Here is a 142,185-nt window from a genome sequence, read left to right on the forward strand (position 1 = left end):
CAGAGATGGAAAAATTCTCAATAAAATACTTGTAAATTGAATCCAACAGCATATCAAATACTTATACATCATGACCAAGTGGGGTTTATTCCTGGTATACCAGGGTGGTTCAACATATGAAAATCAATTAACATAATACACCACATAACAAATCAAAGGGGAATGGAAGAGGAAATAAAGGGGGAAATTCCATTTACAATAGCAACAAAAAGACTCAAATACCTAGGAATCAATTTAATCAAAAAGTACAGGATCTATATGCAGAAAACTACAAAACAATGCTAATAAAGACCAAAACAAATGGAAATACAGTCTGTATTCATGGGTAGGAAGACTAAATATAATGAATATGTCAGTCCTACTCAAACCAATTTATAGATTCAGTGAAATAGCAATCAAAATTCCAGCAGCCTTCCAAATGTATTTGGAAGGGAAAATGCACTCAAATAGCAAAAAAAATTCTTTAAAAAAAAAAAAAAGAGCAGTGTAGGAAGAGTTTCTCTGTCTGAACTGGAAATATAGTACAAAGCTACAGTGGTCAAAACAGCATTGTATTGGCATAAAGTTAGATACATCGATCATCAGAATAGAACTTAAGAGTACAGAAATGACTCACGCATCTATGGCCAACTGGTTTTCAACAAACCCACCAAAGCCATGTTAATGGGACAAAATAGTCTCTTCAACAAATGGTGCTGAAAGACCTGGATATCCACAACCAAAAGAATGAACGAGGAACTCTTTCTAACTCCCTATGCAAGAATCAACTAAAAATGAAACAAAGACCTAAATATAAATGCCAGGACCATAAAACTACTAGAAGAAAATGTAGGGAAACTTCTTTAAATCTTGTGGTAGGTGGTGGTTTCTTGGACCTTATACCCAAAGCATGAGTAAAAAACGAAAATACAGATAAATGATGCCTCCACAAAATTAAACACATTTGCATCTTAAAGGCCTTTGTCAAAAGGGTGAAAAGGCAGCCAGCATAATGTGAGAAAATATTTGAAAATTGCATATCTGAAAAAAGTTTAATATCCATGATATAAAAAGAGATGCTGTAACTCAACAATAAAAAGACAACTGACCTGATTTAGAGAATGGGCAAAAAACTTGAAAAGACATTTTTTCCAAAGAAGAAATACAAGTCGCAAAAAAAAAAACTTGAAAAAATGTTCAAAATCACTGGAGATTAGGGAAATGCAAATCAAAGCTACAATGCGATATCATTTTACAACTATTGGAATGGCCCCTGCAAGTGTTGGGAAGGATGTGGAGAGATAGGAACATCAACAAGAGAAGGAAAGGAATGGAGGCCCATACCGGTCCCGGGTCAAACCCACAACCGCAGCTTTGGTACCATCAAAATGTAATCAAACAATGACACCGACTTTCTACCCTCAAAGTATATTTTTCTTTTATAAAAGTGTAAATTTCATGGAACACTTGTGTTTGTGTTGGTGTGTGTTGGGGTGTGTGTGTGTGTGTGAGAGAGAGAGAGACAGACAGAGAGAGACAGAGAGACAGAGAGAGAGATTGTTTTAGAGACAATTCTGTTTCTACTTCCCGCTCAAACAAAAGAGCTTTCATACAAATAAGTGCACTCACACTCTTGGACCTGATGGAGAAATTTAGGCTTTTTTAAACCTACATGTTGAGATAAATTTTTTAAAAAACCAAAACTACAGATATTATGTAGTGAAGAGAGGCTATTTTTCTCTACTCTCAGAACATTCTAGAACTTTGCTGTCCATTACAGTAGCAACTAGCACATGTTTAAGATGTAGTAGAAAAAAATAAAAGTATGTGCAATATCTTAATGTTTTTACACTGGATGTTGAAAGGATATATTTGATTTAAAACACTAAAATTAATGTTTTTTAATTAAAAATTAAATTTATTATATCACATCATATATTGACTCACATGTTTTTGCAATATGTGATGACTGCCATCATTAAAGTAGATTCAATTTGTCATGACTCCATGGCCACGTGGTATTCCGTACAGTTGTTTGGTTTTTACTTCAATAGAGATGTGTGTTCTTCTCTAAGAAGCAGCATTTCCTTTCTCATCTTTTTTTCCTGATTTGTCACGTTTTTTCAGAATTGGTCAGGACTGGCCAATCGGCTGCTGCTCAGCATGGAAATTTGAAAAGTATGTTATTTGCTTATTGATAATTTCCTAAAATTTCCTGGCCATTTTCCCTTCCTCTTGGAGCTCAATTGCCTGGGTCATTGAATCCTCTTTAGTGAGACCATTTCCATGGGCCTTTTTCTTTTCTTGGTTCCTATAAGGCTAAATACACAGTGATCATTTATTTTTTTTCCAAATACCTACAGGGTTTCCTGAAAGGGTACTGAGAGTGGGGTTTGAACCCACACAGGCACTTGCCCATTGGATCTTAAGTCCAATGCCTTAACCACTCAGCCATCCCGGTGACAGTAGCCACAGAACTCCACCATATTAATCCTATTAGAAGTAAAAGCGTCTATTTTTGTTTTTTTGTGGGGTTTTTTGCTAGCTTGTGGGAAACTGTCATAAATTTTATACTGGTGAAACCTGGTGCCGGGCTTAAAAGAGCTCACAGAGAAAGGAAACTTAAAATGCTGCTTGGAAAGAAACTAATGAAAAAGTTCATTTACAACAAGCATAATCTCATCATTAATTTGTCACACCCACTATGATAGGTGTTAGGGAAACACTGAACTATGCTTGATCTCATGGAAATGAGGAAGAGTCTGCAAAAAAGAAAAAGCCCAGACGCACTGTCTTTTCTTTTTCTTTTTTATTATTACAGCATTTTCATTATTTTGAAAATACTAAACTACAACAAAATGACAAACAAGAAAGCTGTTCACCTTGCAGTCTCTCTGTGTTCTTCCTGTACAAAACTGCTATTTCTGGGTATTCTTGCATAGTTATCTATTGATTTGGCAATTTTATTAAGATATATTCACGTACTATATGATCTATCCAAAGTGTATAATCAATGGATTTAGTATAATCACAATGTTGTGCATCATCACCCTAAAAAAAAAATGTTAGAACAATCTCATTACTCCAATAAGAAAAATTTCACACCCGTTAGCAGTCATCCTTCCCCAGCTCTACGTAACCACTAATCTCATTTCATCTTTATAAATTGATTTATGTTTTATATAAATGGAATCATACAATAGGTAGTACTTTGTGTCTGGTTTCTTTCACTTAGAATAATTTGTAGGGTTTTTTTTTTTATCTGATAGTAACATCTTGTACTATTAACAAATTTGTTCAGTTTTAAAGGAAAATGGTCCTATATATGCAACTTTACCCATATTCATGTTTCACATGTGGTTATATGCTATACTGTGCCATGTAACATTTTTTAGTTTTCCTTTTAGTAATATACATGACTTTAGATTTTCCCTTTCCACGACTCTTACCACATACGAGCACTGCTAGTTAAAAATATGATGTGCTTTTACCTTTTCTTTTATTTCCAAAGATTAACACACATCATTTTTGCCAATTCTGCAGAAGTTGTGCCTTGGTTATTATAAATTGGTTATTCACAAATGTCAAAAGATGGAAAGAGTACAAGTGTCCATCACACTTTTCTTGATTCACTTCTTCTCCAGTTATGTCCTCTTTTTTTGCGGGCAGAAGGAGTGAGCCCTAAGAGTGAGATCCCTGTTCGGTGGGGAAATAAGTGGAGAAAGCACTGATTACTGGTTAACTTTTATTGTTTTTTTTTCTTTGATGACTCTGATTTTTAAAAATTCTCTCTCCAAAGAATCTCTCTCCAAAGAATCTCTTGCAGCCAATTCCCTTTGTCAATATCAGTGAAAGAAACGAAGAAAAGAGATGAATTTTTCAGAAGAGTGGTATTTCAGTAATGCATTCAGCCTTTAGAGACAGTCAAGATTGCGTTGTGCTTAGCATCGTGTTGGTGAGAAGCCAGGTGAGTAGACACAGACAGTTTTGAAAAGGTGAAGGTATGAGCCAGCCAGGAGTCGAACCTAGAATCTTCTGATCCGTAGTCAGACGCGTTATCCATTGCGCCACTGGCCCTCCCTGGTAAGTAATTTCCCTTATCTCATAGTTACGAATATGTAAAGAGCACCGACAGAATATTCATGATGAGAGTAATGTGCAGAAGCTTGGAAGGATTCTGGTAAAGAAGACCATATCCTTTGGGACCAAAGTGCATTCCCTTACAATATTTATATGTATAAAGAAAATTTCTCCTTTGGAACATTATGTATGTGATAGAGTAACTATCGGCCCCCAATTTTTAGAACAATTTCTAAAAAAAACACTTCACACCCCTTAGCAGTCCTTCCCCAGCCTTACATAGCCATTAATCTAACTTCATCTTTATAAATGATTTACATTTACATTTATAAAATATGTTTAGTTCATAGCAGTGCAACCATACAGTATTTGCTCTCAGTTCTTCTGGGTGTGTGCCCAGTAGTGGTATTGCTGGATCACATGGCAGATCTACCTTCAACTTCTTTAGGAAGCGCCAAACAGTCCACCACGGAGCCTGAACCATTCTACATTCCCACCGACAGTGAATAAGTTTTCCTATCTCTCCTTATCCTCTCCAACACTTGTAAATATTTTCTCCCATTGATCCAACTGCCTTTTCACCCTTTTAAAAAGACCTGTGAGGTGCAACAGTGTTTAATTTTGATGAGGTCCCATTTTTTAATATTTTTTCATTTGTTGCTCGTGCTTTGGGTCAAGGAAACTAGCACCTACCACAAGGTCTTTAAGACGTAGCCGTACATTTTCTTCTGGTACAACTGAATAATTTTGCAGTAATGGCAAAGAAATTATTTCAATTCTAAGAGACAACAATGAAGAGGATAAAAGGTATGATATTTTCCCTTTCGGAGTAGTGAAAACATTCTAAAATTGACTGAAGTAATGAGAGTTTAACTCTGTGATAAAATTAGTGTTACTGTGTGTATGCTTTGGATGGATTGTACAAAGCATGGAACTGTATTACACAGGGAATCCAGTGATGGCAGGGCTGGTTAACAAAACTAATACGAGAACATTCTTTCATAAACTATAACAAATGTATAATACTAATTAAAATGTGTTAATAACTTGGTGGGATGGGGGGAAATTACCCCAAATGTAAGGTACGGGCTATGTTCATAGCAACATATTTCTTAAAGGCAAACCATCCCAGCAGTTTTTATTCATTAATATTCATAGACACACACAGCAGCTTCATTAGAGATTTCAACTTTCCTCTTCAGTTTGAACGTGGAGCATTAGGAGAGCATTTTGCATGTCCAGGTACAGGAAGCAGAGCTCGCCCCTGCAATGCTACCTTCATTTACCTGCAAGAAGTAAAGAGTAGGCAAATGATTATCATATAGATTTTCTCTCTTCCTTTTGAATGTACATGATGTAACAAGAGCGACAGACCTGAAATTACAATCACCAAACAAACCCAAGGTATTTGTTGTCCACTTTCAGTGGCAAATACAGGACAGAGGACATTGCTAATTGGGATGTCATCAGAGAGGAGGTGGAGGCTCATCTCCTTTATTTCTCTCTTTTAAATTTAGTTTCCTGAAACAACATCTAAAGGCGTAATATGTACTCAGCCCTTAGCACCAAAACCTCCCACCTCCCACCCCCCTCCCGGCTCACCCTGGTCTCAGGACGAGCTCGCCTCGGCACTAAAGTGGACAGAGGGAGCTCTGGGACACACAGGCTGCCCTCTGCGCGCTCGCTTTCCTTGGACTGGCGCCCTGGTTCCGACATTTTAGGCTCCTGCAGCCTCGTTAAAGGAAACCGTGGCTCCTGGAGAGTTTGCTGCCTGCTCTCTGTGTTGCTGGGTTGGTTGTCGCTGTGGACGGCGACGGTCGTGGTGACACTCCTGGTGTTGGCACGCCGGCTCCCGTGGAGTGCGGTCCCCAGCGGCCGCCGAGTGCCCGGGCCCGCTGCCGCTCCAGCTGCAGCTGCACCTGCGGTTGCTGTGACCGCGAAGCGGCAGGGCTGGAAGAGGGAAGCTGACTCCCTGCGGACCATCTCCCTCCTGAGAACCGAGGCAAAGCGCAGCTGCAGGACCCGCGGCTTCCCCGCTGCTGGGAGGACATGAACTCTAGGAGAAGCAAGCCCGCAGTAGCGCTGCTGGTGAAGTGCGCGTGTGACCCACCAGCGCGAGGCCCTCCTGTCCCCGCCGGGGTGGGACAGCCCGCGACCCCGTGCTCGAGTCGTCTCAGTCTCTCGGGGCTCTGGGTTCGGGCTAAGCTGAGGCGCACAGCCGTCCACGACCTGCTCGGGTGCCCGCAGGTGACGCTGCGCCCATTGCACAGATCCCTGCTGCTCAGGCTTCTGCGCGTTCAGGAGTGACGCGCTCTTGAAGAGCTGTCTCCGGAGAGCCCGTTTATCCACCGCAGGGACTAGTAAAAGCCTGTGGCTGCTCTACAGAAAAAGCTTCCCAGCACAGCACAAATCAAAACCTACCCTTGCTAATATGCACGGCGCTGGCGCTCAGTTGTGCGCCTTGTTGTCGTTGCACCACTTTCCTAACAAGGTGCACAGAGACCGTAATCTCAGCAAATTAAACACATATCTGCAGCATCGAAAATTTCCTTTTAAACATGCAACACAGCTTGTTGTCGCGATTTCCTTAGCCACACAGGCACACACACAGGCAGAACGGATGTCGTCTCTCCTGGGGTCTCTCCTCCGGGTTAAGGCTTCCAACTCGAGCCACCAAAGGAAGGGGCTCTCAGCGGGGGTTAAGCGGCAGAGTTTCAGCCACACAGGCACGCTCAGCCACATAGGCGCACACACAGGCAGAACGAAATGAGACTCTGGAGACAGCTTGATGGAGAAAGCTAGTCCATTTATTGTAAAGGGGGGAGGCTATCTTATACTCTTTTATGAAGGATCGTGTAAAAGGTTGATTGGATGATATTGAGTGAGGTGAGACGCAGGCCAGAGCTCTAGTGCTGGTTGCTGTGCCCTTATTGGGTCTGTGCTCACTCGGTTTCAGTTGCCTTTTCCTGGAAAGGGGCTGGTTTCCAGTATATGCTGAGTCATTGCCCCAGGTGCTCTTTTGTTCTTTCGTGCCATTTGGTTGCCCCAGGCGCCATTTTGTTCTCTCAGGGGCCTTAGGAGGGGGAATCATCACAATTCTTCCCTTCCATTTTTAGGCAACTCGAGGAGACGTATGTCACGGTGACCGTGCCTGTCTTAGGTTGTCCTCCTCTGAGGATCTTACCCGTCATTGGCTACCGGCCAAGCTCACTGACCATCAGACCTTAGTTGGGGGCTACCGCGCTCTGAGCGGTGGACGATTGCATCTTTGATTGACCGTATGTTCACTTTAGGCAGGGCCAGTTCTGGGCATGGGGTGTCTATAAGGGGTTGTCATATTGGGGATTTGCTTGTGGAAGTCGTTGATAAGGGGCTAGCTGTAATTGAAAAAATTTTAGTCTGGAGATGTCTCATAGCTTCTTTTGGAAAAATTTAGTAAGACAGTGCTATAAGGAGAAGAAATATGAATAATATGAGGAGACCAAGTATGGGGGCAATCCATGCCGTAAGCGGGGAGGTGAACCAGTCTAGGACTGAATTCTGGTTCTGTGTATGTTTGGTTAATCCTTCTCGCAACTTGCGTAACTTTTTAATATTCTGCTCAACAATTCCCGACTCATTGACATAGTAACAGCATTCTTCTCCGAGGAAAAGGCAGGTCACCCCTTTTTCAGCTGTAAGTAAACCTAAAGCTCTTCAATTTTGAAGGGTTACTTGGGCAAGAGAGATCAATTGCCGTTGCGGGGAGTTGACAGAGTTTGCGGTGGTCTCTACCGCTAATTGTAGTTGGTCTTTGAAGTTTGGGGAGGTCATTATGTTGTGACCTAAAGCGCCACTGGCAGTGGCAGCTGCAGCAACTGAGGCTGTAAGACTGGCTCCTACTGAAATGGGGGGAAGGGCGGCTCTTTTTACAAGACGAGAGGGAAGCAACCAGGCAAGCTCTGATTCCCCGTAGAGGGTGAGTTGTGGGGTAGTCGCAACTAGGATGCACGGTCCTGTGAGACTAGAATTAGGGCAGGTTGTTAAGGTGTGATTGCACCAAAAGTGATACCCTGAGGGTGCTTGGGTTCCCTGAGGAAGACTTATATTATTTGTGCATCGGATGGAGGGATCATTTTTGTTGGTAAGAAAACAGGAGATGTTTTCGGAATTTACATTCCACAGGGGGATGTCAGGTATCGGGCTTTCACAGGGAAGGGTGCTTGTGAGATTATTGGAAGGTAGGGGTATCGCGGCTAGCAATGGGCGATTGAGGGCAGCACGAAGGAAGCAGTGGGAGGGGTTGCGGAGAATGCCGGACTTATTGAGGAAGGAGAGGGTATGAATAAGGATTAGAATCCAAGTGAGGGAGGCATCATAGAGGGGTTTTGGGTGATATCGGTCGAGGATCTCTTCGAGAGTTTTTTCTGCTTGCTGAATTTTATCTCGAGTCTCCGGGAGGAGTCGAGAGGTATTATAGAGGACATATTGTCTATGAATTTCGAGGGAACCGGAAGGAAGGGAAACCCAGGGATTTGCATACAGTTTCCCTCTAGCTCCTATGACCCACCTCTGATGCCAAGGGTCGGGTATACGGATGAAGAGGGATTGCCCTTTATAGTGAAAGAAACTGTCTGTGTTTCTTTCCACTTCATTATAGTAGCAAGAAAAATAGGGACAGCCTCCATAGGTTATATTATAATTTCCAGTGAGGCAATAGGATTCTGTTTGCTGATATGGGAAACAGACATATGGATACTGGCGAGACCAGCCTGTAATAGACTTTGGTGATATTGGGATGGTGATAGCTGCGGAGCACCCCGCTACTGGGCAGTATTGGGTGCCGATAGTTTCACTTACTACGCGATGAGCAGTGGAAATAGTTTCTCGAACCTGAAATTTCCAGACGTAGGTATCTCCACTGATGCAATGGAAGTAGATGAGGAGAGCAAGGTTCTTCACGTTGTGGGTAACGAGGCTGTGCATTCAGTCACAGGAAAAGGTTGGACACAGCGGCTGGGGATCCAGACAGGGTTCTCTGAACCTTCAGGAAAGACACAGGCAAACCGTTGGCCCTGAGTTAGTAGAGGGTGTGGCCCTCTCCACTTGTTGATGAGCGGGTCTTTCCACTGAGGCCTCCCCAGTGTCGAATGGCTGGGGAGAAATGTTCATCGTCAAATGTGAGGTAATTTATAGTAATCAGAGCTCTATTCAGAACATCTCTGGGGGTATCTTTAGGATATTCTCTTTTTAGTTTTTTAATTTGATGTTTGAGGGAGATGAGTGTGCTCTATGATAGCTTGGCTTTGGGGATTGTATGGGATACCTGTTTTGTGCGTGATGTGCCATGAGGTGCAAAAATCTTGGAAAATTTTTGAAGCATAGCAAGGTCCATTATCAGTCTTTATGGTCCATGGTATGCCCAGTTGGTTAAAAGCTTGAAGACATGATTTGACTTTTCTCCTGTGAGAGCTGAGGCGAAGGTGTATTTGGAAAAGGTATCTACTATGACATGGAGGAATCTTGTTTTTCCAAAGGTAGGTACATGAGTGACATCCATCTGCCAGATGGCATTGGGGCGCAAGCCTCGAGGATTCACACCCTGTGGTTGGAGAGGTCCCAGGGGAAGGAGGGGACCACACTGTTTGCAGGCGCGGACGAGATGTTTACATTGTCGTGCGGTGAGAGAGGGGAGATGTTTCAGGGAGTGAGCGGACATATGAAATTTTGCATGTAATTGGTTGGCTTGTTCAAGGGGGGACGATGGGAGGTGGAAGGCGAGGATGGAATCTGCTAAGTCATTGCCAGTGGAGAGAGGGCCGGGTAAATGGGTGTGTGACCTGGTGTGTTGTATATGCCAGGGGTGTTTGCGATTCCCGAGAAGGAGTTGTGGCGTGCATTTAGTTTTCAAAACTGCATACAGGAGAGCACCAGTGGTGTTGGTGGCATAGGAGCTATCAGAGAATATGTTCAAGGGGATGTCTTGGAGGTGCAGGAAGGCTAAATAGGTGGCGAACAATCCTCCCAGTTGAACTGACCCCGAGTGCTGTTCTCCTGTTACGGAGTTGGGGCCCCCTGGGGTTTTGATGACGACTGAGCCACTGCGTTTGCTTGCGTTTGCTAGCATCCGTGAAAAACTGTGGTGGCGAATGGGATGGGGGTTTTCGTAGGAAAGGCGTGGGTGCCGAAAACAATGGGGAGAACCTGTAGCGCCGCGAGTAATCTGTGTTGGGGGAGATGGTTGTCAGTTTGGCCGGTGTATCCAGAGAGGAGGATTTGCATGTTAAGGTTAGTCCCTGTGAGAGAATTTGTTCAGTGGTCAGGGGGAGAATGATGGGATCAGGCTCCACTCCAAAGAGGTGAACAGAGCTCTTGCAGAGTTTCCTGCCCAGGATGCAGAGGGCATCCAAGTGGGAGGTGATTTTTCCTAACTGGCTAAAGGAAAGATGGACCCAGTAGAGGGGAGATTTTTGGAAAAGTACCCCGGTGGGGGTTCCAGAAGGGTTGAGTACGATAGCTGTGATTGGTTGGGAGGGGTCAAAGTGCGCCAGAGAAAGTCGTGCTAAGTGGTCATTAAGAGGGAGACGCAGGCAGAGCCTTCTTCTGTGAGATGTCTGAGACTAGTAGGCGAGGGGTCACCCTCGGGGAGGGAGAACAGTGGGAGAAGCTGATGAGAGGAGATGGAGAGATGCGGCCTAATCCAGTTAATTTCCCAACAGAGTTTTTGTAGGTTGTGTAAGGTAAGAGATGGGGGGATTTGCAATTTGGGGGGTGCAGGGGTAACGGAGTCAGAGATATTGTATCCCAGGAAAGAGTAGAGAGCATGACATTGGATTTTTTCTTGTGATATTGCGAGGTGTAATTGTGTAAGATTATCGAGGAGAGCGCAGACACAGTCACACAGGCAGTCGGGGCGTTCGTGAGCAAGGAGAATGTCGTCCATGTAGTGGGTGACTTGGGAAAGGGTACGAGCCGGTGGGTGGCTGCGGGGACGAAAAGCTGACAGATGGATGGGCTGTTTTTCATACCTTGTGGGAGGACTCTCCATTGAAAGCGTTGGGAGGGGAGGGAATTATTGGTGGAGGGAATTGAAAAGGCAAAGTAAGGGCATCATCCTCGTGAAGAGGGATAGAAAAGAAGCAGTCTTTGATATCTATAACTGCTATGTGACAACCATGGCGAATGGCTGCAGGAGGAGGGAGACCTGGTCGGGGAGAGCCGATAGGCAGCATACGTAGATTGACATTACGAAGGTCATGCAGGAGGCCCATTTGCCAGGCTTTTTTCGTATAAAAAAACAGGGGAGTTGTGGGGGCTCCTGGAGGGTTCAGTGTGCCCCAGTGTGAGCTGTTCTTGTACCAGGAGGGTTAATTGCTGTAATTTAAATTGCGGAAGTGGCCACTGATCCGTTCAGATGGGGTTATCGTTTTTCCATTGTAATTTAATGGCCGAGGGCTTGGTCATGGAAAAATAGGGCGAAACAGTGGCCGTTAGGGTTGGGGTGATCGGTATTGGCGAGGAGTGTTGCTAGAGGAGGAAGGGGAGTGGGGCTCCTTGTTACTAAAATAGCTCCCAACTGGGTAAGAACATCGTCCCCATAGGGAGTGATCCACAGTAGAAAGGACAAGCAGGGAAAAGGTTCCTTTAAATCCATCCGGATCTTCCCAGTGTAGGGGCTTGCTCGCACGCTGAGCAGGGTGTTTCCCCATCACTCCTAACAGGAATGGACCAGGTTGAAGTGGCCAAGTATCTTGGACATCTCTAGGGCAGAGGACAGACAGATCTGCACCAGTGTCAATTTGCCCAGTGATTGGGTAGCTTTCAACCTTGAGGACTAGAAACGCTTCGCTCTCTGAGAGGAACGGGCCATAGGAGGGAGGTGGAGGCTGGGATGGGTTTAGGGAAGGGCTCTCTTTTTTTTATTTTTATTTTTTATTGACTTTGTAATAATATTACATTAAAAATATATATGTGAGGTCCCAATCAACCCCATCCCCCCACCCCCCCTCTCCCCCCCCCAACAACACTCCTTCCCATCATCATGACACATCCATTGGATTTGTAAGTACATCTTTGGGCACCTCTGCACCTCATATACATTGGTTCACACCATGGCCCATACTCTCCTCCATTCCATCCAGTGGGCCCTGTGAGGATTTACAATGTCCGGTGATTGCCTCTGAAGCACCATCCAGGGCAGCTCCATGTCCCAAAGACGCCTCCACCTCTCATCTCTTCCTGCCTTTCGGGAAGGGCTCTCTTACTGGCGGGGCTGAGCGCTGCGCCCCGGGAAGTTTAAAGGAGGGAGAGAACGACCTTGAGAGTCAGTTAAAGAATGACAGTCGCGTTTCCAGTGAAAGCCTTTTCTGCAGCGAGGACAGGGAGTGGGGGGCAGAGGACGAGGGGTGGAAAGAGTGTGTGGGGGGGTGGAGGTAGTTGGAGGGGGTGAAGGAGAAGGGCATTGGCGAGCGTAATGCCCGGGTTGGCGGCTCTTGTAGCAGACTCGGCTGGGGGGAGCGGGAGGCACGTGCCTGCGTTCTGCCAGCGAGGCGGCCGATGCCGAGGCAGAACCGGACACAGCCGCAGCGGCAGCAGCAGCGGTAACTGCAGCTGTAACGGCGGAGGCGGACTGAGAGCCAATGTCCCGACAGGCGAGGACCCCATCATCGGGGATTTATTGCGCAGGGGGGCGATGACCTGGCGACATTCGGTGTTGGCGCCTTCCCAGAGAAGACCTTTTAGAAGAGCATCAGCTGCGGCCGCACGGGAGGCTTTCCGGTCGACTGCCTCTTTTACTCGACTATAAAAGTCTGAGAAAGCTTCGTTAGGGCCTTGGAGGAGCTTAGAAAGCGGGACAGGTCTTCCCTGAGGGTTGACTTTCTGGAAGGCAGTTTTCGCAATGAGGCGAACCTGCCGGAAGTAGATGGGCGGCCCCGCATTTGGGCTTCGGGCAGAGCGCGTTGGTTCTCACCCTTGAGCGCATCAGGTGGGAGTTCAGCGAGGTTATTGCGCAAATTAGAAACACTTACACGGTCAGCTTCGTCAAAGCAGATGGCTTTCCAAGTGACAGAGTCGCCTGGCGTTAATATTGCTCTGGCGGCATTTTTATAATCGAAAGGACAGTTAGTTGCCGTGGCTGTGTCCTCCAGTAACATCTGGGCGTCGTAAGGCCGTCCTCTTGGACTGCTTTACGCACGTCAGTAATGGTTTCATAGTCCCAGGGACACCAGGTTGCGGTTGAAGAGTCGCCAGGAAGGGAGGGAGGGAGTGTCACAGGAAACAGATGAGGGCGGTGAGTCCTGGGAAAGTAGGGCCGGCGAGGCCCGTGGTCGGGGGAGTCTAGGAGGAAAGGGGTAAAAGAGGGGGAGGTAGAGGGGTCACGAGGTAGGAAGGGATTCGTGGGTCCCCTACCAGGGGTAGGGGATGGAGGGAATGGGGAGGGGTTTTCAGAGACGGAGCGGGAGGTGAAGAGGAGGTGAGTGGCGGAGGAGAGGTAGTGGGGGGGAGCGTAGTGGTGGCGGCAGGAAGGGAGGCAGCAGTAGAGGTGCTCGCAGGGTGAGGTGAGGGAGGCTCCTGGCTGTCACTTAGGGAAGGGAGGTGGGCGGTTTGAGGGGGTCCAGTGGGGGGTATAGAGGATCGAACGACGGGTGAGGGGGTATAGGACAGCCAAGGAGGGGAGGTTCAGTGAGGGGGTCCGCAGGAGAGGGGCTTGAGAGGTCGGAAAGGGGGAAAAGGGGGTCCTCGGCGGTGGGAGCGCCAGAGAGGGAACCGTATCTAGCCAAGAGAGCGGGCTTGAGGCCGAGGGCGACACTTGGCCTCCAGCGCCTCAGCCCAGCGCACGCCTTTAATCAGTTTTGCCCGAGTAAAGGGTTCCCAGACGGCAGCGGTGGAGAGCCAGGGATTGAGGCGGACCACTATGTCCCAATACTGGTTCAAGTCTTTTTCTGAGATTTCTACTCGCGGCCAGCGAGGAGAGTGCAGGGCGCGAGCCTGAGGGGCGTTTTCCGAGGAAGAAAGGTTTCCCGTTGTGATTTACCTTACCCGAAGACCGAGAGACGCGCGGGTCCCTTAGCCACGCAGGCACGCGCAGGCTGAGCGGGTGTCGTCGCGGCTCTCCTGGGGCCTCTCCGCCGGGGTAAGGCTTGCGCCTCGAGCCACCGAAGGAAGGGGCTCTCAGCGGGGTAAGGCGGCGAGTGTCAGCCACACAGGCACGCTCAGCCACGCAGGCACACGCGCAGGCACACACAGGCACACGCAGGCACACGCACAGGCACACGCACAGGCACACACAGGCACACGCACAGGCACGCACAGGCACACGCACAGGCACACGCGCAGGCACACACAGGCACACGCGCAGGCACACACAGGCACACGCACAGGCACACACAGGCACACGCACAGGCACACGCACAGGCACACGCGCAGGCACACACAGGCACACACACAGGCACACGCACAGGCACACGCACAGGCACACACAGGCACACGCACAGGCACACGCACAGGCACACACAGGCACGCACAGGCACACACAGGCACACGCACAGGCGGAACGAAATGAGGCTCTGGAGACGGCTTGATGGGGGACAGCTAGTCCGTTTATTGTAAGGGGGAGGCTATTTTATACTCTTTTTTGAAGGACGGCGTGAAAGGTTGATTGGGTGATATCGAGTGGGGTGAGACGCACGTCAGAGCTCTAGCGCTGGCGGCCGCGCCCTTACAGGGTCTGTGCTCACTCCGTTTCAGGTGCCTTTTCCTGGAAAGGGGCTGGCTCATTGCCCCAGGCGCTCTGCGCGCTTTGGTTGGGACTTTCTCGCTCTTTTGTTCTTTGGCGCAGTTTGGTCGCCCCAGGCGCGTTTTGTTCTCTCAGGGGCCTTAGGAGGGGGTCCCCACAACTGCTGACCCCTTCACGTGGGGACATCCTAGTGCAGACGGTGGCGGCGCCGCCCTGCCGGGATCCAGCTGCAGCGTCCCCGCGGGGTCTCCACCCGCGCAGGCCGGACCACCCCACTCGACTCCCCGGCTCGGGGCTGGGGCGGGTGGCAGGGAGCGCTCCCGTGGCCGGGGGGGGGGGGGGGGGGGGGGGGCCGGGGGAGGGGAGGCGGCGGGAGAGGGCCTGAGCTCCTGCAGGATGCGGGTCCGAAGCCACGGCTCAGCAGGCGCCCTCCGTGACACGGTCACTATCGTGCCCACCCGCTACTGGCACACCACCTCCTCCTCCCCCTCCTCCCCCTTCCCCTCCCCCTCCCCCTCCTCCCCACCCCCTCAGACGAGGCTCATTCATATTTTGTAACAAAGGCCGTGGGGTTAGGGCGCGTCTGGAGTTGGAGGCGCTTCTCTGGCCCCGGGGAGAAACGCCAAGTGGGGGCCTGGGCGGACACCCGCGGGGCCGGAAGGACGCCGGAAGCCTCGGTCCCTGCCAGGGCGCCCCGCCCCGCCCCCGCCCATTCCCGGGCAGTTGGATTTGGGGGCAGGAAGGACAGGATGGGGGATAATTCAGGAGAGACGGGGAGGGCTGCAGCCTTCCCTCGGGGTGGGTGTTAGCGATGGCCAAGGCCAGCAGGATTTCCTGAGCTAAGTTCTCTATCCACGGAAGTGGCTGTCAGCAAACCCCTGGTGCGAAGACAGAGTTAGTTAAGGAATCTGAGGTTTGTCAGGGGGTGATGGGTCTAGTGCCGAGTTCCATCCCCCTCTCCTGGCAGGCTTTTGCCGCCAGCGCTTCTCTCAATACACCCACGCCATGAAGCTCCAAACAGGAAAAGGGCAGCGGGGTTTAAACTAAGACATCTGGATATAAACTTCAGTTTCATTTCCTTCACGACTCAGTACTCAATAATATCTCAGAATCACACTCCCCATGTACACAAAATTGAGTATTACATTCGGTGGAAAACAAACTCGTGGAGTTTTCCTTAAGTGGCCGGTAAGGAGCTGCTCACCACACACACACACACACACACACACACACACACAATTTCCAACCTTTAGGACGCTTCCACACCAGTGTGGGAGAAACTGTGGATGAAATAATTAAGCAAGTGCAATAATGTGTAAAGAGACTGAGTGCAAGTGAAGCAAAATAAGGTAGGAGTGTGAAACTGGAATACAGAATGAAGGTGAGGTGAAATATGACAGACCTGGTGGAATTTGAACTAAGACTTAGAGGAAGGAAAAGACTTTATTTAAGGTCACTGGTAGACGGAATTTGACTAAGCCCTAGGGAGGTGTGTGGTTTATGATTTCAAGGAAGAGCAAGCACGTGGATGGTAACTGCAGCAGGGTAGGGAATAGGTTACGCACTTAGATCAGGTAGGATCTTGTGTGCCTCTGGGATTTTTTTTTTTTTTTTAGGAGGTACAGAGTATTCAGTTCAGGACCTCATAGATGGGAAGCAGGCGCTCAACCACTGAGCTACATCTGCTCCCCAATGGGAGTTAAGTGTCTTCCTTTGTTTTGTTTGTTTTCAGGAGGTACCCGGGATGGAACCTGGAACCTTGTACAGGAGAAGCAGGCACTCATCCATCTCAACTACATCCGCTCCCCGGGGCCATTGTTTGGTTCTCAGCCAGGGAATGGCTCCAAATGTTTTAAGGTGAAAATGAATCCTTTTGACGGCTCTGTGGAGAATATTGTAGAGAGGCTTTAGTGGAAAGAGGAAGGTGATGATGATATTTTAAAAATATTTCATACCAGAAATGATGTGGCTTGGACCAGGGGGGTAGCAGTTGAAGTGGTGAGAAGTGACAAGAGTCTGGTTATAGTTTATAGAAATAGCCACACAGGTGGAATGGGAGATAGGCTGGACTCAAAGAAGTCTCCACTCTTTTGGCCTGATAAACTGGAAGCATGGCATTGGATTTAATTGAGGAGGGAAAGAAAATGGGGGAAAGTGTGGGTGAGTGTTTTGATCTGTGAACTTGGAGATGCCTGTTATTAAGATATGTAACTGGAGATATAAATTAGGCAATTGGCTAGGCAAATTTGGGGGCTGGAAAAATGGTTGAGAAAGGGGATATAACCAGTGAGGTTCACATATATATGACATCCCCCCTCCCCAACACCGCTATTCCTCACCCAAGACTGGACCTCAGTTTCGCTAGTGTACTGGTTATCACCTCGCCAGTTAGAGAAGGGAAATAGCAGGTTTTTTCTGTTGCTTGTAACTTGACAAGGAAGATAAAAGTTTGCTTTGCCCAAGGGGCTGCCTGGTGCTCTCCCTGGAGTTCTCAGCTTGTGAACGACAGGTTGTCCCTGCTACCCAGAGCGCCGGCCTTCACCTGCGCTGAACCTGGCCGCGTCAGTCCAGCTTGACCTCGAGGGTCGTCAGGCTCCTTCCAGACCTGGGAAGCTGAGCATGTTTCCAAGATTTCTAAGGATTTCTGAGAAAGAAACCCGCTTCTAAACCGACCAAAATGATGCCAAAACTTACTTCGTTTTCTTTCTTTCTCTTTCTTTCCTCCTTCCCTCCTTCCTTCCACTCTTTCCTGCTTCCCATGGATGTGGTCCTGGCCTCATCCCCAGTACATCCTTTTTTAAAAAGGTTAAAAAAAAAAGGTTTTATACATATAATGCTAATTTATTTTTTAGGATTCCATAATCTTAGGTAGAGTACACCTAACCAAAATAAAATTTAGAGGAATTATACTTTATACAAGAAATGTTCCTTATTTTTTCTACCTCTTCAAGAGGCTAAAGCCTCTTTTTTTTCTTTAATAAAATTTGGATATAGTGAAAACCTTAAACACATACTGACTGCCAGATTTTGGAATATATAATTGCTTTATTTGTTATAATTTAGAAAGTATCTTTCCATACCTTTAAAGGACTTTTTTTTTAACTTACTGAAATTTGGTAATGAGATTTAATTACCCTATTTTAAGGCTGTTAAATGTTTAAATTGGGGAACTACAGGACAAACTATGATTCTTAATTCCCTGGCGGAGTCAATAAGCACTTTAAGCTACACTTACACTCTTCCATGCTGTCACACACCTAGCCCTTTCCCCACTCTTCCTCTTTTTCCTTATCTGAGGACTCCAGAGAGTCCCCTGCCTCAGGGTCCCACCCAGGGGTGGGTGCTCCAGACTGCCGCAGCTGCTGCCCCCGCCCAAGTAGCACCACATGACTTCTGCGTCTCTTGACACAGCGCAAAGTGGAGAATATCCCTCTCTTAAAAAGTAGGACTTGGGCTAGTCGGAATCTTGCAGAAAGCAGGGAAGAAAGGCCTTATTTCTCAACTGGTAAGATTTTGACACTTTCTTGTGAAAACAAATCAATAGCCTAAAGGGTATAAATTGATATTTCCTTCCTTCCTTCCCTCCTTTCATTCTTTTTCCTTTTTCTCTTCTCTCTTTTCTACAATTTTATTAGCTGTTAAAAGACACCTAATCTGCTGCTCCCTGATTAGCCCCACTTTAGCATCTTCTTATCCTATATTAGCCCCAGTCCACATGACTCCAGAGTACATAAATTTTAAAGGAGATATAATTAAAGGTCTTTACCATTTCTTGACTTTTTGTTAAACACTTAAGTCCTAGGAAGTGAGGAAAATGATTTAAAAGTCTAGCTGTGAATGATTGAGGCACAAATTAGAAAATATTAACATCCACTATTTATTACCATGTTCTTTGAAATAGAAGTGAACATGTATTTTATCTGGCTTGAAGAAGTTTGAAAAAAACAGTATCTATCATTTGTAAATTCTCTTGCTCCGAAGAAGCAGTTATGTTTGAAAAATTATGTAAATAAATGTTTTCATAGCAAAAAAAAAAAAAGAGGAAACAGAAAGAAACAGGTGGCCATGAGCTGCAGGCAGAGTAATTCCCAGCATGCCTCAACAAAATGCTACAGCTTCAGAGAAGGAAGGGCAGCCAATACGTGGTTTTGGACTTCTAGCCTCCAAACTGAGCCAACAAGTTCCTGTTTAAGGCAAATACTTTTAAAATAACTTAATGTGTAGCCCACACTTTCTTTGATCCTGTGCTAGGCTCTGAGGCACCAAATATCCTGAAGCAGTTGTCTAGGGCTAGCTGTTTATTATACTAAAGTAGCACATAAAGTTTAATTATATTTTAAATTGTCAAAGGAAGTCGCAAAGATAAGTAACCATGGCATTTTCACAGGGAAACAGAGAAGGTGCAGCTCCCTCTCAGATAAGAGGTCGGGTGGACATTGCCATCCCATGGTCTGCAGGGTGGAGGAATAAAATATGGATTGGAGTGGACTTGCTGGTATTCTACTACAAAATTATTGTGACTCTAGCAATGGAAGAAATTGTATCATTGATGTGGAGACATTGGCCACGGGAGTTACTGAGTGCATGGAGAGGGAAGAAGAGGTGTGATATAGGGGCATTTTAGGGACTTGGAGCTGTCCTGAATGATATTGAAGGGACAGATGCAAGACATTATATATCCTGCCATAACCCACTGAATGGACTGGGAGAGAGTGTAAACTACAATGTGAAGTATAATCCATGCGGTGCAGCAGTGCTCCAGAATGGATTCACCAATAAATTCACCAATAAATGTGCCACAATGATGAAAGAGGTTGTTGATGTGGGAGGAGTAGGGTGTGTGTGGAGTGGGGTGTATGGGAACCTCTTATTTTTTAATGTAATATTTTGTGTGATCTATGTATCTTTTTTAAAAAGACAATAAAACTTGGGAAAAAAGATGTAGATAAGATGTCCCTATCTGTGAAAAGAAAACTATATAATTGTATAATTATGCTTATGTATTTAAGGTCTCTGGAAGGACAGACAAGATACTAAACAATGGTAACATTTATAGGGGAACAAGAATTGGGTAGAAAGATTGGGATTCCAGAGGAATTGTCTTTTGTGGCCTCTGGAATGGTGACTGGCGTCACGTTCTAGTTGGACCTCGGCATTACCGAGGCTCCTTCTGGTTCCCGAGATTCAAGGACCCCCGAAACCTGAGGCAGCAGGTGTGTACATAGGAAGCTCCCAAAATGCGACCAAGCCGGGCCTGGAAGGTCCCGGGCGGTTGAGACCTGGAAGACCCTGGGCCAGTCAATCATCAAGACTCTGACGAATATCCCACTGCTGAGGTAGACCTTGCTGACCCTTCTCTGTGAGCAAAGCCTTGTTGCGGCAGTGCTTGTGTGCGCTGCGTCCTGCGTGGCCACTGCAATTCCACGGCACCACGCAGCGGCCGGGAGCGTTTAGACTCCTGCTCTTGGCGGTGGCACAGTTCAGCCATCCTCCATGTGGTGTAGGGACTTTTTCCCCTCTGGTAGCTGGAAAAATTGACTTGAAAATTGATTCCTTTTTTTTTTTTAACACTAAGGTGTGTTTTTTTTTTTAAAAAGATTTATTTATTTATTTCTCTCCCCTCTCCCTCATTCCAGTTGTCTGTTCTCTGTGTATTTGCTGAATCTTGTTTCTTTGCTTCTGTTGTTGTCAGCGGCATGGGAATCTGTCTCTTTGTTGCAGTCATCTTGCTGCGTCAGCTCTCCATGTGGGCGGCGCCATTCCTGGGCAGGCTGCACTTTCTTTCACTCTGGGCGGCTCTTCATACAGGGCGCACTCCCTGCGCGTGGGGCTCCTCTACGCAGGGGGTGGCAGGGCACTCCTTGCGCGCATCAGCGCTGCGCATGGGCCAGCTCCACATGGGTCAAGGAGGCCCGGGGTTTGAACTGCGGACCTCCCATGTGGTAGACGGACGCCCAATCCACTGGGCCAAGTCCATTTACCTTGATTTCTTTTTAATTTCTAAATCATCTTTATTGTGTATGATATACTTGCAATAAAATGCACCTGTTAAGTTTACAAATGGGATGAGTTACGATCTATTTATATACTCATATAATTGCTATCACAAAGAGAACATTCCATGTTTCCCAAAATTTCCCTTGTGCCTGGAGGAAGTGGCTCCCAAAATTAGGTAAAGTGAGTAAAATAGACCACATTTCTGCAATGATAAATCCTAAACATTATAACGACTGTGGAATTGAAAAAATGAGACTCTTTCACTCTTGGTCCCTGGCTACGCATTATTTTTAGATGTTTGTTTTTGTTGTCATTAGGCCTTATTTGTACTGGTTTACTTCTGTGCCATCATGAACACCAGATGACATTTAAAAAGAAGGATTTCTTCCCTGCAATCTGAATTGGCACAGTAGATTTGAGTGGTGTCCATAGAAGATCCTAGAGCAACAACCAATCCATCTGTTATTTCTTGCATCACAAAGTAAAAAATAATGACTCTGACAATAAGTGCAAAAATTAGAAACTATGTGGTTCCATTGGGAATAGAACCCAGGATCCGCTGCATGTAAAGCAGATATCATAACCACTACACCATAGAACCAAACTCACTAAGTTGTGCTGTGACTGTCTTGATTCATGCTAAAGGGCCCACTGTTACTTCCACTGTTGTTGCTTCCCTACCATTAGAGCAGAGGTCACCATGGTGAAAAGATAAATGACAGCTTAGTAAGATTGTGAACGTAGTTTAGAATTTACAATCCGCTACAAGGGTCTTGGGGTTTGTGATGGGTTATGCTATGTAAGAAAAGCGTGTCCTTAAACTGAATCCACTCTAGTGGGTGTGAACCTTCGTAAACAGGACTTGTGGAAGAGGTTACTTCAGTTAAGAGGTGGTGCTGCTGTTACTGAAGACCTTATAGGGAGGGCCACAGAGGGACAGAGAGCCCCAGGGAGCAGCTGGAGGCTGACTGGCCACCCTGTGCATTGCCATGGGACAAAAGCTCCAAGGACCAAGGAGCTCTGGCAGCCAGGCCCAGAATGCTAGTCTTCTACAGTCCCTGGGAGAAAGCCTCACCTTGATGACACTTACCTTTGCATCACTGCTAACCTCAAAGCTCTGAGCCAATAATCCCCCACTGTTTAAGCCAACCCGTGTCATGGTATTTGCTTAAACAGCCAGGAAACTAAAAAGACAGGGTTTTGTATGCCTTTCTTGGCGAAGAAGCTAGCAGCTCGACTGAACCAATCTGTGCATGTTGCTGAGCTTGCGCTTGTGTGCTCCCGTCAGCAGAGGGGCATGCCTGGGCCAGCCTGCTAGTCCCATGATAAGGAGAGATGCACATGGAGCAGTGCCCACCTCCCCGCTGAGCTTGTAGCCACTGACTCCCAAATGTTTGAGTAAGTCCTGCTGAAATCAGCAGGTTTTTCTAGCTGAGCCCAGCCTAGCCTTCTACAAAAAAGGCGAAGCACAGCAGAAACCAGAGACTGAAGTGGCACAATTGACAGGGAACCTCTCTCCCTACCAGAGGTCTCCAGGACTGAATCCTAGAGGAGAGAAAATGAGAAGAGAAGGCAAAACAGATTGCAAAAAAAAGCAGAGTTGGAGGGGAGGAAGGGGGGAAGGGGAAAATTAAATAAATAAAAAAAATTTTTAAAGCATATGTGATAATTTGCAAGAACTTCCTTGATTTTTGCCATGAGTTTTAGACACAGCATAGAAAAAAATGGCCAATGAAAGAACAAATGGATAAATTAAGGTTTATCAAAATTAAAAATGCATGCTCTGCCAAAGATGCTGACAAAAGAATTTAAAGAAAAAACACAGATCATAAGTAATATATTTTCTTTCCTATCTTGGCTCAACCTTTTTCCATGTGGATCAACAAGCAGCTTGACCACTTCCCATATAGTCTTTTTTTTTTTTAATCTCCTGATATTTTATTCAGGATTTTATGTCTATGTTGATAAGTGATATTATTGTTCTATAATTTTTGTCTGGTTTTGGTATCAGTTATAGTGACCTCACAAAGAGTTGGAAAGGTTTTCCCATACAGTATTTGTGGTTCTTCTATCAGTTTTGATCATTTGTATCTTTCCCAGAATATGCACATTAACAAATTCGTTAGCTTAAAATTGATGTCAATATTTTCTTATTTTAATGTCTGTATTATCTGTATTGATGTTCCCTTCTTTACTTCCTGAAATTGGCAAATTATGTTTTCTCTCATTTTTTTGGTCCATCTTGCTAGAAAATTAACTATTTTATTAATTTCTTTTTTATTTCATTCTATTTACTTTGTCTTTGCTCTTCTTTTTCTGTCTTTGTATGATAGGGTGGTAGATGAATGACCTAAACTTTTCTTTTCTATTATAAACATTTAGCAATCTAAATCTGCAAACACTGCTTTAGTATATCACAATTTTTATATGCAATTTTTTATGATTTAGTTCAAAACATTATTAAATTGCTCCTGTAAGGAAGCGATTGTGGCTCAGGCAGTTGGACTCCCGTCTACGGTATGGGAGGCCCTGGGTCCCCATCCTGGGGCCTCCGTGTGAATGCAGGCTCGCTCCACGGCACACCACGGAGCGCCGCCCCGCCTCAAGCGCTGCGGAGAGCCAGCTCTGCAAGATGACCCAACAGAAAAGCGAGACAAGCAAAAACACAGAAGAGCAAAACAACAAGCAAGCCCTAAGGGGAGGGGGGAATAAAAACAATTTCCCTTGTAATTTTTCTTTGACCCATCGGTTTAGAGGTGTATTTCTTAATTTCCACATTTTGAGATTTTCAGATATCCTTTTGTTAATTTCAAATTAACTTTCCATGTTTTCATCGTGCCCCACAAATCCCAGTGTATCTATCACTGAGGGGTTCTGTCACGGAACCCAAAGTTTTTGGGAAGGGCAGTGGTCAGAGTTTTCTTTAAGGGTCTTCTTTCTGATTTGACTTGCCTCAGGCAGTACTTCACATACTTTTGTGTGCCTGAAATGCTGTTTTATAGCATAACTTTAATGCTCTTTAAAGATCTAGGCATCTCTGACTGACTTCGGTGCATGTATATAATAATTTAACTCAGTGTCCCCATTAGTCCACAGACAAGCACAATCAGAAAGGCTGATCATTTGTGTGTCAAATATAATTCTTAAAATGCGTATGTTTACTGAATTATGCCCTCTTTATTCATTTTACTTTTACATGGATTTGATATCTGGCATATTGTTTTGTAATTAATATGAGCGAGCATTTTTGTCTTTTGTGAGGTATTACTTTTTTTTTTAACAGAAAGTATAAAAAGACGTGGTGAGCTCCAAAAGTATATTCCAGTCCATCTTATGTTTCAAGTCATCTCTGTATGTTTTTAAGAAAGAATAAAATTGTGGAGGTGTGTGGAGGTGTGTATTTACTGCTCAGTGAAGCAGTGGATATCCCATCTGAAAACGAATCAAATGTTTCCAGAACCAACAATTCTTTGGTTTGCCCCTGTCCTGTAAAGAGACATCTTTTTTTCCTACGTAATTGTGAGTGATTCAGGGAATGACGTGGAGGGAAATCACCTGACGCCGCCTCCACCTCTTCTGGTGCTGCCTTTCAGGGCAGGCATTTCTGTCCTCTGGCTCTGAGCATCTGAAGGAATCTTCAGAAGCAGCCCAGGAACTTTGAGAAAGATGAGAGTAGGGAGGGAGTTTGGACAGAACCCAATTTTCCATGAGATCATGATTCCTATTATAGCATATAAAAAACCCCAGTAAACAATAGAATGTAAAATTGGTGCACAAGACCATCAAACTTCCCTTTATTCAATAATCTACTAATTACTTGTACAGAGGAAGAGCTGTCATTTGATTTTACCTCTCTAAAAGCAGTGAAACATTGACCTAACTATGAAAAAAAATCCCTAATGATGGGATGGGATTTTCTGATTAGTATAAATGGGTTTCTAGACTGACGAAGTTGCTCTTAGAAATATGTGGAAACTGAATTAGAGCATTCTTGCCGATCTGGCCAAGGCTTGACTTTGGTCCGGGGTGGTCGTCAGTCTTGGCACCTCCTTCTCCCGCTGCTTCCGGCGCTGGAATGTGCTGGTTTCAATGTTGCTCAGATTACCCACTATTTTCGGTTTTCCTTGTTTCTCCCTTCGTGGGTTTTTTTGTTTGTTTGTGGGGTTTTTATTTGTTGGTTTGTTTTTGTTGTTTTTTTGCCCCCGCCCTAATTTTTCTTTTCTTTTTTTCTTTCCTGTCCTTTTTTGTGCATAAAGCTCTGCATTTTGGGCTTATTTCCTCTTTGCTGGAGCAGGCCTGATGTCAGCCTCCCTGATCTTTTTGATCTTCCCCTACTAATCCCTTCAGCTAAATTGAGCATCTTTTCGGGCTTCTGTTCGGTGGTTGTTGGGGTGCCAGGACAGACGGTGTCTGGGAGCCCCGGGGCACTGGAAGCTTCGGCAAGGCGGGTTAGTCTGCTTCTGACCAAGTATTATAGGCTTTTTATATTTTTATCAGATTTATGTGCTAGAGCAAATTGTTTGGCACTCTCAACACAGATCAGAAAATGGTCTATTTCGCCATGGGTAAATAGCAACAGGTTATCTCAAAGGGAAGAACTGGTAACAGTGTTTGGATGCCTAGTTCCGCCAAGGGATTTAGACAATGCATCATCTCAGTTAAGACTCAGCAATCTCTGTTGCTTTAGCCATTGGTCAGGCATGATTCCCAGAATACAGATTTTAGACTGAGAAAGGCTTACCCTGTGGCTGTAAAATCTCTGAGAGGAGAAATGACACGGCTGCATATTTCAGTGTTCTACTGGCTAAAATGTTCTTCTCTTAGCAGCGTGTAGCACTGCTTTGCAAAGAGAAGGTAGGAAGAGAATCTGATTTTTAAAAATCCTGTGCATTCGTTCTTGAGAACTGAAGCTGAGACAAAAAGTGACTTGATATACTAAAGGTGAGAGATTCTATTGCCTTCATGTACTTGGCTTCGTGGCTTAGTTGGTCAAAGCGCCTGTCTAGTAAACAGGAGATCCTGGGTTCGAATCCCAGCGGGGCCTAACAGGGGGTAGTTTTTATTACAAATTGGACCTCATAACACTTCAGACTTTAAGGACCACATCATGTTGTCACTGATCCCAACCTGTCCTAAACGAGGCATCTTCCACGAGGGAGCGGAGCTGGTACCTGTAATTTTCAGAATCCCTCAAGGAAAGACCCTCCCTTGCAGACTCTGAGAGATCCTTAGCACCTCTCAGGACTCATCTGTAATTGTGCCCTATCTCAAAATTCTCTTTAACGTTCAGCCCGTCCCTACAATTCCGCTTTAAAATTGGTCGGAATCAAAGTGCGCCACCAAGGCAGAGATGCGCAACCCACGGGGATTGCTGGGTGCCTCGGCTTCTGAGGCCTTACTAGGTTTACGTGGATTCTCGGCCCTGCTCTCTTTTTCGGGAGCCCGCGTTTGACCCCTCACTGCCTCTCCTTCCTTCCGGCCTCTTTCTGTTCCGTAGTCTTCATTCTCGGCCCTTGAAATTTACTCACACAGCCATCAAAGAGCTCTTTAGTTTGAGATGGACAATCTCACTCCTCTTCTCCAAACATTCCCTCCCTCCCCTCCCATCGCGTTTCCCTGCAGCTGGAGCCCGAGTCCCGGCCGCTTTCCCCCTGCAGGTGCAGGCTGGCGCTGGCGGGCACCGCTGCAGGTGCCTGCGCCGCGCGCTCCGGGCCCACGACGACGGGTCTCCTGGCGCCGATCCTGCCCACGAGAGACGAGAAGCCCAGCGCGGAGCGGAGGCGCGTCCCCGGCACAGGCTGAGGAGAACTGGACGTGGACAGAGCTCCAGGAGCAGCTCCGCGGGAGGAGCGAGGGCCCTTCCCGAGGAAGCTGAGCTGTGCGGGGAGAACGGGGTGAGCGTCCCGGGGAGCGCGGAGCCGCGCGCAGCTCCAGCAGGAGACGCAGCCTCTGCCTCGGGGTTCCCCTCAGCGAGTCAGTGACGCTGTGAGCAGCCGAAATGACGCCTCACCTCAAACAGGGACACGGGGACGGGAGGGGGCACGAGGGTCTTGAGCAAGGGGAGGGGCGAAAGGAGCAAAGGGAGGAAGTGACCTGGCGTGAGAGTCTGTGGTGCTCCTGTAGGAGACGCGAGCCGAGGCTTCCAGTTGCATCTGCGGGGAAGAGGAGCTTTCCTTCTGCATCAGTTAAGGGAACTGTGGACATTCCAGCCGTCCAGCTGCAGTAGACAGGACATGAAGAAACTTACATCAGAAGCTTCCATCTAGCTTTTCACAGGTATGAAAGAAAAAAGTCCTTCAATGCAGAGTTTTGTGAAAGATAGAAGCATGTTTTTCATTAGACAATGCACAGTTCCACAAGTTTCTTGAAATCCTGTATCTGTTTATCCTCAGGGAAACATGTTTCATGTAATTAAGCTTTGGAAGATTTGGGCTACATCTTTTGTTCACTTTCTATGTTAATTAGATAAAAATTGAAATGGATAAAATGTAAGCGGAAGACGAATCTCCCCTTTTTTCCAGATCTGACCCATATCGTCCCAGTTTTTTTCATCTCTCCCCACTCCCGGCCTCAAATCTCCCTCAAACTCCCGGGTGTTTCCCCCACACTACCTCGCCTCCCCTCTCCAGCGACGCCCCTGACGCCAGACTCTCCTCCTCTCCCCAACCAAGTGGAATCTTTCCTTCTGTGAAGTCTCAGTTCAGGCATCACTTCTTCTGAACGCCTTCCCTGCTCCTTAGGAGTGGAGAGCTGCACCTTCTCTGTGCTCCTTGGAAAACGTCACGATTACTTATCTTTGCTACTTCCTCTGGCAACTTTAAATATAATTAACCTTTAGGTACAATTTTAGTATAAATCACTAGTGCGTGCGCCCCTTGCTGGCCGTTGAGAACTCCCTCGGGATATTTGGTGGCTGAGAGGCTGGCTCAGGATCGAACAAATTGTGGACTGCACATTAATTTCTGTAATCTTAACAGCTAAACAAATTGTAGGAAAGAAAGAAAGAGAGAGAGGGAAGGAAGGAAGGAAGGAAGGAAGGAAGGAAGGAAGGAAGGGAGGAAGGAAGGAAGGAAGGAAGGAAGGAAGGAAGGAAGGAAGGAAGGAAGGAAGGAAAGAAAAATGTCAAATTTTATACCCTTTTTTTACAGAAAAAAAAAGTGTCAATATCTTGCCAGTTGAGAAATACGGCCTTTCTTCCCTGTTTTCTGCTAGATTCCGACTGGTCCAAGTCTTCCTTTCTAAGAGCGGGTGTTCTCGACTTCGCTCTGTGTCAGGAGACGCAGGAGTCGCGCTGCGCTCTCAGGAAATTTGAGGCTCAAACAGCATGTCTTTGTCCAGCACCTTCCAGCCCCAGAGCTGAGGGGAGGGGGACGGGGACGGGGACGGGGGCGGGAAGGGAAGGGAAGGGAAGGGAACGCGGCAGTCAGCGGCGCAGCCCCCCCGGGCCAGCAGCTCCTCAGCCAAGCATGGCCCGCTCAGGACGAGGGTAGGGTGGGGGTCTCTGCGCACAGCCTTTTGGGTCAGGGCAATAGATGGAAATCAAAGTTCTTTGCATGCAGAGACGCGGGCAATGGTAATCTGCAGGAGTTCCTTGAAGTCAAATCCCCGGGGAGCCTTAGGTGACTTTGCCGCGCGTTTGGGAAAAAGTTAGATTCTCGTCATGACTTATGCTTGTTTAAGAGTCCTGCTGTTTCTATATAACTCGAAAGTGTGAGGGAAATCGAAGAACCGTGCGTTTAAAAGTGCTAGAAAAAAGAGATTCAAAATTAGATTTCGTGTAAACTGGAAATATTATTTCCATTCCATCGGCCGGAGGAATGACACACTCCGGCGGCGTTTTCGTAGTGTAGTGGTTATCACATTCGCCTGACACGCGAAAGGTCCTCGGTTCGAAACCGGGCGGAAACAGTATCGACTCCCTTTTCCCCCAAAGGCGTTACCTTCTGGTTCCTTGTCTGCATTTCGCGGCTGGCACCTAACAGTTATCCAGGCTGAACAGCGCCGCCCTTCCCCTGAGCCAAACCAGATCCCGCAGTCCGGCTTGCACCGCGAGGGTCCTTCTGAATCCAGGAAACCTAGTAGGTTTCCAAGATTTCTAATGATTTCTAAGAAGGAAATCCTTTTCGGAACCGACCAAATTAATTTCAAAATTTAACTCCTTTCCTCCCTTCCTTCCATGATTTTTTTGTGGTAACATATCACATAAAATTTGCCCTTTGAACTATTTATAAACGTATGACTCCATGTCAGTAATTGCTTTACAGCACAGTGCTACCATCACCCCCTTCCATTGCTAAGGCTGGCAATCCTCGAACCAGAAATTATTTACACTTGAAGCAATGACTTCCCATCCCCTCACCCCAAACCCTGGTAAGGGCTGAACTACTTCCATTTCAGTGAATCCCAGTCTATTGCGGGAGAGAGACACTAACCAAGCTATCACTCAAATCCAGGCGATCTTTTCAAGAAAATCGAGGTACATAGTGCTAAGAGAAAATGAAGACTTACTTGGAAAATTTAGGACGTCTTCTCTGAGGGAGTAATGATTGAGCTCAAATTTAAGGCGAGAAGTATGTATGGTAGAACATTCAAGATAGAAGAAATCATAAGCACACACATTCAAGAGCAAGATGGACCACGTGGTTGGGGAGAAAGAGGCGTGGGATGAGCCACAGGCCCTTGTCCAGCGAGGGTTTCAGACCCTACTATTAGGGGTTACGTGATAAAACAGCAGTGAGACCGGTAGGTGGAAACGTAACTTCTCCTTCCTTTCTTTGGCAAAGAGAGGGAGACCCTGAAGGGGTGTTAGGTCAAGCAGCTCAGGAAAAACTGTTTTTCCCTTTCTTAATAGTTTCTTTATTCAGATTTCTATATGACCTTTCTGTCCTGCTTAGCTTCTCTAATTTTGGTTCCAGGAATATTCATTTACATATAAGTGCTTATTTAACTTTTGTCCATTTGAATAGCACTCTTTCATGAATTTCCATTTGTCTATTTGATATTACCATCCCTATGTATAAAGCTATAAACTGAGCAAATAGGCAGACATACCCAGAAAGTTAGACACAAAAACACAACTCACTAATGTTACTTACAATTTTCATTCTCTTACAGAATAAGTTTAACTATAAAATAACATTATAGTCAAAATATCTCTTTGAAGGCTATTTCTGATTATTCTAATCCGCACTGTGACTCCGCAGTTTTGCACAAGAATTTCATTCTTTTAAGTTACTGGCTTATAAACAAATTCTTTCCAATGCTTTCAAATACAATCCACATAGTTTTCCTTTCCTTCAGAGCTTTGCTTACTTTCCATTTCACTTTGACAAGCCTTCTAGACCTGGGGGGTGGGAGTCGGGAGAGCGGGGAGGGGAAACAGGACAGTCAAAGGCGTAGCCCACCGGGCTCGGCAACTCCTTCAGCCGACGTGGCCGCCGCAGCATGGGGGAGGGCTTGTCCCTCCGCGCAGCCTGTTGGGTCCTGGGTCCCGGACAGATGGAAATCAAAGCTCTTTGTATGCGGAACCCCATGCGTTGGTAATGTGGAGGATTTCCTTGAAATCATACCCCCTCGGAGCGTTAAGTGACCCTGCCTGGCCTTAGTGAAAAATTGGGACTCTGGTCACGATGTTTCCACATTGATAGCTTTATTAACTCGAAAGTGTGAGGGAAATCATATACCGTGCATTTAAACGTACAGAGAAAAGAAATCGATTCAAAATTATTAGAGTTAGTGTAACCTGGAAATGTCCTATCCATCCCATCATCTGAAAGACAGAAGAGAGGTCGTTTCTGTAGCGTGGTGGTTATTACATGCACCTAACACGCGAAAGGTTACTGGTTCAAAACCAGGTTAGAAGAGCATGTTTTTCTCATCGCTCTTTCTTGTAACTTCCCAAGGATGTACAAACATATACTTTTGCTTAAAGGCCTAAGCTTTGGTGTCTGTCTGCAGTTCGCAAGCCACAGGTTATCCAGACAAAACAGAGCTCAGCCTGCACCAAAAGCGGTCGCAAAGTCGAGCTTGCGCCACGAGCGACTGCTGGCTCCCTTCCGAGGCCTCGCAGCCAAAGCGGTTTCGAAGACATTTAAGGTTTCTAAGAAGGAAATCCACGTCGAAACCGACAAGATTAATTTCAAAACTTAATTACTTTTCTTACTCTTCCTTCCTTCTTAGCAAGAAAGGGAAGCAAGAGAGGGTAGGCTGTGGTCCGTGCTCAACAGAGAAATCGCGGCAGGTCCTGGGCCAGGAAGCTTGTTTATTCATCTCGCCCTCCTCCTTCCACACACTTACTCCATTCCATCTCACCTCCTCCACGTAAAACCCATGAGGAAAGTTTTTGAAAATTATTCCGAAAAGGGGAAAACAATTTCCTGGAGATGGATGATGTCGTTTGCCTGACACGTGGTAGGGTCGCCTCTTGTTTTTCATTTGCTGGCTTGTTTGCCTTTCTTATTGCTCTTAAATTATTTTTTTAATGAAGGACACCTCAAATGCTCACTGGTTATGTGGATGTCTTTTGAGTAGGGCCTGTTCTAATCCCTTACAAATAAGACAAAACCGTGAAATTAGTAAATACTTCATGTGTTAGAGATAGGCAAGTATTTCTCAGAAGGACAAAAGAAGCAGAAACCATAAGAGAAAGACTGATACTCTGTAGGTCACCAAAATGAAACACGTTTTACATCAGAAGATTCATTTGGGAGAGGGCAAACACCAACCATGGATCCAAAGAATATACTCACAATACACATGTTCTAAAAAGCTCCTGGATCCAGAGGCTATAAAGAAGCTCTAGTATTCAATAAGTAAAAAAAGAAAAAAGATAATTAGCAAAATCACAGAGACTGAAATTAAACCAGTAGTTGCCAGGGGCTAGAGAAGGGTAGTGGGAAGCCATTGCTTAAAGGGTATATAGTTTCTATTTTGGGTGATGACAGACTTTTAGTAATGGAAGGTGGTGATGGTAGTACAACATGGTAAAATAAGTGTACTATTCAGGGTTCTCTAGGGAAACAGAACTGACAGGAGAGATCTGTGAATAGCAAGAGATTTTATAAAAGTGTCTCACTCAACCATGGGGATGTAAAAGTCCAAGTTCCACAGGGCAGGCTGCAAGCCAGGGACTCAGATGAAGGTCCTCGCTGAGTTCCCCAGGAGATGCTGGCTGCTGAAGTGAGACGGGATTCTCCCTTTGAATGCTGAAATCACTTCTCCTTTTAAGTCCTTCAGTTGATTGATTGAGAAGCCACTCATTGCTGAAGGCAAACTCCTCAGTTGATTGTAGATGTAATCACCCATCTATGCAATCAACTCACTGATGGTCAGAGTCATGAAATGCCCTTGTGTCATAAGAAGCCCACTGCTTGCCTTACCTGGGCACCATTACCTAGCCAAACTGGCACATTAGTCCACTCACCACAGAAGTTTTAAATTCATCTTTCAATTGTGAGATGTTTTTTCCATCCTCTTTCAATGTTTTCTTTAGGTTTTCCCTCCTGGTTTCATGTGGTTCTTTTTCATTTTATTTTTCCTAGCTTGGATATTAGCATTTTTTTTTTGGCATTCTATTTGTTTTTCTAACACTTCTTGTCTCCTTTTCCTCACATCTGGTTGTTCCTCCATTTTTTCCTCTTTCTTTTGAAGAACTTCTTGAACATCTTGAGATTTAAACCCTGAACAAAGTTTTGAAGCTTTCTTTAAGTTTGAGGAGCACTGAAATATGTTTGGATAGCCTGGAGCTGAAAACATCTGGCAGTCTTCTCCAGCACCACTAGACCGGTTCAACAGGTGTTTTGTATCACTCTGGTTACAATTTGCATGCCCAAGATGAAGCCTAACAGGAACTGTGTTAAGAACATATGCACCTGATATCTGCAGCTTCCTAATCATCTTCTGGATGCTTCCATGTACCATTGAGGGAGGGGTCTGGGCCACCAGCACCTGCTGCTGCTGTTGAAGGTGCTGTGACAGGTGGTTAAGTGTTTACTGCTGTTGTAGGAGCAACTGTGTTGGAGTCTGCAGTGCTGGTTGCTCATTACTTTCCCTAAGCCATAGGACTTGAACGAGTCAGCTGTTATAAATGCTTCCCTGCTGGAAATGGCTTTCCTGGCCACCTCATTGGTGAAATGTTGAAAGAGCATTCATTCTGGATCACCCTTAAAAGCAGTCTGCATGTTAACAATAGTTGCACATGTGCTGAAACATTCATCGGACTTGGTAATGTGCAATTCCTGAGGCATTTTCTTGACTTTTCATTTGGTTTTTGTATACTGATTTTTTCACAAGAATCCTGGTTTACTGTTATTCAAATTCTTTCCCAGCCAAGGTTTCTTTGTGAGGGGACTTTCCAAACCACTCATAGCTTTTTTCCAGCTAGCTGGTTCAAGAACTACCCTGGCTATGTTGCTAATAATTGGAACAGGCACTAGCGCTTCAGTCTGGATGTCAATGCTAGCAGCTTTTGGATTTGTATCGATAGCTCCAGATGTTAGGCCAATGAGGTTTGGGCATTGTGCCTACGTGCTCGACAAGAATTGTCAGTGCTGAGATATGCCAGAGTTGGTAGTACTAAGATTCAGGGGTATAACCCTGTGTTTCATAGGTACCTGGGACTGAATGGGTGGGGCTGGAGACTGAGGTACGGTACCAAATGGAAGATCCCTTGAGGTTGCATGGTGGGACCAAACGAGCTGCCAACGAGGAGGCAGTGCGCCCAGTGAAGTCGCCCAGCCGCAGCAGCTCCATGTTCACGAGAGGACCTGGCTGGTGCTCCGGTACTGTATAAAGGAGGTTCTGGGGTGAAGGGGGAGGTAGTCTTGCTCCCACTGGTGCGAGATTGGGCTCTGCACGAGTCCTAGTCTAGGCATGGTTGTTAATCAAGCTTGACTGCGGTATGGTGGTCTTGGTATGGAAAGCACAACAGTAGGTGGTGGCTGGCCACGTCCTTGTGGAACAGGAAGTCTTAGACTGTGGCCTGGCATCGGAAGCAGTAATATTCCAGGAGGTGGTTGTGGGGACCCAACCCTCTCCCCCACCCCCAAGTCCTCCACACAAGTGTCTGCATGACCTAGATATAAGGTAAAGGTTAACAACTCTCCCCAGAGGGGAGAGAATGGATAGATGTTATCCTCAACCATGATCTTCCCAAAGCAGTAAACGTCCTCCTACGAGCATAGTGAAAACATCCCCACACGCCTTGTGTACGCGTCACCTGATCCTAGCAGGAACTCTGTTCTCATACCTTATGGCATGCCTTGTTACCGCCTCTATGGCATGCCCTTGTCTGAAACCCCTTATCACCCCTCCTAGCCTCATCTCTCTGCGCAGCGCTAACTTCATCCATTCTCCTGCTACCATCAAAGAGTTCCTCCTGTTCATAAAGTCCCAATAAACCTTATGTCCGATTCTCTGCCCCGGGCATTCTTTGGTCTTGCAGCCACACCAGCTCGTGCCCTTCAGGAGCTGGGTTGGAACAGGAGAAAGCCCAGGCAGAGGAGGTGGAAAAGGAATCACGTTTGGCAGAGCAACTTCATCAACAACCACGGGATCGTTTCCATGATCAAACTGACAACAGTCACAAAGGGCACAAAATCCTCTTCCATTATAATCCCTGCATTGACTCTTTGGTGGGGTTATAATGAAACCCCAAATATTTGGGAATACCAAAATATTTGGAAGAGCTGTGATTGTTACCGTACTTAGTCCAACTCTCAGGTTTTTTCAGAGTGGAGAGCAGGTGTGATAAGAGTAAGCGCTGGAATAGACTGTGCCCTGAGGTGCACAGTTCACGAGGGTTCAGAGGTGGTGCAGAGGCAGGCACGAGGAACTCTCCAAGTCGTTCCTTTCACTCCACAGTTTTGATCTTTCTCTGTGCTCTGCAACATTCCTATTTGGAGCCCGGTCTTTACTCCATCCCCTATTTCAGCACCGACTATGAATCAGGCTTCTCTTATTACTCCCTTCCTCACTCCTGTTGCTTCTCTGGTCATACTTCTCACAGTGTAATTCATCCCATTGGTAGTACCCGTCGCAGTCCTTCCACTCGACACCTTTATTTTTTCTCATGTGTCTTTTGTTCACTAGATTCTGCAAGTCTTCTGGAGTCTAGAATATTTACTTTTCTGACATCTTGTTCTTCCTCTGCTGGCTCGTGAAATATCTCTTCTTTAATTTCTTCTTTTTCTTGGACTGGAGGTTTCATCGCAGGCTTGTTTCCCAGGATGGAAGGTCATTCTTAGTATAGAGACTTTCTAAGAATTTATCCATGCTTCCCCTGCCATGGGGAAGTTGTACACTTTCTGTCTCTCTAGTTTATTTGTATTTTGTATAGATGGAGTCAAGCAATATGTAGTATCTTGTATCTAGCATAGAGAGATTGACCGATGGTGTGTTTTTCTTAGTTCGTTTGTCTGTTTTTTTGTTGTTGTTGTTATTGTTGTTATTATTATTGGAATAATGAAAATGCTCTAATAATGATTGAATTGATGAATGGACAACTGTGATTATACCAAATTGTACGCTTTGGATGGATTGTATGTTTTATTAATATGTATCAATGAAATTTATTTATTTAAAACGAAAAAGAAAAAAAAAGAAATATGGATACTTCATAACCGGAAAGCTCTCCCAAACTCTCTAAATTAACTCTCCTGCGCAGGACGAGGTGGCCGAGTGGTTAAGGCGATGGACTGCTAATCCATTGTGCTCTGCATGCATGGGTTCGAATCCCATCCTCGTCGGACTGCCATTCGTTGGAAATAAGTCTCATTTTCTTCGTCTCTGGCAACACTCCTACTTTGCTTGCCTGCTATCCGGATATTTCCCTGCTCCAGTATTACTAGGTACCTCACTGATAATTGATGTTGAATATTACAACTGCCTCATTGGCATGGGCTGCAGGTGTTACCTCCCCTTGGAGCTGGCTCAAGGCCTTTCTTCAATCACAGCGTGGTTCAAATTGCAGTCGAAGGTGGCAAAGGCTTTGGGCAGATCCTAGTCTTGCTTTTCTTTGTTTACTGTCACAGAAAAATGCCACCAGAGTTAGTAGGTGGGAGATCCTTCAAGCTCGTCACTGTGGCTTTGTGTCATGCTGCCATCACATTTTTTTAGGACTTTCTTTTTTTATGCAGTTTTATTGAGATACATTCACATACCATACAACTATCCAAAGTGCATAATCAACGACTATTAGTATAATCACAATGATGGCCATTCATCAACAAAAAAAACATTTTTAGATCAATTTCATTACTCCTAAAAGAAAAACTCCACACCATTTAGCAATCACCTCTCAACCCCTCTATCCTTCCATAGCCCTTCATTACCACTAATCTTATACCATCTTTATAAATTGATTTATATTTACATATTAAATAAATGGAATCATACAATACATAGTATTTTGTGTCTGGTTTCTTTCACTTAGCATAATGATCATGGTATTCATTTAAAGTACAGTTGGTCCCCTATATTTTTTATGTAACATTTATGTAATCTAAGAATCTTTTTAAAAATGAGAAAGTATGTATTTTTAAAATAAAATGAAATACAGTTGGTTCATTTCTTTCATCTTGTTTTCAGTTTTAGTTTTTTCATGTACATCTTCCCATTGGTATTCTCAGAGAAATGTCACTCCTTTGCACATCCCTTCACCTGCCCTCTACATCACCATCACCCCTTTAGGTAACCAACTTCAGTGATTTCGGGTTTATTCTTCATCTCCTTCTATTTTATAGAAAAAAAGCATATATGTGAATGTTTTCTTATTTCCCCTTCTTTCTTGCACAAAAAGTGATACATTATATATGCTCTTTTGCACTTTGTTTTTTTCACTTAGCAATGTGTCCTGGAAATTGCTCCCTATCAGGTAATAGTGATCTTCCTTATTCCTTGTGCTGCACAGAACTGCATTGTGTACAATACCAGTGCACCCCAAAGAATCTCCTATGCCTGCACATTGAAAGTTGGACAAAATACTTTTGGGCGGTAAGGGAGCAAAACAAGTTGAGGACATATTTAGAGAACCTACAAATAAGAACATCTTCAAAGTAGCAAACTCAAAGAATGATAGTCATCCCAACAACTTATTTCTATTTTTCCATATGGTATTTTTTGTGGGATCTCTCACTATTTAGCTCAGTGTTTAGAGGAACTTATATTTCTTGTCATGACGTAACATGTGCTTCAATTAATAATTTTCTCTCAAAACTTTGCTTGCAAATGTCTTACTGAAATTAACACTTTTTTCTGAGTTTTCCCATAGAATCCTGATACACAAACTTTATAATTTGAATACGTCCCAAATTGCTACTTCCATTTCACATCTAACTTCTTTCCTTGTTTTCCCCATAAAGTTCCACGAGAATCTAGCTTCTGTTAAGTATGCAAAGACACAAATAGTATCTTCGTAATTATTGCAATATATATTGCTTTAAAGAATTCGCAAAGCGTTCCCATTTACGTGATTAAATTTAACACATCAAGCATAGGAGTGATGAAAGGAATGATCCTGAGCGGGAGGCTCGCGCTCGAGTGAAAGTGCGATAGAGTCCTAAGGCAAAGGTTAATGAAAATGTTTTCCCTTCCGGCGTAAGGAAAATACAAAACCATAGCAGAACGGAGGTAGGTGTATGTTGTGTTCAGTGGGTGATGGAGGGGTGATCCGCTGGAAAAGAACCGTGAAGTTGTCACCTCCTCCTGAATGAGAGAGGGACACTTGCCTCTCCGGGAATTAGGAAGAAGCGAGAAATGACAGGGCGGGGACGAACGGGAAAATGCTTGGTGACCCTCCTGAGATTAGAAGAGTGAGCGGTCATAAATTTGAGGTGACATGAAGAAAGATGTCGTTGACTAAGCGAGGTCCTTTTCTCTTGAATTTGACAGAAAACAGACTGGCTAGTTTCGAAAGCTCCGTAGCAGAGGATGGTTTCGATCCATCGACCTCTGGGTTATGGGCCCAGCACGCTCCCGCTGCGCCACTCTGCTGGCGGGCGGCTCCCGCGGATCGCGTTACTTTTCAAATTACAACCTCGCCTAAACGCACCCGTTTTGAAGTCAAACGGCTTTAGGAAGTTCATTCCTAAACATGATGAACAGCTCGAGCTCCGCCCGGCGGTCGCCGTCTAGGGGCTGCGTGGGGAGAGGAGGAAGCAGCTCGCGAGCGGGGTGGATGGAAACGCAAGTGCTGGAGAGGCGCGTGGGCGTGCAGCCCCACGTCGGCGGGGCGCTCCCCCCGTCACCCCGCTAACCCGCCAGGCCCCTTGAGGAAACGCAACAACCAGACACAAGCAATTTTCAAAAATTCCCATGTTCTTTTTTTTTAATTTTAATTTTTAATTTAAATTACCTTTTTTTATTTTTTATAGCAAATTTTCTTTGTAAATTGTCTCCCATATTCTATCTCCCCCTCTCTCACCGCTGGGCAGAGGAAAAGAGGAAAGCGCAGCCCCCCTCTGGCGTGAGGGCCCCGGGGCTCTCCTGCAGGGAAGCTCGTCCTCCTCCGCCGCGGCTTCTCATCCGGAGGATCCGCGTGGCCGCCGCGCGGGGCTGCCTCCCCCCGCAGGCCGGGGCCCGCAGCGGCTGCAAGGCCGGGAGCGCGGCGCGGCCCCGAGCTGAGCGCCCGGGCAGGGCCCGCGGGGGCGCCTCCTCTGCGCTCCCCGGGGCGGCTCCGCGCTGCTCGCGCCTCCCGCCCGCGGGGGGCCCTGCCCCGTCTCCCCGCCCGGCCTCGGGGGCTCCGCGGCCCCGCGACCCCCAACGGCGCCGGCCCGCGTGCGGGGGCCACAGACCCCCTCTCCTGACCCAGCCCTTCCCTGCTGGGGGCGGACCTAAGCCCCCATCAGCGCCGGGGGAAGCCGAGGCCGAGCGCGCAGAGGCGGGGACGTGCCCTGGAAACGCCTGGGTCGGGGAAGTGCGGAGGCGCCGGGGGCAAGTGGGCAGCGTCGGAGGAAGGAGGAAGAGGCGGCGACCCCCGGCCCCGAGAGTGCGGGCAGCGCGGCCACTTCCCCCGGCCCGGGGACCGCGTGGACTCTCCGAGCGTCCCCCACGGCGGGCCGAGTCGGCTCCCACTCGCTGCCGCAGGGAGATGCTCAATTCAAGAGGGGTTTAAGTGTGTGTATAATTTTCCTTTAAAGGGTAGATGTTAACCATGGCATATACCACCAGGGAGGTTTTTCTAAGGAAAAAGAAGAAGAAAAACAACTTGGTCTTCTTAAAGTGGTTGTCAGAAAATCCTTGACCATAAGTTTAGTTAAGCAATTTTTGACAGTGTTTGACTAGTAGCAAGAACCATCTCACTTTCCTAATTTTCTTTGCCTCCACCACTTCTGCTACCACACACTCTGCATGATAATCCTGGTGGGGGGGGGGGAGGGGTCTGGGAATTAATGGCTTTAGATGCCTGGGTTTAAATTAGAGTTTTATTACCATTGTCACTGAGGTGATCGGTGATCTCTTGGCAACTAACTGTCCTCATCAACCAAGCAGACTGTGAAAGTCTAGTTGATGAATTGCTTAAATAACGAGTTTGAGTACCAGTTATGAATCATATTACTCCAGGAGGTGAGGGTATAGAAGTAAACAAGCAGACAAAATTCCATTTATATGCAGCTTGCAATTACACACAATAAGAAATAATTCTGCATATTACATAATATACCAAAAGATGATACATGCTATAAAGAAAAATAAAGCTAGAAATAGAACAAAAGAGGGCTGGGAATTAGGGAGTTTTTTGTTTTAAATATACTCTCTTCTGACACATCTCACTCTGCACCACGCCCAGATGCCTGTTTAGGACTGCGCGCTCTTTTCTTGTCTCTTAATAAACCCTTTTCTCCCTTGCCTATCTTATGGCATGTCCTTAAAAACTTATATGTGACATAAGCCAAGAACCTGGAAGCCCAGAACCCAGAGCATTCTGCTAGCAACACTGGTTCAAATGAGCTCTCCTTCCCCTAATCCATATTTCTAATCTCAAGTGTTTATAATCCAGGCAGATATTCCTCAAAGACAGCAAATTTTTAATATAACTGGGGATTATTTTTTCCTTCCTAATTTATTATTTTGGTCAATTCACATGGGTAACCCCCTCCCTGCCCCCATTCTATATGTGTCATACTTGGATTGTATGAGATGTCACAACCCCAATATCTGGAATTATATTAACAGCTGCTCTAATTATAAGGCACATCATTCAAAGCCAGGAAGCTTCAAGGTTAAACTGGGCATGCCCTTCCTAGTTCTGAAAACATTAAATAAATCAATATAATAAATAAATAAACTCTCTTCCCATACCCAGTGAAAGCTCAAATTGTGATTCTGTCATTATATATTGGGTTGAGAAAATACCACAAAACATTTCTATCTGAAATGAGCTGAGTCAAGTCAGAAGTCAAGTTCTGATGTGTGGCAACCAGGCATTAGTTATTTTACTCAAAACTCATTTTGATCTGAAAAGAAAGTTGTCCCTTATGCCACAATTTGGTGCCATTAGTGTGGAGAAAATCCTCCCTGCTCAGAAAACGTGCAGCCTGCTTGTAAAGATTATGCATTCCAATTTCCACTTTATCCCCTGGAGGTTTACGAGAACTGGCAGGAATTCAATGTTGATAGCAAGAGCTGAGACAGAAAAAAGACATGCTCATGTTGTGAAGTCATACATGACAGTGGACGCTAGGGTGCCACTGAAGATTCTCCATAGTAGAGGGACAGATGATAATTGCGAGGAGTGAAGATGGATTAAGGACAAAAAAATATCTGAGCAAGGACTAGTAGCAAATTAAACAAGCATAATGAACTGAATATATTGAACAAATTTCCAGCCAAATAACTTTTCTACTGCATATAATTTAGGACTGTTCCTTTTTAGGAAATAAAATTTTATTGAGTATAGCATTAACATAGGGACATACATAAACGATACATGCATAGTAAAAGTTGTTAACCTAAAAAACAAACAGGCATATCATCGTATAGGGTTCCCATACATCACCCCACCACCAACGTCCTGCATTCCTGTGAAACACTTATTACAATCTATGAAAGAGCATCATCAAAATATTACCACCAACCGTAGCCCATCTTACATTTGGTGTATGTTTCCTCAACCCATCTGATTATTAACTCTGTATTAGTATTAAACATTTGCTATAGTTCATGAGAGAATGTTCTCATATTTGTGGAGTCTTTTTTTTTTTTTACATTTTATATAAATGGAATCAGACTATGTAGCACTTTGTGGCTGCTTTCTTTAATTTAGCAGAATGTGGGTTTTCTTCTGCCTAACATTTTGTAAAAATTGTATATGTTTCTTCCGTGTCAAAGAAAAACAGTCTTATCTATGTAATATTACCCATATTCTTACTTCACATGAGGTTTTACTGTGCTATATAATCCCATGTTACATTTTTCACCTTTCCTTTTAGTAATACACATAACTTTTTAAAAGGAGCTGGGAAATTCAGAAAATCCAGAAGACTGAGGTTTTCTATGCTATTTATTTTAATACATTCTAGAACCTACCTTAAAGATAGTTTCTCACTTTGTACAATGTTGCACTCCACTTACCCAAGGCATGAACGGGGCTTCTAGGAAGGCTGTGTGAGGATTCTGCAAATCCTCTTCCTAAATTAAAAAAAAGAATTGTCACAAACAGCCACTTAAACTCTCTGGAGACTGCACAGAGGGCCTACAGCTATGAAAGTCCCCCCTGAATCTTGGAGGTCTGCGGGGGTGGGAGTCAGGGGCTGCTCCCGTCCTCCCCGCGACGTGCTGGGGAAGCCCGCACTGGGCACGAGGGCAGCCGGGCACCAGCAGGTGCAGCGCCTCTGATCTGCCTGGTCTGGCTTCCTGGCAGAGCAGCTCGGCTCCACCAGGGCCAGAGAAGGCGTGGGGACTGCGGGGCCTGGTGGCTCCACCCCGCCCCAGGCTCTGGCTCTGCGGAGGAGGTTCTGCCAGGAGGGGCAGGCCTTGAGGACTGGCTGTTCCAGGGCCCTGCCTGAGGGACTGACCTTATTTAGAGCAGAACAAGGAAAAATCCGTGCCCAGGGCACTGTTGAAAATAATAGGGATCTCACTGGAGAGTGATGAGGGAAGGCTAACATTGCTGTACTAGCAGAAGCATCCAAAACAGCAGATCAGCCCAATATTTAACAGGGCCATCTAGGGAAAGAGAGTTCAGAGAGCTGTAGTAAGATCACACTGATCTAGGTGGACTGGATGAGTGTGCCCATGCACAAGGCTTGTGAGACTGTACTTGTGTGCCACTGTGCTGGTGAGTGTAGAGCAGACTTGTGAACTCTCTGAACTTCGAGAGCAATTCCCAAGCTGCATGAGAGCCACAGTCTAAAGGTGAAAGGCTTACTGGCTCAAGTACAGCTACCCCTGCTGGCTCTCTCTCCCACTCTCTTTTTTTTCCTTTTTTTTTGTGGGGGTGGGGGGGATGCTACTATTTGTGTGGAGTATCTTTATCCAACCTTTCACCTTCAACTGGTTTGTCTGAGGTGAGTCTCTTGTAAGCAGCATATGAATGGCTCATTTTTAATCCAACAAGATTGTTTTACAGTCAAAAGCAACTCAAACTCATAACACAGCAACCAGTCACCTCCCCACTGTAAATGCATTATTGACTTCCACCATTTTATTCTTTGGTTTTCATATGTCGTATCTTATTTTTGTCTTTCTTTTTACTCCTTTGGTTATCCTTCTGTTATTCTTTCTTCTATACTCTCTTCCAAGCCCCTCTCCTGTCTCCTGTCTTTTTCTTTCAGGCTGTAAGTTTTCCTTTACTATTTCCGGCAAAGATGGATTCATTTTTACAAATTCCCTTAGTTTCTGTTTGTTTGTGAATATTTTATACTCTTATTTTATATATTCTTATTTGAAAGACAATTTTGCTGGATAAAGAATGCTCAGTTGGCAGTTTGTCTCATTCAGTATCCTAATTGTATCGTACCACTGTCTTCTCACCTCCATAGTTTGTGATGAGAAATCTGCACTAAGTTTTACTGGGTGTCCCTTTTATGTGATGGTTTGCTTCTCCCTTGCTGCTCTCAGAATTTTCTCTTTATCTTTGATATTTGACATTCTGAGTAGTATGTGTCTTGGAGAATGTCTATTCAGATTTATTCTGACTGTGGTACAGTGCACTTCTTGGACATGTAAATTTTTTTCCTGAGAGTTGGGGACTTGTTCAGCTATTGTTTCCTCAAATACTCTTTCTGACCCTTTTTCCTTCTTTTCTCCTTCTGGAATTCCCACAACACATGTTTCAGTTGTCACTCAATTTCCTGAACCCCTGCTAAATTTTTTTCATTCTTTTCTCCCTTCAATTTCAAACTATTCTGTCTTTGGTATCATTTATTCTCTCTTCTACCATTTTGAGTCTGTTTTTTGTATGCCTCTAATGTGTTTTGTTTTTAATATTTTTTCTAATGTGTTTTTTTAAAGATTTATTTTTTATTTCTCTCCCCTTTCCTGCCCCCTGCACTTATCTGCTCTCTGTGTCCATTAGCTGTGTTCCTCTGTGACCACTTCTATCCTTATCAGCGGCACCAGGGAGTCTGTGTTTCTTTTTGTTGCATCATCTTGCTGTGTCAGCTCTCCATGTCTGCAGCACCATTCCCGGGCAGGCTGCACTCCCTCCTCCCCCCACCCCCGTGCTGGGCGGCTCTCTTTATGGGAGGCATTCTTTGCACATGGGGCTTCCCTATGCAGGGGACACCCCTGCCACTTCTTGAACGCATCAGCACTGTGCATGGGCCAGCTCCACACTCATCAAGGAGGCCAAGGTTTGAACTGCAGACCTCCCATGTGGTAGGTGGAAACCTTATCCATTGGGCCAAGTCCGCCTCCCTCTAATGTGTTTTCTTAAAAGATTTATTTATTTATTTGTCTCCCCTTCCCCACCCCTGTCTGCTTCTGTTGTTGTGGCATGGGAATCTGTGTTTCTTTTTGTTGCGTCATCTTGTTGTGTCAGCTCTCCATGTGTGTGGCACCATTCCTGGGCAGGCTGCACTTTCTTTCATGCTGGGTGGCTCTCCTAACCGGGCACACTCCTCGTGCGTGGGGCTCTCCTGTGTGGCAGGCCACTCCTTGCGTGCATCAGCACTGCGCATGGCCAGCTCCACACGGGTCAAGGAGGCCCGGGGTTTGAACCGCAGACCTCCCATGTGGTAGACGGACGCCCTAACCACTGGGCCAAGACCACTGCCTCTAATGTGTTTTTTATACCTGTCATGTCTTTCATTCCCATGAGCTCTGTTACTTTTCTCTTCTGGTTTTCAAATTCTTCTCTGTGCTCTCTTAATGCATTCTTATTTTTTATTTTTCACACAAAATGTTACATGAAAAAGTATAAGAGGTTCCCATATATCTCACTCCCCACACACTCCCACTCCTTCCACACTGACAACTTCTTTCATTAGTGTGGTACGTTCATTGCATTTGATGAACACATTTTGGAGCATTGCTACACAGCATGGATTATAGTTATGTTGTACTTTACACTCTCTCCCAGTCTATTCAGTGGATTATGGCAAAACATATAATGTCCTGCATCTGTCCCTGCAATATCATTGAGGGCAGCTCCAAGTCCCAGAAATGCCCTCCATGTATTCTTGATGTTGCTTATCTCTTTAGTCATACTGTCTTTCAATTCACTACTTTGATTTTGGATATTTGTGTGCATCACATTAATAAATTGTCTCAAATCCTGCATCTCATCTGGGACTTTGACATATTCCTTTTCTTGGACCATGTCTTTCATTTTCTTAGTATGGTTCATAACTTTTTGCTGCTGTCTAGGCCTCTGATTAGGGCAGTGAGTTTACTCAAATGTTCAATTTCTCCTTCTTAGGGATTTAACGATGGGAAGCTATGTGTTACTGCTGTTCTTTGACTTCCATTTCAACCTGGGTCTTTAGGATTGTCCCTGTTAGCTGCTCAAAACTGGACTCTGGACCCAATAATGGTTTGCAGACCCACTTCCTAGGGCCTTGGCAAGGGAGGATATAAAGGTGGGGAAAAGACTGACTTACTTTTAATTTCTTCACATGCACTTCCTTGGTCAGCCAGCAGGTGACGCTCTTTAACAGCTCTCAGTTCAATTCCTGGTCAGAGTGTCATTGCTGCAACATGGACTGGTTCAGTGTGATAAAAGTTCCTGCCTGGAGGCTAAGAGGCTGGTAATTCAAACTGTCTCAGAGACAGTTCTCCAACCTGGGAGTCCCCTCCATTTCCCCGGGTAGGAAATAATTCCACTTCCCACTGCATCCTCAACAATCAGCCCTGGTTAGGAGAGAGGAGAGTGAGAGGGTCTGAGCTCCTCAGTCCGGGATCTCTTTAGTCCTGAACTGGCTCACAAGGCAAACCGTGGTGTGGCCCCATGCATCCTGGAAGGGCTCTTGGGACACAACAGGCCAACTTTTTAGGTCAAAAGCTGAGTCAGCCTTGAGCTGTGTCCCTCTTTCTCCCCTATCCAGGGAAGGTGGATGCCTGGGGCCCCCTTTGTCTGTAGCTGCTGGGCCTAAGTCCTGAGATTTCAAAAGCATCCTTAGTGTGAGGAAGGGTGCTGGCAGTAGCAGGTGCCACTTCCAACTCACGGTTTTTGCCATCGTGATTGTTTCCTTTGTCCCTCTCTCTTCTGGGCAGTGTTCAGCCTTCCCCTGATATCCTAATCCCTTGAGAAATATTTTTCCAATCCATTTTTCCTGTCCTCTAGCTATTTTTCTAGGAAAGAAGATAGTCCCAAGTCTTTATAGTTTGCCATCTTCCTGGAAGTCCATAAATGACCTTTAAAAAGGAATATAAACCAAAGCTCTGAGCACAAAATTTTAGTCATAATTACATGATGCCAGATAACAGACCAAGTCACAGTGGCAGTCTGAAAGATGAGGACTAGTTGCTGGACTGGGCATAGCTCAGGAGCTGAGCGCCTGCTTCCCATATAAGAGGTCCCAGGTTCAATACCTGGTACATCCTAAGATAAAAAAAGAGGTCTAGTTGAGAAAATAACTGTTGTAAGTAGAAATATGGATTTCACGCAGGTCCATATTATTGTCTTTACTGAAGATCTTTGTTTTCTCATGTGGATATGAATGACTGTTGTGTGTCACTTCCTATCAGCTGGAAGAATTTTTTTTTAATATTTAGTATTAGACAACTAGCAACAAATTCTACCTGGGAATGCCCTCATTTTTTAAAAGATAGCTTTGCTGGATATAGGATTCTTGGTTGGCAGTTTTCTTTCTCTCTCTCTCTCTCTGTGTCTCTGTCTCTCTCTCTCTCTCCCTCCCTCTCTCTCCCTCTCTCTCCCCCTCTCTCTCCCCACCCCACCTCTTTCTGGTGGTGCACTCAATAAAAAGTTCTCCAAGGCTTGGTTGGCTCCTTTTCCTTCATTCTGTTTTCTTTCAGTCCTTCAAATTGGATTATCTCTATCCGTTTATCTTCAAATTTCCTAATTCTTTGTCCTGCCTGCTAAAATCTACTGCTGTGTAACTGTACTGAATATTTCATTTAAATTGTTTTACGTTTCAATGCCGAATATTGTCTTTTTAAAAATAATTTCTTTCTCTTTATTGGTATTCTTTATTTGGTGAGTCTTTGTCGTCACACTTTCTGTGAATTCTTTCAACATTGTTTACTTTAGTTATCTGAAAATATTTATAATAGCTCCTTTGAAGTTTTTGTCTTTTAAGATCAACAGTGAAGCCCCTTTAGGACAGTTTCTAATGTCTTTTTTCCCCCTGTGAAAGGAGTCATGCTTTATTTAGCATGTTTCATAATTCTTTTTTGTTGAATAATGGATATTTTAGATAAAATATTCTGTCTACTCCATGTATGTGCAGAAACTCACTGAGCCAGGGGCATGTGGAGGCTTGGACTCACTTCCATTTCTGCTCTGCATTTGCAGAGCTCAGATGGAGGATATGTGGAGAGATTAGCAAGGCTCTGTGGCTGCTGGGACCTCATGGGACTCCATATTAAAACACAACTAGTTCTCGGATCTGTAGTTTGCTCCAAACTTAGTCAAAACTGCAGGCTAGAGGAGTCACTAGTCAGGCTAGTGAAGTGTTTTGCCTGTTGTTATTGGCTTGTGTTTTTATTTTTTATTTATAGGTCTTTATATACTCTGTACACAAGTGCTTCATCAGATGTATGTACTATGGTTGGTTTTCCCCAGTCTGTTGCTTGTTGTATTAGTCAGCCAAAGGGGCGCTGATGCAAAATACCAGAAATTGCTTGGTTTTTATAAAGGGTATTTATTTGAGGTAGGAGCTTACAGATACCAGGCCATAAAGCATAAGCTACTTCCCTCACCAAAGTCTATTTTCACGTGTTGGTGAAAGATGGCTGCTGATGTCTGTGAGGGTTCAGGCTTCCTGGGTTTCTCCCTTCAAGGGTCTTGTTTCTCTCTGGACTCCGAGTCTCTCTCTTCCCAGGACTTGCTTCTGTTTCCTCTGTGAGCTTACTCCTCAGAGCTCTAGCTTAAGTCTTCAGCATCAAACTCCAACATCAAAACTCCAAAATCAAAACCCCTCAACTCTGTCCTTTGCCATGCCTTTTATCTATGAGTCCTCACCCACAAAGGGGACTCAATACCCTAATGACAAGGCCCAATCAAAGCCCTAACCATAACTTAATAATGCCCGGGTACAGACGAGATTACAAAACATAATCCAATATCTATTTTTGGAATTCATAACCATATCAACCTACTATACTTGTCTTTCCATATCTTGATTTTTTCTTTGTTTTTCTTCTATTTTTTTTAAATGATATCATTTTAATGATGAGTTTTTCATTTTGGTAATGTCCAATTTATCCCTTTTAATGTATTTCACACAGTTTTGTCCTCTGTACAAAATTTTTTACTACTGTGAGGCCATGAAGATATTTTCTCATTTTGTTTCTAGAAACTAAAATTTCACCTTTACATTTGGATCTATGATCCATCTTGCTTTAATTTTTATGTATGGGGGGAGGTGAGGCTTGAGGTTGATTCCCCCCATCCTTGTATCCACTTGTTCCAGGATCATTTTTTTTTTAAAAAGCCTTCCTCATTCATTTGCTTTGGCACATTTGAAGAAAATTAATTGATCATATATGTGTGAGTCCGTTCCTAGAAACTGCCCTACTCTTCCTAGAAACATTCTACTGCACACATGCATTGCCTCAATACTCTAGCTTTATAGTAGCAGGGAGCATGAGTCCTCCAACTTTCCTCTTCAGTAGATTCAACTTGAGAGACTTCCAGTGTGTTGCTTTGGGATTGTGGTCAAGGAAGGGGGCTGGGGGCACACCCTTTCACAAGGCCCCTGGAATGCCACCCCTGAGAGGAGGTTATTCCAGGAGTCGGGTCAGAGCGGCAGCTCTAGAGCACAGTGCTCAGGACAGAAGCCCCACTTGATCGTGTGCATCGGGTGCCTCCACAGAGCTTCCACATCAGAGAAAACGTCAGCCAGGACCTGGCTCGCCATCTTCTTCCACTTCTGCGTTCCTTCTGAGGCCCTCATTTTGTTCAAGACTTTCCGTTACCACTCCCACCACATGCTGGGACTGGTGAAAGCATAAGAGCTAGAGAGAAGAGAGAGGACCTCAGATTTCTCGCAAAGACAGAGCCTAGTTGCACACATGTTCTTCCTCTGCAAACTCCCAAGTCTTCACAAGATCTCTCTTCAAAATTTCAAATATTTTCCTTGGAATTCCCCAATTCCCCATGTTTCCCACAGGTTCTCCTTCTTGTCTTGCTTAAATTTCCTTTATTAAATAAAATGTGTGTCTTGTTTTTCCCAAGTTTTCCCACCTGAAACTCCAAATATTCCCCTTATTTTTGTCCAAATACTTATTTTGTTTAAGAACTATCTATAACTCAACTATTTCCCCCAAATTCTCGTTTTGATTTTATACGATTTCTTTACTTCCCAAATTCTCCCCATGAATATTCCAATTTCCCTCAAATTTTCTCTTAATTTTCCTTAGAACCTCTCTTAATTCACTTCATAATGCCCTCAAATTCTCCCTTAGTAGCTCTCAAATTCTTTTCCTTGAATATTCCAATTCCTTTCCTGGAAACTGCCCTTCTCCCTTTGAATTATTTATTTGGTCTTCCATTAAAATCGTTAGTTCTGGGATCGGACGTGCCTCACACAGTTCCCACCTCAGGTTTGGTTCCCAGTGCCTTCTGAAAAAGAAAAAAGCAAACAAGCAAAATAAATGAAAAAAAAAAAACAGAAACAACCAAAAACAACTAACTCAGGGAAGCTGATGTGGCTCAGTGGTTGAGTACCAGCTTCCCACAGGTGAGATCATGGGCTCAATTTCCGGAACCTGGTACCTAAAAAAAAACAAAAAAAAAAAAACCAAAACAAAACAAAACAAAAAACCCTGTTCATTCTATCATATATCATTTCCCTATGTCAGTGGTAAGTCCTTTCTGTTGTCTTCCTTCTCCCACTTCATACTAAAATTACAGCCTATCTGCTCTGAAAGGGCTCTGTACTTTTACTATTCTCCATACTGAGTTCATCCATGAGTCTAGAACTCACGAGCCCTAATTCAAAAAGGATATACTTTTTCTTCCAGAATCTGTGTAGACAGTGAATGAGTTTTGTTGGAAAGGTGAGTGGAGCAGTTTGATATTATTGATGAATTCCAAAAAGAAATACTGGATTATGTTTGTAAACTGATCTTTTCCTCTGGGCATATTAGATTATACTGTATTCATAGGTTTACTTGATTAAGTAACTATGTAAACCTCTTGTGCCAGTAGGGTGTTGAGTCCCCACCCTTTGGTGGGTGGGGACTCAGATAAAAGGCATGGCAAAGGACAGAGTTGGGGGTTTCTGATGTTGCAGTTTTCATGTTGGAGTTTGATGCTGAAGCCTTAAGCTGGAACCCCGGGGAAAGAGACGGAGCTGTTTACTTAATAGTCTACAGTTGACCTTGTGGAGAGAGGCAAAGCCTAGAAAGCCTCAGAGTCTACAGCTATGTGGTTGGCCTGCAGTGCAGAGCATAATAGGACATAATTATCAGAGGAGTTTAAAAGAGGATAATAGATTATTATCAGAGGAGTTCAAAAGCCAAAGTATGTGGGGCCTTTTAGCCAGGGCAGGAAGCTTGGATTTTATTCTTGTTGCAGTGGGAAGTGACTTGAGGGTTTTTTGAGCAAGTGGGTGTCATGATCTCATTTACCCTTTGAAAGGATTACTGTAGATGCCAGGTGGAGAATGGACAATAGGGGCCACGGGTAGGGCAGGAAGGGTGCATATCTCAGAATTTTCCAACCTATTCTACATAGACAGATACAGGGAGACAATAATACTATATAGGAATGGGTGAAAAATTGAGACTGGTGAGCCAAGTGTAACCATCCCGGGCACTCAGGCAACCACAGACCTGCAGTGTACCCTCAGTACCTTGGCACATCTGAAAGCCAGGCCTGGCACCGCAGGTGCAGTAATAGAGAAGCTCTGAGAATGCTTGGGAAGAGAAGGTAGCCTAGTGCCAAACCCAACCCCATTCAGATGTCAAGTTGCAAGAAGTTAGCAAAAGAAACTGAGAAGGTGCATCCCTTGAAGTAGGAAGAAAACCAAGAGTGTGCTGAGTGTTTAGGCTAGACCCCATTCTTTTGCCTGTGAGCAACCAACATGTGTCAGACCCAGTGTTGATGCTAAATATGGTAGAGAGGTGTTGAGCCTAGACGTCAGCATGAGGGGTACAGTAGTCCCTGGTGAGCAGGGCTTGGCCATCAGAAGGAAAAATGTATGCTATTTCTCAGGGTTTGGAGCCAAGAGTAGCAGGAAGGGACTTCCTCACAGGACAAGGGGCTCTATGGCTTCTCTGACCGGCCTCCCTTCTCCTGACTTGTCTTTACTTCTCCTCCAACTTCCCAGTTCCCCAGAGCACACAGTCTCCTTGACTTGCTGCTTCTAGAGGTGAACTATGCAGGCATCCTTGGGGTTGGCCCCCCCTCCCGGGATCTGGGAGTATCTCATCAAGGAGGCTTGGCCACAACCCTGCATTGCTGGTGTTGGAAGGTGGATGTGCCAGGGAGCTGCCGATTTGATTGTTGGAAGACAGGGTGGGGTTTTAGTTTCCTGGTGGATAAAACAAATCCCATACCATAGTTGGCTTAACAATAGGAATTCACTGGCTCGCAGTTGGAGGCTAGGAGAAGTCCAACATTGAGGTGTGAAGAAGGCGATGCTTTCCCCAGAAGACTGCAGTTCTGGGGCTGACTGCTGGCCATCCTTGGACATACCCAGGGCAGCGTCTTCTCCTTTCTCCTCCAGGTTCTGTTGACTTCCAGCTTCTGGCCGCTCCCTGTGGTTTCTCTCTCCATCTTTCACTCTGCTTATAAAGGACTCAAGTAATCTGGATTAAAACCCAGCCTGACTCAGCAGGGCCACACCTTAACTGAAAGAACATCTTGAAGAGATTTATTTGCAATGGGTCTATACCCATTGGTGGACCACACCAAGAACACATCCAAATTGGGGTACACAGTACAGTCTACCCCAGGGGTAGAGACAGCTAGGGGCAGAAGAGAGAAGACTGAATATTCACATAGTTGTACATCCATCACTCTAATCAGTATTAGAGCATTTTCATTATTCCAATAATAATTTAATAAACAAAAAAACTCATCACCTCTGTCTCTCTATGCTTCCCCTGCTATATATAGCTGCTATTGTTTCTAGTTTATTTGTATTTATATTTTTATAGATGGAGTCGAGCAATGTGTAGTATCTTGTGTCTACTTACTTTCCCTTATATGTTTCTTTTTTTAACCCTTAATGGAATATCATTAATATATTACTATATAATACTGTCCATACTTTGCTTTGGTTATGTTTTCATCTGATATTAACATTTTGTAATATTAAAATACAAATAAAAGACCAGATACCATTTATTGTATACTTTGGATGGATTATATGCTTTATTAATATGCAGCAATAAAACTGATTTGTTAAAAAAGAGAGAGGGAGGAGAAGAGAGTAGAGAAGAGGAGAGAATAAGAGAGATAAAAACCCTATGACTGAGAGACAGGGACAGAGCCATACACTGGGAGATAGAAATATAGGCAGACCAAGACATAGACACACGGATGAGAGAAATTGTGACAGACAGACAGACACAGAGACAAGCTAGAGGGGAAGCGAATGAGGGAAAGGGACACAATAAGAGAAATGGTGAGACAGGGTCAGGGTTGCTGTTTTTTTATTTAAAAGTTATTGAACTGTATCGTTCATACACTTACATAAACAATAAATGTATAGTAGAAGTTGTGAACTTAAAAAGCAAACTAAAAAACAAGCATGCATAACCTCATATGGGGTTCCCATACATAACCCCACCGCCACCACCTTGCATTATTGTGAAACATGCAGTTATTTGAGGTCCAAAAAGGGAGCGATACACAGGGACCCAGCCCAGGAGCTGAAACGACAGGACCGAGATGGACTCTGATCGGCAGGGGGAGGGCTCCAGCAGGAGGAGCTACCTTTCTTTGACATTTGACATTCAACCTTCAAAACACCAGTATTCACCATGAGAATACCCATCTGCTTCTATTTACAGACTCTTCCTCGATCACAAAGCACTTTCTAGCTGGGCCTGGGGATGCCTGCAGGCCTAAGTCAGCTGTAGGCAGAACAGGTGCTCACTCCCAACTCCAGGGAATTGTCTCCTTCCGAAGGAGCTGCTTCCTCTCGCCCAACGAATGGCTGTGTCCAGGACCGAGACGGCCGCCCAGGGAGGGGTGAGGACACTGGGCTCAGATCCCATCCGTAACCTGGCTCTCCTTGGCTCGCCTGAGCCAGGTCTGCAGCTGCTGGAAGATCTTCTGTGGGGGCGGAGGGGGGTGGATTTGGAAAATGAGACCCTCGCACCAGCAAAGAGCCTGGGCGTCCTGACTGCCCCGAGCCGCTTCTCCCTCACCTGGCGCGCTAGGCGGAGGCTGGGGGGGTCTGAGGGCCTCTCAGGTGCCATGTCCAAGCAGTGGGAGGCATCAGGGATGAGGAGGGCTGCTTCCGAGGGCCCCAGGGCCTGCGCTACACTTAGCACATGCCAGGGGTCTGCGTCCCCTGGAAAGAACGGCGAGGATGAGGTGTCGGGCTGGGGCTGGCTGGAGGCCCAGGGCCAAGTCCTAGTGGCACGCTCACCGTTAACAAACAGCACCTGGGTGGCCCCAGGGGACTGGCCGCCGTAGTAGGAGTTGGTCCGGGCCACAGCCCGGGCTACGGACGAGGCCGAGAGCCCGAACACCTGCTCACATAGGTCTAGCTGGGAGGGCAGAGCTGGGAGCTGGGAGAAAGGGCAGCCAGGGTCCTCACAGGTGACATCTGCGGCGGGAGATAGGGACAAGCGTGGGGGGTTATGGCCAGCCCTCCCCCTCGCCAGGCTCCTTTACTATCATTTACAGACCCACTCGCCAGTGAGGACCGACAGGGGAGCCCCTCCCTGCCATGAGCTCACAGGCCAGCGAGGGAGACCAACGCCCCAGGCAGGGGCCACCCAGAGTCAGCAGGGCTGTGATGGGAAAGGCCAGGGGGCAGGGATCACAGCGGGAGAGGCTCGGGCGCAGCATCCTGCAAGGGAGAAGACTTGAGGAAATCAGGAGAGGAGAGCCAAGCAAAGAGGGAGAAAAGAAAGCCAAACAACGAGGGGAGAGCATGTGCGAAGATCTGGGGGCAGGAGAGGCTGGGGGTCGTGAAAGCACGCAACAGACCACGTCCCCTCTGCGCGGGGTCCATCGCTCCCTGTGCCTTCGGAGCCAAGCCACCCTCCCGAGCCCCCTCTTCGTTCGTTAACTCCTCCCTTCCTTCACCATTTACTGTGTCATCAGCTGTATATTGGGCAGTTCTGGGCACAGAGCAGCAACCGGGACAGCCTGAGGCTCTGCTGTCACAGGACTCACTGTCCAGAGGGGGAGAGAGGCAATAAAGAATGTGTCCCTGTGGAAGGCGCTAAGAGAATCTGGAGCTATTGGGAGTGTGTGTCGGTGGGTGGGTGGGGGGTTATTTAACCTGAGGGACTGGGAAGGCTTTCTGAGAAGGGGGCCTCTTGTGTTGAGACCTGAACACAAGTAAACTGTGTCAAGAGGGAAAGATGAGTACTCCAAGCAATGGGAACAGCATGTGCAAAGTCCCTGAGGTGTTGGGAAGAATGGCTTATTCCATGTCAAAGTATGGAAAGCCTTGTAATAATAACAGCAACAAGAGCAGGTGCCTACGGAGCACTATTCTTTCGTATGTTATATATATCACCTTCTTTAATCCTCAAAATAAAGCTAGGAGAGAAGCACTGTTATTATCCCCATTTTACAGATGTAGAAACTGAGTCACAGGTTAAGTCATTTGCCCAACTTTGTCCAAGTCACATAGTTAGGACACGGGGGCACTGGGATTGGAACCTTTTGCTTCAAACCCCCATCCTCACTGCCTCTAGAGATATGGTAGGGAATTTTAACTTTACCCTGGGTTAGAGAGGCCAGACTTAGCAAATTAAAATACAGGAGACCCAGTTAAATTTGAATTGCAAGAGGGAAAAAAAAAACTTTCTTTGTGTAAGTATGCCCAAGGCAATATTTGGGGGCATATGGAGATTACGAGTTATTTGTTGTTGATCTGAAATCCAAATTTCAGTGAGCATCTTGTGTTTTATCTGGCAGCCCTTCCCTGGGGTCACTGGGGAGCCATGCAAGGGTTTTGAGCAGAGGAGGAACAAGGTCATATGTAGAGTGGTCTTTCTGGATGCTTCCTGGGAGGCGGGTGGGAGGGTGCAGGGAAGGCGTGGAGAGCGGGGAGGAAGCCGGGGCAGTGGTCCCGGCAGGAGAGGCTGGGGGCTCTGGCAGCACAGCAGCCCCAGGAATAGAAGGGGCCTGGGGAGCCTGGGGACACTTGTGTGCAGAACGGGCAGGACCCGGTGACTGACACAACACTGGGCTGATGGGCGAGGCATCCAAAACCACACCCAGGTTTCCAGGCTGTGACGGTGGCAGGAGGGTGGGGCCACATCTGGGGTGGGGACAGAGGAAGGGCAGGTTGAAGGGGAGCCCACGCACGCGCCAGCGTGACTGTCTAACCCCCCCACACATGCGGCAGGTAACAGGCCCAGGAACGAGGCCGCTGGCCCGGTGGAAATGAACGTGCCCCGACCACCCACGAGGGGGTTCTCTGGGGCACAGCACATGATGCACGTTTCGGGGGCGAGGTGGGGGAGTCACTCACAGAAGCCGAACTCGGTACAGGTCTGGTACAACCACTGCCGGTCGCCCACGCCCGACACTGGCGCTGCTGTGTCCCTCAGCTGTGCCACCATCTCCGCTCGGGAGACGCTTAAACACCTCTGGCCCAGGCTGCGCATGACAATCTGGGGGACAGAACACACACACGTACACACACATACATGCAGGCATGCCCCTTCCTCCAGGCAGCGGGCCAGGGCCCGGGGCCCCACAGGTCAGAGGTCAGAAGGTGGGCTCCTGGGTGCTCCTCGGGGTCAGTGGGAGCAGGTGGGTGCCTGGGTTCCTGTGCGCCAGAAGTCACTGTACCAGGTGGCTGGGAGCCCATGACTTGAGACCTCAGGCGAGAGTCTCTGGGACCTCAGCTTCCTCTCTGTAGGTGGGATGATAACAGTGACTGTATCCCAGGACTATGGTGAGGATTCAGGGGAACCGTATTTGGGAAGCGCTTAGCACAGCACCTGTCCCAGCTGGAAAAGTGACAGCTGGATTATAACCGCGATTCCAAGGCTAGGGGCTCGGGTCCTTAAGTGAACTCTGACCCCAAGGCTACATTTTCCACTCATTCTATTAATACTAATTGTGCACTTGCTGTGTTCCAGGCACTGCTGCACAGAACCAGAGAAGATGAGAGAACAGGACAGGTCAAACAGAAAAATAATCATAGCTGGCAACACTCGCATCCTGCACGCCCAGCGCTGCACACGCCCCATTTGATTTCACTCCCCTGCCGGCTGTGTGCTGTCAGCCCCATTTTACAAACGGTAAAGCTGAGGCTGAGAGAGGGTTGTCGCTTGCCCGAGGTCACCGAGCAGAGGTGGAGCCGGAGTCCTGACCTGCTGACTCCCCGCCACCGCGCCCGGGATCCTCACCTGCGCGGCCCGCCGGAGCCCGCCGTAGGGCCCGAGGCGGCTGCAGTTGCTCCGGTCGGCGAGCAGGAGTCCGCAGAGCTGCCGCACGCTCAGCGGCGCCCCCGCCTGCCCGTCGTACTGCACGGCGCCCCCCACCAGGGCCTGCAGCTGCCCCAGCAGCTCCGCCTGGTCCTCGACGCGGCCCAGGGGCCCGCACGCGCCCAGCTCGGCCCGCAGCTCTGCCCGCGCCGCCGCGCCCGAGCGCAAGCGCCGTTCCACCTCCGCGAAGGCCGCGGCCGCCGCCGCCCGGCACTGCGGGGAGCGAGATGCGGGGTGGCGAAGGCCCGCGCGGGGCCTCGGCGCCTGGGGCCTCCCCCTGCGCCGGGGCATTTTTGGGATCCGCGCGCCCCTAGGACTTCCCAGTTCTGCCGGGCGGGGGCTTCTCTGGGGACCGCAGAGCTCCGCCCTCCCCTGAGGCCCCGCCCCTTCTGGCTCCTCCCCGGGCTCGTCCCTCCTGGGACCCCCCACGCCAAAGCCCCCTCCTCTGGTGGGGGGATCCCCGCACAGACCCCGCCCCTTTATAAGGCCCCGCCCCATCCTCAGAGCCCACCTTCTTCCTAGCCCTGCGCACCTGCGCGCGTTCCCACGGCCTGCAGGTGGCCCCCGCCGCGCGCAGGTAGCTCCCACCGCCCGCAGGTGGCCCCCGCCGCGCGCAGGTGGCTCCTGCGGGCTGCCTGGCTCTTCTCTGGCGTCCAAGCCGTCCTCGAGGTCCCCACCCTGCTTAGACTAGCCCCACTTCCTACCTCCGAGGACCCGCCGATCGCCGCGTTCCTGAGGCTTCTGGACACCACCTGTGGTCGGGCCGCCGGGGACCGTGTCAGGGAACCCAGGATCCCGAGTCCCCCGCCTCCCGCGCCCGCCAGCCTTACGTCATTATACTCGGAAAAGTCCAGCACAGCCCGCACCGGGGCGGAGGAAGCGACGGAGGCGAAAATGAGGTGGGGAAACTGAGGCAGAAGGCGGCGTCATCCTGGGGGCTGGAGGACGGGCACCCCGCACCCTCCGCCCCCACTACGCGCCCTGGCCCCCCGGGCTGGACTCCGGCCCCGGGTGCGTTGCTTCTGGCGCGGTGCCCGGGGAAGCCCTGGCCCGGGGCCCGCGCGCTCGGGAAGACAGCGCCCCGGAAGCGGGGAGGGGGCGCGCAGGGGGGAGCAGCCCTCTTACCTGGACGGGACCCCGAGTCCGGGTTCCCTTCCCACCCCGCCCCACCCCAGCCCCCCCCCCCGGAGGCGCCCCGGGACCTTGAGCCGGGCCCAGGCGGCCAGGGAGCCGGCGTAGGAGCCTCCGAAGCAGATCCAGGGGCTGGAGGCGGAGACGTTGAAGAGGCGCGAGAGCGCGAGGCGGGCGGCGCCCACGTCAGCCAGCCTGGGGGCGGGCGCAGGCTGTCGCCCTTCGCTGGGAATCCCTCGGGTTCCCCCTCGGTCCAGGCGGGGAAGTGGGAACCAGGACAGAGACGAGAATGGGGTGTCCGGCCAAAACCCGGGCTCTCCTCCTGGTCCATTTCTAAAAAGACCCCCCTCCACCTCACAAGTACCTCCCGTGTGTGCCTAGGTCAGGGGGCGCTCTGGGAAGGTTCTGTCTTCTGCCTAGTCCCTTCTGGACTAGGTGGGGGAGAAAAAGTCTCCAAGGCAGTTTAAACAGAAACCTGACAAGCCTAGGGAGGGGGCGGGAGCCGGCAAGGAGGACTTCTTGGAGGAGGCGGCCGCCAAGGCTGGATGGGATGGAAGGTACAGGAGAAGGGAGAAGACACAGATAGTGAGAGAAAGAGAGAGACGTTGGATGGGCCTGGCATTCTCTTTCCCGTCCTAACACCTTTCTCTCCTCCCCGACGTTTCTGAAACGGTTTGCAGTTCTTGCCGGTTTGATATGGGTTTGGCTTGTAGAAAAGATTGAGACAGAGAGACGAGGCAGACGCAGATGAAAACAGAGATGGAGCCGAGGAGGGGACAGAGACAAGCAGGGAGAGTCTAAGGCTGACCCGTGTCAAGACAGCAAGCAGGAGCGGGAGAGGTGCTGCCGGGAGAGCAGTAGAGCAGGGAGCAGGATGTCAGGGGAAAGAAGAGGGGGGGGGGTTTACGGGCTGGGTGCCCTGAAGGAGGTGAGGGAGGAAACAGGGGTATGTGGGCGAAGGCCGCACTTGCAGAGGGCACAGGGTATCTCAGGGCAGGACTGCGCCTCTAAGTGTGCGGAACAGCACGGCTCTCCCCGGGAGCCCATGGGTGGAGAGGCGGAAGCGAGAGTCTCTGCAGAGCCCGCGGGCCGTGGGGCCGCCGTAAAGACTCTGAGTGGATGGGGTCACGGCCAGAGAAGGCCCCACCTGTCTGGTTTACCCTCTAACGGGCCGCCCACAGGGGTGGGTGGAGGACAGAAGCAGGGAGACCAGTGAGGTGGCGGCGGCTGCAGCGCAGGCAGGAGGTGCTGGCGGCCAGGGAGACCAAAGCCGGCTCCAGACAGCCAAGAGAGAGAGAAGGAATAGGACACGGGGAAGACAGAGAGGAAAGCAGAGGGGCGGAGGCACAGCGCTCCGCTACGGGCGGTGTGGGAAGGCAGGCCCGGGTGCAGATGACGGGGTGCGGGCACCCCCACTCCCGCGGCCCCAGCCGCGCTCCCTCCCCCACTCACGCATGGCGGCTGGACAAGTAGCGGAGCTGGGCCACCTCCAGCCCCCCGGCAGGGACACTCAGCCCATAAAATCTGTGTTCCAGGCCCACCACCAGGGCCCCCAAGGCTGGGGCCAGGGCTGCCGGGTGACCTGTGAGGAGCGCACAGCGGGGAGGACGTGAGCTGCGCGTGAACACGGGCGACTCAGGTCTCGCGCCCCACAAAGGCCGACCCCCACGAGGGCCCACCAGCCTCCCCAGCCAGGTCCCTTCCCACCCTTGCCTCTTACCTCTCATCACCGAGCCAGGCCAGAGGCTGCCCTCGCCCCCGAGATGCAGGAACACGGGGCCATCCGGGCCAGTCCAGTGCTGGTCGTTCACCCAGTAGCGCTAGGTGGGGAGGGGGGCGGCAAGAGGAGCTCCTGGGCCCTGGCCTGTCCCAGCCGGCACTCCCGTCTAACAGAGCTCCCGCAGGTGCTTAGGGGTGTCTGCGCTGCTCTGCCTGAGCCCATCGCTTTCCTGTCTAAAGCGCACCCCAGCAGGGGGGCGTCCAGGGCAGGGGTCTGAAGCAGCAGGTTCTGGGTGCGGGAGCAGAGTAAGATGGGGAGGGGGAGGAAGAGGACGGAGCAGTTGGCAGACCCCGGGCCAGGAGGGCTCGGGGGTCCTGGTGACGAGCCCGGATTTTATTCCAAAGGCAGTGGGTCCCCTGGAAAGGCCTCGGGCAGGGGCTGCTGGGACCTGAAGGTGGATGTGGATGGGGTGAAGAGCTGACCTGGGAATGAGTGCCAGGGCGCCTTCAGGACCCTCACCCTCGATTTAGGCAAGGTGGCCCCGAGTGCTGAACGAAAAGGATCGTGATAAAATGTAAAAGGAAAGATTAAATGTATGTAAAGGTCCTCTAAAGGTCATGGAACAAGAATATAATATACATTCTTTGCCAGAGAAAACCCCTTCTTGATGAAAACTCACTGTGGCTACTATTGGTTAAATTCAATTTTAAGTGCTCTAAGCTGAAAATAAACATGCCTCCATATTCACACACACTGAAAGGACCCTCGCCCAGTCAGCTACGCTAAGGAACGCTGGGGGACCTGAATGCTGGCACCCCTCACCATGGCCTAAGAGCCCCTGTGGGGATGGCACCTGCTGAGAGAGCCACCAGGCCCCCTGTCGGTCCCTCAAACTCCCTGCAGGCTCCACCTTGGGACTGTGGCCTCGCTGTGCGCTCCCTCCGCTCTGGGAATGTCTGGCTGCTGCGTGTCAACGACCCAGGCTTTGCTCAAATGTCACTCCTTAAAGAAACCGTCCTTGACCAAGCAATGTTGGGTATCTCCATTCAGTCATTTGTTTATTTTGTCTCTTTCTCCCTATCAGTTTAAAGTCTACTGCCCTGCTTATTTACAGGTGTCTGTGTGACTATAATGTGAGTTTGGTGAGAAAGCAGTGACAAGTGACCTACTCTGACACCGTCTCGGCTAAGCGAGACCAAAGCAGGACTGAGCATGCTGGAGAAGTGCAATGAATATTTGCCTAATGTCAACTGTTAATTAGTTAAGTTAATTAAAATAAGTTAGTTAATGACTAGTACTTACTGAGCAACATATTATTTCATACCCCAAATAAGCACTGAGGTAGCTACGATGAACCCCACTTCAGAGAGGAGGAACCAGCAGCTCAGAAAGATGAACACCACTGCCCAGGGCCACCCAGGGGCGCCGGCCCAGCGGAGGGTCTCCAGGGCCCACACCCCTCCCTGCTGCCCCCACTGCCTCTGGAAACTGTGGTCTGTTCAGAATCCAGCAGAGCTCCCACGGCTTGAACTCGGGTGTGCTTTCAAAGGCTGTTCAAATTGTTTGCTGCATATTGAGACCTGGTGGTGGAGTTAGTGTCCAATCTGAAGGACAGAGACGGAGGGACAACAAAATTGGGTGACTGAGAAAGAGAGGGGCGCTTAAGGGGCCGGGGGGTGAATCTAAGAAACAGAAGGACTAGACTATAGGTCCCTAGGGGTACGGGCGAAGGTGGGGGGTGCGCACAGGGAAAGGGATGGTGTAGAGAGGGAGAAGGAGGGAAACTGCGCAGTGAGCGCGGAGACCGAGGCACAGAAGGCAGGCTGCGGGCAGAGCGCGGAGGGGCCCCCCGGCCAGGCCTGGCGAGGGCGCGCGGGCGGCGGCGCCACCCCTCCCGCCTCACCTGCAGGAAGCACCTGCCGTCGGACGCGTTGAAGGGGTCCAGCGGCTGCTCCAGCCAGCCCTCCTTCGGGGGCGCCGCAGCGCCCAGGCGCAGGCCGGAGCCCTCCCGGAACTGCCGCACGTGCGTGCCCAGGCGCCGAAGCAGGGAGGCTGGGGGACACGAGAGGGCGTCAGGCGGCGCCGGCGCCCCCCGCCCAGCGCGCGGCCCCCGCCTACCTGGCGCCGCGGCGCCGCCGAGGCAGAGCAGGAGCAGAGCGCGCAGCCGGGGCGCGGGCCCGCCCGCCATGCCGGCCGCGGCGGGTGCAGCAGCGCCGCCCCTGCTCGCCGCCGCCCTTTATCCCGCCCGGCCTGGCCGCTGCGCGCCTCGCCCTTCACCCGCAGCTCGGGTTTCTTTCCAGACGCCTCCGCGGGCCGTCAGGCGTCTGTAGGAACCGCGAACGCGGGGCGCGACGCGGGAGTGTGCGCAGACCTGCTGAGGCGGCTGGTGAGCGCAGCGTCTTGGGAGCCTCTGCCCGCCACCTTCGGGGCGCCCGCACCTCCTCTCCTGTGACCCCCCCTTCTGCATCTCCACCGCCGCCCCCTCCGCCTCAGGATCTCTTCTGGGAGCTCCGTGGCCCGCTTCCTCTGTCTTCCTCTTTGGCACCCGCACGCCTTCCGTCCGCCTCAGGGGCTCCAGCGCCCTTTCTCCCCCGCCTTGTCCCCAGCCACCTTCTCTCCTTCAGTCTTCTCTCCGTGCCAGGCCGCGCGCCCTCCGTCTTGCCGTTTCTATTGTCCATCTTTCCCTTTCTCCTCAGCTCTGCAGCCCTGCGATCTGGCCCGCGATCTTCCCACCTGGCTCGCCCCCTCCTCAGCTCCCCTCTTTTCCTCTCTCAAGAGGCTCTTTCTCCACAAATCCACATGGCTCCCTCCCTCCCCTCGATCCCACCTTCACTCAAATGCCATCTGTTCAGAAAGGGCTTCCAGATTGTCCTTCTAAAAATTGCCAGATCGTGGCCCTCCCTGTTCCTTTTCTTCTTCATAGCACTTATCGCTATTAAACAGGGTACCTATTTTATTAATATTGTTTATTTTTTAAGATTTGTTTTTATTTTTATTTCTCTCCCCCTCCCCTGTTGTCTGCTCTCTGTGTGCATTCGCTGTGTGTGCTTCTGTGTCCACTTGCATTCTTGTCAGCAGCACCGGGAGTCTGTGTCTCTTTTTGTTGCATCATCTTGCTGCAGTCAGCTGGGGGGAGCACTTCTAGGCAGGCTGGGTTTTTTTCCGTGGGGGTGGGGAGTGGCTCTCCTTTCCAGGGGAGCACACTCCTTGGGGGGAGCACGCTCCTTGGGGGGAACTCCCCCACGCTGGGGACACCCCTGTGTGGCAGGGCACTCCTTGTGCACATCAGCCCTGCACATGGGCCAGCTCACCATAGGGTCAGGAGGCCCTGGGTTTGAACCCTGGACCTCCCATGTGGTGGGTGGATGTTCTATCAGTTGAGCTAAATCCGCTTCCCTAATGTCATTTATTGTCTATAACCCCAACTAGAAAGTACAGTCCATAAGGGTAGGTATTTTCATCTCTATCATCCATTACTAAAACCTAGTTCCCAAAATAGTGCACATAGTGGGAAAACAATAAGTAGTTGTTGAGTAAATGAATAAGCCGTCAATTACTGCTGCTGGCTGCCCTTTAAAAACATGACTTCTCACCACCTCCATTGTGACCACCTTCTTCTGAACGACTGTGGGAAAAAGTTTTACCTGTTCTATTGCAGCTGTTCCTTATTGTAGATGTTGCAGTTGTTCTCTACTGTAGACGATGTTGCAGTTCAGATAGCAAACAGCTGCTTGTTAGTTCCTAAATAAATACGATGTGGAAACTAGGGCCAAGGCTCTCAGTTCCAGAAGCTGTGAGTCCCTGGTCCCGTCTTTATTTCCTCTCTTGTGGCTTTCTTTCTGTCCTTTTACTTTTGTGAGTTCTGCATTGCCTTCCCTTCGAGCAACTTTTCACTGAGCTGGTTCTCAGCAACCGCCTTCACTTGGACAATTGCAGAAGACTGTTAACTGGTCTCCATAACAGAAAGATCCTCTTAGACATGTGGGAGAATTTTACTCCTTGCTTCAAAGCACTGTCCTGGCCCCACATAGCACTCAAACTAAAATCTAGGCTTTAAATGGTCTTTGAACCACAGGACCTGGCGTCCTGTTACCTAAATGGTTTTGCCTTCTAGCCTCACCCCTGGGCTCACTGCTGCAGTCACACTGGGCTTCTTTGTAGCCCACAAGCACATCGGCCACTCCTCTGCCTCAGAATCTTTACCCTTATTGAGATGCTCTTCCCCTGAATATTTTCAAGTCTTGTTTTCTCATCCTTATAGGTACCTACTCACAATTCACCGTAGCAGATGGGTTATACCCTGACCTCCCATATAAAATAGCACAAGCCCTGATGTTCTCTCTCCTGACTCCACTATTGTCAAACCCTGATAGTAATTACATTTCATTGTGTGTCTCTCCCCAGCCATTTCTCAGATTGAGTTTATTTGGGGATGTAGGGAATGTAACAGCGGTGAACGTACACTCTTTTCACTTCTCAGGGAGTGGGTTCCAGGGGCCAAAGGCAGCAGCCCTTGAGGCAGGGTGAGCTTACCCTTGGGGACACAGGAAGTCCTTCAAGAGGAGCCGATCAATTTCTTAATCCTCAACCACGATATGAGTTTTACCTAAAATTTACCTGTCAGAGAACAGTCCTGAGATCAAGGTGTACATTTCTCAATGGCCTTTTCCCCCTTTCCAAAAGAGCCATGTTCATCTCCTCTTATAGCTGACCTAGGTTCATTGACTCAAAGTACAACAAAATCTGGCCTCCAGCACAAGAACAATTGGAAAGGATGGTGTATCAGCCAAAAGGGCGCTGATGCAAAATACCAGAAATTGCTTGCTTTTTATGAAGGGTATTTATTTGGGCTAGGAGCTCACAGATACCAGGCCTTGAAGCATAAGTTACTTCCCTCATCAATGTCTATGTTCACTTGTTGGAACAAGATGGCTGCCGACGTCTGTCAGGGTTCAGGCTCCCTGGGTTCCTCCCTCCCAGTGTCTTGCTTCTCTCTGGGTTCAAGTTTCCTGCCTTCCTGGGGCTCCAGCTTAAGACTTCAGCTTCAAACTTTAACATCAAAACTCCAACATTAAAAGCCCTAAACTCTGTTCTTTGCCATGCCTTTTGTCTGTGAGTCCCCACCCTAAAGACATGGCCCAATCAAAGCCCTAATCATAACTCAATCAAACCCAGGTACAGATCAGATTACAAACATAATTCAATATTTATTTTTGGAATTCATAACCATATCAAACTGCTACAGATGGGGAAGGATTTTGGTAATTGAATCATTCTAATTATCTAGGTAACTGTCTCTCAGCAACTCAGGAAGTTTCCAATCAACAAATTAAAGGAGGATCCAATCCAATTAGCTGATAGAATGTGGTAAATATTAATGGTACATCACTATGGGATTTTTTATAAGTAATTCAAAAAGTGTTAAAAATTGTGAGACTGGTATAACAAAACCGGATCTGTTTCCATTTGTTTTCATTGAAATATATTTTCTTGGTAGTTGTGAACAAAGCACAAAATTAACACTGAAATTTTATTTATCTTGGCAAAGTGTAGAGTTATCCATGGTTACATGGACTAATTTTAAAAATCTATTTGTGTAATTTAAACATCCAATTATTTTTATCTTTACAGTTACTGATTACTTTGCAATTTCATTATATTTCTGTTGTTATGAATGTGCACAAATAATATTTTAATGGTAATTCAAAGCAGAGGAATATTTAAAATTAGTCTTATCCTACCCTCAAATTAATTGCAATGTGCATATATGTTTTTGTAGGAAGAAATTAAGATGTAGGAAGCTTAAAATAATTGTAAGAATAAATCATATTATGATATTGGTGAGAAAGTGAAGTTTAAGAAGAAAACAGAATGACATTAAAGGCTGTTTAAAAAGTACTTGTTCATGCATTTCTTTTTCCACAAATAATAGCTGTATGAATTATTTGTAATTTATAACCTATTCAATATATTTAAAAGGGTAATGCAACAGTTTCATTTTTAAAAATATCAATAATTAGAAAAGCCACTGCTCAATCTAATGATAAATTAGTTGTAAAAAACGTGGAGGAAAACTGCTTTTTTTAAAAAAAATGAAATACTGATCAATGCTACAAATGGATGAACCTCAAAAACATTATGCTGAGTGAAAGAAGCAGATATAAAATGTCAGATATTGTCGGAGTCCATTTCTATGAAATATCCAGAAGAGGTAAATCCACAGAGACTGAAAGCAGGTTGGTGGCAACAGGGGCTGCGAGCAGAGAGACTGATCGCTTCATGTGTTTGGGGTTTACTTTTAGGGTGATGGAAATGTTTTGAAACTGGACAGAGGTGGTGGTTGCACAACATGATGAATTCACTAAATACCATGTTAACATGGTTAATTTTATACAACGTAACTTTCAACCTCAATAGAAGAGTATAATTTTAAAATGTGGAGGGTTATAGTTTTTAAAACTGGGAAGGGCAATGGCCAAGGAGAAAACGATCAAGTATTGTGAACTCTTTCGCGCTTGCTGGTATCTGGTTTCCACGGAAACAGCTTCCAATCCCAAAGTCAAAAGGGGCACTCAGACTCGAGATTCCGACGCCGCCCTGGCTCGCGGCGCTGGCGTCTGCGCAGCTGCCGCCCCCACCCCTCACCCCAGCGGGCGTTTGGCGGTCAGCGGAACAAGGTCACCCTCTACGCGCTCAGGCTGAAATCCGAGACCCGCAAAAGCGGTGCGCAATTGTAGCGCGCACGCGGGTGTCGTGGTCGCCCCAGAAAGGGTCGGCCTCCCTTCAGCAGAAATACTTGGGCGGCCGCGGCCGCCGACCTCGCGCTCAGCTGGACGCCGAGGTCCTGGGACTCTGCCCAAGGGAGCAGCCGCCCGCGCCAGAACTTGCGAGGCCTCCGCAGCCTCCACTGGTCTCTGCCGACGCCCGGGGCCCTGAGCACTCTCCAGTCCGCACAGAGGAAGCGCAGCTGCAAAGACAGCCCTGCGACTCTTCCTGCGGAAGGGTGGCGGGACCCCGAGGGACACGGAGAGCGCCCGCGTCCGCTCCGGGGAACGCAGATCTCCTGTCCCTGTGGAACGCCAGCGTCCTCCGCCTCCTTCTGTACAGGGAGGAGGTCAGCTAAGTTCCCTTGATAATAATTTTCTAGAAAAAATAAAAATTGTTGGAGACATTTGACTGACATCGAAAGGGCCCTCCCTCTCGGTTTCGAATCAGAGCTTTCCTGCTTGGAATCTGAGAGCCTCACTTCCAGAACACACGCAGACCCCCCTGTCCACGCCCTGCGCGCGGGCACGAATCCAAGCGGCGGCGCCTGCTCCCGTCCACACCCGGTCTCCGCGCTGGGACCCGTGACTGCGGGGGGCCTGGGGGGCCCGCGCGGGGACCGGGGGCGCGAGGCGGGGCTGCGCTGTCAGCAGCGTCCCGAGGGTCAGGATGACCCCACTTCAGAGAGGGCCGGAATGTCCGTGGGTTAGTGGAAACACACACACCCTTATCATATCCGTGAAGGGAGAGAGTCTCAACGCAAAACTAAGTCACATTCAAGGAAATAAAGCTTTTCCGTCCAGTGAAGTCCTAGGCAGGGCCTCCCCTCGGGCGACGTGATCACCACGACAAAGGAACCTGCCTCCGGTGAAGTCCCCTGGGCAGGGTGGAGTTTTCCTAGGTGCCCCAGCCTGTTTCAGTCATCTGGGAGCTGTCTCCCCTCAGGAAATTGTCACGGTGGGGGCAAGTATCTTTTCCCACACACTTTTCACGTTTAAAATGAACAACCAAACTCCCTTCCCCGTAGCAGTCAACGTATTTGCCTGTGGACCCAACTCCTTTCCCCGCGCAGGCAGGAGGGGAGGGGAGGGAGCACGTGAGGAGGAAGCCCCAACCCCGCGCTCCGTGTGAGGACAGCACGTTTAGCGGAAGGACCCTTGCTTTTGTGTCAGCCTCTTCAGAACAGAAATTATCCCTAGGATCCCGCAGGCTGAGCTCTGGAGAGCGCCCGCTCTTGCCACGGTGGGCTGCGGGGACGTGGCCAGCGAGGGCAAGCCGCGGGGCCAGGGAGAAGCTGCTGGACTAGCCTCTGCGGCAGGTTTTTTTTGTTCCACGGCCCCCTTTGCCAGTCAGGTGAAAACCACAGACCCCTTACTAAGTCCACAGTACACTGTGTATTAATAAAGATTTCACACGCGCACCAGCATGTTCGCACAAGAACAATGTCTTTTTTGAATTTCAGTTCAAGTTTACAGACCCCTTGTTAAGATCCCCTGCCCTACGGAGTCCCTCTCTGGGACATCAAATATCCTTATTTTCTGCGCCACAAAGTTCTGATTCTTTGGAATGTGTCTGGTCAGTTTCCGTCTCCACTTGGCTTGCTGGGGAATGCCTTCTTCTCTTCTTCCTTCTCCTTTCCCTTCTCACCCTCTGCCCTTCACACACTCTCCCGCGGAGCGAGCGCGAGCCGCCGCCTTCCCGGCTCCGCCCCGAGCGCTCACCTGCCCCGCAGACGCCGCGCACCTGCGCGGAGCTGGGAGCTGGGCCTGAGCTGCCGCGTCAGGGGCGCAAAGCGCGGGGCCTGCGGCGCCCGCTCGAGTCCTTTGCTGTGGGTGCTGGGGCAGGGAGGGCGGCCTCGCGCCTCCTCCCGGGAGGAGCTGCAGCTCAGCTGCTGGAATGTGTCAGATACTGATTGACAGGACCCGTTTGCCAGTTGCCACGTTCTAGATCCTTTGTTTTTCTCAGCTCAGATCACCAGCACAAAAGGCCATCGCACACGGTTCCCCATTCGGTAACTGGAATTGCTGCGCGTCCTGGACGCCGAGCGGGCAGCGGGGCCACCGGAGGAACGGAGGAGACGCGCAGCCCCGCCTCAGGGAGAGGACGGCGGCCCCGCACCGCGAATTGCCCCAGATCCCGGGGGGAGCCGCAGGCCCGCTCCCCGGGGCGTCCCCAGAGAGGCCGCGCGCGCATCCCCCCTACGCCTGCGGGCCGGGCCGGGGCTTCCCTCCTCCCCGTGGGCCAGGACCCCCGGCCGGGGCGGGACCCCCACCCCGCCCGCGACCCCCCGCGCGGGTTTCCCGACCCGCCCTCGGCGGCAGCCCGGGGGCCCCCGCTGCTGGCGCGGCTGGAGTCGGGGTCTCTGGCCCCCTCCAGGCGTCAGGGGTCGGGGGGAGGAGGAGGCTCTCGGGAGCGTCTCTGCACCTCTGCTCGGCGCGGAATCGCGTGTGGGAGAAAGTCCCGTTCCCCACGGAAGGGCGCGGGGCTCGCCTCTCCCTGTTCTCAGGCCGCGAGCGCGGAGAGGGGGCGGGAGCGAGGGGCGGAGGCCTCAGCGCGGCGCTCTGTCGTAGAGAGCCACCCTCTGTGAAACTTATTCACAGCCCCTCGCAACATGGTGGAATTCACAAATCCGCCCCGCCATTTCCTCGTTCTTCCTCTCTACTCCTTTGTTCTCCGCTTCCCGCCGCTGCTCAGGCGAGTTCAGCAATGCGCAGGCGCAAGGCGCGAATGGCAAGTCTGCCTCCCACCCCGCAACAGCAGCTGCCAATCCCAGGCCGCCACCTCTCCTGACCCGCCACTACCTCCCCCCTAGAGTATATATGCGCAGTCCCCTGATAAAATTTTGCAGCTTGATCCGAATACTGTCTTGCTGGCATTCTTCGCGTCTTCTCTTGTCCCATAACATTCCTCCCGGACAGCTACTCAAGCCCCCGTTAGTGTCCCCGCGGTCCGGACAGCCACGCGCGGGCGAGTGACCGCGCCGGGACAGGAACGCCGCCTCGCCAACAGAGGAGGGCGCTCTCGCCACCTCGGCCGCCGCAAAGGCCACGCTTCAGCGGCGGGAAAGCGGAAAAGGGAGAAATCTAAGCCCTGGTAGCGGCAAGAATCCAACCGGTGGCAGCGGGAAACACATCTCACCGAAATTGTAAGTTTTATTTCTAGTTAAGTTTTATTCCTAGTTAAGTTCATTTCTAGTTATTCTGACATTATGGGGCAAGGATCATCTTCGCATATGTTGTTTATCAGTCAGGTTAAAGAGGCACTCAAGACGCGAGGAATTGAAGTCAAAAAGAAAAGTCTTGTAGAATTTTTTAAGTTTATCATTAAAACCTGTCCTTGGTTCCCTGAAGAAGGGACCATTGATGAAAGATGTTGGAGAAGAGTAGGAGGCTGTCTGAATGATTATTATAGAACTTTTGGCCCTGAGAAAATTCCTGTTACAGCTTTCAATTATTGGCGATTAATTCAGGACATGATCGGGATTACTCCCCAACCCCCCGACATTAAAAATATTATCACGGAAGGAGAAACTGTCCTTAAATTACATTTTCGCCCTGCCTCAGTTTGCAGCGGCTGGGGTGGGGAAAATAAAAAGGAGAATAACCCTCAGCATCCCGACTCACCCGTTAGTCTCATCTCCTTCAAAAATGAGCCGCCAACCCCTACTGCCCCTCCCTCCGGAGAAGCCCGTGACACTGCCCACGATGGCCTCGAGATCCGCCGTGCCCACCCTTCTGGCCTCACGCCGCGTCACATTCCAATCTTCCACCCTCCCCCGTATGATAACCCCGGCTCAGACCCGCCTTTGTTTTATCCAGTGGCTTTCAAACCCCCCCTTGCTGATCCTCTTACCAGTAGCTTTACCCCCGTGGCCGAACTAACTAGTCAAGTTCTAACGCTTACCCAAACCCTTGTGTCCCTCACATTCCCAAAAGAGGAGCCCAGAGGCGCTGCGGTTGCCTTCCTCGATACCCGGAGTCAGACCCGGCGCTCGCCCGCCATATCTGACCACGCCCGCCAACCGTTAAAGTCTCAAGATGGCGACTCAGAACAACCCAGTCCCGGCGCACAAAATGGCCGCCATAACCGCCATCTTGACAACTCTGATAGTGAAAATAATGACTCCAGCTCCGATGAGGAACACGATCAACCCATCAGCAGCGTTTGGCGAGGCCCTCCTCCCTTGGCTGCCGCAGAGTATAAACCCCTCAGTTTAAAATACCTTGAAAAATTAAAAAAGGCCGTGCGCTCCTACGGTGCCACCGCCCCCTTCACGCTCGCCCTCGTAGAAGGTTTAAGTGACCAGGAATTAGTGCCTAACGATTGGTTTCGGTTGGCTAGAGCTGCCCTAACTGGCGGCGACTTCCTGCTATGGAAGTCTGAATACGAAGAAAACAGCAAAAATTTTGCCGCCCGTAACATCCGCAGAGCCGATTCCAAAGACTGGACATTAAAAAGGTTTCTAGGGCAGAAGCCATACCAAACCAGTCAAGCACAGGCCCAATTTAGCTCTGGACTCCTCTCTCAGGTGCAAATGGCGGCGCTTAAAGCCTGGAATAAACTCCCCCAAAAAGATGCCCCCACCTCTTTACTCGCTAGGCTGCTGCAAGGTGCCGAGGAGCCATTTTCTGACTTCCTCAGTCGGCTGCAAACCACCGCCGAGCACCTGTTTGGGGCTTCTGAAAGCGGAAGTGATTTCGTTAAACAACTAGCTTTTGAAAATGCCAATGCGGCATGTCAGGCTGCCATTCGCCCCTTCCGCAACACTGATCTTAATAATTATATAAAACTCTGTGCCAGTATCGGCCCTGCCCAAATCCTTGGCTTGGCCATCGGCGCAGCTTTTCAAGATCTAAAAAAGAGTTTAGACAGCCCTCCCGCTTGCTTTAACTGCAAGCAGCCTGGTCACTTCGCTAAACATTGCCCCATAAAGCCCCGCCCGTTAGCCGCTCCCCCTCAGCTCAGCAACCCCCGCGTTAAGCCGCGCCCCTCCTCTGTTTGCCCGCGATGCAAAAAAGGATTCCATTGGGCAGCAGAGTGTCGCTCTCGAACCAACATCTATGGCCAACCCATCAAACCTCGGTGGCAGGGAAAATCCCATCGGGGCCAGCCCCAGGCCCCACCCAGAACAAACCCCGGGGCAATGAGGTTTGTTTAGTCCTTCCCTCCTACAATACCCGCACTCGCAACCGTTCACAATCCTGCCATATCTCCGACTTATGGAGAGCAGCAGCAGGAGCGCAGGGTTGGACCTCTATGCCGCCTCCGAATCAGTATTAACCCCAGAATCCAGTCCCCTCCCCATTCCAACGGGGGCGTATGGACTATTACCCCCAAACACTTTCGGCCTTATTTTGGGGAGAGCCAGCGCCTCCCTAAGAGGGGTTCAAGTCCTCCCAGGCGTGCTAAATAATGATTTTAAAGGCGAAGTAAAAATAATTGCTGCCACCTCACATAATATAATCCCCATCCCTACCGGCACCCGAATAGCGCAGCTTATTATCCTCCCCTTGCATCAAGTTAATTCAAATTTCAAAAGGCTGCAGCGTGCCACTGAGAGCCCTGGTTCCTCTGATGTTTTCTGGGCCCAGGCCATAACCCATAACCGGCGCACTCTAAAATTAAAACTAAATGGTAAACCTTTTGAGGGCATACTGGATACAGGAGCCGATGCCACAGTTATCTCCTCAAACCACTGGCCCAAATCTTGGCCCCTTACTGCCGCTGCCACCCATCTGCAAGGGATAGGTGAAAGCACCAACCCCCTCCAAAGTTCACAAACCCTGAGTTGGGAAGATGACGAGGGAAATAAGGGCACAGTTGTTCCGTATGTTCTTCCCAATCTCCCTGTTAATCTGTGGGGCAGGGGTATCTCCACCCAAATGAAAGTCTTTTATGTGCAGCCCCAGTGACACTATCGCTGCTCAAATGCTTCATATGGATTTCCTCCCTGGCAAGGGCTTAGGCAAAAATAATCAAGGCATTAAACAACCCATCTCAGTAAAACCTAATACAAACAAAACAGGACTTGGGTTCCCACAGGATTTAACATAATGGCCGTTGACATCCCTGTACCCCATGCTGAAAAAGTCTCCTGGAAAAGTACGCAGCCAGTATGGGTTGATCAATGGCCTCTAACCCTAGCAAAAACCCTAGCAGCCATAGAGTTAGTACAGGAACAGCTTGCTGCTGGGCACATCGAGCCTACCCAGTCCCCCTGGAATACCCCCATTTTTGTCATAAAAAAGAAATCGGGCAAATGGAGACTGTTACAAGATTTACGGGCCGTCAGTAAGGTGATGGTTCCCATGGGAGCCTTACAACCCGGTCTCCCCTCGCCAATTGCAATCCCTTCAAATTTTCATAAAATAATTATAGACTTAAGGGATTGCTTTTTCTCCATACCTCTTCACCCTGAGGACAGGCAACATTTCGCCTTCAGTGTTCCTCAAATCAATTTTCAAGGTCCAATGCCCCGATTCCAATGGAAAGTCTTGCCACAAGGCATGGCCAATAGCCCCACCTTGTGTCAGAAATTTGTTGCTACTGCAATTAATCCAATTAGGCAGGCTTGGCCACAAATCTATATCCTTCATTACATGGATGACATCTTGTTAGCAGGACCATGCTCAGCCGAGCTCCATTCCTGCTACCAAAGTCTTCTTGAACACCTAACAGCAAGAGGTCTTCTAATAGCCCCTGATAAAATACAGACCTCCAACCCCTTCTCTTATCTTGGGTTTGAACTTTGGGATCAGCGAGTTCTCACCCCTCGCATTAAGTTACAAACCTCCCATTTGCTAATGTTGCATGATTTCCAAAAACTCTTAGGGGACATCCAGTGGCTTTGCCCCTACCTTAAAATACCCACAGAAGCGCTCCTCCCACTCAACGAAATCTTGAAGGGAGACACTAACCCATCCTCTCACAGGAGTTTAACCATGGAAGCAGTACGAGCGCTCGAAACTGTAAACCAGGCCATTCAAACCCAAACTTGTTATCAAATAGACTACCGCCATCCTTTAACATTCATAGTTCTAGCTACAACCCATACCCCAACGGGTGTTTTCTGGCAATCCTATCACAACCAGCAGGACAGGCGAGGTCATCCATTACTCTGGATTCACCTTTCCGCTACCCCTCCCCGAGTACTCACACCATACATCTCTCTCACGGCTACCCTTATAACCAAAAGCAGACAAACCAGCCGCCAACTCTTTGGTAAAGACCCAGATTCCCTTATCGTCCCATATACGCAAGAGCAAATTAATTGGATTTTCCAAACTGACGATGAGTGGGCTGTCGCATGCTGTTCCTTCTCGGGTGACATTGACAATCATTATCCAGCTAACCCATTAATCCAGTTTGCCAAAATCCACCCGTTCATCTTCCCAAAAGTCACAAAACAAAAACCCATTAACTTAGCTCTTTTAGTCTTCACTGACGGCTCCGCAAATGGAACCGACGCCTATGTCATCTGTTGCTGCTTCCCTCCATCCCTTCCCCCAGCCTTTGTTATCTCCTTCCTCCAGCCGTTGCTGTCCTTCCCGCCAGTCCCGCCCACGTTGCCAACATATAATCTGCCTTCCTCCCTAGCTACTGCCTACCTCATAGCCGCCTGCACAACTCCGCCTATCCACTACCGCCCCGTAGTTAATCCGCCCCAGCTCCTGCCCCTCCCTCTACCCAACCCTATATAACCAAGTGTATTTCCGCAATAAAGCAGACTTGTTCCTGCGCTCAGGCTGTCTCCGTGGTTTCTACCGCGCGTCCCCCACACCTGGAGAACCTAGGCTAAAACCTTAGCCTAGGGGCTCCCCGCCAAGCCGTGGAAGGCCACCCGGACTCCGTGGGCCGCTGACCCTCAGCAGCGCGCCCACAGTCATCCAAGATCAAGTCTTCTCCGTACTTTCCCCTTATGCTTCAGCTCAACTTGTTGAGCTTTATGCAGTCTTGCAAGTTTTTTCCCGCCTCCAAGATCAACCCTTTAACTTGTACACTGATAGCGCATATATAGCTCATTCAGTTCCCCTATTAGAAACAACCCCCTTCATTAAACCATCCACTAATGCAGTTCCCCTATTTTCAAAACTTCAAAGGGCAATCCTCGAACGGCAGCACCCTTTCTTTATAGGACATCTCCGCGCCCACCAAGATCTGCCCGGCCCCCTGGTTAAAGGCAATGCGTTAGCGGATGCTGCCACCCAGTTGGCACGCCTTACCCTCTCCACCCCTCTAACCTCAGCCACGCAAGCCCACGTGCAGCATCACTTAAATGCAAACACTCTCCGCCAAAAATTTGGCATTACCAGGGAGCAAGCAAGAGAAATTGTCAAAACTTGTAAAAATTGTGTAACTCAACTACCAGTTCCCCATGTAGGGGTTAATCCGAGAGGCATCATTCCAAATGAAATCTGACAAATGGGCGTTACCCACATCACTAGCTTTGGACAACTTAAGTACGTCCATGTCTGCATTGACACCTATAGTGGCTTTATCCTAGCTAGCTTACAATCGGGAGAAGCCTCAAAACATGTTATATCTCACTTATTGCTATGCTTCGCCATTCTAGGCCAGCCTAAAACCATTAAAACAGATAATGGACCTGGGTATTCTGGAAAAAAACTTTCGAACGTTTTGTCAACAATTACAAATTAAACACATCACAGGGATACCTTATAACCCCCAGGGCCAGGGAATAATAGAGCGAGCGCATCGCACGTTAAAAAACACCCTAAGCTGTTTAACTGAAAGCACTCTCGGTCTCTTGAAACTACGACTGTGAGACCTTCTACATCATGCCCTTTTCGTTCTTAACTTTCTAACCCTAGACATTAATGGGCAATCTGCACCCAATAGGCATTGGCATCCTACCACACAACTGCAGCAAGCCACCGTTATGTGGCGCAACCCTCTAACATCACAATGGCATGGGCCCGACCCCGTAATCATTTGGGGACGAGGTTCTGCCTGCATATGTGATCAAAAGGAGGATGGCCCTCGTTGGTTCCCCGAACAAGTAATAAGACATGTTAATCCTCCCCCTCGAAATCAAAATCACACCAACCCTTCCAGGGAGGAAGTTTCCCCCTGAGAAAAATATTCTCTCCTTTTCCTTCCCAGCCTTCTCAGCAACCCAAGGAAAACGCCTGGTCCCGCCATGCCTCCGAAGAGACTGGAGACAAGAAACTGGCAACAAGAAACCCGGAACCTCACACCGGCGCCAACAACCATAGCGCCTCAGCTTTGAGTATACATTTTCCAGCCCCACCTCCTGAATGCTCCTGTATTTTCTCATTATATTTTTTGCCCTATTGGCAATATTCTCTGCTATCTGTCTAGCCACTGTCGCCCCTGAAGATTGGAACCTTGGCCAGCGACTTTTATGCATTGCTTTCCTATCTGTCATTTCCATATATACCTCATTCATTGTTTTTCTCTCGCAATGATCCCGCCAAGCCTCTCCCTGTTCAGAGTCATCGCCCTCGTTCTCCTTTTCTTCCCCATTACTTTCACCAATCCAGGGCATCAGCCCTTTAATTGGACATTAAGCCTCTGGCAAGAGGAGAAATTACTTCAATTCAATGTCACCTCAGGCCCCCCTACCTTCTCTATACACGTGTGCAACCTTACTAACCAGCCGTACACACCGGCACATGGTTGCTACTTAAACTGCTACCACAATGGAGCACAATGCAACGGCCCCCTCGGCCACCTAGTTTCAGGCTATTACATTTGCCCCTCCTCGTCACGTTCCTCCTCCCGCTCTTGCCATGATCCCACACACTATTACTGTCCCTATTGGGGATGCGAATCTATGGCAACTGGGTGGACCGGGGCCCCTAACAACGACCCTAACCTTCTCTTACTCAGCCAACAATTTGATAAAAATAACCGTTGGGTCACCCTACTAGTAAGAGATCCCGATAACACCCAATGGCTCAGCGGCCACACATGGGGGATACGGCTCTACATGTCCAGTTATGACTATGGTTCCTTTTTCATTATAAAGAAAAACCAAGCCTCCTCCTCAACAATCCCAAATGGGGTCGGCCCCAACCGGGTTCTCAATCCCCTCCCAATCACCCTCACGTCCCCGTCACCAGATGGCTCTCATTCCAATGTTTCTCATTCTAACGTTTCCCCCAACGTTTCCTCCAAGGCCTCCTCCTCCAACACACCCTCACTGCAACTGCGCCACCCACTCTCAGCCCTCCTTAACGCCACATTTCTTTCTTTAAACTCTTCCAATCCTAACCTTACCCAAAATTGTTGGTTGTGTTTCTCTTCCGCATCACCCTACTACGAGGCTATAGCCACCAATGCCTCTTACAATACCTCTACAAACCACAATCCCCCCTCCTGTAATTGGAACCAAACGAAAATTGAACTCACAGTCCAGCTCGTCTCCCAGAGCGGGCTTTGTGTCACTAAGATCGGAGGCTCTATTGCCCCATACATGCACACCCTTTGCAATATTACTACCAATCCTCAGCCATGGGAAAAGTTCCTAATACCCCCTAATAATACAAAATGGCTGTGTTCCTCCACCGGACTCACCCCTTGTATTAGCGTCCAAACCCTTAACGCCACCGGCGAAACCTGCGTACTTGCCATTATACTCCCCCGCATTTATTTTCATAATGATAACCAATTCTTTGACTCCTGGCAGCGCCACCTTCTACCAGCTTATATACAAAAACGAGAAGTCATCACCACCATCACAATCGCTTCACTTCTAGGTCTCTCTAGAGCCGGCACCAGGATTGCAGCCCTCACCACCCAACAAACATCTTTCTCCTCTATTAGGCAAGCCGTAGATGAAGATATAGCCCGCATTGAAACCTCCATCTCCCATTTAGAAAAATCCCTAAACTCATTGTCCGAAGTCATTCTCCAAAACCGCAGAGACCTAGACCTCCTCTTCCTTAAAGAGGGGGGAATTTGTGCTGCATTAGGGGAGGAATGTTGCTTTTATGCCAATCATTCCGGCCTTATTAGAGACAACATGGCCCAGCTCCGAGAAGGACTAGCAAAGCGTAAAAGAGAAAGGGAGGCCCAAGGAAACCACTCCTGGGGATTTAATGGAATCCTTCCTTACATCCTCCCCATACTGGGCCCATTGATAACGGTACTCCTCATACTATCCTTCGGACCCTGGGCCATAAAAAGAATTATCCAGCTAGTCAAGGACCAAATTGACTCCGTTCTTGGCAAGCCTATCCAGGTGCACTATCACCGACTTCACCTTGCTGATCAAGGTATATCTTTAGACTAACTAAACTGCTGCCCACCCTCACAGGTGAAAGGCCCCCTTCTACGAGGACAACACACTACCTGAAAAACGATGCCTTAAGCAACTTTTAACCTTAAAAAATGTAAATTTCTTATGTTGAAACTATGCCTTAAACAAACTTGTAACTTTTGAAAATGCAAATTCTTATGTTGTTTTATTTGCTATCTTGTATCCTAATAATAATTCTTTGCCTGTTCCTCCCCTTAGTCACCACCTCCCTTATCACAGCTTAACCTTCTCTGTTCAAATCTATATCACTGAACAGTTCCGGCAAAAATCCAGCAGCTCGAACGAGCAACGGGCACTCATCACGCTTGTCATACGCAGTCTATATAAGGGCTCCCCGTTACCGCTTGCCATATTTGCAAGCCATCTGTTGCTGAGGTGCTGGACTGGTTAGCCAATGACGGGCAACTGGGCTGACCCATCAGTCAACCTAAGACAGGGACATGGCCTTTTGCTGCCATGATTCCCAATGACGGGTAAGACTGATCACATATCGGGTAAGACAAATTGCTTACCGGGTGCAGTCCCGACCTAAAACAGGCACAGCCCCCCTTTCAGCACGGGAGCACCTTTCAGCCGCATGCCATTACTAGAGTAAGCCCTGTGCTATCACGAGCCATTGCCAACTGTTCCTTCAATTCATTATAAACAGAGAAGGGGGAATTATGTAGAGAGCCACCCGCTGTGAAACTTATTCACAGCCCCTCACAACATGGTGGAATTCACAAATCCGCCCTGTCATTTCCTTGTTGTTCTTCCTCCCTACTCCTTTGTTCTCCGCTTCCCGCCACTGCCCAGGCGAATACAGCAATGCGCAGGCACAAGGCGCGAAACTCAAGTCTGCCTCCCACCCCGGCAACAGCAACTGCCAATCCCAGACCGCCACCTATCCTGACCCGTCACTACCCTCCTCCCTAGAGTACATATGCTCAGTCCCCTCAATAAAATTTTGCAGCTTGATCAGAATACTGTCTTGCTGTCGTTCTTCGTGTCTCTTGTCCCATAACATTCCTCCCTGACAGGTACTCAAGCCCCCATTAGTGTCCCGCGGGTTGGGACATCCACACTCTGTGGTTGTCGCTCAAACTCCCAGAGAAAGAGGCGCCTTTGGGAAGATGGGAAAAGTGTTTTCCTTTAACTTTAACGCAAGAATATCCACTTGTCTGAACTCAATGACCTCCATAAAAGAGCTAGTTCCTAAGGGGCTGGTTGGTTCACTTGGTTAGAGGCAGGTGTTAATAACGCAAAGCTCACAGGTTCAATGCCCGCAGGGCCAAGGCAAAGTTTTAGTTTGTTTTTGTTGTTTTTTTTTTTGTTTGTTTGCTCTTAACATAATTTGGCTGTCACCTCTCATCCAGTTTCACGTTCACAACCTCTCCATAAAATCTGGATCAAACGTTCATTTTATTTCTCTAATCCTCCACATTGACTCCTACCATCTTTACTGCCCAAGCCCCACTTCGAAGGGGAGTTTTTAAAAAGGAATCAGCTCTTGGAAGGAGTGGCATAATGCCTTGGGATAGGAAATTTTAGTAAGGAAATGAGAGTGCTGGGACAGGTGCCAGGGGAGTGGGGCGTGGGTCTGGCCCTGTCACTCCCAGTACTTCCTTCTCTCTGTCATTGTTTTTAGGGTCCAGCCCAGGAGCCTCCTGCGGTGTCACGAGCTTCCTCCTCCTTCCTCCTTACTGTTTATCTTCTCGTCTTTCGCACTGCTCTTTCTAGACTGTTGTCACTGGTAGTTCTTATCGTTAAAATCATCGCGATCGGACACAGTCTCCCTTTTTGAAACTGTCAATTAACTTCCCCTAGATTTGCGTACATGACCACAGAATTCTTCATTTTTCCTGATGAATGCCCAAGACCCAAGAACTGCTGAAAATAGAGTACTGTACGAGCCATATAATTGTGTTTCTACATACTAATCGTATATTTAAAAATAAGAAACGGAAGCGGATGTGGCTCAAGTAACATCCCGTGGACTGGGCTCCCGCCTACTACTATATGAGGTCCAGGCTTTGATTCCCAGGGCTTCCTGGCAAAGGCAAGCTGGCCCATGCAGCAAGCTGGCAGGAGCAGAGAGCTGGCCCACACAGAATGCTGGCCTGTGTGGAGAGCTGGTGCACAAGATGATGCAACACAAAGAGACATAGAGGAGAGACAATAAGAGACGCAACCAACCAAGAGATTGAGCACCTCTCTCCCACTTTAGAAGGTCCCAGGATCAGTTGCTGGCGCCGCCTAAAGAGAAGACAAGCAGACACAGAACACACAGCGAATGGACACAGAGAGCATATAGTGAGTGTAAAATAACAAGGTGGTGGAGGGGGGATAAATAAATAAAAATAAATCTTTTAAAAAATAAGAGACAATTCCATTCACAATAAAATAAAAGAATTAAGTACTCAGGAATAAGTTTAACAAAAGATCTATAAAATGTATACACTAAAATCTTGAACACTTTGCTGGTAGATAGTGAAGAAAATCTTGTATGTAGGAAATTCTGAGGAATCCACAAAAAATAAACCACTTGAATAAAGTAACTAGTTCAGCAAGGTTCTGGGTCCACAGTACCATGTCTATTGGGAAGGTTTGCTTAAGGAAAAAAAATAAGGGAAAGTAGTTGTCTTGAGATGGAGGAAAGTGAGTAAAGGTTTAAGGAAAGATCTCTGATAGCATGCATCTTTGGCCACCAAAGATAACATTCTTGGTTATTATCTTTGAGGCGTGTGAAATGCATACTTCATTTTAAAAGATATTTGAATCCTTTTGGGGGGAGAACAGCAATTTAAAAAATGATATTCGTGCTTTCAGAGGAAAACAAACAGCTCGAATGGGAGCTACATAACTTGAATACCTCTGAAACAGTCTGTTTTGAAAATAAAACTATCTACCTGATTAATATGTTTCTTTTTCCCACCTCTGTCAATAAACACATGCTATGGCATTGTTTGTAGAGTAGAAAATGTTCTAGGCTTGACCTCAGTTTTATTAAGATTTCTCAATATACAGATTTGTAGATTTAGGACCTTTGAAAATCAATTCTTCTCTAAATCTCAATAAAGCAATATTTTAAAATGGGATTTTAGAGGCTTTCAATTTAATCCTTTTTCCATTTCTCTTCCTACAACATATGACATTAATTATATACTGAATGCTTAGTTTCACCCACTTTACCCCACTCTCTCTTTCCCAACCTTTCTTTCCTCCAAAGTAATGCCGTGGTTACTGCTATTGGCTTTGGCCTCAACACGCCTGGGTGTAAATATTGACTCCATTTCTTACTACTTACATGACTTTGGAACTGTTACTTACCAGTTCATGCCTCAATTTCTGCATCTGTAAACTGGGAGAGTTGTTCTTTGCCCTTTTGTCTGTCTGTGGTAAAACTGACATGACTCTTTCATATTGTGGTTCTTTCCAGCATAACCAAATAACAGCCAGCCATTTATTTTTGGGTGGCTCTTAGGACATGTTTTATGATGTTTATAAATGAGGTTTATTCCAAACTACTTCAGGACTGAATTCCATCATAGACTTTCAATGGTTCCAGCAACCATCATAGACTTTCAGTGTAACTCCCTAAATACCCATCTGGGGTCTGATGTAATGATTTCTTAGACAACCCCCCACCCCTACTTCCCACACCACCCCCCATTCCTGTCCCATCCCTGAGGAGTCTGGCTGCTGCCTTGGTAGCTTATATGCACCTGGCTCAGCGTCCAGTATATTGCAGGCAACTTAGGAAATATGTGTTTCATTGTGGGCAGTTAGAACTCTTTCATAAATGCTTTCTTATTAAAAACAGTGTCACTATTCAAACTCAATATGTGAGCGTTAGAGATTTCCACATTTACTCCAGGAGGAGCTCGTCTCAATATAACCACCATCTAGCCCAAAATCCGTAGCCCTCACCTCAGGAATCAGATTCAGCCTGTTTGGAGTGGGGGCTTGTACTCATCAGACAAAACAGCCCTCTCTTATGAGGAATAAAGAGTGGAAACCGCCTTTGGTGGACTGGAGTTATGCAACAGAGTGGCCGTGACTCCATTTTCCCCTCCCCATTCCTCTACTTCCTTCCCCCACTGCTTTTTCTTCCTCGATCTACTGTCTTCTTTTGAGCATAAGTGGTGACAAAGCGAGGGGGCCTCGGTAAAAGCGAAGATATCTGGGCTTTGTTGCTGTTGTTATAATCTTCCTAATTTCCGCAAGATTCAGGGATGGTTCACTCTTTCTCTAACACCCATCATAATAGGTGGCACAAATTAACGATCAGATTATCTTTGTTGCAAATGAACTTTTTCTATAGTTTCTTTCCAAACAGTATTATAAAGGCTTGTTTCCCTCAACTGTTTTAAGTCCAGATCCCAGGTTTTGCAGGTATATAATTAATCACAATTTCCCATGGGTTATCAATAAGCCCTTTACCTTTAATAGGAAACTATTAACGGGCTCCCCTTCATCTGTTACCGGGATGGCCGAGTGGTTAAGGCGTTGGACTTAAGATCCAATGGATATATATCCGCGTGGGTTCGAACCCCACTCCCGGTAGGGTGGTCTTTATGGGGCTTTTGCCTAAATATAATTAGGTCTTTTTTTTTTTTTTTTTTTTTTTTTTTTTTTTGCGGGGGTGGAATCTTCGCATGGAAAAAACTTTAAGAATTCCCATACTCTATTCTAAACATTTGAAAACATAGTAAGGGTACCTTTCATCCTCTGATCTCCATAATCACCACTGTGCCAGTTTGCCCTCAAATGTGAAAGCAGTGTTTGGGTGGCCAGTATTAAGCCGGCATGTGGGGGAAAAACCTATCACGTTGCATTTAGCCTATAGCAACCAGAGGAGGAAAAATGCTTAAGTAGCTTTTCTATTTAAAGAGACTTCAATTATCAAGGCAGTTTAGCTCCAAGAGATAGGAAAACATAATCAGCAAAGAGATTTTTCGGAAATTATCAATAAGTGAATAATACACTTTTCAACTTTCCATGGTGAGCAGCAGGCAGTTGGCTAATCCTGACCAATCCTGAAAATCTGACCAATCCCTAGAAAGGGAGGTGAAAGGATATGCTTCTTCTTGGAGAAGAACGCACATATGTATTGAAGTAAAAAACAATTCTATGGAATACTACACGGCATGGAGTATTCAGAATAGAACCGGGTCATTGAAAGCTTGAGTCTACTTTAATGATGGCCCCCAACACTTACTGCGAAAAGATATATAGTAAATTTAATGCTTTAATAAGAAAGTAAGTAAAACAGGTGAATTTATTTTAGTGTTTTAACCTCAAATATTCCCTTTCAACTTCCAGTCACCATAAAAATATTAAGATATTGCACATACTTTTATTTTTTGTAATGCCTCTTTGAAACATGTACTAGTGGCTACTGTAATGGACGGCAAAGCTCTAGAACATTCTGAAGTAGAGAAAAATAGTCTCTCTTCACTGTATAATAGCTGTAGTTTAAAAAATCTCTCTCTCTCTCTCTCTCTCTCTCTCTCTCTCTCTCTCTCTCTCTCTCTCTCTCTCTCTCTCTCTCTCTCTCTCTCTCTCTCTCTCTCTCTCTAGTATTCAATGAAATTTACACTTTTGTAAAAGAAAAATATCCCTTGAGGGTGGAAAGTCGGTTTCGTCGTTGGGTTAAATTGTGACGGTAAAGCTGGGCCGCGGGTCTGGCCCCTGTGGCCTCCTTCCTCTCCTTCCCTCGTGCACGTTCCCAGCTGGAGTCAGGAGTGAAAAGCGGGTCGTAAACCGCGAGGCCCTCGCTCAGCGCGGCGTGAAGCCTGGGGCGGCGCAGCGGCGGCAGCATCGCCTTGCTGCAACTCCGCGGGTGCAGCCTGGAACCAAAATGGGAGGCTCGCGGGGGTGCGGCCCGGGAGGCCCGGCTCAGCAGCCCTCGCAGGGACCCCTGCACGCTAAAATGCACAAGCATTTACTGAGGAACCCACTAGGGCCGTGTTTCCCCCCTTTTACCCTGTTCACGGCAAAGATCCTGGAGCAGACGCGCTCCGGCCGCGGGGTGGCTCGTCCTTGGAGCTCCCAGCCCCTTGCAGCGCCCACTGGCCCACGTCACCAAACCTTTGCAAGAGGAAGAGCCTTCGTGCCCACGAATTAAGACTCCCCCCAGCTGGTTTAGGTCCTTCTCCGCGGCGTCGCCTCGATTTGCTTCCCAAGCGCCTCCCTCTGCGCCGGGCGCCCCGAGTCTGTCCAGGGGCGTAAGAGGAGGCGTAGGAGCCCGCCAAGGCTGCGCGCGTCGTCTTCCCGACACCCCCGCCCTCCTCTTGGGCGCACAAGTTTTTTGGGGCTCCCCTAAATGGAATCGAAGTCTCTGGCTTTCTCTGTGAAGCTGCCGCCCTTCTCGGTGAGGTCGCAGGGCTGAGCGGGGAAATCGAGGCTGGATCGCGTTCGCTGGCTTCTGTCTAGACCACCCAGCTGAGGGGGAAGGGAGACCCCCGATGCCGTTTGTCCACAGTCGGCTTTTCTAGATCCAATTCTTCTCGGGTTGATGTCCCTTCTCTTTGCTCCAGGAGCGACGCTCGGGCACGGAAGGAGAGAGCCCTAAGTGAGAGCCCTGTCCAGTGGGGAAATCAGTGGAGAAAACACTGGTTACTGGCTGATTTTCATTGCCTTTTATTTCTTTGATGCTCTTTGATTTTTAAAATTGTTCCTCAATTTTCTTTCTCAATATCAGTCAAAGAAACGAAGAAAAAGCCAGATTTATTTTCAAGAGGGCGATATTTCAATTATCCCATCAGACTCACGGGTAGCCAAGGAGCCAGGTCAGGGGAATTCGCTCCCAAAGGACTTTAACAGTGTTTCCCCTATTAGCTTGGAGCAAGGTACACAGACACATAACTAAAAGAAGTTGAGGACGAGCCAGCCAGGAGTCGAACCTAGAATCTTCTGATCCGTAGTCAGACGCGTTATCCATTGCGCCACTGGCCCTCCCTTGCTACAAAGCTTTTGCGTAGCCACTATCCTTTGTGAACCTGCAAGGACCGTCGAGGAAACTGCTGCTTGGTGATTCTGACAGGAACGTGCAGGACATCGGGTGGACTCTGGTTAGGCAGACCCACATACTTTGCGGTCCATGTGCTTCGGGTCACTGTGCATTCCCTTTTAACGTTTATATATATAAAGACATTTTCTCCCATGGAACATTACGTATGTGATAGAGTGGAGTAGATGGGTGCTTGTTGCTTGGGCAATGCAGAGGTTGTCACGTTTGCCTAACATGACAAATAGCCAAGGTTACAAGGATATTTCTTCAGCTGACTTCCCTCGGTATTTTTAATTTCCTGGTTTATAATTGCACTATCGCGGGATCTCTTCCGCTGCCTTTACCTTCCAGGGTTGGAGAAGGGAAGCCCGGGCTCTCAGGTGGCCGCCGGCGGCTCGTCCCAGCTCGGCGTGCAGTGGGAGGAGGCGCCGCCTGTGCGCACCCGCCCGGGTCTCCTCGCCCAGCCTCCGTGCGCCCGCGGCCTTTCCTCGGCGTGCGTCCCACGGGACTTCCGCCACAAAAGCTGTCTGCTTCGTAGCCTAGCGTGGAAGCCCCTCGGCGGGACATCCCGGTCTCCAGCAATTTATTTATTGCCAGACAAGTATTTTCAGAATCCACCTGGCTTCGGGGAGCGCGAGCGCGGCGAGCTATGGGGTCCGATGAGAAGGGGAGCGGGGAGCGCCACCGGCCCAACGTCCTCTCTTCATGCACGTGTCCCCAATTCTCCCATGCCCCGGTCCCCACAAAGACCGCAGAGACTCCGCTCCGCGCAGGCCTGAGGGCTGGACTTTCCTCTCCGGGGCTTTTCCACGGCGGGGTGAAGGCGCGGCCGCACCTTGGCGGGAATCCGGAGAGCGCGGGGCGCTGGGCGGGACCCCCACTCCCGCCGAGGCTCTGCTGGGCGCTCCCTCGCCGTCCTGCGCCTCCGCCTCCTTAAACGTGGATGCAAACCGCTCCGGGTGGCTTGGGTGGGCAGGGCTTGCGCGAGCTGGGGTGCTGGGTGGGAACCCGGACGCGCAGCCCGCGTCGAGCGCAGGGCCCTGCCGGCTCCGGGCAGCACCAGTCCCGCCTGCCCTCGGGCTGTGAGGCCATTCGCAGGACGTTTTGGAGGTGAGGGAGGAGCGAGAGGGCGGGTTTACGGGTCAGTGACTCGGCTGCGTTTGTGTTGTCGGGTTCCCGTTTTACTCACCGACTCGGACCTGAGGGTCAGAGTCTCCTTCGGAAGGCTGAGCAGTCTAGGTGCATCTTAGCTGGGGATAAAGCTCACACCACTAACTCGGATTTTAGCTGCGACACACTTTTAAGAATGCAAAGCTGTTGTTTTGAAAATGCAGGTCTGTTCATTTGGTCTCTCTGACCAATAGCCTTCCTGGGATTCCCATTATTGTTAAGACAAATTAAAAATTTCTTAGCTTGGCAGGTAAATAGAGTGACTTTACTTCTTAGTTTACAACTGTTGTAGATCAACCAACAACTGCTAACTATTTTAGACCCCCCGCCCCCGCCCCCGCCCCCGCCCGTGACTTACAACCAAATATATCCTGGTGAAGCTATGAAACTGTACTGGAGGGTATTTCATCATCTACATCATCTCTGTGTATTCCATTTAATCAATGGTATATTCTACACGATTGAATACTCTTGCATATTTAAAACAAAAAAAGCATCTCCTCTCAGCACTAATATGAAGAGATGGCAAATATATATTTTAAGTTTTTATTAAAAACGGGCAAGAAGATGTAGATATGATGTTCCTATCTGTGACGAGAAAAATATATAATTGTGTAATTACTATATGTATTTAACAACTCTGGAAGGACAGACAAGATACCAAACAATGGTTCCTTTTGGAGAGGGCAAGGATTGGGTAGAAGGATTGGGAGTCCAGAGAAATGGTCTTTTGCGGCCCCTGGAATGGTGTCCCTAGAGTCACGTTCTAGTTGGACCTCGGCATTACCGAGGGTCCCAGGGAGGCTCCTTCTGGTTCCCGAGATTCGAGGGCCCCCGAAACCAAAGGCAGCAGCTGTGTACCTAGAAAGCTCCCAGAATGCGACCAAGCCGGGCCTGGAAGGCGCCAGGCAATTGAGAGCTGGGAGAACCTGGCTCAGTCAATCATCGAGACCCTCCGGAATATCCCGCAGGCAGGAATTTGTATCCTCTGTCCAGGATGGTTCTTCTGCCTCCAGGTCTAGCTGGTAGTTCCTGGGTTAGCTCCCTCGTCCGTCTGAGCTGATCCCCAGGCATTTGGAGAGGAGGTATTTCCATGGATTCCCCAGCCAATAGCCTCAGCTTGAGAAAATGGAAGTGCTCTCCTTCAAGTCTGTGGACACCGTTTAAAACCAACGTTGTTTCAATCTTTTCTTTTTGTTTTGGGAGAAAGTTTCTCGTTCTTAAATTTTAAATGCCTGTTGATTAATTTACACCTTTGAGAATATTTGAAAAGAAAAAGTCTCAAGTGGCCGGTTAGCTCAGCTGGTTAGAGCGTGGTGCTAATAACGCCAAGGTCGCGGGTTCGATCCCCGTACGGGCCAGTTTTTGATATACAGACCTTAGTCCCTTAACTCCTAAAAACGATCTGAATTCACCTGTCTCATTTTCCATTGACGGCTCTGAACACACACCCCAAGCAGTGTCTCAATTCTTTCTTCCAGGAGCAAATATTGATGCAGAGCTGTGCAAGGCAGAGCTGCCAAGAGTGGGAACCCTGCTGAATGGGCACATAAATCAAATAGCGAAGATCACTGTAATGCTTTGTAAAACCTATTGTAAAACCCGTTTCCAAAGTAGTCCCTCAAATAAGCTCCTTTCTCAAAGTCAACTAGAGATAAAGAGAAGAAAAGGAGGTGAAAAACCATTTCAGGATATTTCCACGCTCTGTCGGGGTCACTTTGAACAAAGAACACAGGAACATAAACACACCAGACAGAGTCGAATCTGGATCTTGTGATCCACAGAGAGCATGTCCTTTGCATCTCTGCTTCCTGGTGGAAAGGACCATTCAGTATCACTGCTACCACACATCTTTTGGGTGGTGCTTTCCCCAGACTTGTAAAGCTTCCAGATCTGCGTGAGCTTCACAACATCCAGCTGAATCTCAGTGGAGAGTTTTCTCTGGAGTTATCTCTTGTTAAAGCTTTCCTCTCTCCCTCTCTCTCTCCCCTCTCTTTCTCTCCCTCTCTCCCTCCTTCCCTCCCTCCCTCCCTCTCTCTCTCACTCTCTCCCTCCTCTCTCCCTCTCTCTCCTCTCTTTCTTAGTCAGCCAAAGGGGTGCTGATGCAAAATACTAGAAACCGTTTGGTTTTTATAAAGGGTATTTATTTGGGGTAGGAGCTTACAGATACTAGGCCATAAAGCATCAGTTACTTCCCTCACCAAAGTCTGTTTTCACTGTTGGAGGAAGATGGCTTCCGATGTCTTCCAAGAGCTCAGGCTTCCTGGGGCTGGCTTCTCTTTCCTCTGTGAGTTTACTTTCCAGGCCTCCAGCTTAAGGCTTCAGCATCGAACTCCAACATCAAAACTCCAACATTAAAAACCCTTAGTTCTGTTCTTTCCCATGCCTTTTATCAGAGTCCCCACCCTTTCTGGTACAAGAGGTTTACATAATTACTGAATCAAATAAACCTATGAATCCAATATAATCTAATATGCCCAGAGGAAAAGATCAGTTTACAAACATAATGCAATATTTCTTTTTGGAATTTATCAATAACATCAAGCTGCTACACTCTCCTTTCTGGTCCTGTGTCCTCCTAACTCTAGTTTACTTGGACTCCCAGAAGTCATCAGCTCCCTCTTCCTGGGCTTCCCCTAACGCAGGGGTCCTGGAAACTGTCAAGGCAGTGAATTGGGCCATGCTGGTACTCACATTATTTCCCTTCCCCTTAAATCAGTCACAACCTCCCCCCCCCAGGGATCCTATTCTTCCTGACCTGCTGTGCAGTGACTTGAAAATTGTTGGTTTTAAATATATATATATTGTCAGTTTTTGAAAAATCATTTGGCAGGAGGGAAATCCAGTGTTGGTTACTCCTTCCAACAGAAAAAGTAAGTTCCCTTGCTACTTCAAGGATAAGAGGGAAGCTCACAAGCCTGCTGCTCCCGCTGTGTGTTGCAGGATTTGGGGGGCAGAAAGGAGCCTGTTCCTGAGCGCCAGCAGTCTGCCCCTGGCCTTGTGACTCATGGGGTCCTGAGTTGCTGGTGGCAAGCAATTTGGACAGATCTTGGGCTGGCACTTCAGGCTTCAAAACCGGAGTGGGGGTCCAAGCACGTGACCTCAAAGTCGGTCCATTCACTTGCCCTCACCCACGTTTCCAGTGGGAAACTCCGTGCTGCATTGGCTGGTTGGAGAGAGCTTATAGTAGAGCTGAGCTTTGGTCCCTGTAGAAGCCAAAACAGATTTTAAAAAAAAAGCCATTCCAGTCTCCCTTGGGCAGGGAAGCTGTAGGGGGAATTTTCTGTTGCGGGTACCCCAGCCTCGGGGTAGGCAGCATCCTTGCTTTCCTCCTTTGTCACTGGCAGCTGCCACCTGTAGATGCCTTTCACCTAGGGGGATGGGAACACCTGCACTTCCCTGTCCCATCACTGACTCTCTGTGGCCAATCCTGGGCCCCTCCCAGGGGCCGCGCCCACAGCCTCAAAAGCCAGCCTTGAGGATGAATGGGATATGCCCACTCAGTCCCTGACTTAAGCCACCCCTGACCCAGGACACAAAAGAGGCGATGGAGAGCTGGAAAGGGGCTGAACACACTTTCTGTCTGGGTAGTTTTCAGTGGGACAGGTTGTTCACAGATCATCTGTAAACGGTCCTTCTTAGAAATAATGCATTCATTTTGCTGGGGAGGTGGTGGTGGTATTAGAAGCAGTTGTCTACCAACGTCCTGAAAAGCTGTTTGGTTTTTAAATTCTCAGAAGAAAGGCACCCAAGTTGACTTCGTTTTGGCAGAAAAATTTAGCTACTTTATAAATTAGGTCTTTCAGTACTTGTTATAAAAATTATTGGTTTTCCTATAACAATTATATACAGATATATCCTTTTCATTCATTTAAAACAGTTGACTTTTTAAAATGTTAAAGTGTATCTGGAGATAATTAACATTATTGTTAAGTGCACAGAGCATTTCATTATCTTCATTGGGAATCACTTCACCTATTGGATTTTGTAAATCAGTTACTTTTCATAAAATAATAATAGGATTTGTCCATTTTGTCTTTTTAGTTACTTTCTCTACACAAAGATTTCATTTAATAGAAGTAATACAAAGATTCTGTTCACAAAGAAATCTTTATGAGACCTATGTGAGTGGTTTAAGAGAAATCGTCTTTAATAAATCACTCATCCGCCGCTCACAACTATTTTCTGGGGCGTGGGATGGTGACAGGAGCCGGCAGCCCTGACCGCCGCCTCGCCGGGTCCCTGCGACTCCGGGTGGAGTAGGGCCCGCAGCACCCTCGGGCCCTGGCCTGGAGGTCCTTCTGCCCTGCCCCGCCACCTCCCCCCGCGCCCTGTAATCCTGGGGCGCACCGGCTCTGCCTTCCTCGGACAGAGGTTGGCCCAGTTCCACCCGGGGGCTCTCTTGGGGCTGGAAAACCTTCAGGGGCCGAGGCCCCTCGGGGAGAGGACGACATGCCTCTGGAGGACAGGAGGACACGGGAGAAGCCTCCGGGCCGCTCTCCTGCCTGGAGGAGGCGACCGAGGCTCCTTCCCCGGAACGGAGACCCCCGGGAGCGCGCGCCCCACCCGGGGGCCAGGGCGCAGGCACGCAGGCGCAGCCTTGCATCTCCTGGGAGGAGTGGGTCCGGGAGTGGGATCTTAGGGGTAAGCAAACCCTCTGGCGAGTCCGCGGAGCTCAAGGCCCCGGAGGTTTCGGGTCCACAGCAGTCATCCGTGATTCGCTGTGAAAGAATTTCTTCCTGGAGCGGTGTCTTTCCTCCCTGCTGTGAAGTCGCGTTTTGGCCCCTGGGGCAGGGATTGAGGCTGGGGGTGGGAGTTCTTTATATTCCACAAGTACAAAAGCACGCATTTGTCAAACGTCAGGGAGGAAATGATTTCTGGAGGCAAACGAGGTCATCGCGTCCCCCAAAGAGTCACTCTGAAGCTGCTGTTGCCTTGTCCGCAGGTCACCCCGGAGGGATGTGACCCTGGGGCGCCTCCTGGCAGAGTCCTGCTTACTCTACACCCTGCCACAGGCTCCAAGAGTGCAGCCCAGGGACGGACAAGGCGCACCCCAGGGTTTCTCACCCTGCGGGAACAAAGGAACTCCCCCCAAAGGTAGCAGAGGTGTGTCCCAGCAGGTGGGGGAGGAGCAGGGACTGGCCTCTGGAAGGCGGACAAGTGGCAAGTCTCAGGACACTGCGGCAGTATGTCCATGTGTAACTTCTTTAGGAGCCATAAGGGATAGAAACAGCTTGTAGGTGAAACAAATGGGGTCCAGTCACAAATTATGTGGCAGCATAGAAATCAAATAAAGAAAAGACAGGGCTCTGTGTATTGGTGTTTGGAATGTATACAGGTTAGATCAGTTTTTAAAAATACGTGTCTATTGAGCTTTATGTAAAATATAGTTATAGATATGCAGATAAGGTGGTTTTCCAAAAGCCGAGAGCAAGGATATACTCTGAACAGTAAATAAAATGGTTATTGCTGTGTGATCCAGTAGTGGGTTTCTGGGAGGTTAATAGATATTACATTAGTGATGAACAAATATTGAAGCACTGCGACTAACCAAGGTCAATAGTTTACAGTATGGCTTACACTTTGCACAATTTTATAGATTTTGAGAAAATGTACAATGGCCTGTATCCATCATTACAATTATGCAGAACAATTCCAATGCAGCAAAAATGCCCATGGTACACCTATTCTTCTCTCCCCTCAGAACCTCTGGTGATCACTTTCTCTATATCAATGTTTCAAGGTCTTCCGTGACTACAATAATAATTAGTCTACTTTGGTCCATGGTTGCATTCTCCCCATTATGTTTGTTCATTCCTCAATCTTGATGACTTTGAGATAGTCCTACCACTTTCATATAATATCTTACTGTGATATGTTGCCTTGAGGGTAAAAATATTCTCCAGTGACAAAAAGAATAATTTGAAACATCGTGCCTCTGAAGCCTCCCATGAACAAGTGTGCTATGTGTCACTTACATATCTTAGGTAATTTCTGGAGGAGGAAGTGACAAATTCCTCACTTACTTCTGATGGATAAAATTACACTTTCAGCAAAAGGAAATATACATACAAGGTGGAAATTTTCAATTTTTAAAAACTTTTAAACATTTATTCAGACGCATAAGAAAATTAAATCACTGAAATACAGATTTCCATATTTTGTAAATCTATATTTTTTATGTGGTTGCCAGTCCACTGCTCACTGTGTCCTTTATTATCACTAGATTTAGATAAATAAACTTAACGAATATATTTTGAGGATTCTACTTTAGATCATGCACCTGGATTAATCATGAAGTGCCTTTTTGTAAGCTCCATACTCATTCCAAACCACAAAGTACTGGTCTTTTTCCTAATTTCCACTGAACCTTCATTGCATCCACAAGAAGTTTCTACCCTCAGGCACATGAATTGTTTGGGAAAAAAATGTTCCCAGTCCTTTCACTAAAAGATGCATTTCAAATGCCATTTTACTTTTTCCTATATAATAAATTACAACGGAAAATTATCTATTCATATCTTTTATTGTGCGTTATTATGAAATGTAAAGATAATTCAAACGAGAAGAAAATACCTAAAACACTTAGAGGTGCATGGTCAGTGGAAATCATTTAAATTCAGATTTCAAATTTTAGATGTTTCATAGTGTCATGAAGAGGGTGATCAATAACAGCCTTTGAGCATAAAAATGCACAATATTGAATAGAATTGCAGCAGATATGGAATGAAAATATGTTTGCAAGTGGAAAAGGATTCACATCCCAATTTTTCACCTGTTAAGCCCAGTAAGAACTGTCATACAGTCTTAAATCGACATCTGAAGAATGAATAGAACTAAGGCAGATGAAGTGAGAGCAGAGGGGAGAAGGAAAACTGTTTCCGGTAGAAAATGAGAAGGAGAGCATGGTGGCTGGGAAGAAGAGAAAGCATTGTACCGTGTCTGGTGCCTGGAACGTAAGTGTGTGTCCTGAGGAACAATGATAATTGAGGCTGGACTTAGGGGGCAGGTTAGAGTAGACCATGAACTGTGAAGAGCTTCCTGGGGTGGGAGGTGGAAAGGACTTGTCCTGCTTGAGAATTCTTTAAGGTGCCTGTACTCTGAGGAAGTGTGCCACACATATGACTGAGCTCAAAGTGCAAAACAACTCAAATTGCCATTGTATTTAAGTGTACGACTTAAATATCCCCAAAAAGCAGCTTCCCAAGGACGAGGTGGCCGAGTGGTTAAGGCGATGGACTGCTAATCCATTGTGCTGTGCACGCGTGGGTTCGAATCCCATCCTCGTCGGGCTTGTTTTCCTTCAGTGGGGAATTCTTGTTTACCGCCCTTGTCGCCTTGCCAAAGAAAAGATACACATTCTACAACTTACCCTTATCCCTTCCTCTCACTTCTCTCTCCCCTCCGTTGAGAGAAGTTTCATAAAACAGAAAGCAAATCAATTAAAAGGTTGAGAGATTGAGAGGTGAATTTTCTTGTCTGGTTTATTATTATTATTGAAATAATGAAATTGCTCTAATAACGATTGAAGTGATGAATGCACAACTATGTGACTATACCAAACACCACTGATTGTACATTTTGGATGAATTGTATGTTTATTAATATGAATCCATAATAATTTTTAAAAAAAGAATTCCGCTGTAGTTTTCTCCCCATCCCAAGGCTGAAGGCAAATAGTTGGATACTGTGTTAAAAAATAACTTGGCTTGGTTTTTTTTCCTTTTTTCTCTTCATTATGGTCATGGTGTTCATTTGAAATGTAATTTGGTTCATTTCTTTCCGTTTTCTGTCCGGTTTGGATTGTCTTTTTTTCCTCCTTGCCAAGGTTCCAGGCAAGTGTCACTCCTGCACATGTCCCTTCCACCTTGTGCCCATCACCAGCACCTTTTTAGGTAATCAGCTTCACTGTGTTCTGGTTTATCCTTCACTACTCACTTTTTTGTTAAATAAAAACTAGAGGTGTATTTTCTTATTCCCACTTCTTTTCTTTCACAAAAATTAGCGCACTACACATGCTCTTTTGCATTTTGCCTTTTTTCATTTAATGTCTTCTGGAAATTACTCATTCTGCTGCACGGAACCCTATCGCGCCTGCGCGTCACACCACCCAACCCGTCTTCTGTGCCTGGACCCTGAGCGTTAGACAAAGTGCTGCTGGGGACAACGTCAGTTCGGGTGTTGAATTAGGGGACGTTCAATTAGACCAACCAAAGTAATGAGGAACCAACCAAATAAAGGAGAAAACTAGGCTCTCCTTTTATCACCTTCTTTCTTTTTTTTAAAATTTGGTATTCTCTTCTGTGAATTCTCATTATTTGGGGTGCTCATTGGTTAGAGGAATTTATATTTTCTTGTTATAATATAAGGTTGTAACATAAGAACTCACTAGAGACTGCTTTAATTATGTTCTTTCAAAAATATATTTTAAAATGTTACTGCGACTTTCCCTTTTCGGGGTTTTCCCCGTAGAATTCTGCTGCACAACTTCCTAACTTCAATGCAATTCCTTTTTCCTTCCATTTCACATTTAACTTCTTTGCTTCTGTTTTTCCCATGAAGTTTCATACAAATCTAGTTTATGGACATATGTAGAGATACAGGTATTGCTTTAGGGAAGAATTAGCAGCATTCCCGTTAACTCTGATCTGAAATGAATAAATCCGCCTAGGAGAAAATGAAGGCGTGCCAATGAGCAGAAGATTCGCGCTCAGGTGAAAACGCAACACAGGCGCTGTTCTTCCCTTCCCCTCTCCTCCCCTCGCCTCCTCCCTCCCCACCCTTCCCGGTTCCTTCCCCCATCCCCTGGGGGCTCCCCTCCCCGCCCGCACCCTCTTCCTCGCCCTCAGCGCCCACCCCCGTCCCCTGACAGAGGCGGGTGCCGCTGCCGCAGCTGCTGTCGCGGGGGCGGCGGAGTCGGCTTCGCAGAAAAGTAGCTCGATGAGTGTCCAGAGCAGCAGTGGAGTTTCTAGGGACCGCCGCCCTGGTCCCAGCTCCCCCACCCCGGCTCGGCGACGGCAGCCAGGGCCCTGCTCAGCCACACGCTGCCCGGGGGAGGTGCGATGGCCGAGCGTCAGAGTCTGGATCCAAGAAGCAAGACTCGCTGGAAGCTAGATGGACAGCAGGTGCAAGCGGGAGCACTAAAAGCTGGGGCATTGGAGCTAAAGCCCACGCCCTCAGACGAACAACAAAAATTACCTGAAAAATACCAAAAATGATTAAGTAAGTGCATATCAGTGAGCAAGAAACTACTTATTGAGAAGAGTAAGAAAAACTGTCAAGCAGAGAGAAGAGTGTGCAAGACAGATTACACCTTGGGCACTTCACAACAGTTGGACCTGGTGCTTCTTTCACTGAACAATGGACAGATGATTTTGCGTTTCAGAATCTTGTGAAGAAGCAAGAATGGGTGAGTCAGCAAAGGGAAGACATTGAAAGACAAAGGAAGCTTGGAGCTAAACGCAGACCTCCCACGAGTGATAATTCTCAGGTACCCTCTTCTGATGCTGAACCAGAACAAAGGGAAAACAAAGCAATCACGGAGCAGAAAAGGATCCCTTTGTTAGACCAAACTTACCACAACTGCTGACTGTGGCAGAATATCAGGAACAGGGAGCAATTTTCACATTTAGGCTAAGACACCTCAAAAAGGAAGAGGCAGAAATCCAGGTGAGGCAGGCTGGTTTAGGGAATGGGAAGATGAGTCTAAAACCGGGCAGGAAAACATGGCTGCGAAACACATGGCCATGGCATCCCCCTGAAAGGCCCTGAGGGAAAGACCCCACCAGAAGGCTCGCAAGAACTGAGCCAGGAGAACTCCATTTGGCAGGAGATTTCATCCGGGTCAAGGGAAAACCCCGATATCCTTCAGCGCCTCGTCATTGGGCTCCCTGGGGAACAGATGGGTGGGGTGATCAATCAGAACAGCAAACAGCTGGGACCCCTTCCCCAAACATTAGCAAGGAGAGGAATAATTAACAGCTTGAAAGGGAAGTACCCAAGCCAAATCTCTCTCTCTCTGCCTGGAGCAGCCCGCACCTACACCTGGGAATGCTTAATCTGTTATTTTCTCCCATTTCTATCCTCTTCTCCCATTTCCTTAATAACTACTGGCCTAACTAAACCAGCATGCTCTTAAATTCTTCTGTGTAACATAGCCAAAAACCTAGAGGAATCCGACTTCACAGGCCGACCTTGAACGTTTGGAAAGAGTCAGAAACCTTCATATTCTGGAACTGAAAAGAATAAACAATGAAGATAATTCACAGTTCAAAGATCACCCAACATTAAATCAAAGATATTTATTACTTCATCTGCTTAGTAGAGGTGGCTTTAGTGAAGTATGTAAGAATTTTGACCTTTATGAATTGAGATATATTGCTGTGAAGATCCATCAGCTTAATAAAAGCTAGAGAGACAAGAAGAAAACTACCACAAACAAGCCTTTAGAGAGTATAGAATACATAAAAAACCAGGTCACCCAAGAATAGTTAACCTCTATGGTTATTTCTCTTTGGATAGAGACACAGTTTTGTGCAGTGTTAGAATATTGTGAAGGAAATGACTTGGATTTCTATCTGAAGCTGCATAAATTAGTGTCAAAGAAAGAAGGTAGGTAAGTTGTAATGCAGATTGTGAATGCACTAAGATATCTCAATGACCATATTATACATTATGATCTCAAGCCAGGGAACATCGTCTGGTAGATGGAACAGCATGTGGAGAAATCAAAATCACTGCTTTTGGTCTGTCTAAGATGAGGGATGGTGGTAACTATGGTGTAGATGGAATGGCTCTAACTTCCCAAGGGACGGGCACCTATTTACCTCCTGAGTGTTTTGTAGTTGAAAAAGAGTCACCAAAGATTTCCAACAAGATTGATGTGTGGTCGCTTGGAGTCATCTTTTTTCAGTGTCTTTATGGTAGAAACTCATTTGGTCACAATCAATCTCAACAAGATATCCTTCAAGAAAATGCAATATTAAAATCACAGAAGTCCAGTTCCCTGTAAAACCAGCTGTAAGCAGCGAAGCTAAGGCCTTCGTAAGTCACTGCGGCATCCTGAAAAGAAGAGCGATTTGATGTGCACCAGCTGACTGACCCATACCTTCTCCCTCACATGAGAAGATGAAATTCTTCAAGAAACTTCCACATGGCTGGGCTGACTGTACCCCTTACACCCCCTTCTCCCAGACTGGCATGATGTCATTGCATTGTCTCCATAGGTACACTAGTGTCTGAGGACGTTTGAGTGCGGTTTTTGTTTTTCTTGTTTTTCACACAGGACACAGTTGAGAACGGTTTGTAAACTGAATTTCTTTATAGTGTCATTGGTGTGAGAATGGATCATGGACAATGAATCAATGTACACTTCTGACGACAACCTTGAGCAGTGAAGGATGAGTCTGTTGTATAAACAGGAATACCATGTTGAGATAGAAGAAAAATGTTTTTTTTGTTGTTTAGTGAAACACTGTAAATAATGATCATAATACTTAAATACATGTGGTTGTTACTGGAGAGTTCTAATATGAAGGGAATTTTTTCATTATTTAAAAAGATGTGTGGGGGGGGTGGATATAGTTCAAGTGGTTGAGCACCTGCTTCCCAAATGGGAAGTCTTGGGTTCAGTCCCCAGTGTCTCCCCAAAACAAAACAAAACAAAAAAGCAAACAACAAGCAAAAAAATGAAAGAAAAAAAACTGAGAGGAGCTGATGTGGCTCGGTGGTTGAATGCCAGCTTCCCACATACAAGGTCTCAGGTATGGCCTTGGTACCTAAAAAAAAAAATGTGGGAAAAAAATGAGACATATTTCTAACACATATGAAATACATGAACTATAATTCCTGGATACATACTTCAGCGTTTGGCAGTTAAACTGCTGAAACCAAAGTAAGAATTGAGTGGCAGCGACAGTTATGTTTTACATAATAGAATGTGAGAGTTAGATTCTTTGGACAAAGACTTTGTCATTTGCCTGTGCTGGCTTTTACTGAGTTGTACTTGAAATCACATGCCCCCCACCCCGGTTATATTAAAGGGAGAGCTGTAATTCCTAGATAGGTACACCTATAGCAAAATGAGCTGCAGGGCAGGGCAGGGCAGGGCAGGGCAGGGCAGGGCAGGGCAGGGCAGGGAAGGGAAGGGCAGGGCAGGGAAGGGAAGGGAAGGGCAGGGAAGGGAAGGGAAGGGAGATCCAGGCACGGTGCTGCTGAAGTGACGAGTCCTTCGAGATGCATATCAAGACATCAGGCTTTAGTTCACAGTGCTCCTCCAGATCCTGGGGGAAGGGCCAGCTATAAGGGAACCTATTATCTCAAGAATGATCTATGCAGCCAGGTTTTAAATTTTCTGTGCTGCCAAGCCAGAAGGGTAGGAGAAAAAATTGAAACATGGATTTGGAGAGATGTAACCAGATATTGAAAAAACCTGACAGAATGGAAAAATTGGTAAGGATTGACCATATATGCAGGATGACAGGATCCAGCAATGTGTTTCCAATTGATAGGTAGGTAACAAAATAATAAGTTTTTCTGCAGTTTACAAAAGAGGTAAAAATATCTTTGAGGTGTGACCTTTCTTACTCACCTGCAAGGCTGGAAGCCCTGTAAGTAAGGTACCAGGCTGATTTTTCCAAGAGGACTTTGTTAATACTGGTTGCATAAGTTCAACCTTAATTCCTTAAATATATCTGGTCGTATCTGATTAAATGGGTATTCATTTAAAATATGACATTGCAGTCAAAACTTTGGTTATATAACTAATGTTTTCAATTACGCCTGTTAATAAGAGGACAGATTCTTTCCGAACTTGTGCAAATAATTACATTGCCATGAAAATAAGAATACTCAAAAGTTTCCTAATTCTGGCGCACGAGGAAGGGTGATGTGATAGTTTTAAGTTTCGTGAATCCCAGAAAAGATTCAAGCTCTTGGAACTAGTCTATTCCTGTGCACGTGAGACCCTTTGATGACAGATTCGCTTCAGGGAACTTTGGATTAGATTACTCTTGACTAGCTGGCTTTAGGGCCTTTGAGGTGTGGCCAGGTTGGGTCTCTCTCTGCCCTCTTTCTGGAGCCTTATATAAACTGGGAACTGAAAGCAGAAGCACACAGAGAAAGACAGCTACCATTTAACCTGCCATGTGAGAGGACTCCAGTATCACCTACAGCTGCAGAACGACAGAGAAACCCCAAAAGACTGAGAGAGAGGCCGGGAGCTGAAGCAACGAAGCCCCTGAGAGGCTAGGCCCAGAGGGCAGCTTGGTGCTGAAAGAGAAGAGAAGTTGGAGAAGAAAGCAGAGAGATTGGCAGAGCTGCCATATTGCCTTGCTACATGCCAGAAGTCCAGGATGCAGTAGCCGAACTTTGATGAGACAGTAGCTTTGATCATGCCTTGAGTTGGACATTCTCAGAACTGTAAAAATTTCCCCTAATAAATCCCATCATAAAAGCCAACCCATTTCTTGTGTTTTGCTCCAGCATAGTTAGCAAACTGAAACAGGAAAAAAATATAAATGTTTCATTTTTATACATAAAAGCATAGCCAATTAAATTGTTATGAGTTTAAGGCAGCTTAAGGGAAAAGACCAGGGGTTTCTTATATCCAGGAAGTAGAACATTAAAGCATCACTGATATTTCAAACAACACCCATATCGTTCTTCATCAGGTCACTCAGTACCTTGTAATTGAGATTGAGATTGTGTTAGCAATCTCATGAATCTATCAGCTTTTCCACTACAGTTCTGATAATTCTGACTCGCTAAGGTGGTGTGGTCCCAAAGTTATTTAAACGTCATTCGAAGCCTGTGGCCCAGAGCACCTGGCACAGTCTTTTCCGTGTGTTTTGCGACAGTCCATGTTTAATTGAAGATGAAGGACCTGGCCTGGACTTTACTGCGAGCACTTTCAGGGAAGTATCATCTTTTGTAGATGACAAAAGACTTAAAATGGCCATGCTTGACTTATTAGTATTTTACAAAAGTGAAAGTTCATTACAAAAATAATGTAAGTGAATAAGGAAAGTTGGTTGTTTTGCAGCATGCAACATTTTAAAAGCATAACTGAAATCGTGGCCAATAATATTACTGGTTGTTGCCCAATATCAGGCAATATAGTACCAGGACTCATCACAGATAGTGAGAACATTGACAAATACCTAGGAACTTTATACAATTTTAGAAATATTTATATTGTCATTAAATATAAATGTATTAGCACTAGCATATTCTTCATCGTGGTACCCTCCTGGCACCTCCATATCAAGTGACGTGGAAGCAGATGCTTTCCACTGGGGAATGGCAGAGAAGCAGAACTTGAAAGAGGAAAAAGTGACCATTTCACTGTCGTGCCTCTAGGACCCTTAGAGCCTGAATCTCCTTTTGAGCTACAGGTTTCTGCCACCTGGACACCTACCAACTGGTCCTTTTGGTAGAAGGAGGGAGCAGTTGGAATTCACAGACCCCTGAGGTTTTGGACCAAGAAGTTCCTAGCATTTTTTTTCTCATCTTCATTTTTTTTCATTAATAAGGAAACCTTGACTATGTCGTTTAACTAATCTGTGCTCATTTGTGTATCTTTCTGAAAAGTAGAGGATCCAAATGAGTTAGGTGTTAGAATGAGATGAGATGAAAGTACCTGGACAGAACTTTTTTCGGGAGGCCCTGGAAGCAGGCGCTCAACCACTTGAGCTACATCTGCTCCCCAGGACAGGAGTTTTTAGGAGTAATGCTTCCATAACTTGTTGAGCTGCCTTTTCCTGTTATTTTATTATTTTGAGTTTGAAATAAAGTTTGAATTTTAAAAAAAAAGACATTCCTAGATGTAGCCTAACACTGCTCTCCCTTCAAGACGCAACATTTAGTGTGCTATTGGGCCTTGGTGGAAATGGAAAGGATTGCTAAGCGCTCCCAGGTCCTCCCGAGGCCAGAAATACTACCATGCCCTGGGTTCTGCGTAATCCGAGCACTCACCCAGGCAGTGCCCAACAACAGAGCATCATCAAATGGAAGTGGTTTATTCAGGATTGTACTCAGCCAGGCCCCCAGGGAGTGACACCTGCACTGCCCCCCCCAACAATGATCCTGTTGCAACACCAGATGGGGGCCCTTTCCTACCTGCATTGACATCTTGGGGACCCTGACTCGAGGGTGCCCCACCAGATGCTCGGTCCTGGTTCCCTGATGGTTCAGCCAAGCTGAAGCCATAAGGTACCCATCGGGCAGTAGGCACTGTTTCCCTTGCCTCAGGCAAAGTATATACTACCTCTGGCACTGGAAGAGGTTCCCAATGGGTCAAAGCACAAGTGATCCTCTTAGCCCTGAAACACTCAGACATAACCACCCCCACATACCCGATTACTGACTCAGGGCCGTTGCCAAAGACTTAGCGGTCTGACCAGGTTCATGGAGGGAACACGGTTGGAGAAGCAGAAGTTCCCTGGTGCAGGGCAGAGACCTTTGGAAACAGTTTCTGGGGTGGGAAGATATCATCTATGGTACCCATGTTGATGTACATGGCAAAGGCCCACGTCACGGTGAACATGATTGGAATGACATGGCCAATAAAGGAGGTGCCCAGCTGCTTTCTACCCCCAGTGAGGCCAGAGATCATTCTGGGGGAGAGGCAGAGGATGAGCCTGCCTGGAGAATGAGGACAGTAAACTTACCCTTGAGGACATCCATGAAATAACTGAACTTCCCCTGGCTGCTTCCACCACTGGATGGATCCACCACCTAACCTGGACATGGAAAATTCAATACCATGAAATCATGGGCCCAAGAACATGTAGTACCTCTCATTAAAATAGAGATGGCATCTGCAAGCCAGGGCTGGAAAAGAGCATTTAGGGGCCTCACTGGGCCGCTCAGGGCAAGTGGGTTATATTGGCCCCCTCCTGCCATCTCAAGATACGTCCTATGCCCTGGACATTGTAGACTCCTATTCAGGCGATGGCCTTCCCATCCCAGTTCATTGTGCAGATGCAGTACATACATGTGTTATCTCGGAGAAGTGGCTTTGCCATCCCTTTGGGTACCAAGGCAAGGATCCCACTTTATTGCACAATCACTCAATGATAGGCCCAGATGCACAGAATTAAATGAACCTTTCATGTCACCCACAATGGACAGGTGGCTGACATTCTGGAAAACTATAATGGGCATCTAAAAGAGGAGCCTTAGCATCTACACCCTGACAACCCTCTTACTGGAAGGACTACCTGCCTTACTTGGGCCCTCTGGAAGCTGAACTCAGCCATTCTCTGGAAAGGAAACAGCCCTATCCTGCTTCCTAGAACAGGAAGGGGGCAAGGGTTGGCGGGGGGAACCCAGGCTTTTCTGCACATCTGCCCTTAATACCATGAGATGAGGATTGGCCCTGAAAGGGGGACCAAGGACACACCACTTGAGGCTCTCCTTTTCAGCACTGTTCAGGGATCATCCTGCTTTTCATCCCATTACACCCACCACACGATTCCCAGGTGGGAGTTTAGGGCTGCCAGGCAGAGGGGTGGGATGATGGAAGTGGGTCCAGAAGTGCTTAACACACATGGGTGAAAATCCAGTGGATTGGACCTGCAGAGTACGACCCACACATACTGGAGGTTAGTGGTTGATGCCTACCCCTGGCTGGGCCATCGGTCCTCTTGGCAATAGTCATGGGATAACTTTGAGGAATCCTGACAACTCTCATCTATCAGGAAATGGTGGAAGTGGGGTGGAACATATGGGCAAGGCACTCAGATCAATTGCAAAGAAGTGAGATTATAGCTCAAGGCAAGGGACAGATAGACTGGGTAGCTTTAGAAGGAAAAGATAAGTCATAGCAGATTAACCAAGAAAAATGTCTCTATAGGAGGTGGTTGCACAACCACCACGTCAGGACTAGCTGTAACTCCCTTCTTCTGTTTCTGTAGCCTTGGTCTGGAGGCAACCTGGAAGGAAAACACCTGCATCCTGACCTGGCCATTACAGCAGCAGGGACCCTGACTGACAGCATTCTCCCTCTCTCCTCCTTGTCGAGTCTGGGTTGCCACTAAGGAGCTGAATTCATCAGGCAGTCCTTCATTCATAGCTGTGACAAAGTTAATGGCACACTCATTGGCTGGGCACCCTTCTTTTCCATATCCTGGGACAACTTGTCAGGATGCAACAATTGGCAAATGACTCAGTCATCTTTCTGCTAGCATCCCTGAGAAGACCAGTGATTCTTCAAGGGTGGGCTGTATCTTCAGAATTTATCTTCCTTTGTGGAGGAAACAGAACCCCCACTGGTCGGGCCACTCCTGCATAGGTCTTTAGACAGAAACGGGCAATGAAATTCCTAGCCAGTTCGGCTGCTTCCCTCTATCTATTGTCCTGGGCAGAATGTGATTTGTCTGGGGGGTAAATGACTCTGGATTTACCTCTTTTAGCAGCTCATTTTTGCCCTGCCTGGCAGGAAGTACCAGTGAGCACATGACTCTCTAGAGACTTCCTCCTACACCAATGATTGGTGCATGTGTTAATGCTGACACCTCCTTCTGTATGTGGATAGCTCAGCAGAGGTGGACCAGGGGGTGACTAAAATCCAGTGGCAAGCCCACTGGTTGCAAGTGTACAAAAAGATTCTATGTGGGACCTCTTCAGCTGGCTCCTGGGGCGGGGGCACGGATGCGGTCATTATTCCGGCAGGCCTGATCACCCCACCTGGAATAAAGGTATGCATAGGCATCATCAAAGCCCTCCTGATGTGCTGCAGCCATTGGTACTCCAAAACCTTTGCTGTCAACATCTTTAGGAGTGAGGGGGAAATAGGCTCAACCTCTCTCCACTTTTATGACGGAGGTGGGATGTGGCCTTATGTTGCAAAAGCTAATGTATTTTGGGACTTGAGAATTGTCCTGAATGACGTTGCAATGACAGATACTGGTCATTATGTATCTTGCCATAACCTACAGAATTGGGTGGGAGAGAGTGTAAACTACAGTGTAAACTTTAATCCAAGCTTAGTGGCTCCAAAATGTGTTCATCAATTGCAATGAATGTACCACACTAACGAAGGATGTTGTTAATGTAGGAAAATATGGGAGGTGTGGGGAGTGAGGCATGTGGGAATCCCCTATATTTATTATGTAACATTTGTGTAACCTAAGTATCTTTAAAAAAAAAAATAGATGTAATATGCTGGCATTTTCGGGACATTGGAATTGTCCTGAATGATGCTGCAGTGACAGACACAGGCCATTATATATCTTGTCATAACTTACAAAAATGTGTGGGACAGAGTTTAAATTGTAATGTAAACTATAATCCACACTGTGGATGCCAACATGTGTTCATCAATTGTAACGAAGGTATCACACTAATGAAGGATGTTGTTAATGTGGGAAAGTACGAGAGGGGTAGGGAGTGGGGTATATGGGAATCTCCTACATTTTTTACGTAACATTTATGTAATCTAAGTATCTTTTTTAAAAAAAAGGCTAATGCAGAGGACTGTAGGATAGACCTGCTTGGGGGACTGAGAGGTGGACTGCTGTGGAAGTCATGGACACAGTGGCCATCTCACAGCCCTTGCCTAGCCACCTCCTTTCCCCCTCTTGCTTGTTTGCAGGTATTTGGTGTGTTTCCATTTTGCAAGAGACTGTAAGCAGCCAGGAAGAGATGTTAAATTTGAACTAGTCCTAGCTCCTTGCCAGGGCACAGTGTTTGCTTGATGAATGCTTTTTGCTTATTGTCAGGGTCCATTCCTGCCTGGGATATATAAAAACCCAAGACTCAGGCAGTACAAGTGTCCCTCATCTCCTAGGTAAAGTGAAGCATGCAGAGCCACCATCCACCAATGCCTCCCCGAAGGACTGGCCTTGATGAGACCTCTCCCCCTGCTCTTTGGACCCTTTATTCTATGAAAATAATAAAATAGTCACTTACTAAAAATCTGTTTTTTTCCTGAGCCTAGGTACTACTTCCCTCAGCTTTACAATAGTATTTTTATTACAAAGTCTCTTAACTTTGATGCAGTCAGCTTGATGAATAATTTATTTTGGGCTGCAAGAGTCTTCTTTGCCCCAAGGATATATAAGCATAGTCTATAAATTCTTTTGAATTTTAATAATTTTATTTCTTATAATTAGAGTCTTTAATTCATCTGGATTTTGTTTTAAATATAGATGAGGCAAAATTATTTTTCTAGAGTTTGACTATTTATACCAACAGCTTGTTGAGAAGTCCATTAACTTTAATCTGAAAATACTAATTCAACTCTACCATTTTCACATTTGATATCCTCCTAAGGGGTCTTAACTCTTTCCAAGATTTCAATATTTTAATCTACATTGATGATGCTCAAATCTTTCTCTAGCCCTGACCAGACACTCCATCCAATCAGTTGCTCAAGCCAAAAATCTTTATCCTTGATTCCTCTCTTCATCTCATACACCACAACCAATCTAAGAGCAAATCCTTCTAAATATATAAAAATTCAAACACTTCTCTTCACTTACACTGTGATCACCTTGGTCTGGGTCACTGCTATCTCTGGATTCCTGTAGCACCCTCTTCTGGGATTTCTCCACTTCTATTCTTCCTTCTTTACAGCTCCATTTCAGCTGACGGCCATAATGATCCTCTAAAAGTGAGTCAGATCATGTCATTCTTTTGCCCCAAAGCCTCCCTGGACTCACTCAGACCCACTTGCTTCTTGGGCCCTTGGACCAGCTATTTCTGCTCCTGATTTGCCTAGAATCCTCTTCTCTCATACACAGGTATAGCTGTCTGTCATCAAGTTCAGATCTGCTCAGATGTCAAATTTGCATAAGATCTACAATGAAATTGCAGTCCAATCTTAATCCACTTATCCTACTTTCTATATATTTGCCATATTTATAATCTCCATTACATAGCAGTTAAATATTTTTTATTATGAATGGCTATTTTCTTATTTCTCCCATTAAAATAGAAGTTCCACAAAAGCAGGAATTTTGTCTATCATAGACATATCCCAAACATTAGAAGAGTTCCTGTAATTTACCAGGAATTTAATAATTTTTGAATGACAGTCCATTGGATAATGGACAGTCCATTGAATATTTTCTTGTTGTAGCATAGTCTTTCACTCAACCTGTTGGAAATTCAATGTATTGATTTTCTGCCAAAATTGGGTTATTCACTTTTCCAAGCCATGGAAAAGCCACTCTTAGATGACTAAGTCAGTCTCCTGTAACTCCCCCTTATCCTCACCCTGATAAATCCCCTCTGCCAACAACCGTGCAATCTCTCACCAAGTCCTGCTCCTTAATCTCTCCTCTTCCCTTCCCCACAACCACTGTCAACTACATGGTTCAGACTTGCATCTTTAAATTTTCTGGTGTCTCTGCAGTCCAGCCCCCTCCCCATCTCCAAGCCTCTAATCTGTCCCCATTTTGTTCCCCTTTCACATGACAGCCAGAGTTCTAAAATCTAAGTATAAACTTGCCTCTTTTCTGATTAAATTCTTTCCATAACTCTTCATTGTATTTCCGATGTCCATACTACACTACATGTTTTATAAGTTTCTCCATGATCTGCTTCTGATAAGCCTTGCAACCTTATTCTCAGCCCTGCCTAACCCCTTGGAAACTGTCCCAATAGGTTTTGCTCTGTTTTCCTTATGTGTCCATGCACAAGTTTTGTCCTTGGTCCACAGTGCCGTTCACCACTTGGCACCTAGTGCACACACTGTTAAGGCAGAGTTCAAGTTTCAAGTCTTAGTCTTAGAGCGATGTCCTTCTTCCCTGCTCCCATTCCCCTGGTATTCGTCCCTTGTTCTGGAGTCACTGGATTAGTTGCCAGTCTCCCCACTACATTGCAACCTCCAAAACAGGGGTTGTCCTTCAGCTCTGAATGTCCATTAGCCTCACACGGTATAAGGCCTGGTTAAATTATCATGCAGAGAGCAGTATAGAATGTCTAATGCTTGCTCCCTTGCCACTATCTGTAGGATGGAAGTCATGGGTTGTGGAATGACTTAAAAAGTGAGAAGTGAGCACAAACTCTAGGGCCGTTTAGACCTATATCCCAAATCGGTCCTTTACTGGCTGTGTAGCCTCAGACAACTTTCTTAACCTCTGCCTCTGTATTGGTGTAAGTTTAACAGTAATTCCTATATTACAGCCTTATTTCAACAATTTATTTTTATTTAAGATTGCTTATTTATCCAATTAGGACTTTGTCAAGGTACCCATAAAATAGTAGATAGATGAACTCAGGGTGTCATTCTTTTTACCTTTTCATCAGGATGGCAAGAGTGCTAAGGAATATGCAACAACCTAATCATAGGCCTCCCATTAGTTACAGAGCAGGGATTGGCTTAGATACCTGCTGTGCCCACCTTTCTTCTTTGTTCTCAGATCCAAGAGGGCTTTGTGTCCTGCCTGCTTTCTCTCAGAGAGGTGTGAATGTGGAGATGTGACTTAATGAGGTCCAAATTAAAAGAAACAGCAAAAGGCAAGGTTTGGTTCCCTAATTTAGCATTTCTAGCTTGAGACAGACCATGACTTGTAGAATAAAGAAACCCTGCCTTTCCTGCCCTTGGCCCTACTACTTGTTGAGATGCCAACCCTTAAGGTCAAGACACTGCTGTAGATTCAGGAATCAGCACTTGTAGACATGCTGCTTCCTCATTCAATTAGCCAGGCTCCAGAAACCTTTACACAGTTAAATCTGGCTCTATCAACATAGCATCACTCCTACAGGTCATTCTTCCTCCAAACTCAACCAAACCCTCAAAATACACATCAGCATCAGAAAAAGTGAAGGGAACCAGTCTCCATATATACATACTATGGAGTAACAAATGGGGCAGATGGGGAATGAAGAAGTGGCAAGCAGGAAAGGCGAACTTTCCTATTCCACAATTGGAGGGAAACTGGCCAAGAGCATCCCTTTCCTGGAATGCGGAGTGACCTCTGGAGTCTGACAGGTTGACTCCTAACTCACCAAGTTTTAGGGTCTAAATTGGCAGAGAGAAGGATGGGGCTGGAATTTATCTCTCTTGAGAAAAGATTAAAATGCCTTGGTGGGAGGAAGTAGTACTGCAAGAGCATCTCACTTGGGTGGTCTCAAAGGTTGACCACTGATCCTCAAGGAAAAGCTGAATTCAAGGTCAAATTACATCAAAAGCTTCTCTAAGCTCCCATTGAGGAACAAAGCAGCAAGAAATGAAGAAGCAGCATGCCTAGGGATTCAGAGAAAGGAAACCACTTCTTAGAGACAGATAAAAAAGACTAAGATTTAGGGAGAATCCATTTCTCCTCCCAAAGATGCAAGACAGCATCCGTGTACTTGCTGCCTTCCTGGCTTGCCTGTTCCCAGAGAATAAAGTAGGAAGTGTGCTCTGACCGAGCTGACACCTGACACAGAAAGGAGTGGGCAAGAAGAAGTGGGCAAGGCCTGTTCAAGTCCAGCTGGTTTGGTTCCACCTGGCCTCATTCTGCTACCCTCTCTAGATGGTTTGGTTCTCCACCTTCGAGAATGTAGATTAAGACTCACAGGGTGAATGCCTAAAGCTCTAGCTTTAGGTATGGGATATGTTCGCTTTAGAGAATTGGAAAAGACTGTACTTTAGAACAGTACTGAGGTCCAAAACAGGGTACAGGTGACAGGGAACACAGGCTATTTCTTGTGAGTGTGATGCCTTCGAGAATGCCCTTGTTCCCGATTCTTTGGGGTTTTTGACTTTGCACCAATGGAAAATGAAGGGGCTGATGATCTGAAAGATCCTCTCCCCACCTGAGCAGGTGGAGAGGGCATCCCAAAGCCAAGGCTGCTGCTTGCCTCGACTGGTCCAGACACAGGGGTGCTCTGAGCAAAGGGGACCATGGAGGGACCTCCAAACATAGTCTTTCTTACAGAAGTGCTGGACCCCCCCAAAGTAAAAGGCATGCTCTGGCTGGGCAAGCCTTGAGTGTTCTTGCTCCAGCCTTTTCCAAAGAGGGCGCTGGTGCTGCTGGTCCCACTCAGTCCTCCTCCAATGCTAACTGTTCCAGAGCTGGAGCTCACGTCTGGAACAATCATGCTGATTCCAGACTCCCCGCAGTCCATAGGGGTCACTAATCCCCCAAAGGCAAAGGGTCGTGGGGCTGTGCTGCCAAACACTGAGCCACAAGCCCCACTCTGGTGAGTCTGGGTGACGACTCCAAAACTAGACGTAGTAGTTTGACCAAAGGGCAAACCTGCTGGAGTGCCGCCAAAGGCTGGTTGGCTACTGGCAGGAATGTGAACAGGAGGGGCTAAGGGTGGCAAACCCCCAAAGGCAGATTCTGTTGTACTGCTGAAAGCTGGCCAAGCTGGAGTTGGGGTTGGGGTTAGGGGTGCCACTGCTGAATTCCCTAAAAGGAAAGAGTTGCTGAAGCTTGGGGTAAGGAATGGCTGGGGAGCTCCTTGCTTCTGCCCATCTGTGGCCCCAAATGCAGGCTGGGGAGCAGCTCCGGAGGACGGGGGCAAGGGTGGCTTTGTGCTTGGCACAGAGGGAATCATGGATGCTGGAGTCAGACTGGAGTTGCCAGATGATGATGCAGGCTGGTTTGGGGTCACTAGAGCTGAGGCTGACAGAGGGTCACCCATAGCTCTGAAATTGGCCATGTGGCTGCTAGGGGATATATGGACAGCACTGGGAAGAACCTTGCTAAAGATGGTGACTGTGTGTACAGGAGGAATGGTAGGTCGTTGGTGTGGTGGGAAAATGAAGCCTGAGGCTGGGGAGAAGCTGGCCCTCAAAGCACAGGCAGCCCCAAGAAGGAAAGTGTGGCAAGTGGAAGGGATGGAGTAAGGGGTGCCGGGGACATCCACTACACCAGAATCTAAAGACGGCTTGGAAGCAGCGTCCTTGGCCTTGTTGGCTGGGACGGTGGACATGACTACAGAGGTGGCCTTGACCAGACCATCAAAGAGATGGGTAGAAAAAGGAGTCGCGGGAGGAGAAGTGGGCTTGGAGGGGAAAGGAGGTGTCATGGGCATAGTTTTCAATTGTTCTATACTGCCGGAGATAGGCTTGAAGGTGGGAGTCAAGAGGCCTGCAGCTGTGGAGAGGGAAGAGCCGGGAGATGCTGCAGTTGTGGTTGAAATTCTGGAATATAAGGAGCCTCCAAGCTCACCACTGGGCGGGGAACCAAAAACCGGTTTCAACATGGGGGAAGCAGAAGTTGCAGCAGAAGATGCAGATGCAGGAAGATGGGGACTTGGGCCACTCATCACTCCAGACAAAGTCCTTGGCATGGGGGGTGCCACTGGGGTAGTGGCAGGAGGGCCTGGGAGCGTGGCAGACCTGTCGGCCTGAGTGGTCAAAGGTAGCCTGGTGGCATCAGTGACTGGAGATGTGGGAGGAGCTGGGGTCACAAGGATGGAAGTCTTTTCGGACTTTGAGGTTGAAGAGGTGCCCGGAAGGGGCTCTGACTGTGGGGAACCGAGTGCTGCCTGCAGGCTGGGTGTCTTCAGAGGCGAATGGGCCACACTTGTTGTCTCTCCGGTAGATCGTGCGAAGGCCAGTGCACCGGGAGACGTCTGCATTTTTTTAAAGCTTTCCAACTGAGGATTTGTGCCCGGGGTTGGAACGGCCCCTGCAGAAGATAGGGAAGGCTGAATTTCAGGCCAAGTCTCCGTGACAGGGTCTACGGTGGCTTCAGCCTTTGCCTCTCCGGCTTTGCTGCTCCCCTGGAGGCCAGCTTTCTTCCCCAAGGCCAGCTCCTCCGCAAGGCCTGCCCAGCCAAGCTGGGGAGGTGGGGTCACCGATGGCAGGCTCCCAGGGCTAGACGGCAGCAGCGCCATCTTCTGATTCTCCTGCTCAGAACCGCCAGAAGCTCCTGGGGACTCCTTCCCTGACACCGGTGGGGCCGGCGAGTGAGTCTGATGACCTCTTCCTTTCTTTTTTACTGGCCACTCAGGTGTTTGGGGTGATGCACTAGGACCCCTTCTCTTCCACGACTCAGAGAAATCTCTAGAAGAGCTGTAGGAGCTTGTAATGGCATTTCTTTTGGAGCTGAGGGGGCCACCTGTGTGTGAGCTGGTCAAGGAGCTCCTGGAGGTGCAAGTGGACCTCCTGCTCAAGCTGTGATCTGAGCTCCAGGAGCGGAGGCTTCTCTTCAGAGGCCCAGGCCTGGGCACAAAAGAAGCGAGGACTCCGTTTTTCATCAGGGGCTTGAACGCCGACGGTCTGGTCTCCGGACTCCTCTTCCCGACCGAGTTCTCAGGGAATCCTGGTTCTTCCAACCTCGCTCTCCCTTTCCTGCACTCTCTTAGTGCCCTCAGCACGGTCTCCTTCGCACACGGATCTGGGGGCGCCTCGGAGGGCGGGGGCCCCGCAGAGCTGGTTACCTGTGCCCGGGAAGGGGAGGGGGGCCCTCTCCGCTCCGGATGAGCGATCTGGACTCTCACCGGACTCCACGCCGCCCTGGGGTGCCGCAGAGACCAAAGGCTCCGCTTGAAGTAACTCTCCCACCAGTCCGAGGGGAGCGGGCCCATGATGGAATTCTGGGGCCGCCGCATGGGAAAGCGCCTCCAGGCCTCGGGCGCCACCCGCGCGGGGCGGTGGGCGGGATCCCAGGCCGGAGGCCTCCTCGCGGGCCTGTGCCTCGGGGCGGGGTGGGCGCGGTGGACGTGCTGGACCCGGGGGGCCTGGTGGAGGGGCTGAGCCGGCCGGCGGGTCGCAGGCCGCTCGGGCCCATCCGTGGGCGCCGGGGCCGGGGACGCCTGCGGGGGCCTGGACTTGCCCAGGTAACTGCCCATGAGGAGCGCAGCGAAGCCGGGGGCCTTCGAGGAGGGTTTGGCTTCCGAGGTGTCCGACCCGCCGGGCCCGAGGCGCAGCGCGCAGTGTTCAGGTGACGGTTGGGACCCCGGCGCGAGGAAAGCGCGAGGGTCGCGGGGCGCTCTGTCCCTTCCCGGAGGACACGCGGGGCCTCGGCGGCCGGGGCGGTTTGCGCTGCTGTTTGGCGGCGGAAGCAGGGAGCTCGCGCCCGCTCCCGAGCTGCAGAGCTCTCGCCACCGCCGCGGGGACGCTCGAGTTCCCGGAGTGGCGCAGAGCTGCGACTCCGAGGGCGCCGCGTCTCCAGCCTTGCGGCCGGCCGCGAGCTGGACGTCCGGGTTGGGGGCTCCCGCGAGGGTCCATCCGTTCAGTGGTCACCGGAGCCGGGGTGGGAAGCGTGGGGCGGGCCCCGCAGGGCGCGCGGGGACGGCGCGCACAGGAGGGCAGGCCCGGGGGTCTGGATCCTGGACCCACGCGGCTCCAACGGCCTCGGCGCCCTCGGCGGGCCAGGCAGCTGCAGGCGGAATCTGCCGCCGCGGAGGGCGCGCGCTGCTGCTGTCCTGTCGCCAGGGCGGCCACCGGGAGGCCCGAGGCGCGAGCGCCGCCGCGCGCCCGAAGCCAGGGCGCCCGACAATTGGGGGCGCTGGTTCCAGGTGGGGTTGATCCCGGCAGCGAAGGCCGGGCTCCGGGGGAAGCCGAAGGTCTGTCAGGCCTACGCCCCCAGAACCTGAGCCCCGGGCAGGGACCCCGCCCAGGCCACGCACCGTCTCCACGCCACCGCCCCCACCTACCCGCTGGAGACCGAGAGCCTGGAGCCGAGCAAAGAGGTGGGAGATGTCTGCCCCGCTCTTGGACAGGATGGGTTTTGAATGGGACTCGCTCTCCTCTGAGTTTTAAATGGCCTTTCTTCATCCCGTGCCGATTTCATTGTTTTTAGAAGTTGTTTCGGTAATCTTTAATTGTTTTTGAAATTTTCAGAATGCTAGTAGCTCTCGTTTGGCGTAAATGTTTAGCCACAAACTAAAATTAGAACTATGGTATTTATTTTTAAATGTATTATTTGGCTGCTTACAATGACACGTCTCAGACGTCTATTTTTCCTCTTTGCAAGTGATCTGTGTTCTAATTTCATGGAGTATGCAGAGAAATATTAATTTACCGTTTTAAAAGTAAATGACCGTAGACAATTTTATTTTCTTCTTTGGGAATGTTATTTCGTTTTTGTAAATCAGTTAAATTTAATTCGTATATTTCTTTTGTTGTTTTTTTAACAAAAGATTTATTCCATTTTCTTGATGAGAACCATGTGACTAGATTGAAATAACTCGTATTCAGTAAATGAGACCCCCAGCATGCTGGCAGCTCGTTGCGCGTGGTGAGGGCGGTTTCAGGAGCTCCAGGTGCATCTGGCCCCGTCGCCGAGGAAAGAGGACCCGCGCCACCTGTTCATAGAAATCACTCGTTCGGGCGCAGATACGCGGGTCGTTTTCCCCGGCCCTCTCACCGCACCCTACGCCGCTGTCTTCCGCAGGGTTAAGTCTCCCAGGCGGGTCCAGAAAAGGGACCGCGTCCCACCCTCCCTGAACAGGCGTGGTCAGCAGGGCGCCGCGCTCTTCCTGCCCCGCCCAGGCCTTTATGTTCAAGCTGAAAACCGTTCCCCCGAGGTGGTCCCCGCGCCAGGGACAGCGCGGCCGGGCGGCCGGGCGGGGCCACAGGCGCGGCGCGTCGAGGACCCTGGCCCCGCTCCTTCCCGGCGGGCGGGCGAGGCCGGGAACCCGAGGCCGGGAGGCGCCGGGGCGCAGCGGGCTGGGGCGCCGCCTTCACGCAGGGAGAGGAGACGCGACAGCCGGGGCAGCTCCTCCCGGGCGCCCCAGCTCCGACCAACATTTCCCGTTCCGCGCGCACTTCGCGACTTTCTGTGGACGAATCTGCTCCCGGTGTCTCCCTTTTCTCCCCGCGTCGACAGGTTGTGTTTCAGGACTTTCGAGAAAGGAAAAGAAGTTCTTCCTGATCCATAAGTATTAGTACAAGATTTTTAACAGAATACACGAGAAGCGGAGGTTTCTAAAGAGAAAGGCGATAATAAAACTTAACCATAATATAGGGAGGAGGCTTTCTATTAAAACTCTTGTTTTGACCTGACCTAAGCTTGTTTGGTCATCTACAGTCCATAGGTCCTTCCAGGTAGATAACAATAACTGGAAATAATTCGAGGTGAGAGAGTGTTATCTAACCCCCCAAAATCTCACTATCAATTTAAAACGAAAACAAGTCTCAGATTAAGTTCTTCCACACATATGTATATTAAAAACATTCATGAGTAAACAGGCACAAACAGTTTACACTTGGTCTGTAACCAGACCTTTAAAGCGAATGAAATAAGTTTTCTGTCCTTGTCCAACCTCATCCTTCAGGAGGGATTCACTTGAGGCAGACACAATCAAACTCAGGGAGAGGGATCAGGTTACCCTCATGGGAGGTATCAGACAAGGCGGCACCTTCAAACCCAGAAGCAAGACAGGCTGGACTGGGGATCGAACCTGGGGCTCCATCCTGGTGGCAACAGGTTTCAGGCCTTGCTCTATTCTTCTACCCAGTTGATACAAGGGTGAAAGTGTCTCTAAACTATTTTAGCCAATCTAACCATACTGTTATGGGTCAAATTGTATCTCCTAAGAAGATAGGTTGAAGTCCTAACCTCTGACAGCTCAGGTTGTGACCTTATTTGGAAAGTTCATTGTAGATACGATTGGTTATGATGAGGTCATCGTGGAGTAGGGTAGGTCCTTAATCCAGCGCTACTGGAGTCCTTATAAAAAGAGGAGATGGAGACACAAAGGGAGAATGTAACACAAAGGCTGGAGTGAGGTGTCTGCCAGCCACTCCATGCCAAGGATTGCCAAGAGCCTCCCAGACCTGAAAGAGACAAAGGATTCCTCCCTGGAGCCTTGGACAGAGCACAGCCCTGCTGACTCCTCCACTTGAGACATTCCAGAACTGGGGGAGAGAGCATTTCTGTCTTTTCAAGCCATGCAGTTTTGGAGCTTTGCTATGGGAGCCGCAGGAAAACAGTACAGCTGAATAACATGGATTTCACTAATGACCCCATTTCTAACGTACGCTGTGCTGATTAACAAATTCACTATGAATTTTTGACATTAATTAGCCTAATTAGGAAAACCTCTGGGTTGATAAGAAAAGAAAAGAAAATGCAGTAGCAACATCTAGATTGGGGCCTCTCTGTATACACCTGAGTGTTAATTCTTGACTAAGGCAACTAACTGTATTAGGGTTATCCAGGGAAACAGAATCAACAGGAGAGATATATATACACACACATACATATATATAATATTTATAGTATATATAATATAAATATATATAATATAAATATTATGAGATTTGTTTGTTATAGGAATTGGCTCACATGGCTATGGGGACAGGCAAGTCTGAATTCTGTAGGGCAGGCCACCAGCTGGGAACCCTGATGAAGATTTTCAGTGAATTGCCCAAGAGGACTGGCTGGCTGAAGGGGAGATGGAAATTCTGCTTTCTGCCTGCTAAATTCACTGGTTCTCCCTTCAGAGCCTTCAGCTGATGGGAGGAGACGTCTCCCATTGCTGAAGGCGATCTCCTCAGTTGACCGTAGATGTCATCAGCCACATGCAATCAACTCACTGATTTAAATCCACAAAATATCCTCACAGTAACAGTCAGGCCAGTTCTTGACCCAACAACTGGACACCATAACCTGGCCAAGTTGGCACACGAACTTAGCCATCACAGCAACCTTAAGGAATGTAGATTGAAAATAACTTTTACTGTAGCATTCTCCATGCTGCAGCTGTTAGAGATATTGTAGCTGCTGGGTGTCTGGAAAATGGACCACGGGCAGTACTGCCAGCTAACAGGCATTGTTTCCGCACTGGGGGCTGCCACTACCAGCCACACGCTTAGTCCTAATGGCTTCATGAGTTCTTCTCTATCGTCATCGTCCCATGTGACAGGTACCCGGAGGTTAAGAAACTCAAGGTCAGGTAACATGAGTGGCAACTCCTCGATTTGAATTCAGGCAGGTAGACTGCAGAGCAGATGTTCCTACCCGCCACTAGGTGGTCTAGGATTGCCCTACGGCAAAGTGGATAAAATCTTGGTGCCTGGAGACCGAAGGACTGTGCTAGAATACCGGCTTCTAGCTGTGTGATCTTAAGCTAGTTATTTGACTTCTCCATGCCTCAGTGTTGCCAACTGTGAAGTTGTATTACAGTGCCTACTCTTATTGTGAAATTGTAGATAAGTTTCACAAGCTTTATTAAGAATATTACCAAAACATACCTTAGTAGATGAAATAGGCATTCTGTATCTGACCAAGAGTCTGCAAACTTTTTCTGTAAAGGACCAAATGGTAAATATTTTAGGCTCTTTGGCCAAACACTCAACTCAGCCATCATAACTGAAAGCAGCCATAGGCAACACATAAAATGAATGAATGTGGCTGTGTTCACATAAAACTTTACAAAAAACAGGTGGCAGGCTACCTTTGACCTGTCTGCAGTAGTTTGTCTACACTGTACAGTCTCTAGAAAAAACATTTGAAAATTCATTGTAAAAGAGAAGATTCATGAGGAAAATCATCTGAGGCTCTTTCTTAGGAAATTCTTCTTCCTAGGCTCGTGGGTATAATATTTCCTGAATCCTTGTGTTGCTAAGTTTATTGTGCAGGGGAAGAGCTCCACCCAGCCACACTACACAGGGGCCTGAACTAGAGACTTAGCAGAATGCTTTGTGACATTCCTGGAGCGGGAGAGGGTGAGAGGCTCGTGAGGAGCTGTCTCTCTATCTCCCCTCGTGGGGTCTCATGAAGCAGTTTATCATCACCTCTTGGGCTAGGATGAGGTATGAGGCTTCCTCTATTGTCCCTTTGTAATGCAGACTAAAAAACCACTCACATGCAGTCTAGAATTTGCTCCCCAGCATCCTGGTATGTTGCAGCTCATGTTACCGTCATCTGGCCCCTTTTGTTTTAGGATTTTCCATCTGGTAAGGGGGACAAAGACGAAGAGAGCCGGCACCTTTGGCTCCCCTTTGTTTTGATGTCTTTGTGAGAATTAAAATGTCTAACCCTAAAAGGCAATCAATGGGTCTCTACTTGACAAATCTGTCAGGTGTTAGTCTTGGAATTTGTCTTGTCTGTGCTTGACTGTGTGCTTTACATTTGAGGATCAGTTTTGCTGGATATAAAAGACTTGGCTCACATTTTCTCCTTGTGATTATCTTCATACGTTGCTCCAATTTCTTCTGACATTCAGCATTGCTGCTGGAAAATTTGATGAGGATCTCTCCTTTAAGTTACATGTTCCTTTTATCTTAGATACCTAAATGAGCATTTCTCTCTTTTTTTTTTAAGTCTAGTAATTTTAGTAGACTGAATTTTAGTGCTGGTCACTCTGGTCTGATCCTCTCAAGTACATAGTGTGATCTTTCAGGTTGTTGATTCCTTTTTTTTTTTTAATTTCAGAAATATATTTCTTGCATCATCTTGCTGCATCAGCTCTCCTTGTGTGTGGCACCACCCTGGGCAGGCTGCACTTTTTTCATGTCGGGCGGCTCTCCTTACGGGGCACACTCCTTGTGCGTGGGGCTCCCCTACCGGGGAGACACCCCTGTGAGGCAGGGCACTCCTTGCGCGCATCAGCACTGCGCGTGGGCCAGTTCAACCACATGGGTCAACCACACGGGTCAGGAGGCCCTGGGTTTGCACCCTGGACCTTGCATGTGGTAGGGGGACGCTCTATCTGTTGAGCCAAATCTGCTTCCCTCAGAAATGTTTTCTTGAATTATAATTTTTAGTATTGGTTCTGTTGGCTTACTTTGTGCTGCTTCTTCAGGGCTCCCTATTTTCCATATATTTGATCTTTGTCTGTTATCAATGTTTGTCACTTTCTCTCAAGTCTTTTTTTTTTCAAAATTAAAAAATTTTTTTCTCCTGTTCGCCCTGTTTCTCTTAAGGGTTTGTGTGTGTGTGTGTGTGTGTGTGTGTGTGTGCTTATTCCCTCTTATTTTTTTCTAATTTAGCTTATGTTTTTAAAATATTTTTTGTTTAATTCTACTTGTTGAGTTCTGTTGCCTTATTTCTGAGGTTTTTTAAAGTTCTAGGTTCTAGGTGCGTGCAGCTGAGAGATGGGGCTCCTTCCTTCCCTGCAGCCCCTGCTCGTGGGTTGGAGGTTCTAACTGGGGTGCAGCACCCCTGAGAATACCAGACCCAAATTGTCCTTCCCTTGGCTCATAAGGCCGTGGTTCCACGTGTAAGAGGCAGGCCAAGAAGACCTGAGGCTCCTGCCACCCTCCTTCACTGAGTCCTCAGCTTCCCAAAGTGGGGGTGTCACTCAGAAAGAACCAGACCATTGTCCTCAGCCCCGGAACCACGGCTCAGAGAATTTACCTGGAGTAGAGAAGTAGATCATTAAAAACATAGCTCCAATCTCTTCCCAAAAAAACAGACCATGATTGCTTTCCACTGATTGACCTGTGCCATTTCATAGGTGACAATTTCCTTCTACACTGACCACCATTGAGCTTTCTACGACATAAAAGGAATCTTGATAAAAGTGCTTTTGACTACAAGAATACATGTTTTGAGAATGGTTCTGAGTTCAAACTCTAGTTCTGATTGCACCTAGATAAAAAATTTGAAAAGTAAGAATCCATTTTATTTAATCTATGAAAGTTTCTTCAAGGCAAAAAATAAAAAAGATTGCAGATGAATACATACAGTAGCACATACAATATTTAAAGCTATGGAAACTTATATCAATAAAATTTGTAAAGCAGTGTTTTAGTTTTCCTTGCAGCTCAAGCAAATCCCAGGCAGTGGGTTGGTTGGAACCATCATTGCTCACGAGTTTGAGGTTAGGAGAAATCCAAATCAAGTCACCGTGGAGGCTGTCCTCCCAGACTGGCATTCCGGGGCGGGCTGCCCTGCTCCTTAGTCTTGGCTCCTCCATTACATGGCAGTGAACACGGCGGACTCTCCTGACCTCTCCCTTCTCTTCCTGGGTCCCATTGACCTTCAGCCTCTGGCTCCTCCCTCTGCCTATTTCTCTTTGTAGATCTGAATTTCATTATGCTTATAAAAACTCCAGTAATAAGATTAAGACCCTTCCTAATTGAGGTGGGTCACACCTTATCTGAAGTAACCTCATCAAAAGGTCCTACTTATAATGAGTTCATACCAACAGGAATGGATTACGTTTAAGATCATATTGTTCTGCGGTACACAGCTCCAAACTACCGGAGGTAGGAAAAAAATAAAAACATAAATGTAAGGAGATGGGTAAAGATAAAATTTAACAGAGTGGTTAGCTTTAGGGGGCTTAGAAGAAAGTATGAAAAGAGTTGGGAACATAGGTGTGACAGTTTGAAATTCTTTTATGATCCCAAAAGGAAAGATTATGTTTGCTTTTTTTAAAGATTTATTTTATTTATTTCTCTCCCCTTCCTCCTCATCCCTCCTGCCCCCCCTGCCCCCCCTACCCCCCCCCAGTTGTCTTTTCTCTGTGTCATTTGCTGCGTGTTCTTCTTTGTCCACTTCTGTGTCAGCGGCATGGGGATCTGTGTCTCTTTTTGTTGCATCATCTTGTGTCAGCTCTCCGTGTGTGTGGCACCATTCCTGGGCAGGCTGCACTTTCTTTCGCGCTGGGCAGCTCTTCTTACGGGGCGCACTCCTTGCGCATGGGGTTCCCCTCCCTGCATGGCAGGGCACTCCTTGCGCGCATCAGCACTGCACATGGGCCAGCTCCACAGGGGTCAAGGAGGCCTGGGGTTTGAACCGCAGACCTCCCATGTGGTAGATGGACGCCCTATCCAATGGGCCAAGTCCACTTCCCAGATTATGTTTTTTAACCAATCCATTCCTGTTGTTTTGATTGGACTACATCCAGAGTGAGGTGTGATTCAGGTTGTCTCTATCCTCTTGCTGAGTCTGATATAAATGGAGACACAGAAAGAGACACACAGGAAAAGGGAGCTCTGCCGTTTTTGGCCCTGCAATGTGAGAGAGGACTTGAGGATTGCTAGCAGCCAAAGCTTACGCCTGAAGCCTCCGAGAGGCTGGGCCCACAGATCAGCTCAAGGTTGAGGAGATGAGCCCGGGCTGAAGAGACAAGGCATATGCCTGATAGGTCACAGCTTAACCCAAAGAAAGTGGAGCAGCCAAGACTGAGAGGAGGCCTGGTAAAAGAGGTAATGATGAACCCTATGCCTAGTTGCCCACAGCCAAACTGAGAGATGGTAGATTCTGGAGATGAAGGTAGAGACCTTGGTAGAGGAAGGTAGAGACCTTGGTAGAGGTAGAGACCTTGGTAGAAGATGCTTTCTCAGGACCCTGAGAAAGCATCTCTGCTGATGCCCTGTAAATTTTACCCCAAATAAACCCCCTTTATAAACGCCAACACATATCTGGTACTTTGAATTGGTATCTGTGGCAGTTTGATATTATTTATGAATTCCAAAAATAGATATTGGATTATGTTTGTCTACTGGTCTGTTCCCTTGGGTGTGTTACCCTTTGCATGTATTAAATTCAGAGGTTTCATTTTTGCTTGATTAAATTATGATTAAGGCTTTGATTCTGCCACATCAGTAGGGCAGGGACTTGTTGGGCAGGGACTTACAGAGAAAAATGGCAAGGCAGAGGAGAGAGATTGAGTTTTGATGCTGGAGCCCTGGGAAGTAAATACACAGAGTAGCAGTTATGCGAGGAAAGAGAGAAGGCTCCATTAGCTGTGGCAGTGGCCCTGGGGAGAGAATGAGCCTGATAGTCTACAGCTGATCTTGTGAAGAGAGACGAGCAGCTGAGCCCAGAAAGAAACGAGCCCTGGGGAGAAAGAGGAGCCCTATACCAGCCTACAGCTGAGACCAAAAGAAGCTGGGACCACAGAGCTTTAAGAGGTAGAGGGAGGCTGAACCCTCACAGAGACTGGCAGTCATCATGCTCCAACATGTGGCAACAGACTTTGGTGAGGAAAGTAATTTACTCTTTATGGCCTTGTGACTCTAAGATTCTACCCCAAACACCCTTTATAAAAACCTATCAATTTCTGGTACTTTGCATTAGCACCCCTTTGACTGATTAATACAGCATCCCTGTGGTAAACTACAATAATAGGCAACTTCATCTTCAACTTGCAATCTTTTATTTCCTCAATTGGGTTGTATGTTAATTATAGCTTAACTTTTGTATATGTCCAAAATGCCTTATAATTTTTTAAAGCTTTATATTGAGGTATGTCATTCATACATGAACATACATAAATAATAGGTGTATAGTCAAAGTTGTGAACTTACAAAATAAACATGCATATCCTCATACATGGCTCCCATATATCACCCCACCATCAACACCTTGCATTGTTGTGAAACATTTGTTACAAACTATACAAGAGCATCATGAAATTATCACTACTAACCATATTCCATATTTTACATTTGGTGTATTTTTCCCCCAATACACCCTATTATTTTTTTAAATACTTTTATTACAGAAGTTGTGAACTTACAAAACAATAATGCACATGTATAGAATTCCCATATGACACCCATTCACCAACACACCTCACCGTGGTGGAATATTTGTTACAGATATTGAGATAATATCATCAGACCATTACCACCAACTATGGATCATAGCATACATTGGCACAATTTTTCCATATCCCTCCCATTATCAACACAGTACACCTTTGGCATTGATGCAAGAATATTATAGTATTGCTGTTAACCACAGTCAATAGGTGACTCCAGTTGTATTTTTCCCATGCTTCTCCACATTCTCAACACCCTACAATAGTGATGTACATCCACTCTAGCTCACAAAGGACACACTTGTATCTGCACCATCAACCACAATTCTCATCCACCTCTGGGTTCACAGTTATTCAGCCCCTAGATTATTCTCTAGCTTTCTTTCAGTTTACATTTACATCCCTAAACTACCCTTTTTTTAAATTTTTATTTTATTTATTCATTTTTTAAAAAATATTACATTAAAAAAATATGAGGTCCCCATTCACCCCCACCGCCCTCCCCCCAGTAACACTCTCCCCCATCATCATGACACATCCATTGCATCTGGTGAGTACATCTCCGGGCATCGCTGTACCCCATGGCCCGTGGTCCACACCGTAGCCCACACTCTCCCACATTCCATCCAGTGGTCCATGGGAGGACATACAACATCCGGCAATTGTCCCTGCAGCACTACTCAGGACATCTCCAAGTCCCGAAAATGCCTCCACATCTCATCTCTTCCTCCCATTCCCCGCACCCAGCAGCCACTATGGCCACTTTTTCCACACCAATGCCACATTTTCTCGATTATTAACCACAATAGTTCATGAATAGATTATCAATAAGTCCACTCTAATCCTTACTGTATTCTTCCTTCCTGTGGACCTTGGCTTGGTTGTGTCCATTCCATATCTATGTCAAGAGGGGGCTTAGATTCCACATGGATACTGGATGCAATCCTCCTGCTTTCAGTTGTAGGCCCTCTAGGCTTCATGGTGTGGTGGTTGACATTTTTCAACTCCATGTTAGCTGAGTGGGGTAAGTCCAATAAATCAGAGTGTAGAAGCTGAAGTCTCTAAACTACCCTTTTTAACCACAATCCCATTTTAAACCAGCTGCTACTCACTATAATGTGTTACCATCAACTCTATCCCTTTCCACACTTTTACAGTCAAATTAATTAAAACTTCTACATACATTAAGCATCGGTAGTTCTTCTCAACCCTCCTCTTATCTCTTAATAACCTATATCTAGGTTTTAACTCCACACACTTATTCTTCATATTTAGTTCATATTAGGCCATGTAATATTTGCCCTTTTGTGTCTGACTTATTTCACTTAGCCTAATATCTTCAAAATTCATCCATGTTATCATATGTGTCCCAATTTCATTTGTTCTTGCAGCAGCATAGTATTCCATTGTATGTATATACCACATTTTGTTTTATCCATTCATTGTTTGATGGACACTTGGGCTGTTTCCATCTTTCGTCAATTATGAACAATGCCGCTATGAATATTGGTGTGCAAATGTCTGTTCATGTCACAGTTTTCAGTTCTTCTGGATATATTTCTAGTAGAGGAATTGCTGGATTGTTGGCAGTTCTATATTTAGCTTCCTGAGGAACCGCCAAACTGTCTTCCACAGAGGCTGCACCATTTTACATTCCCACCAACCGTGAAGGAGTTTTCCTATTTCTCCACATCCTTTCCAGCACACTATCTTACAATATTTTTAAACTTTGTAAATCATTTCTTTGCACAGATTTTGCATTACATTATATTAGATTCACAGATTCCAAGAGGTAGCTTGGCATGGAACAGAATCCATTTTTCATTTCCAAAATAACTAGGTTATTTGAGCAATCCTCTCACTGAAAATAATCTAGATTGTGACTAAATTTTAAAATGTTCTAAAATTGTCGAAGACTACCAATTAGTAACATGAGACTAAAATTTAGGGTGGAAATTAAGCTTCTGATCATATTGCGTAGCTTTTTATCAAACACTCCTACTACGAACAACTAGAACAGAAAAAAGATGAAGTTTTTAATATTGATAAATGATACATCCACACACATATGTATGATCTGAAGTTATCAGAAAGATAGCAGGGATGGAGGGACCCAGTCTAGAGAGGACATAAACACAGAAAGCCCTACTTTTCCATTGGAGTTGCTGATGAGTAGGTGGTGGCTTAGTAGATAATACTGAAGCACTTGAAACGCCTAGTATTTGGCTAAGAAGTCAAGCAGCAGAGAAGGAGAGCAGAAAGTAGGAGCTAACAGGAGTTTTAGAAGGTTATGTATTGGGGAGACAGAGCTCAAGCTCTGCGCCTACTGGGGATGAGGGACCCTGGGCTTTCAGCATGGCTGCCCTCTAGGAGTGAGCTGGCAAAACTCTACCAGGACTGCAGCACGGCCTGGAATCCCTTCCATCCCGGGATTAAGATGACTTGCCCCTACTCTAACTTCCCACCAGGAAAAGAAAAAAGTAAATACATTCTCAGGAGTTATTATATAACATCATTGAGATCTTCAAATATTTTTTCAACAATTGTTTTTGTTTGTAATAACTTGAATTTAATTTTTTAAAAAAATCATCATATATACCAAAAAAAAAAAAAAAGGCAAGTGACTGAAAATGACAGGGGAAAAAACCACCAGAGTAGATGCAGATATTGGTACAGTTGCTTTGCTTGGATATAGTTCCTTCAGTAGGCCCCGAGGGAGAGAAGCATGACCTGTTCTGCTTAAAGACTCCAGCACTAGGCCCTCAGATGAACTCCGCTGACGGAACTGCACAAACCCTAAGAGAAGCTGTTTTCCTCAGCATGTAAATGCAATGCCTTCCCCCCAGCGTAGGACATGACACCTGGGGATGAGCCTCCCTGGCACCAAGGGATCACTACCAAGTACCAGCTGATGACATAACTAGAAAAAGACCTTAAATTAAAGGTTCAACGTGGACCAGCAGAATATCCCTGTCTACATATAATAACAGGAGTTAAAAATGCTGTTCGACCTAAAGTAAGGGGGAAATGGAAAAGACAAATGAGTTCATATGGCTATGAGTTTCTAAAAAGGAGTCTGAAGGTTGTCAGAAGGATTGCCCTTATGCACACCTGAGCAGAGTCTCAGAGACAGATAAAGTAGATACAACCCCAGATATTGGTCCTTTTGAGGGCTAAAGAGACCCACAAGTTCTATGGTCATGGCAGATGGGGTTCACTGCCATGCCAGTTGGCCCTTCTTTGGAGCTGGTGTTTCTGCATTATGGAGCTGGACTCAGATGGGATCTCTTTTCACAAGACTTGCATGCTACTTTACTGGAATTGTAGTTGGTGCTGGGGCTTAAGATATATCTAGGGGATTTGAATCTCTGGACTAACAATATGATAGCCAGGCCCTGAGCCTCAACAGACTTCAGCTCCTACACTTTGATTTATTGGACTTACTCCACTCAGCTAACATGGAGTTGAAGAATGTCAACCACCACACCATGGAGCCTAGAGTGCCTACAACTGAAAGCAGGAGGATTGCATCCAATATCCATGTGGAATCTAAGCCCCCTCTTGACAAAGATGTGGAATGGACACAACCAAGCCAAGGTCCACAAGAAGGAGGAATACAGTAAGGATCAGAGTGGACTTATTGATATTCTATTCATGAACTATTGTGGTTAATAATCGAGAAAATGTGGCATTGGTGTGGAAAAAGTGGCCATGGTGGCTGCTGGGTGCGGGGAATGGGAGGAAGAGATGAGATGTGGAGGCATTTTCGGGACTTGGAGATGTCCTGAGTGGTGCTGCAGGGACAATTGCTGGACGTTGTATGTCCTCCCATGGCCCACTGGATGGAACGTGGGAGAGTGTGGGCTACGGTGTGGACCACGGGCCATGGGGTGCAGCGATGCCCGGAGATGTACTCACCAGACGCAATGGATGTGACATGATGATGGGGGAGAGTGTTACTGCGGGGGGAGTGGTGGGGTGGGGGCGGTGGAGGCGAATGGGGACCTCATATTTTTTCAATGTAATATCTTTTTAAAAAAATGAATAAATTGAGTAGAATTTGGAAAAAAAAAAAAGAGAGAGAGAGAAGCTGTTTTCCACATCCACAGGTGGTTTAAGAGAATATCACTTGTTGATAGGTGTTGTAAATTCATTCCTGAACTCAGGAAAGAGCTGAGGAGATGGTTTGGCTGCCTTGGGCCAATTCACTGAAGAGAAGTTTATAGTCTGAGTGTCTGGGCATTTGCTGGTGGGCTGTTTTTTGTTCTGCATGCATTTTATTAAGCAACCATGCTAGTTGATATAGAGGAAATGTAAATGGTGACACTACAACCGCATTTGTTTTGTAGAAGGTGAGAATTAAGAGGTGGAACCAATCGATTGTCTTCAGTAAATATTTATGGAACACCATGTACCAGGCACTGTCCTTTTCAATGGGCACTCAAAGAGACATTTTTTGGTTACAAAGAGAAACAACAAAAGTGAAATAAACAAGAAGCAGAAAGCAATCAGTTGAGGGCAATAGTTATAATGATTATATTTTGTCAAGTATTTATTGATGCAAGAGAAAAGAGAATCATTAACATGGAAGGAATGTCCTGGGAAGTCTGACCCTCCTTTCACCCTTAACTTCATTAGTTTTGGGGTGTTGTTACATCCTATAGAATTTCTACTAACTTGAAATCTCCCCACCCCTTTCTGCTTTTTCAGTAAATACCTAACATTTTTCATTGTAAATTTAGGTGGTTGTAAAGGATGTAATGTCTGGTATATGATAAGCTTTAAATATATTTTTTTAAAGTGTAGCATCTCTCTTCTAATTGTATCAAATGGATTCTAAAAACCAGCAATTACCTGCATGCCAACATGGCTTTTTTTTTTGAAAAAGTATCTTTTTTAAAGAGTGTGGTCTTTAACAGTTGGAAATTTTATATTGATCTTTTTTCCCCAGAATTTGCACTTCCACAGAATTTTATGCCAATGTCATGTATTTTTATATTTCAAGTCTTTCCTCTATGGTGCTACTGTATTTGTCTGCCAAACAGAGCGAGAAGAAGCACCTTGGACTTGCATAGTGGAAGAATGGAGGGATTTTTAAGGGAAGTTGGAGAAAGAATCTACCTCTACAGCAGGCAGACTCTAGGGCTAAATACAGAAGATGAGGATCTAGAATTTTTTTAGCTTTCGCTAGTGTAACCTAGTTTGAATAGAAATTATACAGAAGGAACCAAAACCTTTAGCAGAGGATGGTTTCGATCCATCGACCTCTGGGTTATGGGCCCAGCACGCTTCCGCTGCGCCACTCTGCTGGCTTGTTTAGCAGCGACACTATCCTCTAGTTAAATAGAAAACAGAGTGAACTAGTAAGGGGAAGGCAGCTCGGACCTGGCCCTTTTATCTTCAGAACCGTAAGCTTGTGGCCGCGGAGCGCGGTGCGGTCGTTGAGGCGCACGGCCAGGCCGCGCCTTGCGCGCTGCTGTTATTTTTTCCTCCTTTTAAACTCCGTTCCCTGTCCACAATGAACGCAGCCTTTCCGTTCGGGGCGGAGGGCGAGCGTGGCCGCCCCCAGCCCGAGGGTCCTCCTCCGGGTCCGACAGCACTCGCGGACCTCGGGGAGCCCGAGCGCTGGCGCCCCTGGACGCCAGGGCGGGGCGCTCCTCGCGGGGCGGGGACGGACAGACGGACCAGCCGCTGGCCCGCTTCCGACCAGCTTCAGGCCTGCTGCTCGGGCTGGTTTCCACGAGGAGGCTCGGGTCTGAAATAGCCTCTAATTTCGGCCTTCTCGGGGCAGCCCAGGTGGGACTGGCCTTCCAGCCAAGACGCGGACGGCGCGGGTCTTGAATGTTCGGTTTTCCGGACTTGGAGGGGAAGGGGGCGCAGAGGCGGGGCCGACCCCGGGCCGCCGTCCCCTGCAGCGTCCCCGGAGTCCCCAGCTCGAGGAAGGGGAACGGGCGACTTCTGTTGGACTGTTACCATCTAGATCTCTGTCGTCTCGGGGAGATGCTGCCGTCTTCCACTTGTCCCCTCTGAGAAATGAGCAATCAGCCCTTCTTCAGACTTCCCTGACTGCAAGCCAAAGTCAGAAATGAATTTTAAATCACAGCTCTATGCATACATTGAGAGAGAGAGAGGGAGGGAAGGGGAGAGAGAAGGAGAGGGAGAAAACGAGGGAGGGAGGGAGGGAAGGAGAGAGAGAGAGGGAGAGAGTATTTGGTAGTGTCACTATTTTTTTTTTTTAGCTCTTCTAATGGTGTGTAGTGCTATCTCATTGTGGTCTTAATTAGTATTTCTTTATGGCTAGTTATCTTGCACATCTTTTCGTGTGTTCATTTCCATTCTCATATCCTTACTAGATTACTATATGATAAAAAGATCCTCAATCCAGTCCTCAAATCTTTCTCTCTTGAGATCCATGGCCCTCCTGTCAGCCATTCCTCAGGCCACTTCTCCCTCCACAGAAAGCAGATGGCCACACGACCCACCTAAACCTCTTCCCACTGACAGGACTTCCTTTCCTCCCTCGCTTGGGGACCACTCCTGAGTGTGTGGGGGGAGGTTGTCTGTGTTGGGCAGCAACAGTCCATTTTTACCTCACGCCAACACACAGAGCTCACCAATTTATAAAGCAAGTGATTTAGTCAACAAGACGTTTTCCCACATACTTCTCCACGTAATGATTCTTAAGGCTTCTCTGATATGCCACCCTGGACATTTCCATTCACATTTATTCGTCAAATCAAGCCACTTGGCCAAGTTCAATGTCAATGCATGGTTAGTGTAATACTTAGGCAAAGAGGGTGAGAAACTGAATGTATATATAATATATATGTATGTAACTTTATTTTCAAATAATTATAGATTCATAAATTGCAAAGATAATGCACAGAGATCTCATGTACCCTTCACGCAATTACCCCAATAGTTACATCTTTTGTAAGTATAATACAATATCAAAACCAGGAATTCACAGCATCGATACAATGTTTGTGCAGAGTTCTGTGTCATTTTATCACGTGTAGATTTGTGTAACCTCCACTGCTATCAAGAAATAGAACTATTCCATCACCACGAAGACTCCTTGTTCTACCCCTTTATGGTTACCCCACCTGCCACTCCTTGCCATCCTTAACTCCTGGTAACCTTTAATATGATTTCTACAGCTACATTTTTGTCATTTTGAGAAGGATACTTATGAACAAAATCAGACTGTATGTATTGACTCTTCTCCCTTAGAAAAATGCCCTTGAGATAGCTCTAGATTGTTTGCATGTGTCAATAGTTCACTCAAAGTCTTCCATAGTAAAGATATAGAGCAATTTGTTTAGCCATCCCCCTCCTGAGGAAATTGTGGTTATTTTCAGTTTTGGAAGTTTACAAATAAAGCTGTTGTTAATAATAATGTATAGGTTTTTGTGTGGATAACATTTTTTTATTATTCTGAGATAAATGTCCTGGAGGGCATTGCTTGATTGTGGTAAGTATGTGTGTAGCTTCTTAAGAAACAGCCAAACTATTTTTCAGAGGAGCTATACCATTTTACACTCCCATCATCAATGCATGATAGAGTCCGTTTCTCTGCACCCTTGCCAGTATTTGGTAGTGTCACTATTTTTTTTAGCTCTTCTAATAGGTGTGTAGTGCTATCTCATTGTGGTCTTAATTAGTATTTCTTTATGGCTAGTTATCTTGCACATCTTTTCGTGTGTTCATTTCCCATTCTCATATCCTTTTAGATGAAATGCCTTATCATATCTTTTGCCCATTTTCTAACTGGATTGTTTTCTGTTTCAATTTTGATTTTTGAGATTTCCTTATATATTCTAAATATGAGTCCTTCGTCAGATTTGTAGTTTGCAAATATTTACTCCTAGTCTGTAGCTTGCTTTTTATCTTTCTTCCCCATTTGTTTTGCTTGTTTTGATTTTAGGAGGTACTGGGGATCAAACTCGGGTTCTCATATGTGGGACGCAGGGACTCAATCACTTGAGCTACATCCGATCCCCCTTTTAATCTTTTTAACAGGGTCTTTTTTGCATAGGAAAAAAAATTTAATTTTGATGAAGTCCAATAAATTGATTTTTTCTTCTTTTGCTTTATGTTTTTGGTGTCATGTTTAAGAACTCTTCAACCAGCCCTAGGATTCAAAATTTTTCCCCAATGTTTTTTTTTTCCCCTGAAAGTTTTGTAGTTTTATGGCACCTTTTTTTAAAAAAAGATTGAATTGAATCCATTGAATTGCTTTTGTACCCTTGTGAAAATCAGTTAGCTCTACTTTCTGTATTCCATTCCATTGATTCGTGTAATGGTCTATCCCTCTGCCAATACCACATAGTCTCTATTACTGTAGGGGTATTATGAGTCTTGAATTCTGTTAGAGTGATTGACACCACTTTCTTCTTATTTTTCAGAATTGTTTCTTAGCTATTCTATTCATTTGCTTTTCCATATAAATATTAGAATAATCTTGCCTATATCTAACAAAAAAGCCTGGCTTTTGATAGGTATTGTGTTAAATCCATAAGTCGTTTTAGGGAGAAATGACCTCTTTACTATGTTAAGTCTTCCAAACAATGAATTGGGAATATTTCTCCATTTATTTAGCTCTTCTATAGTTTCTTCCATCAGTGTTTTCTAGCTTTTATAGTTTCTTCCATCAGTGTTTTCTAGCTTTCAGCATGTACATGTTCTGGTAGCCTTATACTTAAATATTTCTTTTTTAAAAAAGGCATGTAAATGGTATTGTACTTTATTTTCAGTGTCCATGTGCACATTGCTAGTATATAGAAATATAATTGATTTTTTGTACTTTGATCTTATATTCTGAGACCTTGTTGAAGACATTTATTAGTTCTAGGAGCTTTTTTTGTAGGTTCTTTAGGATACTCTATGTAGAACATTATGTCATCTGCAAGTGGAATGGGAAGCACAATCCATCTGAAGAGAGGGAGGGGTGGTGTGCATATTTTAAAAGAAAATACAGTGCACTGAACCACCAATTGCCCATTTAATACACAGCTGGCCAAAACTGCAGAAATGAGTGGAAAACTGTCCTAATATTTCTGGGTAGTTTGAATATTTTACCTCAAGACCATACTGCTGTGCTTGTCCTTAGAACATGATGTTACCATAATTTGACAGAAGTCTTTCTCCATCTGCCTAAGAAGTGAGAACAAAGGACTGAAAATCTAAATGCCCTGGGTTTTGACATGGTGGATATTTTACTAAGTAAATCCAGTTTTATGTTCCTTTTCTAAAACACCCTTCTCTAGAGGGGAAGCTCCCTTATCCTTCACCGGTTGTAAGCTTTTTCTACTGTGTGTACCTTCTATCTCACTTAAAATGCTGCTGGCTTATATGCAATTATTCTCTAATTTACAGGAAGTCTGGATTATTAAACCCGCTAATGCCATCTTTTGCTTGGAACAGTATATAAAATCTTAGCTACTAGCTAAGGTTGAAGACAGTCGATTTCTTGTAGTTTCCTTATTACAGGAAGGTAAAAATCGCCAAAAGTTAATCTACTCTCTTTCTTTAAGCAAAACAGAATATAATACACCAGACAGGTGACTTTTTAAAAGACTTGAAAATGTAACCGCCTGAACAGGGACTTGAACCCTGGACCCTCAGATTAAAAGTCTGATGCTCTACCGACTGAGCTACCCAGGCTCCGAAAGCCCTGTGTTTCCCAGGTCCAAGAACAAGGTGACTGTAATATCACAGGTGTAAAACAGAGTACATTTTTGCATTCATGAAAGGCAACTGAACTGATGTTTAACCTCCAAGGAGTCAATTCACCTAGCGCTTGTTTGTATGTTTTCTGCAGGTCTTTAAATAAGGAATGTAAATGATACCAAGAAAGCAATCCCTAATTGTGTAGTTTGTGGAAGTAGAAAATAAAGGGAAGAACTCCACTTATTAAGGCTCTCAGTAAATATTTATGGAACTTTTAGTCAAATCTGTCAAGCACTGTCCTATTTACTGAGCACCAAGAAATGACCAAAAAAAAAAAAAAAGACACAAAAATGAACAAAGAAACAATAACACTGAAGAGAGAAGTGAGAAGCCACCAGGGTAGAGCAGTCATAAGAATCTGCTAGATTTGATAAAATGTGTCAAATTTTTTTGTAGTGTTGTGCATGCACTGGGGAAGAGAGAATTTCCACCCCCTGGGCAAGAGGCCACGTCAGATGAGTTCTTCATTGACCAGAAATGTCTTGATTTATCACGCAGAGGGATGGGATCTTCTCCATGGAAGACATTCTATGACAGACATTCTCTACTGAGGAAGATTTGCAAGCTGATTTAGTTCCAGATCAAGCTCTTGGGTTTGAACGCAGTTTAGCAAGGGAGCTGCTGTAAAACCTGCCGCGCAGAACGGCGTCAGGCAGCACCTCTGCGCGAGCCCCGCGCGCTCCTGCTGCGCGCAGGGAAAGGCTCGTCGCTGATACTCAGTTCCATTACCACCACCCGCACTCCCAACACAAGCGGTTTCGTTTTCTTTTCCACAACTACGTTTTCCCCTCCTCCTTCCCCACCCTCCTTCCTTCTCGCCGCCTCTCTGAGGACCAGGTGGCCCCAGCAGTCCCTCCAAACGGGCGCTGTCCCCACCTGCCGAAGGCTCAGCCTCTGAAACGCGTCCTCCGGGCGCTGCGCTGGGCGGGCGAGGCACCGCGGGGCGTGCGGGGCGCGCGCCCGGGAGAAGACCCCCGCGAGCCCCCTCCCAGCCCATCAAGGATGTCGTGAGGTCGTCCTCGCCTGCGAGCGCACGAGGCTTTCAGAATTCCAGTTCCGATGGATAAGGTTTGGGCCCCTTTTGCTAGAGAGCAGGAGTTCCTGTATCTGAAAACGGGGACTTAGGGCTCCGGACGTTTGCGGCTGCCCCGGGTGGTATGTTTTAGGAGTTACAGGGGAGATGTCTAATCAGAACTTCACTACCCAGAGCAGGGACTACAAGGCACATAAATATTATCCAAATTTAAAATCTCTGCAATTCAACTTCCCCTGAAATCCCCCAAACGCCTGTGGCCAACTGCAGCAGGAGTGCAGGTGTGACAGGGAAGTTGGCAAGGGACAGTGAAAATCTCTGATGGTCCTCTCTTGTTTTTGGGACTTAGCACTTGCATTTTCCCTGAAGGGAGTGCACTCTTCTTTTGCTGTTTTCAAATTCCTACTTGTTCTTTGGGTCTTAATTCAGACATTAACCATTACCTCCTTCTGATTCACAAAGACCGGTGTAGAAGTTCCTAGAAAACATCCAGAACTCCTTAAAGTACTTTAATTGTATTAATAGCATGTATTACATATGTATTGTAACTACCTCTTGTGTGATCCTTCCCTAAACATTGGCATGCTCAGTCCTTAAATATACGGATATGTGAATGTCTCTTTCCATCTTGGACCGCTCCTTCAAACTCCAGTCTCACATGCAAATGCTTGCTCATCAAGCATTTTAATTTTATAGTTAACATTTTCAAAAACGGAACTCCTGATCTCCCCCTCACACTTGCTCATCAACCTTCCCCAGCTCAATAAATGGCCATTCCATCCGTGCAGTCTTCTGGGAGTTCCCTCTTCTGCTCATGTCCTACGTCTCATCTTAGCTTTACCTTCAAAATATATCCAGAATCCAACCATTCTTTTTTTCTACTACCTTGCTATTGCCCTAGATCTACTCAGAAAGACTTTAGTGATAGGCTCTTCACGGGCCTCCCTGCTTATTCATTTCATTTGTCTGTCATTTCCCATTACAATGTAGGCTCCAAGAGGACAGGGATTTTTTTCCCTGGAGTCTCAGTGCCTAGAGGAGTAAATGCCATATAGCGGTTACTCATTAATAATTTGTTGAATAACTCTTGAAAGAACGACCTGCCAGAATACACAGGAAGTGCACAATAAACAAGTTTTTCCACAGGTGGGTATCTGTATTAGTCAGCCAAAGGGGTGCTGATGCAAAATACCAGAAACTGGTTGGTTTTTGTAAAGGGTATTTATTTGGGGTAGAAGCTTACAGTTACCAGGCCATAAAGCATAAGTTACTTCCCTCCCCAAAGTCTGTTGCCACGTGTTGGAGCAAGATGGCTGCCGATGTCTGCGAGGGTTCAGGCTTCCTGGGTTCCTCTCTTCCCAGAGCTTGCTCCTCTCTGGGCTCAGGGTTGCTCTCTCCCTGGGGCTTGCTCCTCTGGGTGCTTACTTCCTGGGGCTCCAATTCAAGACTCCAGCATCAAAGTTCCAGCATCAAAAGCCCCAACTCTATCCTTGGCCATGCTTTTTATCTGTGAGTCCCCACCCACCAAGGGGCAGGGTCTCAGTGCCCTACTGATGTGGCCCAATCAAAGCCCTAATCATAACTTAATTATGCCCAGGTACAGACCAGATTGCAAACATCATCCAATATCTATTTTTGGAATTCATAACTGTGTCAAGCTGCTACAGTGCCTAAGCAAATTCCAAGAGTTTAGCCCTGAGAGGGGACAGGAATATGCCATTCCTAGCTAACCCTTCTGGATTCGGTTTTTTTACAGCTCCCCACTGTGCTTTTGTGCATAAACCTGACCGCGTTGTTAACCATGGGGCAATCCTCTTGATGCACCATTCTACTCAGTGCTTGTCCAAGGAGTTAAAGCTTGTCCCTGCGGTAGCACTGAGCACTGAGACTTTCAGTCCCATCGGGGGAATGACAGGTGTTGATTTGTGTCATCACCAGGCTTTGCCCTCTCCAAACCTCCCGAATGTCCAGGAATAAACCCTAACTCCTGAGCTACTGGCTCTTAAGGATCAAGATAATACACGAGGCCTGAAGGAGTGGGAATCCATTTTAAAGAAGACACACTTCCTTCTGAGGCCTCCCCAAAGTGCTTCAGGAGATTTTGTTCTTTGATTAGTATTTTTAAAAAGTAATACATTCACAGAGGTCAACAGAAACAGAAACATGCACACAGTGAAATTTTCCCTTCCATCCCTCTAGCTTACCTACCTGGCTCCCAACCCGTCCTCCACCCCCACAGGTTTCCCCTATTTTAAATTTCTTACCTATCCTTCTGGAATTTCTTTATCTGCTTATATGTAAAAGCAAATATAGATTCATATGTTCTGGACTTTGCTTTTGTTATTCTACAATATATTTTGGAAATCTTTCCACATGGATACATAGAACCCTCACTTATGTTTGTTATTATTAATGGTTTTGTTTTACATTTTTATTGTTATATACAAAATAGTGGAAACCTGTGGGGGGTGGAGGAGTATGCGAAACCTAAATCTACGGTTTACTAAGTCGTTATAAAGTGAGTGACCCTTTAACCATCATTCAGGATTAAAAAAAGATTTTTAAAAAAGCAAAAAACAAACAAACCAAAAAAACCCAGAGCATTGCTGGCATTTCAGAAGTCCTGTGTATTTCCCTTTTATTCACAACAGCTACCCTCTTCCCCCACCTCCTCACCTGAAAACCACAATTCTGACTTTTATGGCAATCATTTCTTTACATTCTTAATAGATTTTACCATGTACACAAACATCCCTAAACAATATAACATTTTTTCTGGTTTTGAAGTTTATATAAATATAAACCTAAATGTATTGTTTTGTATCTTCTTTGCACAAAATTATGTTTGTAAGATTCGTCTATAATGTACATAGCTCTGAATTGTTCATTATCATGGTTGAATAGTATTCAACACAAAATATTTTTCCAATTTACTGTAAATGTTCATTAATGTTGTTTCCAATTCTTGGATATATAAATAATAGTACTATGAACATTCTTGTACATATTTTCAGTTACACACATACAGATATTTCTCTAGGATATATATTAGGATTGGCCTTGCTAAATAATAGTATATGTGTATCTTCAACTTACTAGATAATGTCCGATTGTTTCTCAAGTGGTAATAATTTAGGCTCTTAATAGTAGTGATGAAAGGTTTTATTGCTTTACATTATTGCCACCTGCATTAGTCAGGATTCTTCAGAGAAACTGATCCAACAGGATATATATGTATTATATATGTATATGTTTGTGTGTGTGATGTATGTACATATATTTGAATTGGTTCATACAATCACGGGAGTTGTGAATTCTGAAGCTGTAAGGCTGGCCATGGGCTGAAATTCCAGTAAGAGTGATGCGGAAGTTCTTGACTCTAAATTCCTTAGGTTGGAAATTCAGGAAGGAGTTGAGCATGTACTCGAAGCAGAATTTCTTCTTCCCGAAATACTTAGTTCTTTGCATTTAAGGTCTCCAGCTGACTGGATGAGGCCTACCCACATCAATGGGGGTAATCTTCTTAAAGTCAGCTGGTTTTAGATGCTAATCCCATCTATAAAATATCTCCCCTGTAACAAGTATGCAAGTGTTTAACCAAACAACTGGACATCATAACCTAGCCAAAGTGACACATAAAATTAACCAGCATACCAACAATTACTATTTCTTGTCTGTTTCATTTTAGCAATTAGAGCAGTAGTATCTAAATAAGGATTAATTTGTATTTTTCTAACTTCTAATAGTTGTTTAAAAATATGTCCTCAAATTCTTTGAACATGTGTCCCATCAAAAGTAGGGTCTAATTCTCTTCTCCTTGACCAAGGCCTCAATCAACAAATGGAATGAAACAAAAGTCACTTTGGGTGTCGTATCTCAGGCTAAGTGATAAAAGGTGAAACACCTGCCTGGTGCTCCCTCTTAGAGGTCCGCCCTGGTATCTGGCCGTCATGCTGGGGGGAGCTGAGCAGCCTTGCTGAAAGCCCACATTTGCCTACGTTCTGCCGGGGCCAACCTCAGGACCCAGGCAACAGACCCGTGAATCCAGCAGCCCTCGAGCTGCGCCAGCTCATGCCCAGTGAATCAAGTGAACCAAGGACAAGCTGTCCCCACAGTGCTCTGCTCAAACTGCAGCTTTGTGAATACAATGAATGCTGTTATTTTGAGCCACTGATTTTTGGAGTGTTCTGTGACACAGCAGTGCATAACCAGAATGATCATCTTTTGATGTGGCCATTTTAGATTTCATCTTTTGGGACGTGCTGTATTCAGTTATTTTCCCAACCTTCCTATTAGATTGTCTGTCTTTTTCTTATTGACTCGAAAGTTCTTTATTCTGTATTTTTATGCTAGTCCTGTGTAAGTTATCAATGTTGCAAATATCTTCTCTTATTCTGACTTATATTTCACTCTTTTATGGTGTCATTTGATGAACACTGTTGTTCATTTAATTTACTCTTAATTCAACTGATAAATTTGTCATTAAATTTATCAGTTTTTCTCTATGGTTAGTTCTGGTGGGTCTTGTTCCGACTTTAAGAAACTCTACCCTAGGAGCAGATGTGGCTCAAGCAGTTGAGTGCCTGCCTCCCAAATGGGAGGTCACAGCTTCAATCCCTGGCCCCAGGACTTCAAAAACATAGCAAAAAACCTACCCAAGAGTTCTAAGTATATTTTTTTATAGTCTCTTCTAAATTTTTAATAATTTTGCCTTTACATTTTGGGATTTAAAGCATCTGGAACTTCTTTTTATGTATGTATTTATTTTTTTCCATATGGATATCTAATTACCCCAGCACAATTTATTGAAAAGTACTTCCTTTCCTCACTCTTCTACAGTGCCCTATTCATTATATAACCAGCTCATTGGTCCATTCGCCCATCCTTCCAGCAGTACCGCACTGTCTGAATTGATACGGCTTCACATGTCAAGCTTTGCTATCTGTCTGAGTGAGTGGGCAAGGGCCCACTGCCCCCTCCTCCTTCTTTAAGAGTGTTTTAGCTATTCTTGGCTCTTTGCATTCCAAACTTAGAAAGTGCTTATTAAATGCAACAACAAACTTCGAGGTTTTCATTGGAATTTCAGTAATCTCTTAATCAATTTTAGGAAAATAAATATTTCAAAATATTGCATCATTTTCCAATCTATATGTCATTTCAATAACATAGGCCTCATTTAATGCCTCTAAATAGAATTCATAATTTTAAATAAAGGATTTCACTCTTTTTCTCAAATGAATTCCTATGTATTTGATTTTTTTTAAAAAGGAGGTACCCTGGGGATTGAACCCAGGATCATATACATAGAAGCAGGCCCCCAACCACTGAGCTATATCTGCTCCCCAGTGAGAGTTAGTTTTCTCATTTATTTTGTTTTTGGGAGGTACCGGGGATTAACCTGGAACCTTGTACATGGGAAGCAAGCAGACAACGCCTTGAATTACATCCACTCCCCAGATTTTAAAAATGAGATTGTAAATATTGGGACGCAGCTGTGGCTCGATCAGTTGGGCTCCCATCTACCATACAGGATACTGAACCCAGGGCCTCCCTGTGAGGGCAAGCTGGCCCTGACGGGCCACGCACAGTGGAGAGCTGGCGCAGCAAGATGACCCAACAAAAGGGAGACGGGCAGATACAGAAAAAACACGCAGCAAATGGACACGGGGAAGAGACAGGAAAGAAAGGAACAAACTGCAAGGGGGGGAGTGAATGAATGAATGAATAAATAAGTAAGTAAATAAATCTTTAAAAAAAATAAAGACAATCATACCTCTTCAAAAAATTTTTAAATGATATTGTAAATATTATATCTTTAAATTTTATTTTGTTTGCTGCTAGAAATCTGTTTGTACCTGGCAATCTTGCTTAATGATTTTGTTTATCTGTGGGTTTTGAAAATCTTTGTGTACCAAAGTACTATCTTTAAATAAAATTTCATTTCTACCTTTTGAATTCTCTTACTTTTAATTTCTTTGTCTGCATTGCTACTGCACATTTAAATATTTTTGACTACTCAAAATTAAATTTATGGAATAGCTAGAAAATGAGTTTAATGGAACCTGCAGGCAGATTTATCATATTCATAAGCAATGATTTTTTTAGTCTTAGAAGGCCACTGTTTCAATGTAAATTAGTTTTAAAATTATCTCCCATTACTAGCAGCCTGAGTTCCTCTTTAACCCATTGATTGTGTAAGAATATGTTGTTTAATTTCCACACATTTTTAAATTCCCCATTTCTCCCTGTTGTTGATCTTCATTCCATTGTAGGTGGACAATGTACATTGTATGAAATCATTATATGATTTCCTTACATTTGGAATTATTGAGACTTGTTTTGTGACCCAACATATGGTCTATCCTGGATATAGTACCTGTGAGAAGCGCCCTGAAAGTCAGGCTCCCAGCAATCCAGATTCACAAAGCAAAAGCCAGGATCAGTGACCAGCTGTGCCCAGCTCTGTTCTAGGGGAAGAGGATTTTTATGTCTCTCTCTGTCTCCAGGGAGCTAGCCAGGGTCTGGACCCCAGGGTGGCCTGCTGTGAGAGTGGGTGGTGGATGCCATCAGCCACTGCACCAAGAGAGCAATACACTGTTCTTTACCGTAATTTATCAGCCTTTTCCTTCCATTCCTTTTTTAAAAAGATTTATTTTTTATTTATTTCTCCCCACCCCCACCCCCATTGTCTGCTCTCTGTGTCCATTCGCTGTGTGTTCTTCCGTCCACTTGCATTCTCAGCGGCACCAGGAATGTCTCTTTGTTGCGTCATCTTGCTGCGTCAGCTCTCCGTGTGGGCGGTGCCACTCCTGGGCAGCTCTCCTTATGGGGCACACTCCTTGCACATGGGGCTCCCCTATGTGGGGGACACCCCTGCATGGCACAGCACTCCCTGCGGGCATCAGCACTGCATGTGGGCCAGCTCCACACGGGTCAGGAGGCCCTGGGTTTGAACCCTGGACCTCCCATATGGTAGCTGAGGCACATCGGCTTCCCTCCATTCCTCTTGGATGCTGTACAGCATTCTTCCAGTCGCCAGAGTTTCAAAATATTTGTTTCAGAGAGTGCTTGTTTGTTTCATAGTTTTTTGGGTGGAAGGACTGAGTCCTGGAGCTCCCTCCTATGCCATCTTCCCACAATCCTCTCCCATCTTTATCTTAATACTGTAAAATTTGGTTTGTTTGAGTTTTAAGTATATTTTTTTGTAAAACGTAAATGTGGTTACTATTTTGTAGGTTTAACTAAAGCAAAGTTAAAAGTCTTGGAACTCAGAAAAAGCGCAGGCCTTTCTCCTGGTCTTATTACTACTGCATCATTACGTCCTCAATGTTATCACAGTGCCCTCTATTCCTCAGTCATTATTTGTATAGCACCATCTCTTCCTCACCCAAGGACAATTTATAGAGCATCTGCTATATCTCTACCTAGTTCTTCTGAGGTTATGAAATTTAAATTCTGTGAAGGCTGAGAGAGGTCAGTTCATGAGTTAAGGAAAGAAGCCATCTCCATAAAAGTGCAGATGAAGCACCAACTGCTGATGTAGAAGGTGCAGCAAGTCATCCAGAAGATCTAGCTAAGGTCACTGATGGAGGCAGCTACACTAAACAACAGATTTTCAGTGTAGATAAACAGCCTTATATTAGAAGAAGATGCCATCTAGGGCTTTGATAGCTAGAGAAGAGAAGTCAATGCCTGGCTTCAAAGCTTACAAGGTTAGGTGGGCTCTCTTGTTAGGGGCTATAGAAGCTGGTGACTTGAAGCTGAAACCAATGCTCAGTTACCATCCCCAAAATCTGAGGGCCCTTAAGAATGATGCTAAATCTACTCTGCCTGTGCTCTATAAATGGAAAAGCAAAGCCTGGATGACAGCACATCTCTTTCCAACATAGTTTACAGGATATTTTAAGCCCACTGTTGAGAAACACTGCTCAGAAAAATGATTCCTTTCAAAATATTACTGCTTACTGACAATGTATCTGATCAACCAGGAGCTCTGATGGAGATGTACAATGAGATTAATATTTTCATGCATGCTAACACAACATCCATTCTGCAGCCCAAGTATCAAAGAATCATTTCAAGTTTCAAGTTTTATTAAGAAATGCATTTCATAAGATGATAGCTGCCATAGATAGTGATTTCTCAAAAGGACCGGGGCAAGTAAATTGAAAACCTTCTGGAAAGGATTCACCGTTCCAGATGCTCTTGAGAAATTCATGATTCATGGGAGGAGCTCAAAAGAGCAACATTCACATGAGTTTTAAGAAGTTGATTCCAACTCTCATAAATGACTTTGAGGGGCTCAAGACATCAGTGGAGAAAGTAACTGCAGATGTGGTGGAAATAACAAGAGAACTAGAATTAAAAGTGGATCTTGGAGAGTGGATGTAACGCAAGCAGTTGAGCACCTGCCTCCCACACGGGAGGTCCTGGGTTTGGTAACTGGTGCCTCCTAAAGAAGACAAACAATGAGCAGAGAACAAGCAGACATTGAGCCAAAAACAAAACAACAATGAGCAGACAATAAGAAAATAAGCAAAAACAACAAGAAGCAAACAACAAGCAAGACCATGAATAGACAATGAGTGAAAAACAAAAGAGCAGGGAGCACATGAGGCTCAAATAGTTGAGCATCTGCCTCCCATACGGGAAGTCCCAGGTTTATTTCCCAACGCCTCCTAAAGAAAAAACAAGCAGACATTGAGCAATAAACAACAAGCAAACAATGAGCACAAACAATGAGCAAAAAATAATGAGCAAACAGATGACGGAGCCATCTCGGGGGGTGGGGGAATAAAATGAAAAAATGAAAATGAGATGAGATGAGATGAGATGAGATGAGATGAGATGAGATGAGATGAGATGAGATGAGATGAGATGAGATGAGATGAGATGAGATGAGATGAGATGAGATGAGATGAGATGAGATGAGATGAGATGAGATGAGATGAGATGAGATGAGATGAGATGAGATGAGATGAGATGAGATGAGATGAGATGAGATGAGATGAGATGAGATGAGATGAGATGAGATGAGATGAGATGAGATGAGATGAGATGAGATGAGATGAGATGAGATGAGATGAGATGAGATGAGATGAGATGAGATGAGATGAGATGAGATGAGATGAGATGAGATGAGATGAGATGAGATGAGATGAGATGAGATGAGATGAGATGAGATGAGATGAGATGAGATGAGATGAGATGAGATGAGATGAGATGAGATGAGATGAGATGAGATGAGATGAGATGAGATGAGATGAGATGAGATGAGATGAGATGAGATGAGATGAGATGAGATGAGATGAGATGAGATGAGATGAGATGAGATGAGATGAGATGAGATGAGATGAGATGAGATGAGATGAGATGAGATGAGATGAGATGAGATGAGATGAGATGAGATGAGATGAGATGAGATGAGATGAGATGAGATGAGATGAGATGAGATGAGATGAGATGAGATGAGATGAGATGAGATGAGATGAGATGAGATGAGATGAGATGAGATGAGATGAGATGAGATGAGATGAGATGAGATGAGATGAGATGAGATGAGATGAGATGAGATGAGATGAGATGAGATGAGATGAGATGAGATGAGATGAGATGAGATGAGATGAGATGAGATGAGATGAGATGAGATGAGATGAGATGAGATGAGATGAGATGAGATGAGATGAGATGAGATGAGATGAGATGAGATGAGATGAGATGAGATGAGATGAGATGAGATGAGATGAGATGAGATGAGATGAGATGAGATGAGATGAGATGAGATGAGATGAGATGAGATGAGATGAGATGAGATGAGATGAGATGAGATGAGATGAGATGAGATGAGATGAGATGAGATGAGATGAGATGAGATGAGATGAGATGAGATGAGATGAGATGAGATGAGATGAGATGAGATGAGATGAGATGAGATGAGATGAGATGAGATGAGATGAGATGAGATGAGATGAGATGAGATGAGATGAGATGAGATGAGATGAGATGAGATGAGATGAGATGAGATGAAGTCACAAAACCTGGATCCCGGGGAGTGGATGTAGCTCAAGTGGCTGAGTGCCTGCTTCCCATGTATGAAGTCCTGGGTTCATCCCTGGTACCTCCTAAAAAAAAAGTGGATCTTGAAGACATGACTGAATTGCTGCAATCTCATGAAGAAACCTGAATAGATGAGGAGTTGTTTCTTACGGATGAGCAAAGAAAGTAGTTTCTCGATATAGAATCTGCTCCTGGTGAAGATGCTGTGAACATTGTTGAAATGACAACAAAGGATTTAGAATATTACATAGACTTAGTTGGTACCACAGCAGCCTTTGAGAGGATTGACTGGAATTTAGAAATAAATTCTACTGTGGTTCAAACACTATCAAACAGCATTACATGCTACAGAGAAACCTTTTGTGAAAAAAAGAGTCTATTGATGTGGCAACTTCATTGCTATCTTATTTGAAGAATTTTCCACAACCAGCACCTCCACCAGCAAAAAGATTATGATTTGCTGAAACCTTGGATGATGGATAGCATTTTTTTACAATAAATAATTTAATTTAGGTATTTGCATTGTTTTTTTTGTAGATACAAATCTATGCACACTTCATAAACTACAGTATAGTGTATACATAATTTTTATAGGCTTTGGGAAACAAAAAAAACCTATGGAACTCACTTTATTGTGATATTCATTTTATTGTGGTGTTCTGGAACCAAACTTGCAAAATCTCTGTGGTGTGCCTGTAACTTCATCATTTATTCCTCACTACAACTCCATGATGTAGAAGCAATTATTATTCTCTTTTTATGAGTGAGGAAATGGGGCCTAAGGAGGTACTATGCAATAAAATAAACTCTAGTCACATGTGGCTCTTGAGCATTAGAAATCTGGCTAGCCAAGCCCTTGATCTTAATGCTTGCACTTATGAACCTTATTCCTGTAATAATGAAACTAAAACTAATCATAACTAATGCCTAAGAGTTGCCTCCTGAAAATCTCCTTATTACTCAAATGTGG

The 142,185-nt window shown here is 46.6% G+C and overlaps 2 protein-coding genes, 1 long non-coding RNA gene, 12 other non-coding genes and 3 pseudogenes across 15 annotated transcripts; 8 read left to right on the forward strand and 10 right to left on the reverse strand.

Moving 5' to 3' along the window:
• Positions 1-2,357: 2,357 nt before the first annotated feature.
• Positions 2,358-2,440, reverse strand: TRNAL-UAA (transfer RNA leucine (anticodon UAA)). The gene has a single exon. It is a non-coding gene; the product is annotated as a tRNA-Leu (tRNA).
• A 1,543-nt stretch (positions 2,441-3,983) lies between these two features.
• On the reverse strand, positions 3,984-4,056 carry TRNAR-ACG (transfer RNA arginine (anticodon ACG)). The gene has a single exon. It is a non-coding gene; the product is annotated as a tRNA-Arg (tRNA).
• A 21,687-nt stretch (positions 4,057-25,743) lies between these two features.
• On the forward strand, positions 25,744-25,817 carry TRNAT-AGU (transfer RNA threonine (anticodon AGU)). The gene has a single exon. It is a non-coding gene; the product is annotated as a tRNA-Thr (tRNA).
• A 523-nt stretch (positions 25,818-26,340) lies between these two features.
• On the reverse strand, positions 26,341-33,759 carry LOC139436177 (RNA-binding protein 27-like; annotated as a pseudogene).
• On the forward strand, positions 28,609-28,681 carry TRNAV-GAC (transfer RNA valine (anticodon GAC)). Its single transcript has one exon. It is a non-coding gene; the product is annotated as a tRNA-Val (tRNA).
• A 226-nt stretch (positions 33,760-33,985) lies between the features above and the next one.
• On the reverse strand, positions 33,986-35,389 carry LOC101433757 (RNA-binding protein 27 pseudogene; annotated as a pseudogene).
• A 46-nt stretch (positions 35,390-35,435) lies between these two features.
• On the forward strand, positions 35,436-35,517 carry TRNAS-GCU (transfer RNA serine (anticodon GCU)). The gene has a single exon. It is a non-coding gene; the product is annotated as a tRNA-Ser (tRNA).
• Positions 35,518-37,690: 2,173 nt separating this feature from the next.
• Positions 37,691-37,762, reverse strand: TRNAM-CAU (transfer RNA methionine (anticodon CAU)). The gene has a single exon. It is a non-coding gene; the product is annotated as a tRNA-Met (tRNA).
• A 14,218-nt stretch (positions 37,763-51,980) lies between these two features.
• PRSS16 (serine protease 16) lies at positions 51,981-61,501 on the reverse strand. The gene is made up of 13 exons (XM_071211073.1): positions 61,462-61,501; positions 61,195-61,311; positions 60,727-60,875; positions 58,824-58,923; positions 58,556-58,685; positions 57,175-57,298; positions 56,803-56,880; positions 56,677-56,724; positions 55,895-56,185; positions 55,009-55,150; positions 52,942-53,121; positions 52,718-52,863; positions 51,981-52,622 (listed from the first exon to the last, which is right to left on the reverse strand). The coding sequence occupies exons 1-13, from the start codon at positions 61,499-61,501 to the stop codon at positions 52,554-52,556; spliced, it is 1,614 nt and encodes a 537-aa protein (XP_071067174.1). The 3' UTR covers positions 51,981-52,553.
• A 6,912-nt stretch (positions 61,502-68,413) lies between these two features.
• LOC139437316 (uncharacterized) lies at positions 68,414-77,856 on the forward strand. The gene is made up of 2 exons (XR_011647072.1): positions 68,414-68,733; positions 74,712-77,856. It is a non-coding gene; the product is annotated as an uncharacterized lncRNA (long non-coding RNA).
• Positions 77,857-81,355: 3,499 nt separating this feature from the next.
• On the forward strand, positions 81,356-81,438 carry TRNAL-UAA (transfer RNA leucine (anticodon UAA)). The gene has a single exon. It is a non-coding gene; the product is annotated as a tRNA-Leu (tRNA).
• A 2,321-nt stretch (positions 81,439-83,759) lies between these two features.
• Positions 83,760-83,832, reverse strand: TRNAR-ACG (transfer RNA arginine (anticodon ACG)). The gene has a single exon. It is a non-coding gene; the product is annotated as a tRNA-Arg (tRNA).
• Positions 83,833-86,344: 2,512 nt separating this feature from the next.
• TRNAI-AAU (transfer RNA isoleucine (anticodon AAU)) lies at positions 86,345-86,418 on the forward strand. Its single transcript has one exon. It is a non-coding gene; the product is annotated as a tRNA-Ile (tRNA).
• A 5,847-nt stretch (positions 86,419-92,265) lies between these two features.
• On the forward strand, positions 92,266-92,347 carry TRNAS-GCU (transfer RNA serine (anticodon GCU)). The gene has a single exon. It is a non-coding gene; the product is annotated as a tRNA-Ser (tRNA).
• Positions 92,348-94,119: 1,772 nt separating this feature from the next.
• LOC101434615 (serine/threonine-protein kinase tousled-like 1 pseudogene) lies at positions 94,120-96,188 on the forward strand (annotated as a pseudogene).
• An 11,197-nt stretch (positions 96,189-107,385) lies between these two features.
• On the reverse strand, positions 107,386-110,797 carry POM121L2 (POM121 transmembrane nucleoporin like 2). The gene has a single exon (XM_004479724.3). It carries the CDS (start codon positions 110,795-110,797, stop codon positions 107,690-107,692), a length of 3,108 nt encoding a protein of 1,035 aa, XP_004479781.2. The 3' UTR covers positions 107,386-107,689.
• Positions 110,798-125,631: 14,834 nt separating this feature from the next.
• Positions 125,632-125,703, reverse strand: TRNAM-CAU (transfer RNA methionine (anticodon CAU)). Its single transcript has one exon. It is a non-coding gene; the product is annotated as a tRNA-Met (tRNA).
• Positions 125,704-129,987: 4,284 nt separating this feature from the next.
• On the reverse strand, positions 129,988-130,060 carry TRNAK-UUU (transfer RNA lysine (anticodon UUU)). Its single transcript has one exon. It is a non-coding gene; the product is annotated as a tRNA-Lys (tRNA).
• Positions 130,061-142,185: the final 12,125 nt, after the last annotated feature.

Source organism: Dasypus novemcinctus, chromosome 22, assembly GCF_030445035.2.
Source record: "Dasypus novemcinctus isolate mDasNov1 chromosome 22, mDasNov1.1.hap2, whole genome shotgun sequence".
NCBI lineage: Eukaryota > Metazoa > Chordata > Mammalia > Cingulata > Dasypodidae > Dasypus > Dasypus novemcinctus.

What these genes read in the sequence shown, in the direction of transcription:
- PRSS16 (XM_071211073.1), bottom strand. Translation starts at nt 61,501, where the DNA reads ATGGACAATAGAAACGGCAAGACGGAGGGCGCGCGGCCTG. An exon ending in GCCTGGCTCGGTGATGAGAG is followed by an intron (nt 58,686 to 58,823) that starts GTAAGAGGCAAG and finishes CGCTCCTCACAG; the next exon opens with GTCACCCGGCAGCCCTGGCC. An exon ending in TACTTGTCCAGCCGCCATGC is followed by an intron (nt 57,299 to 58,555) that starts GTGAGTGGGGGA and finishes GCCCGCCCCCAG; the next exon opens with GCTGGCTGACGTGGGCGCCG.
- POM121L2 (XM_004479724.3), bottom strand. Translation starts at nt 110,797, where the DNA reads ATGGGCAGTTACCTGGGCAAGTCCAGGCCCCCGCAGGCGTCCCCGGCC.